This window comes from Anomaloglossus baeobatrachus, chromosome 8 (genome assembly GCF_048569485.1).
Source record: "Anomaloglossus baeobatrachus isolate aAnoBae1 chromosome 8, aAnoBae1.hap1, whole genome shotgun sequence".
Lineage (NCBI taxonomy): Eukaryota > Metazoa > Chordata > Amphibia > Anura > Aromobatidae > Anomaloglossus > Anomaloglossus baeobatrachus.
In genome coordinates, this window is record NC_134360.1 from 179,344,437 (window position 1) to 179,488,615 (window position 144,179).

General features: G+C 45.5%; 2 protein-coding genes across 3 annotated transcripts in view; both read right to left on the reverse strand.

The window, feature by feature from the left end:
- Positions 1 to 4,185: 4,185 nt before the first annotated feature.
- LOC142250142 (flavin-containing monooxygenase 5-like) lies at positions 4,186 to 66,598 on the reverse strand. Of its 2 annotated transcripts, none has more exons than XM_075322260.1 (9): positions 66,527 to 66,598; positions 52,893 to 53,033; positions 52,613 to 52,801; positions 50,200 to 50,362; positions 37,827 to 37,969; positions 29,692 to 29,891; positions 17,852 to 18,201; positions 6,338 to 6,410; positions 4,186 to 4,975 (listed from the first exon to the last, which is right to left on the reverse strand). In XM_075322260.1, exons 2-9 carry the CDS (start codon positions 53,022 to 53,024, stop codon positions 4,633 to 4,635), a joined length of 1,593 nt encoding a protein of 530 aa, XP_075178375.1. In that variant the 5' UTR covers positions 53,025 to 53,033; positions 66,527 to 66,598; the 3' UTR covers positions 4,186 to 4,632. The 2 variants fall into 2 exon arrangements, with proteins under 2 accessions (XP_075178375.1, XP_075178374.1); XM_075322259.1 differs by lacking the exon at positions 66,527 to 66,598 and adding an exon at positions 63,309 to 63,410.
- Positions 66,599 to 102,355: 35,757 nt separating this feature from the next.
- Positions 102,356 to 144,179, reverse strand: part of LOC142250143 (flavin-containing monooxygenase 5-like) — a 75,416-nt gene continuing 33,592 nt past the window's right edge. The window contains exons 4-9 of the mRNA XM_075322261.1: positions 139,673 to 139,835; positions 118,619 to 118,761; positions 116,478 to 116,674; positions 110,920 to 111,275; positions 110,759 to 110,831; positions 102,356 to 102,868 (exon numbers count right to left, since the gene is read on the reverse strand). Of these exons, the coding sequence (XP_075178376.1) occupies positions 102,523 to 102,868; positions 110,759 to 110,831; positions 110,920 to 111,275; positions 116,478 to 116,674; positions 118,619 to 118,761; positions 139,673 to 139,835 (1,278 nt within the window). The 3' untranslated portion in view covers positions 102,356 to 102,522. The remainder of the gene's footprint in view (positions 102,869 to 110,758; positions 110,832 to 110,919; positions 111,276 to 116,477; positions 116,675 to 118,618; positions 118,762 to 139,672; positions 139,836 to 144,179) is intronic.

The window sequence follows — 144,179 nt, forward strand, 5'->3', positions numbered from 1 at the left end:
ATCCCGCCCACCTCCTTCCTTCCTCATTGCCGGTGGACGCAGGTAAGGAGATGTTGGTGGTTCCTGCGGTGTCACACATAGATGCTGCAGGAATGACAAACAACCAGCGGAATGTACCACCAACGATATTATGAAAAGGAGCAACGTGTCAATGATCAACGATTTTTGACGTTTTTGCGATCATTGATCGTCGCTCCTAAGTGTCACACGCTGCAATGTCGCTAACAACGCCGGATGTGCGTCACAAACACCATGACCCCGATGATATATCGTTAGTGATGTCGCAGCGTGTAAAGCACCCTTTATAACAGTTGATTGCCAGGAGGTTCCTAAACTCGGCTGAGCATAAGGGCCGCACAAAGAAAAAAAATGTATTTAGGGGGCCGCATTCTTTGCAAGACAAAGTGATATTTTTAATAATACCATATTTTTTTCTATATACTTTTGGATCATGTTTTTTCCACATTTTTCGGTAATTTATAACAAATGTGAATTTTTAAAATCTAATGATAGAAAAAATGAAAAAAATAAGAAACAAAAATAAAGATGACCAGAGGAGAATTCAGATAAAAAAGGGAACTATCCTGAGATCATCTTACCAAGATGTTCTTCTTGTTTCCGTGCATCTTTATATGGTTTATTGTGTGAATTCTGCCAAATATTATATTGAATCATACTATGATGCTTTATGTTCTTTTCTATGGCTGTAACATCACTTGTTATATTAATTTATTATTTTTGTATATACTTAACAGTGAACTGAGGAAGGTCTAATCGACCAAAGCATCTTTATCCACTGGATTGAATTATATTTGGAATTAAAAAAACTCAATTCACTTGGAGTGCATGGTTATTTGTGTGGTTACCACCAGATGGACCCCATATTTTTTATTTTCTCTAAATTTTGGGTACGTCTTATAATATGAGCCCGCGATACAGTGAAGTTGCAATAAGTGAACTGCGATATAGCAAGGAACGACTGTATATGACAATTTCTGTTCTATCTGTACTTTGCATTTGAACGTTGAGCTTCCTTCATCTCTAAGTCATAAAGCTTCTCATGAGCCAGATCAAACACCCCATACTTTGCACTGACGAGGGGCAAGTACCCCGAAACACCGTGTCTACAAAGTGGGATTCTCATCTGGCATATATATCCTAAATCATATGCAAAGGATTGTTAAAAATCCACATTTGACTTTTATGATCGCTACTTCCAATAGGTGGCGCTGCGCTAGAGTTTGTCTCCTTTCCTGGAGAGACAATTTGAATATTTATTAGAGGGGCGTGGCAGCTATAAGTCCCCTTACTGGCAGCCAGACTGGCTTGCAAAGTCTCCTTAAGGAGAATAGTGTTCCCCCGTGGTCCCCACAAAGCTTCTCATGAGCCAGATCAGACACCCCATACTTTGCACTGACAAGGGGCAAGCACCCCGAAACACCGTGTCTGCAAATTGGGATTCTGATTTGGCATATATATCCTAAGTCATATGTAAAGGATTATTAAAAATCCACATTTGACTTTTAGGATCGCTACTTCCAATAGGTGGCGCTGCGCTAGAGTTTGTCTCCTTTCCTGGAGAGACAATAAGTCATAATATTGTTTTTAAGTAGCCTAATTATATGATTAGTTAGTGTTATAGACATGGACAAGAAAGTGCTGTCCAAATTACTTGAACCATATGGCATGTATTTATTTTGAATGGACAATGTTATCTGATATGGATATATATAGATATACGCAATAAGACGCCCAGTTGTAGACAATTGAATAAACATCCTCGTCTTGTTCTCTTCTAATGTTACATATAAGTGATTTCGCACTCAATTCTGATGTGTTTTGGCAAATACATCCATATCCAGAGCCAGATGTTTTCTTCAGACGATTGGTACAAGATGAAACAAAAAGGGTCACGTGACACCTAAACAATGAATTGTTCCCGGGCACACGGGAAGATGGAGCAGATAACCATCCTGTGTTTTTCTTATGGCGGTCAAACCAAACTATTGGCGGCTGGGAACGTAATTCAATATAAACTCGGTGTTTTTAAATAGATTATATATATTTTTTTATCTGCTGGTTCACAAATGAGTGTAATAAATAGTATGGAATGCCAGATATTGATAATGGGTTAGGATCAAGGAGAAAAACTAATTATTGGCTACTAAATCTGGATGTGCATATTTCTATTTATTGCAATGTATTTCTCAGAAAAGATAAAACTGCGGCATGCTGTACAGTCATCAGTATCACTGGGGACGGGTTCCCGAATTTCCCACTCTGACAAGGAAAAAAAGCATGGCATACATGGAAACTATAATTTTGGAACCAGATTATTTACTTGTGAATATGTTGAATATGTTGAAAAAGAGTGGTATCCCCGTCTGACCTCTCATCTTCTATTAGGTCAGTGTCTTTCACAGCGTTTGTGCTGTTATTCTTTAGTCAGTGAACTGTTCCCATGAAGCAATGTGTCTAGGTGCTAATACCTGTGTAATGTAAATGTTACGTCATCTCTTATACTTCGGTCACACCCAGACCTGCAGTCATTATTTTGATGTGGTCTTATGCAACAGCCGCAAACATAGTTTCACTCACATTTCTGCTGCTATCTCATGTCTTATCTGCTAATCACATCCAGAGCTGCAATAATTATTCTGCTATTACATCATGTCTTATATTCCAGTCACATCCAGAGCTGCAATCATTATTCTGCTATTGCATCATGCCTTATCCTCCAGTCACATCCAGAGCTGCAATCTTTATTCTGCTATTGCATCATGTTTTTTCCTCTAGTCACATCAAGAGCTGCAATCATTATTCTGCTACTATTTTATAATGTCTTATTTGGGAGACGGACTGGCTCTGTCTTGCTAACTCTATCCTTCTGACGTGACAGGTGGATGTACTAATATTTGGGGGGGGGAATCGGGAGGTCCAGGGCAGCCGTAGATTGTTATTCCTGTGCAGCGTTGCTGATTGTTTATGGCAATAGGACTGACCTTTCTGCAGGAATAGAACAAAGAATGTCTTCACAGGAGCGTCTTGGATTTATTAAGCTGTAAGTGTCATGCTCCCGGTCCGCTCACCACCCGTCACTCCTACTCCTGGGGTTCCCGCTCCCCGCCAAGCCCACTCTCCTGCTATCCCGTCCAGACCTTTTCCCCATCGGCTCTGTCTCCGCGCCGCTCCCTCACTGCAGCCACCTGTGCTCCAGCGTCCTGCCTCTCCTCCTGTGGACTCGGCTCTCAGCTCTGACATCCGGGTTGCGACCCTTACACATGCACACTAGGGGGTGCACACGTGCGCTCACCTAGACTTAAAGGGCCAGCACAGCTGTCTAGAATATCACTAATAAGTAACCTTGGGTATTTAAGACTTGCTACTCCCCATGGCCAGTGCTTGTTCAATGCGTCCCTGTAGCTTGTTTCATGTACTAGTTGTTCAGGTCCCTCTATGCCTGTGCTTGGTGTAACTCTGTCTCTGCTTGCAGATCCTGAGTACCGTTCTGAGCACACACTCCAGCCTGATCCGCGTAACCTGCTCCAGTCTCCGGTTCTGGACTTCAGCCTGATCCCGTTTAGCTGCACCTGTCTCTGTTCCTGGACTTCAGCCCAACTCCTGTGACCTGCACCAGTCTCAGTTATGGACTTCTGCCTGATGCCGTTAACCTGTACCTGGTCCAGATCAGATCCTGCATCCAGTGACTCTTGCTGATCCCGGCTTCCGTGCATCCAGGCCCTCTGCGTTTACGCCCGACAGTCCCTGTATAGGGTTTTGCTCAAGGCGGCGTCACAGTGGAGTCCGGTGCACAGTCCAGTCGGTCCACTCCCAGGACTATCCTTACAGTAAGAAGCAGAAAGTACCACCCCCCATTACCTGGGTACTCTACTGATATCATGATATTGCAATATAAAATTGGATGCACAGAAAGAATCCTATAATCATAGCATTGTGCATCTGTACTAGATGGATCCATTATATGTCAAAGTCTAAATTTATCTTTTTATATTTTTTTTATTTCTATAATTATTCTTTCAAACAAGAGCGATTGAGGTTGGATATAAGCTGTAAATGATAAACACTACATGAATCCATTATTACATAAAAATCTGTTGGATATGGCAGTATTTATATTATATCTGCATAATACATATAATTAAAACAAAAGAAAAAAGTGCACAATTTCAAGAAATTTAAAATGTTTTATTGTTTTCTTTTACTAAAATCAAAAAAACTTTATATCAAAATTACAACTCGACACTAATATAAAACGCATGCAGTCATGTAATATTGGAGCAGGATTTACAAGTAATATATTAGAATTAAAAGCGAAAGTCTTTGTAGGATAGCGTCAAGACTATTAAATCCCTTATTGGCGTGCCAAGTAGTCTAAGAAAATTATGGATGAAATTCCTTATACCAATCCAGTAGACAACAATAAACATTATTATTTTCCAGAAAATAGATTACCTTACGAATAGGGATCCTATGAAAATCTGTTATGTTCACCCAGACAGTGATGAAACTTACAGAAACAATCAGAATGACCACACTATATACAGTAGATAATATATCTGGCATCTGCGGTACAAACTAGTGTTATTATTGGAAGCCATATCAACATCTTCATCAACAATCATGAAAGTAGAAAAAAGCAGCAGCCAAAATGACAAGCCCTACGACCACATGTAGAAGAAGAAAGCGTGAGCTTGGTTCTACATATCGTGTTTTCATTGGTTTCAAGACCCTGTCCCATTGAGATAAGATGGTTGTCCTCGCTTTCACCCACTTCCCAGGTCCTGATATCCGATATTGATACGGCGTACAAGGCCCAAAATACACACTCCAGGCAAGCTGGGGATCAGTTAGAAAGAGACTTATCATTTTTGGTTTAACACCTAGCAATTCTGCAAGTTCATCCATGTATTCCAAATAGTCCACCTGTATGGTGTGCCGCTGACTGCAGACATAGCTGAAGATGACAGAAGAGATAAAGAAATTAAATTTAAAGTACCCATCACCATGCCAGTTTTTGCCCTTTTTTTATTCTTGCTGCTCCCCTGAGTATTACAATTTTTTTTTTTTTAATTATCTATGCCTAGGGTCATAACGATTGCAGTCGCAGAGGGGTACAGAGGCTCGCCGACCCCAGTGCATGCTTCAGCTGGATGTGCTTTTGAGGGTGCACATCCAGCTGAAGTGCATTGCAGCACAGAGACCCGTTGGATCCTTGCACTGCAATACAGACTGCTGACCAGAGGTGACTGGAGGCACATGACAGTGAAATTATGTGCCATGGCACGCAATACGATTTCAACTGTCGGCCACTGCCCGCTGGCTACAGAAGACACAGCATGATGTGGGTATAAAGGGAAGTGAGTAGTTGTATTTTTTATGCGTTAGAGACAGAACGTGAGCTATATATCAGCAAGGGGCCCAGAAGAAGGACATATATCGTCATGACTAAAAGGCATGTTTTTTTGCATCTGGATACCGCTCCAGGATTTCTGGGAATCACAGTCATCCATTACAGTCTGGTGAGCTGTTAATTTGTGTTTTTCTGTTAGAAAGACATATATACCAGGAAGGGGCCCAGGATAAGGACATATATACCAGGATGGGAGATATTAGTACAGGATGGAGGACATTACTACATAATGAAGGAAGGGTGGGGGCAAGTCGTATGTATGTATGTATAGGATTTAGAATGCTACAATGGCCCATACATCTGCCCAGCATGTGAGGGGAGGGCAGGCCCAAACTTAGCACTCCCTCTCATTGGAGTTTAGTTACGCCACCGTCTATACGGTTCCATACATATGAGACATTTTATTCTACACTATATTTTATCGTTTCTATCAAAGAGGCATGGCATTAGACTAGCCTCAAGAGAACCCTGTGAGCAACGTCTCCTTGAAATGATGATTTAAACACATCTCAACAGCTATAAAAGCAGTCAAGAAAGTCCTAAATAATTACAAATTAACCACTTCCTGCACAATGATCTACATCTACATCATCGTCGATTAAGAGTAAATGTGGAAGAAAGCTATGAAACACTCAGATGTCTCCAGGAGAATCCCAAAACTGAAACCTCCATCAGTCAATATGCTTAAAATAACTTAGACAAAAATCCCCCTGCTACATTTTATTGTGGTCTTTGGAAGTAATGCAACCAATGTAGCTCTTGGACCAGAAACATTTGTGCTCTGTTCTAATTATTTTTTCCATCCACAGGTTCACGGAATCAATTGGTTTTCTTCAAACCATTCAAGGATCTCCTTCCTTCCAACATACAGAGCATATACCTATTTACAAGAATAAGTAAAATTACCGTTTTTCCATTTCTTCTTTCTTTTTTCTGATATCCTCTTTCATGCCACTGATGGAGGGCAGTCGTATTTGTCCTAAAACACCAAAGCAATAATCATATATGGTATTAAGTTTCAATAAACCAATGTGACAAATGATGCCAATATATAGATCACATTTCTATTTCCTAAATATAGATGTTTTTCTTCAAAGGGGTATTCCCATCTTGCCAATTTAGGATATGACTATAGTAAATGAAGGGTCCCACCAATGTATGTTGCTACCAATGCTGAGATAAATGCAATGTACATACAAATGGATAGAGTTTCGACCAACTCCCCACTGACAATGGTGGTTTCTTAGGGTACTGATTTTAGCTGGACGCTCATTTCATTGGTCCTGGGATAAGCCACAAATATACTACCTGGGAATAGCATTGTTATTATTCAATGTGAAATTTCATATACTGGTCTCATGCACATAGTTACGTTATGGATCTGAACAAAATGGAGTCGTTCTATGGCGCCTATATCAGTCTCCAGCTACACTATGTTCACAATTATTAGGCAGGTGAGTATCTTGACCGTATCACAATTTTTATGCTGATATTCCAACTCTAAGGTGTATAAACTTGAATGCTTATTGGATGAAGCAGATCAGGTGATGGGAAATTGTGTAATGAGCGAGGGTGAGGCCTAAGGATATGAAACCTTTTATCAAGGGGTGCAGAATTATTATGCAGCTTGTTGCCCTCAGACAAAATGGTCTAAAAAAGAGATTTAACTGAAAAGTCAATATTACAAGTCTTATAGAGGGACGTAGCACTCTTGAAACTGCTAAGATATTAGGGCACAATCACAGAACTATCAAACATTTTGTTGTAAATAGCCAATAGAGCCACAAAAACCATGTTGAGGAAAAAAAGGTGCACAGAAGAATGAAACGTGAAGTGTCCAGGAAGCCATTATTCGTCAGTACAGTCAAATTCCAGAACTGCACTTCCCAGGACAGCCCAGAAGTACAAGGTATTCAGTGCTAAGAGACATGGACAAGGTAAGGGAGTTGAAACCTGACTCACACTGAACAAGACATAGGCGGTGAAACAAAGACTGGGTCAAGTAATATCTGAAGACAGGTTCCTCAAAGGTTTTATGGGCTGAAGCGATGTCAGTGACTCTTGAGGAACCAGGTAGCTGGGCTGTGATTGGATTGGTAAGGGACACACACCTCTACTTCAACTTAAATACCTGCAAGGTGGAGTTTGGGTATGGCTGTGGGCTGGAATTATTAAAATTTAGCTAGTTGAATCATTTTGGGTTGAATATGGACCTAAAATCAATTCACAAAACTTTTTGAGATCTTGTAGGCCCTCCCTAAACAGGATTTTGGCAATGAATGAAAACAGTCACCTCTCTGAGCAGTAAGATACACAAAATGCACCTGGTACATGCCTAAACGAAAAAGAGGGCCATAAGAGAGTGGATTGAACTACCTAAAATGGTAAAAAGAGCAGCTCCACAGGCTAATAATGATCAACAAGGAGGACTGTGGAGTATAAAGGCTAAGAATATAACATGTTATTGATGTACAAAGTTAAAAAATGATACAAATAATATAAAGATGACTGAATCAATTCATTGTTAGCCAGACACAGAGGGCATTACAATATGTGCATATAAAGTGACAAATGTATGATCAATGCCCACATGGAAGCTGGATGAGATACAAATATAATAGACATAGAAAGTATGAGAATAAACATATAGTCAAGGAGTACATGGCAACAATGCATCATTCCACTAGTAAGGTGTAGAGTGGGAGGCCAACAAATGGAGAAGATCCCTGACGAGTGTTTTGCATATTCAAATAATATGCTTCCTCCTCATAGGGGATTGGAATACCCATCCCTAATGAGGAAGAAGATTATTTGGACACACGAAACGTGCGTCGGGGTTTTTTTCCTTGTGTTGGCCTCCCAATCTGTGCCTTACTATTGGTATGATAAATTGTTGCAATATACTACTTGACTACATGTTTATGCTCACAGTCTCTGGCTGAACCTATGACAACTGTTTCTATTATAAATGTATCTCATCCAACCGTGCATGTTAGCCACACAGCTGGGATAACAGTGGGCTTGCGGTAACTGGGTGGAGGTGACCTAGGATATACGTCCTGGGTCATTAAGGGGTTAAACATTTTTCAAAATACCTTTATTTAGCAAAAAGGCATTTTTTATCTACTGCACTTTGTCCGGATTTTAAACATGGCAGCTTCCTGGACATGTAGTAGGATGGACTGCATGAAACAAGAGACAGATGCACTAAAACTGTCAGGATGACTGAGATGAATATTCATCTTCAGTCAGCTGAAGAAAGGAATGTATCTTCTCCTCCTTTAGTTTGGCTCCTCTCAGTGTCCTGTCAGGTTGACTGAACAGAGGAATGTTTGTTCCGGATGCCTGATTGTCTGACCAGACACTGCACTGACATGACATTTGTCCTGTACTTCACTCGGCGCATCCTACTACATGTCCTCTGAACTCTAGGACGGCTTGGGATTTATGGCAGCTGCCATCTTGGAATACTGACAGAGTGCAGTAGATAAAACATATTTTTGCTATGTAAAAGGTATTTAGCAAATGATTTAATATTTAAATGTGTATTATGTATTTTAGTACATTTCTTGGAGAATCCCATTTGAGGGAAAGGGCAGCACTTGTATGTCATGTTGTCACAACGTGGACTAGGGGAGAGTCTGGTGTGAACCAAAACACATTACAACAAGGGGTACACCAACTACAAACAGAGGGGACACTTGGGAACACTTTAACAACAGTAGTCCATAGCGCTAATGAGAGGGAAGATGGCTACCTCCTCCACTTATCTACTGCTGTACCCTGCATTGCTAGCCAGTCCCTATACAGGTTCTTCACCTGTCGCTAAGCAGGAACCTGAAGCCTTGAGATGACCCTACAATAGTCCCTGGCTAGGGAGTAGGCAGGTGAAGGATGCTAGTCCCACCGCAGCACTGAAACAACACACTAGGAAAAGAAGACAGACAGGGGGAAAATACAACAGAAAGCTGCAGTCAAAACAGCAACTACGGCAGAGGGTAATAGCTCCTTCTTCCTCCCAGTCCAGAATCCAAATGAATCAAGAATAAGCGGTCCCCTCTGCTAGTAGCAGAGAGTATAAAAAGGGACTGGGAGTGGTCCAAACTGGAAGCACCTGATCAGAAGTCTGAGACCGCTGGAAAACAAACTGACATTAACCCTCTCTTACCCAATAGAAAGAAAATCACATTTAAATAGCAGAATCTCACCAGGTAAAGTGAGACTCAGACCCAGAACCAGTCACTAAATTCTTTTAGCAGAGGGATGACCATGATGACACATGTGCATGGAACCAAACTTCCCCATTTTAGTTTTGAAGTGTTACTCTCTCACCCAATTTTCATGTTGGGTCTGGAAAGATGTAACTATGTTGGATGGCAAAAACGTGCCCCTTTATTAAGATAGGACCTGGGCACAATATTCACTGGGCAAAAGAGTCTCTGCTAAGGACTCAGAGGAGCTAAAGGACTTGTAGTGAGAGAGTACTGCCCTGATTCATCACTCTGGGGCAATGAGACTAATATACCGACACAGGGTAAATCTAGGTATAAAAACTACTTATGTTGAGTTGACATCTTATAGAATATAGAATTTATCCTTTTTTTTTACAGTGGAAGCACGCAAGTTAAAAACAGGACATCCTGAAAAAAAATCTGATCACCTACGCATTTCGAATTGAGATTTATGAGTGGCTCTTAAGCATGGCATGACTCAACACCAGCAATTTCTGAAAATAATAAAGTTCATTTTCTCCTACATGGTGTACCCCTTAACGACCGTGATATTAGGTCCCTGCGGTCATAGTGTTAATATGGGCGAGGATCGGCGCACATGTCAGCTGTTTTGTACAGTTGACATGTGTTCCTCACAGGTATGAGTGGAATCGCTATTGACTCATACCTGTTAAGCCCTTAAATGGCTCTGTCAAGAAGTGACAGCGCAATTTTAACGATGATTGTGGTAGAAGTTTACTCACTGTCCGATACTGGAAGTCACGTGACGTAATCATGTGGATCTGGTGGTTGTCATGGTAGCACAGGGTCATGTGAGGACTCCTGTAGCTCACATGACTCAGGTCCTTTAACCAGCAGCCAAGTACTGCAGGTTATAAGAGATGAGCATTTCTCCCGGTCTGCGCGGTGCTGCTCTGATCAGGAGAAGTGAATGAGCGATCAGACTGCTGATCCTTCTAGTACCCTAGTAAAATAAAAAAAAAAAAAAAAAGTTTAAAAAAAGTTTTGAAAATTAAAAAAAAAATAAAAAACCTAAAAGGTTCAAGTCACCCCCCCCTTTCGCCCCATTAAAAATTAAAGGTTAAAAAAATAACAAATATACACACATTTGGTATCGCCGCGTTCAAAATATAAAATCAATTAATCTGATTGGTAAACTGCGTAGCGGCAAAAAAATTCCAAATGCAAAAATTAAGTTTTTTGGTCGCCGCATATTTTGTACAAAATGCAATAACAGGCGATCAAAGCGTAGCATCGGCGCAAAATGGTATTGTTAAAAACGTCAGCCCGAGATGAAAAAAATGAGCCATTAATGAGCCATAGATCCCAAAAAATGAGAACGCTATGGGTCGCGGAAAATGGCGCAAAACGTATGCCACTTTTTTCAAACAAACTTCTGATATATTTTTATTTAAAGGGGTGGTTCACCCATATTTTTTATTGTCTAGTTCAATATTATATTGAGAAACAATGTTTCTCTCAAATACCTTATGATGGCAATAGTGCCTGTGAGAGGCACTATTGCAGACCGCTGTTCCCCGCTCTGGTGACGTCACGTCAAGTGCCGCACACGCCACATCCGTGCGGCCGGCTGCAATCTTCTTGACTCAATGAGCTGTGAGCGGTGTTTCACCACTGTAGCAGCCCATCTGCTCCCTGCTCCCTCACAGCAGAACGCTGCAAGCAGGAGATGCGCTGAGCTTTGACAGTGGTGAAACACCGCCCACAGCCCAGTGAGTCAGGAAGACTGCAGCCGGCCGCAGGGATGAGACTTGTGCGGCACTTGACGTGACGTCACCAGAGCGGGGAACAGCGGTCTGTAATAGCACCTCTCACAGGCACTATTGCCAACACAAGGTATTTGAGAGAAACATTGTTTCTCAATATAATATCGAACTAGACAATAAAAAATATGGGTGAACCACCCCTTTAAAAAAAAAAATCAGAAGTAAACCAATTCATGTTTGGTGTCTACAAACTCGCACCAACCTCAGGCATCACACACACACACATCACTGTTACCATATAGTGAACTCAGTGAATAAAATATCACAAAAACAATAGTGCACTCGCACTTTTTTTGCAATTTTTCCGCATTTGGAATTTTTGTTTGCCATTTTGCAGTACACTATATGGTAAAACTCACGGTCTCATTTACAAGCACAGCTCATTCTGCAAAAAACGAGCCCTCACATGTCCAGATTGGCTAAAAAATAAAAAAGTTATGTCTATTGAAAGAATGGCGAAAAAAAACGGAAAGCGCAAAATCGTCCGGTCGTGAAGGGGTTAAAGTGCAACAGCTGGGTGCAATAATAACGCTATTATCCTATAGATTAGCTCTATATCTGCAATTTAAAAGAATTATCCAAGCTAAGAGGTTCCCTTTAAATTGCTGGGATAGTCGAGTACTGTACTACTATCTCTTCGTTGCCATATGGACTATGAATGGAGGGGTGGTGTGCATGCGTGTCATGCCTCCATATGAATAGAGTGGAGCTACAACAACTGGGTTTACGTGCGCCAATGATCACATGTCTCTTATCCTATCAACAGTTCTACTTATTTACTGGCTGAACTCATGACGTATCTATAAGGGATAAACGGGTCTCCAGTGACAAACTTCCCCTTAATTTAAACATATTAGTAACGACACAGACTCCAACTTTATTGCCGAATGGCCACAGCTTTATTCAACAGTATATATGTACCAAACTTGTGGCTCAACATGCCACCCCATTAACACCTGAACCTGTACATATATACATATTCTCCACAAAATGACACCTGATAGGTCCATCCGAGAGCCAAACCATCATTCCTATCCCCCGGCCGTAACCTCCAACCGGCCCAGGGGACCACCTCGGCCGTGACCAAACCGACCCGAGGTGTAGGGTAATTAACGTTCCATCGTTAATTACCCCTCCCCAGAACCTGCAGGACCTCCGCCTACAAGTTCCCATCCAACTCAAAGCCACTCCCCCTGAGTGGCTTCATACCAACAAACCTACTGTCGGTACACCAAACCTCTCTGAACGGACCTATCACCCCGCCACAGACCGGCCAAGTGACACCTTACTTGGCCCGGGCCCCCCACACCCCCAATGCTCGTTCCTTTCCATCCTTCAAACCCAACTTCCACAAATCCCACCGCCATCCGTGAGAATGGACCCCATCACGCCTCAAATACTGCTCGGTGTACTTCTCCAACTCCTCGAATCGAACCACCAACCTCCGTTCCACGCTCCAAACCTGCCCATCGCCCGGTTCCATTTTTCCCAGGCCCTGTTAATCCGGTCCACTCCTAAAACGCCACTGCCTTCGGGCTACCATATCGGACCTCACAATCACCATGCCATGGAACGCCCTCCCCAAATGAAGTAAATCCACCTTGCTCTCACTTTTAACTCCCACACCATCCACGCTCCAAAGTCATTCCCCCCCCACCTGCAGCATTAAAACCACAGGTTCCTTGTCAATCCAGCTATAATACACCAATTCAGGGCGAACTCTACTCCAAGTCATGCCCCGAACTCCGAGCCATTTTTTTTTTTTACACGGGCTTCCTACATCGCCGCTCCGTACAAAGAGACTGCCCACCAAACCGTCCTCAATAAAGGACCCCCCCCTGTCACCAAACATCACCTAATCAGATGTGGTCTAATATACAAACGAAACCCGGAGGAATCCCAGCTCCCAATCCACCGGGTCCCATCCTCACTCAGCCCCCCCACTTAGCCGCTTCAGTCGCTGCCCCAATCCGAAAGGAGTGGGCCCATAACCCTTGGCTACTCCCCCGGCCTTTACTAAAGCCTTCTTCAACACTGCCATACTGGACTCACGATAAGGCATATCCATCCACATGTCTAAAGAAACACCGGGGTAGCCACCCCACACCTGCAAGAATTCCACCACCTGACCCACCGGGCATAGGTGGTGCCCTGGCAATTCAAACAATGTCACCAGACGTCCCCCACCTAATTGGTCTGTCTATCGAAAACCATACCGGCACTCACGCCATCCTTACCAAGCGTAACAACCTCTAATAACAGCCCGCCTACCGCATGCCTGGCAGGGCTACCAAATTCCCTGATGCAGAAAACCCCAAAATGCCAATACGAAGGCAACCTTAAACAGCCTCGTACCTAATCGGACGAGCATATATACCCCCAACCACATCACCAACCAATCAACGACGGAAACAATAGTGGCCGTCTCCTGTCTCGCGACCACGCGTCCTTTGAAAACCCTTTATCCCCCACCGCACCAGAAAATCCTTTGCCACGTCCCGAACCCCTTGCATTTTAACAAGAAGGCCAACACCGCCCAACTTGTAATCATCACCGAAACGGACCGGCCTGCTGAAAAAATCCCAGCTAATCAATGACAAAAACCCCCAGCACTCAGCCTGTCTAACCAAGCTCCATAAAAGCCGCCTTCTCCAATTCCTCCCATTCTCGCCACACAGCCTGACATCGGCACAAGTAGCCTCAGTCACCGGTCTCCTGATTCCCTCAAATGCTACCCGACGCCAGGTCACACAGCCATGCCGGGCATAGTTCTCCCACCTTGTCCGCTCCAGGCACCATTCGCCTGAACCTGTTGAACTGAAACCGAGAGCGCATCAGCCACTTCACTTTGCACTCCGGGCACATGCTGCGCCACAACGCGCCTGTTGGGTTCTAAACAACCCCAACCCAGATGTCTCAAGTAGCACACCACCGGGAGCGATTTTGAAGACCATGAATTGATCGAAATACACCACCACCATGTCAGTACAATGCACACCAAGCTTCTTGCCCGCAACTTCTGGGCCCCAAAACTCCAATACCACTATGCTGGGGGAACATTTCCACCAGCGCCAAATATGTCACAAACCCCTTTTTCCACCCAAAGCCGTGGCCATCAGCCCACACACCGATGCGTCCTAAAATTGCCCCAAAACGTGATGCCCCCGCCGCATCAATAAACAGCTCCGGCTGGCTATCTGATACTGCCCTGCTCACCCATAACGTCCGTCCGTTGTATCATTCAAGGAATGCAGCCCCACACCAGCAAACCTTCTTTCATTGTCATTGACACTCTGACACATAATTTGTAGCAATCACCCCTGCCATTGCGCTCGCCAGACGCCTGCTAACTATTCGCCCCATAGGCCTAGTGCGACCGGCAAAATTCAACTTCCCAAGGACCGACTAAAATCCTGTAACCGCACCTTCTTAGCCCCAGTGCAACAACTGCACCGACACCTTCAACACGCAGCTCGTCCTCCGGCAATCGGCATACCATAGCCACCGTGTCAATTTCAAAGCCCAAGAAACACAAGGACGTCACTGGCCCTTCTGTCTTCCCCCCGTGCCACCGAATCCCCAGGCTTCCTGCAATGCGTTCTCATGTAAATAACAGCAAGGAACAAACCGAGGAGCCCACTGGGCCCACGCAAAAGAAATCATCCAAATAGTGTATCACTGAGTGGACACCCGCCACATCCCTGACTACCCATTCCACACACGAACTGACGCTTCAAACTAAGCGCACGAAATAGAACAACCCATGGGCAGGCACTGATCCACATAGTATTGCCCATCCCACCTGCACCCAAAGGTGCAAAAACTCTCCGGGTGCACCGGAAGTAACCGTAAAGCTGCTTCCACGTCCGCCTTGGTCATCGGGGCCCCTTGCCCACTACCCACACTAACTCCCACGCCTTGTCAAATGATACATAACAGACCGCCGGCACTCGGGTGAAATCCCGCCGTTCACCAACAACCCAGCCGGGTAATAGAGATGATGAAGGAGCCGGTACTCGTTCGACTCCTTCTTGGGTACCACTCCCAGCAGCGCCGAAAACCCTCAAGTTGGGGGGTGACGGGTCCTGGACCAGACCCGCCATCCATCCCGCTCCACCTCCTTCTGCAGCCTTTCCGTCACCACCTCCGGATGTCCTTTTTTTGGACCCCGAATTACCCGGGCGAAACTCCGGCGCCCCAAAATCAAGCGGAACCCGGAAACCTACCATAAAACCCGTAGCAAACAGCTCCGCCGCCCGGTCATCCGGATATCTATTTAAATAGGGACGCATCCCTCGACCCTCACTAGCGTCCTTCCTGTTACCAAAAAACCTTCCCCCGACTTTTCATTCCCCCTTTGAAACACCTGTCCAAAGAGTGGGAAAAAATTCCACAACCGGAACACTCGTGTTTGAACCGACACGCTGCCCCCAAACTTACATTGCCCCTCACTAAATTTACAACACGCCCCTGCACCCGGGCCCCCATGCCCCTGCACCCGGGCCCCTGGCACCACCTCAAAAAGGGGGGTTCGCCGGAGCCGTTATCAAGCGCATCCCCAAACATATCTTTTTGTGTTCCCACCAGATGCCCGGCCGCGCAGCCTTCCAATGCCAGCTAGTAAGCGTCCTCGGGATCAACCTACACCTCCCCCTTTTTTTTTTTTTTGAACCTCCTTATCTCTTAGATTCACTTGCCTTCACCGTATCCAAATTAAACTTTCCAAGGGAAGCAGTGAAAATATTTCCCCATACTCCCTTTTTCTTATCTACTCCCTCACCTCCTTTTTTAAATGCCCCCCTAACGGACTCCCAAAGCACCCGTAACTTCGCTCCGTGCCCTATCATCCAAACGCACCACCTCATCATCCTTTTCCATTTCCTCGCTAACCCACGCCACGGCCGCCGCGCCGTCCGCCTGACCCGCAACGACCGCCGGCACAACCTCCTAAGTCTCTACCTCGCGCACCGGTACCACCGGCAGCCACCCTGACCGTGGGACCCACCCACGCCCCCCGCCAGGGACCCAGGCCCGCTGCGACCTGACCGCCCAGCCGACGATCCCTACAACACCCTTCGCAGCTGCCCCCAAAACTCCGCCCCGGGTAACCCCGACTGACCGACCGCACTAAACCCCCGGCAAACCACTCCCCGCGGTGGAACCCCCCGTCCCCGCTAACACTACCCACAACATTAAACATATTGATTGTTCTCTCACCGGGCTGCCTCTGAACCGAATCCGGAGCAGCCGTACCGCGAACATCCTGCTGCCGTTCATCCGTCCTGCCGCCTCCTCCGGTCCTTCTTCCTCGCCCGAATAAGAGGAGCTGCTGAAGTCCGCTGGGGGGACCAGCGAGGGGACAGCCCGCACCTTGCGGCCGTCAACCCCCACGGTCACCGCACCCTGCTCCTCCGTGCACCTCCTATTTGTCCTCTGTTTCCTGCCGCGGAGCGGCGTCCTGCCGCCATCCTTCTTTGCTGCCCCCTCCTGCTGCACCGCTGTAATCTCTGTAGCCCCCGGTGGTCCCCCTCCCTGCCGACTGCAGGAAGGCCGTGCCTCTCCGTCCGGATGCCAGGAGCACCCCCCAGCCTGATCCCTGCTGGGAGGTACCGTAATAACCGACCGCCGCAAGGGCCCTGCCGACCGCAAGACCCTGCCACCAGCACCCTCCGACTACCGCTCCGATCCGTCCCTCCATCCATGCTCTCTCCCCTGCCGTCTGCAGGGAGTCTCCCCGTCCGCTCTGTGGTGACGGGCGCCACCCCCAGCCCGCACCTCACTGGGGGCTGCCGCTGCTCTGGTCCGTGGCCGTGCAGGCCGCAGACCGGAAGTAGGCCTCGCATAAGCTCCGCCCACCCCCGGCCCGCGGAATCTCCGACGAGGATTCCTCCCGGCGGCCGGAGACACGTCCAAAGGTGAGGTGCACTCCGCTGCCCCGGAGGGTCCCCGAAGGGGCTCCTAAATCTGTCTTCTCCCCCCCGACGGGGGAGTAACGCTCCGGCGGTCGCGCCCGCCGAGCGTGCAGCGCAGCTCCGGGCGCAGGAGCAGAGAAGCCGCTCCAGCCCTGCAGACGCGTCCTCGCCGATGTCCTCAGATGCTCCCCCCCCCCCCCCAGCTCCAGCACCGCCACCATTCTTCAGTCAGGGAGGCAGCAGCGCAGGGGGGACACGCTGTCTGTAGGTCAAAAGGGGCAGTGACCTCTGCACAGCCCCCTTTATACCCACACACCAACCCTCCCATATCCTGTCCCTCACCCAATCCCTTTTCCCGACTCTCCCACCAATCAGGCAGCCCCTATGTGCCTCCAACCTTAGCACTTAACTCTTTCCTACCCTAACCCTCCCGATCGTCATGGGCCTGTTCACCCCTATGGGGCTCTCTGGCCGTCTTATTTTACTTACCAGCGAAGATTCTTGTGGCCAATCGGCATTGTAGTTCTGAAATGGGCATAATGGCCCCAAGTGGTTGTATCAATCCAATGACGGCCAGCGTCTGTTTTTCGAGCTCCGGCGGGAAGGTGTACTTATATAAAGAGACCTTGTTGTGTTGCACTTTAAGTTCCTCACAAAAAGGAAAACTAAAGGAATAACCTGTGGCAAATACAACAACGTCGATATCTTTTTCCACAGTTTCATCATCAAAAATGGCATCCGTTGCGGTAAATTTTGCCACATTAGATTTCACGAGGACAGTGCCAGCGATAATACGGTTTGGAAGATCATCATTCACCATAGGATGTTGGCTAAAAACTCTGGTAGAAATAAAAACAAAAATGTAATTAATTCACATGGAAAATGATGTCATGAAAAGAACATCAAAATAAAACAAATATATATTTGCTGGGAAAGCACTAATGTTTTTATGCTGAATTGCACAGATATAGGACACGATATCCTGACTTTATACGTATTTAATTAACATATGGAAAACACAAAGTAAATAAGTAAATATCGCCGCCTAGTGGTTATAGTAAATGTGTAAATGCACCGCTTAATTTGTTTGCTGTAAATAAATAAACATGGTATACAGCCACTGGCGGACACAGACAGAAAAGGGCCCCAGTGCAAGAACAATTTAAGGGCCCTTTGCAGCCAAAGAGATCATCAAAATGCACAATTACCCCTGCCCTGGAGATAAAAATGGTCCTCCGGATCTTTTCGATCCCTGTGCCACTGCACAGGCTGCACCAATGATATGTCTGCCCCTGTATACAGCAGTCACAGATATAGTCATACATACATACCCATACAAATAACACTGAGACAGACTACAGAGTATAGGTTGGAAAGAATTGGCCATTTGTTTATTATTAAGGGTTACCAAATAACAAGTATATAAACCATAACCAAACATTACCATATAATAAACCAAAAACAAAATTCAAGAAGCTAATTACCATAATCCACCCAGAGCCTCCGGGCGATTTTTCCCCTCTAATAAAAACAAATGACAAAACAACACAAAGAAACATAAAAAAGGGGGCGGGAGGGCAGGGCAAATTCTTCTTTGATCTTCAGCTGTGAATGGCACAACTGACCAAAACCCACTCTTTTATAGGGAAAAACCTTCCCGCACAAAAAGTAAATAACCAATAAATAACCACCAGACACCCGCGCGGTGTGTTAATTGGCCAAAGCCATACACCCGCGTTACTAGGAAGAAAATACCTCAGGACCTGTATGATCATGTTAATCCCCCAGCTAGTTGCTATGGGATTTTTCATGATCAGATAAACAATTCCTTACAGGGACAGCAGAAATTTCCATACAACATGGTTATTTAAGTTTTTTTCTGGAATATGCTGACTTACAGTGCCTACAAGTAGTATTCAACCCCCTGCAGATTTAGCAGGTTTGATAAGATGCAAATAAGTTAGAGCCTGCAAACTTCAAACAAGAGCAGGATTTATTAACAGATGCATAAATCTTAGAAACCAACAAGTTATGTTGCTCAGTTAAATTTTAATACATTTTCAACATAAAAGTGTGGGTCAATTATTATTCAACCCCTAGGTTTAATATTTTGTGGAATAACCCTTGTTTGCAATTACAGCTAATAATCGTCTTTTATAAGACCTGATCAGGCCGGCACAGGTCTCTGGAGTTATCTTGGCCCACTCCTCCATGCAGATCTTCTCCAAGTTATCTAGGTTCTTTGGGTGTCTCATGTGGACTTTAATCTTGAGCTCCTTCCACAAGTTTTCAATTGGGTTAAGGTCAGGAGACTGACTAGGCCACTGCAACACCTTGATTTTTTCCCTCTTGAACCAGGCCTTGGTTTTCTTGGCTGTGTGCTTTGGGTCGTTGTCTTGTTGGAAGATGAAATGACGACCCATCTTAAGATCCTTGATGGAGGAGCGGAGGTTCTTGGCCAAAATCTCCAGGTAGGCCGTGCTATCCATCTTCCCATGGATGCGGACCAGATGGCCAGGCCCCTTGGCTGAGAAACAGCCCCACAGCATGATGCTGCCACCACCATGCTTGACTGTAGGGATGGTATTCTTGGGGTCGTATGCAGTGCCATCCAGTCTCCAAATGTCACGTGTGTGGTTGGCACCAAAGATCTCGATCTTGGTCTCATCAGACCAGAGAACCTTGAACCAGTCTGTCTCAGAGTTCTCCAAGTGATCATGAGCAAACTGTAGATGAGCCTTGACATGACGCTTTGAAAGTAAAGGTACCTTACGGGCTCGTCTGGAACGGAGACCATTGCGGTGGAGTACGTTACTTATGGTGTTGACTGAAACCAATGTCCCCACTGCCATGAGATCTTCCCGGAGCTCCTTCCTTGTTGTCCTTGGGTTAGCCTTGACTCTTCGGACAAGCATGGCCTCGGCACGGGTGGAAACTTTCAAAGGCTGTCCAGGCCATGGAAGGCTAACAGTAGTTCCATAAGCCTTCCACTTCCGGATGATGCTCCCAACAGTGGAGACAGGTAGGCCCAACTCTTTGGAAAGGGTTTTGTACCCCTAGCCAGCCTTGTGACCATCCACGATCTTGTCTCTGATGGCCTTGGAATGCTCCTTTGTCTTTCCCATGTTGACCAAGTATGAGCACAAGTTTGGGGAGGGTCTTAATTAGTCAGAAAAGGCTGGAAAAAGAGATAATTAATCCAAACATGTGAAGCTCATTGTTCTTTGTGCCTGAAATACTTCTTAATACTTTAGGGGAACCAAACAGAATTCTTGTGGTTTGAGGGGTTGAATAATAAATGACCCTCTGAATAAACTTTTCACAATTTAAAAAAAAAAAAATAAAAAAAAATAACATTCTTTTTTGCTGCAGTGCATTTCACACTTCCAGGCTGATCTACAGTCCAAATGTCACAATGCCAAGTTAATTCCGAATGTGTAAACCTGCTAAATCTGCAGGGGGTTGAATACTACTGGTAGGCACTGTACCCTTTAACACATTCACATATGTCATGCTTAGACTTAAAAATACTACATACACTCACTCACATGTAGGCTTAAAAGTTATAAATATTGGGTTCCCAACCTGTCCGTAAAGAAGCACTTGAGCATATTTTTTATCTACAGTATATAGACTATGTGCATCCTGTATGATGCAGCTTCACACTGTGGAGTCTCCTGAATGATGCAGCTTCACACTGTGCAGTCTCATTAATGATGCAGCTTCATACTGTGGAGTCTCCTGAATAATGCAGCTTCACACTGTGGAGTCTCCTGAATAATGCAGCTACACACTGTACAGTCTCATTAATGATGCAGCTATATACTGTGGAGTCTCCTGAATAATGCAGCTTCACACTGTGGAGTCTCCTGAATGATGCAGCTTCACACTGTGCAGTCTCATTAATGATGCAGCTTCATACTGTGGAGTCTCCAGAATAATGCAGCTTCACACTGTGGAGTCTCCTGAATGATGCAGCTTCACACTGTGGATTCTCTTGTATGATGCAGCTTCACACTGTGGTGTCTCCAGAATGATGCAGCTTCACACTGTGGAGTCTCCTGTATGATGCAGCTTCACACTGTGGAGTCTCCTGTATGATGCAGCTTCACACTGTGGAGTCTCCTGAATCATGTAGCTTCACACTGTGCAGTCTCATTAATGATGCAGCTTCACACTGTGCAGTCTCATTAATGATGCAGCTTCACACTGTGGATTCTCCTTAATGATGCAGCTTCACACTGTGGAGTCTCCTGAATGATGCATTTTCACACTGTGGTGTCTCTTGTATGATGCAGCTTCACACTGTCGTGTCTCCAGAATGATGCAGATTCACACTGTGGTGTCTCCAGAATGATGCAGATTCACACTGTGGTGTCTCCAGAATGATGCAGCTTCACAATGTGGAGTCTCCTGAATGATGCAGCTTCACACTGTGGAGTCTCATGTATGATGTAGCTTCACACTGTGGAGTCTCCTAAATAATGCAGCTTCACACTGTGTAGTCTCCTGTATGATGCAGCTTCACACTGTGGAGTCTCCTATATGATGCAGCTTCACACTGTGGAGTCTCCTGAATAATGCAGCTTCACACTGTGGAGTCTCCTGTATGATGCAGGTTCACACTGTGGAGTCTCCTGAATCATGCAGCTTCACACTGTGAAGTCTCATTAATGATGCAGCTTCACACTGTGGTGTCTCATTAATGATGCAGCTTCACACTGTGCAGTCTCATTAATGATGCAACTTCACACTGTGCAGTCTCATTAATGATGCAGCTTCACACTGTGCAGTCTCATTAATGATGCAGCTTCACACTGTGGTGTCTCTTGTATGATGCAGCTTCACACTGTGGTGTCTCCAGAATGATGCAGCTTCACACTGTGGTGTCTCCAGAATGATGCAGCTTCACACTGTGGAGTCTCCTATATGATGCAGCTTCACACTGTGGAGTCTCCTATATGATGCAGCTTCACACTGTGGAGTCTCCTATATGATGCAGCTTCACACTGTGGAGTCTCCTATATGATGCAGCTTCACACTGTGGAGTCTTTTGTATGATGCAGGTTCACACTGTGGAGTCTCCTGAATCATGCAGCTTCACACTGTGAAGTCTCATTAATGATGCAGCTTCACACTGTGCAGTCTCATTAATGATGCAGCTTCACACTGTGCAGTCTCATTAATGATGCAGCTTCACACTGTGCAGTCTCCTTAATGATGCAGCTTCACACTGTGGAGTCTCCTTAATGATGCAGCTTCACACTGTGGTGTCTCTTGTATGATGCAGCTTCACACTGTGGTGTCTCCAGAATGATGCAGCTTCACACTGTGGTGTTTCCAGAATGATGCAGCTTCACACTGTGGAGTCTCCTGTATGATGCAGGTTCACACTGTGGAGTCTCCTGTATGATGCAGCTTCACACTGTGGAGTCTCATTAATGATGCAGCTTCACACTGTGGAGTCTCATTAATGATGCAGCTTCACACTGTGGAGTCTCCTGTATGATGCAGCTTCACACTGTGGAGTCTCCTGAATGATGCAGCTTTAGCCTGCCTCCCCTGCATCCTGCTTGTAATAGGTTTCTCCTTGTCACAACTTACAAGATGAACAGGAAACTGACAGGTCCCCATTGCCCTCCACAAAAAAAGATAACAGTTTAGCTCAGAATATTAGGATAGGACATCTCAGAAGGCACAGTGCATGGAAAGAGTCAGACCGGCTCCTGAGCAGCAGCATTCTAAAGTAGACCGGACTGTGTCTATGTTTTAACTTTAGTAGTAAATAAAGCAAAGGTTTTTAGGAATTATCTGTGGATGCTGGTTTTTCTCTACACTCATGCCCTCCAGCCTACCAGCATTTGTATATTTATAGCTAATTATCTTGCCTAACTAGCCTATTATTGTGTTTTACCCCTAAACACATGTTTTAAAAAAAGTATTTATAAACTCTGAATTTCATAGGCTAATTTGCCTTTTGAGTAGCTGGTGGGGAATTTGTTTCTCCAGACTAGTCTGCCCACTCAGCGTGTTATCACGCACCTCTCTGGAAATTTCAAAAAGGTAAATGGGCCTATGCAAAAGTCTGGGCACCCTTGGGCAACCTTGGAGATTTGTGTGCTCACATAACGTTGACAAGGTTTCGAATCTTAATTAGCCTGTTACTGTTATGGCTTTTTCACTATCATTGTTAGGAAAGGCCAGCTGATGCCAATTTCACAGCTTTAGAAAACCCCAGCCTCCTCTAACCTTGTGTCAAAAAACAGCAGCTGGATTCTTCTAATCAGCTGCCTAACACTCTGAAAATTAAAATGGTGAAGGCCCACAAAGCAGGAGAAGGTTAGAAGAAGATAGCAAAGCATTTTAAAGTTGCCTTTTCCTTAGTTCAAAATGTAGTTAAAAATGGCAGCTACCAGGAATAGTGGAGGTCTAGATAAGGTCTGGAAGACTAAGTGAAATTTCTGTGAGACCTACTCATAGGATTGCTAGACAGGCAAATCAGAACCCCAGCTTGATGGCAAAAGACCTTCAGGAAAAAATAGCAGACTCTGAAGTTGTTCTACTGTTCAGCGACATCTAAACAAATATAGCCTTCATGGAAGAGTCATCAGAAGAAAACCTCTCCTGCTTCCTCACCATAAAATTCAGAAGCATACAAAAGATTATCTAAAGCCTAATGTATTTTGGAAACAAGTCCTGTGGACTGATTGAGGTTTAAATAGAACTCTTTGACCACAATAATCAATGGTATGTGTGAAGAAAAAAAAGAACACAGAATTTCAGGAAAAGAATATCTCGCCAACCATTAAGCATGGGGGTGGATCAATCATGATTTGGGGTTGTGTTGCAGCCAATGGCAGGGGGAACATTTTACAGGTAGAGGGAAGAATGGATTCAATGAAATTTCAACAAATTCTTGAAGCAAACATAAAACCATCTATAAAAAATATAAGCTGAAAAGAGGATGGTTTCTAAAAATGTATAATGATACTTAACCCACATCAAAATCCACAATAGACGATCTCAAAAGGTGCAAGATGAAGGTCTTACAATGGATCTCACAGTCCCCTGATCATTGAAAATCTGTGGCTAGATCTTAAAAGAGTGGTGCATGCATGATGAGCCAGGAATCTCACAGAAAGACTTTTCCAAGGAAGAATGGATGAAAATCCTTCAAAGGCCGGCTTCACACTTGCGATTAACTCACACAAGTGCAAAGCGAGAAATTCTCGCATTGTACTCAGACCCATGTTAAATCAATGAGGCAGCTCCCATCTGCTATTTTTTTCTCAGTCCAAATCGGACTGAGAAAAAAATTGCACCATGCTGCGTTTTGGTGAGTTTCTCATGCGAGTCTCTCCAATGCAACTCTATGGGAGCGGGTAAATGAATGGAATGGATGTCACATGGACGGCGCACACACCATCCTAGTGACATCCGCTTTTCAAAATACATTTATCACATGTTTCAGAAAACACTGGAAATGAGTGAGGTCTGACAATGTCGGTCAATCTCTATCTCTGTCAGTCGGTCTCTCCCTCTAGGTCTCTATTCTCTCTCTGTCGGTCGGTCTCTCTCTCTGTCCATGTCGGTCTATCCCTCTCCCCCCCCTCATACTCACCGATCCACGATCACCGGCGCGGCGTTCACACTGTGGCGGCTTCCCCTCTTTTGAAAATGCCGGCCGCTCATTATTCCATCACGTATTCACTGCTTTCCCCGCCCACCGGCGCCTATGATTGGTTGCAGTCAGACACGCCCCCATGATGAGTGACAGCTGTCTCACTGCAACCACTAACAGCTGCCGGTGCATGTCTATATCATGCAGTAAAATAAATAATTAAAAAAAACGATGTGCGGTCCCCCCCAATTTTGATACCAGACATGGGAAAAGCCATACGACTCGAGGCTGGTATTGTCAGAAGGGGGAACCCCACATTATGGGGAGCCCCCCAGCCTAACAATATCAGCCTGCAGCCGCACAGAATTGCTGCATCCATTAGATGCAACAGTCCCAGGACTGTACCCGGCTGATCCCTAATTGCCCTGTTGTGGTGGCAATCGAGGTAATAAGCAGTTAATGGCAGCAGCCCATAGCTGCCACTAAGTCCTAGGTTAATCATGGCAGGCGTCTCCCCTAGATACCTTCCATGATTAACCTGTTAGTTAAAGAAAATAAACACACACAATCGAAAAAATCCTTTATTTGTAATAAACGACAAAAAACAACAACCTCTTTCATCATTTTATTAAAGTCCCCAAATACCCCTCCAGGTCTGACGTAATCCACAGAGGTCTCACAACGCTTTCAGCTCTGCTACATCGGAAGCTGACAGACAGCGGCCACAGAACACGACCGCTCTCTGTGAGCTCCACAGAGCAACTGAAGTGAGTCGCGCTATCAGCGATGACATCACTCAGGTCACTCGTGGCCACAGATCTCAGCTGGAGGACTTCAGCTGTGGCCGCGGGTAACCTCAGTGACGGAACGGCTTATAGCGGAGATCACTTCAGTCACTCAGGGTATTTGCTGTCACCGGTGAGACATTCACTGGTGACCGAAAATCAGGCCATGACACACAGACAGAGCCGCAGGATGACAATGAAGTCGGGTGAAGTTCATCCGACTTCATTCTGATCGCCCGGCTCTGTCTGTGTCTGCTGTCAGCGGCCATGTAGCAGAGCTGAATGGCAGATGACATAGCTGCTGAGAATAAAAACAGATCCCAAACGGATCACACACGGATTGCACATGGACTACAATCAATTGAAAAATCACAGAAACGCATTGCTGTTGCATTGCGTGCTGATCAATACTTATACAGAGCTCATGCTACTTTCTAGCATGAGACTCGGTCCGATTTTACACGCACAAGTGTGATTCCAGCCAAACAAGAATTAAAAAACTCCAGGCTGGCTACAAAAAGTGATTACAAGCTGTGATATTTGTCAAAGGGGGTGCTACTTGGTACTAATCATGCAGGGTGCCCAAACTTTTGGTTTGGTCAATTTTCTTTTTTTGTTAATTTAAAAATGTAAAAGATGATTATTTTTGCCTAAAATACAAAGGAAATGTGTCATCTTTAAACTTTATGCCTTTTTGGAAATTAATCTTCAACTTGCTTAACTGTTCACAAGAACAGTAATTTTGACTAAGGGTGCAGAAACATTTGCATGTCACTGTAGAATAAAAACTATTTTTTGTTTAGTTTTTGTTTATAGTTTTTACTGTTCACATTATACACCCCCAAAAAAACCTGTTGAATTAATTTTCTAGGTGATTACAATAATGTGCACACCTAATATGTGTAGGTTTTATTGATGTGTGATAAAATATATTTACATGAAAAAAAAAAATCACTTTTTTGTGGTAGAAAATTTGTAACTTTTTTTTACTTATACACATATGACGCAAACAGGTATAAAGATATTACAGCATGGGGTCATACCTGATTCTTTTTGTGAGGTAAAATATTTCCCTGCCTATTTTTAAATAATGTTTTACCTCAAATAAATAAATTATTTGTGATCAGTGCTTAGGGCCCAGAGGAGGAATTCATCCCAGAGAGCCCACTCTACTGCTGCTCTACATAGACATTACCTGTTCATACTCCAGGCTCATGCACATGTATATGAGACACAATACACAGAACACACAGAGACATGTCTCTTTTTTCTCTGGCAGCACGGGTGTCACACGGATCGCACACAGAGAGTAGGCGCCGGGTCAAGACCAGTGACTAGAGATGAGCAGTTCCGTCAAGGTTTGGTTCACCATCAGCAAACTAGCCTAGCTCCACAGGCTCGAGCTTGACGTGAACCCCAGATCTAGTCACTGATTGGTAATTTGAGTCTCCGCCCACAGACAGACAGTCATAAGCAGATAACGTCCGGAGGAGGGCTGGCTTTTTCAAACTTTTTTTTTTTTGCTGGTGCACACTACATGTGATCACGCTGTTGTTACCCCCAGTATGCGCCGTTCAAACACTGCAAGCGGCTTGTACATGGCTGAGCACCAAGTGTACCTGAGCACAGCGATGCTCTCGTGAGTTTTCTCCGCACGTAAAGCATCCGAACCAAAACCTTGATTTTAAAATTTGGTGTTCGCTTTGAAAACCGATTTTCAGGTTCGCTCATCTCTACCAGTGACGCCCATCGGATCGGACCGCCTCGCAGGTGAGTATAATAAAAGGTATATTTTATGTCATACAGATTGACTTGGGGCTTTGTGTACAACATTGTAGAATACTATATATAAGAACTAACTGGTGGTGGTCACAGTTTATATGGGAGAAACCTGGTGACAGCTTTCCTTTAAGTAATCAACATTGCAGCCACGTTTCCTTTGATAATGCTGTCCGACAATATTGTGATAGTAATACATAGTTACATGGGTGTTTGTTGTTGTCTAGATCGCAGTCTTGTAATGTACATGACCTTGGTTCTGTACCTAGCAGTGCTTAGCAGTATAGATATGGCTTTAGGTTGTATAGTTCTTATCAGATGCAAACATTTACGGTTGATACAACACTGCTTAAAAAGGTTGCCCACCTTTGGCAAAAAAAAAAAAAGAAGGTTTTAACTTAAATGCATGTTTTTGGGACTAAAAATTATATTTGCAATTGGGTTTCATTAAAAATTTTGCACTGTTTACAGGCTTTTACTCTCTGCCCATTCAACTGTAATGTGGTCTGTGGTCATTATTCAGCTAAAAAAATTGTTTAAAAGAACTGAGAGTCCTCAGTAGTTGATACCTTTTAATTACATTTTTGTAACCCAGATGACAGCATCATGGACATGAAATTGCAAGTATTGAAAGGAAACTTCATATCCCAGAGAGATAGGAGACTTTGGGAATACAAACATATGACGACCTTTGACACATTCAGAGCAGGAATGAATGTGTCACAAGGATTTATGTCTTTTTACATCAATTCAAAAAAGGTCTGTGGAGCCTGTGTTAGGAGTCTCAACACGGAAAATAGCCAGATATCCCTCCGGGAAGGACCTAGTCAAGGAGTGGCTCTTTTTAGGAGACCACCATAACCACCATATTAAGTGGCCCTTTTAATCAATATCCAGCTCTTGACGAGTTTAAAGATATGACAAGGGAAATGTCAAGGCCAGCTATCCATCCACAGACAGCTGTTTCGGGGTGTTGTCCCTCATCTGTGTGGAGTAGGATTCTGGCCAGGTGGGAGCAATGCCTAGTAGACCAGCAAGACAAAACAATCACTGATCTCGGGGAAACCAGCCTGAGAAAACACTGCCGGAAGCCAGTGAAGGTGCTCAACACAGTGAAATCCTAGGTGCGTCTTCGCTGGCTGCCGGCAGTGTCTTCTCAGGCTAGTCTCCCCTAGGATTTCACTGTGTTGAGCGCCTTTTCCCAAATAGGGTCTTCTCTTCCCCACAACCGCCACCATTAGACTCTATCTATCTATCTATCTATCTATCTATATATATATGTGTAGTAGGTGAAATGATAACAATAGATAATAATAGCAAATACCTCCAATTAGAAATAGTATAGCTCTTCTGATTCACTATGTCCAGGTCATTGCAGGACGGCCATGTATCTAATTAGAGTTAGTTGCTAGTGGTCATAACCATGGATACCTAAGGCCCTGCAATGACCTTAACATAAGGTAAACAACATAGCTAATCAGGAGAACTATACTACATTTCTAATTGGAGATATTTGCTAATATTAATATTGTATTATTACACCTACTACATATTAGGATAGGATCTTGGAGATGGGAATACCCCTTTGATTAGTCAGGTTTAGGTCACATTCTCACAATGAGTTTTTGGTGAGCTGTTGATGCTGCATGCTTTTGCTGTACAAAAACCCCAGACTTTTACAGTTCTAGCAAAGTGGATGGGATTTATGGAAATCTCACACCCATTGTGCTTTTTTACTCTGCATAAACGGACCTGTAACACGTCAATTTCTCTTGCAAGTACAATGAGTTTTATGATTTTTCCAGTGGAATTGCTTAAAATACGAGGTCAAAATGAACGTCATCCATACATGACTATCAATAAAGTTTTGTGAAAGCCAAATAGCAGATAGTATCAAAAACAAAGCAGCTTTATTTAAAACATGACATATCAAAAGAGACAAAATCTGCAGCATAAACAATGTGATAACGCAATAAGAAACACAAGTAACCTAATTTACCTAAAACAAGCAGAATTGTGGAATAAAATCTGCAACATCAAACACTTATCAAATAATCATCATTAGAACATGGAATTAAAGTTCTGAGTGCATACCATAAAAAAATTGCAGTGGCGTTAATTATATGTTCTGCAATACGACCTACCTGTGTTTTGGCTTTAGGCCATAATTTGCGTGGTCAAACCGCTGATTTAACTTGGACTCTGCAACGTGATTCAATAGAAAGTTGGGTGCAGAATGTTTCAGTGTATTAAGAAAACGTGACAGATGCAACATGTCCACAGGATATCCATAGTCAGACACTCGGTTTAGAATCCATGATCCTCTCCTGGTACTAAGAAACACCTATATGCGGAAAAAATTAAAAAAAATGCTTTATGGCTAAATAGGTCTTCCGTTTTGAAAACTATATATTGGAAACTAAACAACTCAAGAAATGTATCTAGAGGTCTGGTGAGGCCTTTGAACCCACAGGTACTTTGCAGAATTTTATAACGTTGAGCCATGAATATGGAAAAATACATTTTTCTCACAAAAATCTTGCTTTAACCCCACATTTTTCATTTTTACTAGGGCAGCAGGAAACATTCTACCATACAATTTGTTTTGCAGTTTCTCCTGAGTACATCGATACCTTATATTTGGTGAAAAACTGCTGTTGGGTATACAGCAGGGATCAGAACGGAAGTGTGAAATGACACCTGGTGCAGTTAGCAACTAGACCACCAGGTGTCGCTTAAGTACAACTAAACGGGATAAACTAGCAGAAAGCCTAGGAGGAGCAGAACCCAGGGGAGAGTAATCAAAACAGGCCTAGGTCGATGCATAGAGAGGTAACGTCAGAACAAAAGGGGAACCCGAGACAGAGTCAGAACAAGCAGAGGTCAGTAAACCAAGGAAGTCAGAGGGTAGTAAGAGAATGGACAACAGAGATGGGAAAGAAAGGAGAAGAAGGATGGTAATACAGCTGGGGTCTATAGAGGAAGTTGGGCAATACACCAGGACGGGCAGAGACAAGGAAGTCAGGGAAAACAGACACGGGCGGAGGAAGGCAGTCAGGAGAGCTGGAGGAGGGGAGCGACAGCAGGACAGGATCAGGAAAGACACGAGCAGAGCAGTAGTCGAGCATTAACCGAAGCCGGAAATAATCACTGGCAGCGTGGCAGGAGGGTCGGCTCTGCTATAAAATGGAGCAAGGTCCAAATTGAGGTTACAAGGCCCCTCCCCCATGGTCAGGGAGAGGCTGAAAACCCGGAGGGGATCGCACAGGGTAAGCCAACTCTGCAGGCCCAGCCAGCAGAGCAAGGGGAGAAACTGGCATGGTCATGACAGGAAGGAGTACATTTTGACTTTTGGTGTGCAAAATTGGGTAGGATAGCAAATGGCATGTTGCATTTTATCTTGAACTCAGGTGCTTCAGAGAATTTTAAAACATTGGACTGTAAAGCTTAAAAATTACTTTTTTATAAGGGTAACAAGAGAAAATAGACCACATAATATGTTGAGCAATTTCTCCTGAATACATGGATACCCGATATCTCATCAGAAACACTTGTTTGGGCACACAGCAGGGCTTGATTTTTGGAGAGCAATATTGTTTGGAATAGAGTGTGAATGCAAAGTAGTATTTGGAGAGCTGCTGAGGTTCCAAAACAGCAGAAACCCCCTGTGACAAGGCGACCGGTTATATTGTGAACTAGCTGTACTACCCGGCTTCGCCCGGGTTAATAACTGCTGTTAACAAAATAGAATGTATTAACAAAACTGTATTCTGCACACAAAAACCACAAAACAAATAGATAGAAATGTAATTATTAAAAGGCAAAAACTAAGCTAATAGAAGCATTTCACAACATATATTTCAACACCACAGATATTCCACACAGATTTAACTAAAATGGCCAAGTATAGTGCTCCGTCTGTCTCTTTCCAGATCTGTCTCTTTCCCTGTCTGTCTCTTTCCCCGTCTATCTCTGTCTGCCTCTTTCCAGGTCTGCCTCTTTCCAGATCTGCCTGTCAATGTCTCTTTCTTTGTCTATCTCTATCTCTCTGTTTCTTTCCCCATCTGTCTCTTTCTAGGTCTGTCTCTTTCCCAGGTCTGTCTCTTTTCCCGTCTGTCTCCCCGTCTTTGTCTGTGTCTTTTCCTGTCTGTCTCTTTCCCTGTCTGCCTGTCTTTGTCTGTCTCTATTTCTCTGTCTCTTTCCCCGTCTGTCTCTATCAAGGTCTGTGTCTTTCCCCATCTATCTTTGTCTGTCTCTCTGGCTGTCTCCTCCTTCCCTGTCTGCCTGTCTCTGTCCCTGTCTGCATGTCTGTCTGTCTGTCTGTCTGTCTCTTTCCAGGTCTGTCTCTTTCCAGGTCTGTCTCTTTGCAGATCTGTCTCTTTGCAGGTCTGTCTCTTTGCAGGTCTGTCTCTTTGCAGGTCTGGCTCTTTCACAGTTTGTCTCTTTCCCTGTCTGTCTCTGTCTGTCTCACTCTGTCTGTCTCTCTGTCTCTCTCTATCAGTCTCCCCACCGACATCTTATTACCTGACATATAAGCTTCTTATACTATGAATGTCTTTTGTTCCTATAGCAACCACTCACAGCTCCTACTAATAACCTGTAGTTCCAGGCTCCATTTATTTAATGAAGGCATGTTTTTTGGAGAGTAACTGTAAAGCGCGGTGTTAAATTTTCCTGTCAAAACATAGTCTACGACGTTCCCTGAGTCACATGGGGTGTCTGTGCAAAATTTTGTGATTGTAAATGCGACGGTGCGGTACACTTTTCCCCCCATTATGTAGATAGGGACAAAATTGATTGGTAAATTGGAATGCACGGGGTTAAAATTTCGCCTCACAACATAGCCTATGACGCTCTCGGGGTCCAGACGTGTGAGTGTGCAAAATTTTGTGGCTCTAGCTGCGACTGTGCAGATGGCAATCCCGGACATATACACACACACACACACACACACACACACACATACATACACACATTCAGCTTTATATATTAGATGACAGGTATGTACCACGGAAGTGGTATGATCCTGGGAGTTCTTTCGGGTACATGTAGTACCACATTTTCCTATAGTATTGAATGGGCCAGGATTATTGATGGCTAAGAGATGGGTGGGACTGGCCATCCACATTCTCCTGCCTATGGATGTGTCTGACACAGGTCTTAATTAGCTTGTTTGGCACATGGAGTCAGAGAGTGTGTTGAGCAGTCAGTGTATGAGAAGCATTGCATGAGGAGCAGCCTCTGAGGGAAAAGACACAAATCAAAAAAGGTCAGTGGAGCCTCTGTTAGGAGTCTCGACACAGAAGTAGCCAGATATCCCTCTGGGAAGGACCTAGCCAAGGAGTGGCTCTTTTTAGGAGACCACCATATTAAGTGGACCTTTTAGTCAATATCCAACTCTTTGACGATTTTAAAGATAAGACAAAGGAAATACCAAGGCCAGGTATCCATCCACAGACAGCTGTTTCGGGACGTTGCCCTTCATCAGTGTAGAGTAGGATTCTGGCTAGGTCAGAGCAATGCCTAGTAGACCAACAAGACAAAACAATCACTGATCTCGTGGAGACCAGCCAGAGAAAACACTGCCGGCAGCCAACAAAGGCGCTCAAAACAGTGAAATCCTAGGTGCACTGCCCCCTGGGAAGTATGCAAATCAAAAAATGTCCGTGGAGCCTCTGTCTGAGGGAAGAGAGGCTGTTTATCTCAGAGAGGTCTGAATCCTCTGGAAGGAACCCATCTGTAGGAGCAGAGGGTTGGCTTCACACGTGAGTGAGTGGACGCTGAGGGAGCCCCACTCAGGATGCTGGGAAGTATCCAAACCTGAGCGGGCGGACCGCAACAAAGACGGATCTGAAATCCGTGTTCCTGGGGAAACGGCCAGCGAGAGGTAACGGGGCTGTTGGACTCCGTGAAAGAGGCACAGAAACCTCTATGGTGTTAGACTGGAAGTGACTGAGTGGAGTCTGAGAGAGCTGCACTCAGATTGTGAATCTAAAATGTGCAAGAGTACCATGAGTGTAATGGACCTGAAATCCGTCTGTATTTCTGTTATGTTTTGAGGAGTGGTTTATGCTGGATTTTTTTTAATAAACCATTTGGACTTTTTAACAGATTTGTGTTCCTGTGCTACCTCGGAAATGCAGCCAAGTGAATGATCCCCATCACGTGAGCAGCCAAACGCTCACACCTCCAAAAGTGACACCATTTAGACCACGCCTAAGGCTGGGTCAAACAGGCCACGACGCACATCAGGAAGTCTGTTTATGACATCCGTGTACCATTACAACCATTGATTTTGTCACGAAGTGCCGATGGGGATAAGAAATTAAGCCCCCTGCCACTCACAACCTTCTAAATGCTGTGATCGTTATCGATCGTGGCATCTGGAGAATTAATCAACCAGGAGAAATGAAAAAATTCCAGCATCTCCAGGAGAGTTTGAAATAAAAAAAGATTCTTTTATTTAATTTTATCCCCCTCTGGAGACTTTTTTGCGCATTCCATGACTAAGACCCGAACAGGTCGAAACGCGTAGGAATAGCTCCTCTGCCCTACCTGCCTGTGTACATCTTGTTTAGGCTGATGGATGATTTTAAGGATTAAATAAAAGAATCTTTTTTTATTTCAAACTCTCCTGGAGACGCTGGAATTTTTTTTCTTTTCTCCATGCGATTTCCCGCCCGGGTCAGGGTGTTTCCGTGTGTCGGAGGTGTAATCAGGAGTGAAGAGGGGTGAGCTGAATTTCCTCTAATTAATCAACCAGGGGTGGTACGCACGCTGACCTAGCTGCTGCTGCAGGAGCTAGGCTGCCAGTTAAGCTGAGCTCCTGGGGTAATCGTGCAGAAAGTGCTTATATTTCAGCACCTTCTGCCAATCACACGCTGTAATCGGTCAGCCAGATTCACCATTGTAATTGGTTTCCACATCTCTTCCCGTGCCAGTTAACTGTCAGAGACTGCTGTTGGCATGGAGTTCTCACGTGTCTTTTCACACAGTGACAGTTTAAATCCATGATGTTCACAGCACATCATGATGCGGGAACTGATACCTGCTCAAGATCTACTTTGTACGTCATGTGGTGTAAAGGTGTTAATTTTCAGTTACATTTATAGTGTGAGCGATAATTGCTTTTTGACATATAGTAACAATTTTTCAAACCATCATATTGCATGGTGGGACTGTGAGACCATCATACTGTGTAAAAGAGGAATGTTGGGTCCATCATACATTATGTGAGTAGCCGGTGAGCATCATACAATGTGTGGTGGGACTGGGACCATCATACTGTGTGTGGGGAACTGTGTGGGCCATGATACTATTTGGGTGTCACTAGGGTCTTCCCAATGTGTGTAGGGAAATTGTGGGTCCGTCAAATTGTGCATGCGGAAGGTATTGTGGAGGATTTAATTGTGGGGGTATTATTGAATTTGGGGGGCATTTTTGTTGGCATCATACTTTATGGGGGTTAAGAAAAGGGGTACTGGAGGGGGTGAGGACACTAAGGGGCTTCTGTAGTAGCAAAATAACTGTAGGTGCCACAATATATCTGTCTTTCTCCCTGTCTTTACAAGTTGGGAGATATGTCCTCCTGTGTAAGCAACTATGTGTAGTGACCCCACCTACTCCGCCAAATGTTTTTTTTGCGGGGGTCCAGTTAGGATTTTGTGCACATTTAGTGTTGAGCTTATAGTATGATTTCTCAAGTGTTGAATTACCAATTAAGCATAGGTCTCAGGGGAAAACTATTGTCCTTGCAAAGACTGACAAACCAATCTGGCTGTCAGTGGTAAGGAGTCTTATAGCTGCAATGCTCCTCTGGGAAATATTCAAATTGTCTCTTCAGGGAGAAAGGAGACAAACTCTAATGCCACCTATTGAAAGTAGCAATCCTAAAAGTCGAAAATGACTCTCCAAGAAGTCTGTTCATATGTCCTAGGTTTTATGCCAGATCAGAACCTCAATTTGCAGACATGGTGTTTCGAGATGATTGTCCCTCGTCAGTGCAAAGTATGAGATTAATCTGGCAGAACCTTTACTGGGGTCTCAGGGGAAAACTATTCTCCTTGCGGAGACTGACAAACCAATCTGGCTGTCAGTGGTAAGGAGTCTTATAGTTGCAATGCTCCTCAGCATACGGGAACCACGTTCTTTGAGGGCCTCCACGCAATAAAAAATATTAAAAAAAAATTGCAATTAGCGTGCCAGCCCAATTGTTTGACATTAGAGGACAGCTGGGGCAACGGAACTCCGATGTGAACACAGCAAGTGGCAGTGAAATGTGTTTCGGCTGTTGTCAGGTACAGTTAGGTCCAGAAATATTTGGACAGTGACACAAGTTTTGTTATTTTAGCTGTTTACAAAAACATGTTCAGAAATACAATTATATATATAATATGGGCTGAAAGTGCACACTCCCAGATGCAATATGAGAGTTTTCACATCCAAATCGGAGAAAGGGTTTAGGAATCATAGCTCTGTAATGCATAGCCTCCTCTTTTTCAAGGGACCAAAAGTAATTGGACTAGGGACTCTAAGGGCTGCAATTAACTCTGAAGGCGTCTCCCTCGTTAACCTGTAATCAATGAAGTAGTTAAAAGGTCTGCGATTGATTACAGGTGTGTGGTTTTGCATTTGGAAGCTGTTGCTGTGACCAGACAACATGCGGTCTAAGGAACTCTCAATTGAGGTGAAGCAGAACATCCTGAGGCTGAAAAAAAAGAAAAAATCCATCAGAGAGATAGCAGACATGCTTGGAGTAGCAAAATCAACAGTCGGGTACATTCTGAGAAAAAAGGAATTGACTGGTGAGCTTGGGAACTCAAAAAGGCCTGGGCGTCCACGGATGACAACAGTGGTGGATGATCGCCGCATACTTTCTTTGGTGAAGAAGAACCCGTTCACAACATCAACTGAAGTCCAGAACACTCTCAGTGAAGTAGGTGTATCTGTCTCTAAGTCAACAGTAAAGAGAAGACTCCATGAAAGTAAATACAAAGGGTTCACATCTAGATGCAAACCATTCATCAATTCCAAAAATAGACAGGCCAGAGTTAAATTTGCTGAAAAACACCTCATGAAGCCAGCTCAGTTCTGGAAAAGTATTCTATGGACAGATGAGACCAAGATCAACCTGTACCAGAATGATGGGAAGAAAAAAGTTTGGAGAAGAAAGGGAACGGCACATGATCCAAGGCACACCACATCCTCTGTAAAACATGGTGGAGGCAACGTGATGGCATGGGCATGCATGGCTTTCAATGGCACTGGGTCACTTGTGTTTATTGATGACATAACAGCAGACAAGAGTAGCCGGATGAATTCTGAAGTGTAACGGGATATACTTTCAGCCCAGATTCAGCCAAATGCCGCAAAGTTGATCGGACGGCGCTTCATAGTACAGATGGACAATGACTCCAAGCATACAGCCAAAGCTACCCAGGAGTTCATGAGTGCAAAAAAGTGGAACATTCTGCAATGGCCAAGTCAATCACCAGATCTTAACCCAATTGAGCATGCATTTCACTTGCTCAAATCCAGACTTAAGACGGAAAGACCCACAAACAAGCAAGACCTGAAGGCTGCGGCTGTAAAGGCCTGGCAAAGCATTAAGAAGGAGGAAACCCAGCGTTTGGTGATGTCCATGGGTTCCAGACTTAAGGCAGTGATTGCCTCCAATGGATTCGCAACAAAATATTGAAAATAAAAATATTTTGTTTGGGTTTGGTTTATTTGTCCAATTACTTTTGACCTTCTAAAATGTGGAGTGTTTGTAAAGAAATGTGTACAATTCCTACAATTTCTATCAGATATTTTTGTTCAAACCTTCAAATTAAACGTTACAATCTGCACTTGAATTCTGTTGTAGAGGTTTCATTTCAAATCCAATGTGGTGGCATGCAGAGCCCAACTCGCGAAAATTGTGTCACTGTCCAAATATTTCTGGACCTAACTGTATATTGGAGAATTCCCGAGCAGTAAAGGAAGGGCATCAATGCGATGGGACGTGATAACTTTGTTTGGATAGAACGGGGAGTATGAGTGGAGGAGAGGTAAGTGGCAGAAAGTTTTTGCTGATTATAGATCATGATAGAACATTTATGAGTAAAAGTTTCAGGAATATAGACAGCATACAAAGACCTACCAATGTGGTCAACATTAGTTAATCCCCTTTTCTGGTTAATTAACTTCTGTCTAATATAATTTTATTGATGTATTAACATTTAAAAACATATTAGAAAATATTTTGCTGGAAGGGTCCCAAGATTTTCTTGTGACTAACCTGTGATGCCGTCCTGCTCAGTTCCACAGCGATGTCCCCACCAGAGTTTCCGATTCCAATGACAATGACTCTTTTTCCTTTAAATTCCTCGGGATTTTTATAATCTCGGCTGTGAAGGTACTTTCCTTTGAACTTTTCAATTCCTGTTGGGAATAAGATATTTAAGTCCCATATTCTGCTTTAGAAATACAACGTCAACTCTAGTGATGTGTACTTACCCCCCAAAATTACAATGAAACAGGAGGAGTCACTTTGTGCTGTACATGACCTCATTGTCGGCAGTATTTACCTTCAGGTAAGAACAAAATTGTGGACTGTGTTTATATGCCCATCTAAAAAAAGGCAAGTACTGCTGGCAAATAGGTAAGATAAACCACAAAGTGACTGTCTGCTTCATTAAAGTCCATGGCTGCGTAATTCGATACATCTGAATCGCATTTTGCAAGGTTTCAAACAGTAGCCCCGATAGTGCCACTGGCGTGTGATCAAATTGAGATGTGAATGAGGCCTACAAGGAGAGCTATGGCTCCAACAATGGCATGTTCACATGACCAGTAATTATTACCAATTTTGGATGTTTTTGGATGACAAAAATGGAATTATAGAGAATCTGTGAGCAGGTTTTTACTATGTAAGCTGTGAACACCATGATGTAGAGGTTGAGAGCCTGATTCTAGCAATGTATCACCTATTAGACTGTTTTTGTTTCAATAAAATCAGTGTTTTATCAGCAGTAGATTAGCACTACAGGACAAGGTCTATCTTGCCTCTTGGCCTAACCACAACCCCACCAATGATTAGCTGCCAGAATGCTACCAATCATTGGTGTGGATGGGGCTACACATCTGCAACAGGGAAAACTGTGATTCTATCACAACTGCTAAACCCAATTAACTAAGTGAAACATTGGCAGAATCAGGCTCTCTGTTCCTACATTAGGCTGTATGCGCACGCTGCGACGTGTCCCTGCAGAAATTTCTGCAGGGATTTGACAGCACATGTGCGCGTCAAATCGCTGCAGGAACACTGCATAATGAATGCAGTGTTTCTGCAGAAAAAAAGCCAATTTCATGCGCTCTGGATGCAGCCTCTCCCATAGACAGAGTGGGACCTGCATCCAAAGTGCACGGAATAATTGACATGTTGCTTTTTAGAACGCAGCGATTGGGAACAAAATTTTGGCATCCAAATTGCTGTGCTCTCAAACACAATGTGCGCACGTCTCATGCACAATCTTCATAGATTGTGCAGGGGATGCAGATCACATGCATTTATGCTGCGGTGCAATATGCAGTGTAAATGCATGAAATTCGGCAACGTGCGCATGAGCCCTATTACTGCTTTGAAATTACATAGAAAAAACTTGATGACAGATTCCCTTTAAAATTCCCCAATACAGGATCCAATTACCGTACTTGAATAGGGACGGAAATGTTAATTAGACTACAATACAGCTGTAATACATTTTTTTTTTTTTTTTGCTGAACCAAAAAACGTGGTCTGCACAAATTTTTTTTTGTGGCCCCACAAAAAACAGATAACAACTGGATCTGTTTTTTTATTATTGAATTACAGTTGTGCTCAAAAATTTACATACCCTGGCAGATTTTTGCTTTCTTGGTCTTTTTACAGAGAATAGGAATGATACCAGAAAATCTTTTTCCCACTCATGGTAAGTGGTTGGGTGAAGCCATTTATTGTCAAACTACTGTTTTCTCTTTTTATATGGATGTCACATGGATAGCACAGGGACAGCACACACATACAAATACGTACTTTACCACTGAGGAAGGATTCTCCGGTCGTGATGGTTACTATACCCCCCAAACTTAACCTAAAAATAACACACCGACTGCATGCGACTTGGTTAAACAAACTGGCCACAGCAGCCTTTATTACCTATTATTAACATACTAACACAAAGGGGGCGCCGTCCAACGGGCGACCCCAAACACACAATAATAGGTAACACATAATAATAATAAACGGTACATGAAACCCTATGTAGGCCAGGTCCAGAAACCCTTTCCTACACCAATATCCCTGGCCGCAACACTCCGACCCAGAGATGAAGTATTAATCACCCCACGGATTAATACCCCCCAAACTTTGCAGAACCCCGTGCCTGCAATTTCCCAGAACCCAGAGACACCATACCAAGACAGTGCCTCTCGGTCCAGCTACCAAACCTTTACAACCGCTTCTGGACCAGACCTACCCCCGCCACAGGACAGGACACGTGACACCTTACGTGGCCTGGACCCGCCACACACCCGAGGCTTGCTCCACACCATCCCGCAAACCCAGGGCCCATAAATCAGAACCAATGTCGTTAAGATGAACCCCATCACCCCTCCGAAACTGCCACTTTGGCGATTCCAGGTCCACATGCCTCACCACCAAACCGCCGTTTCTCTGCACGAAACGTGCAACCACTCTGTTCACTTGTGCCCGGGCGCGATTAATCTTCTCAACCGACCAAGCCCCCCTCCACCATAATCTGGCCACAATATCCGACCACACCACTATCAAGCCCGGATACCTTGCCCATAAACGCAGTAGGTCGATCTTAATGTCCCTACTGAGATGCCCGCGAACCCAGGTCATTCCCCCCCACGTGTAAAACCAACACGTTCGGATGTCTGTCCATCCTGCAATAATATTCAAATTCCGGCACGACCCTGCTCCATTCCATGCCACGCACTCCAATCCATTTGACCGATGCCAGCGATCTGTCCACACCCAACTGCCGACCATTCGGGCGAGCGTCGGCCCGACGGGCCCCCCAGAAAACGAACAAGTGCCCCAGGATCAAGATCAGACACACTCCTACAATAAAGGAAACAATTTTAACAAACAACACCAGCATTCCAGATTGCAACAAAGAACAACAAAACCCAACGGCAGAACAACAAAACTCCAACCAGAGCCCTCAACGAGATAATAACTGTGGGCGCACATAACCACGAAAACGAGAGGACTCCCACCGACCAATCCGTCTCACCATGTCATCTCCAAGGCCCCAACGAGAAGCCTCAGTAGCCGCCCCAATCCTGAACGAATGGGACCCGTAATCCTCTGGGCGCTCACCCGCCCAGTGCAGGCAACTCCTCAGCACTGCCACAAACTGGTAACGAGACAACCAGGCCCCGTCCTCGTAACGTAGCAGCGGGCCCGGAAGACCGCCCCGCAGACCACAAAACTTACTCACCAACTGCACCGGGCACAAGCCATCCCCTTGCACCGCATACAACACTACTAACCTGCCTCGACCCATCTGGTCCGTCTTGGACCGCCAAAGCCGACACTCCACTCTCTGTCCCACTACCGACACATCCTCGAATAGCAAACCACCCCCACTAACCCTTGACGGGCTCACCAATTCTCCTATCCGAAAAGCCCCGAAAAAAGCTAACACAAAAGCCGTTTCAAACAACACCGTCTCATACGCTGAGACACAAATTCCCTGCAAACCATCCACCAAACGCCGTAACAAGTCCAACGAAATGGGCCGCCTAGTGTCCCGCACCTTCACCCCTTTCCGAAAACCTTTCAATGCCTGCCTTACCCGGAAGTCCCGTGAAACGTCCTGCTCACCCCTAACCTTTAACCAAAAGGCCACGGCCGCCACCCTAAGCGCCACAGCCGACGCTGACCTCCCAGCCCTAAAATCCTCACTCACCAGTGCCAAGAGCGCCAATAAATAATCCACTCGCTCGTTACCAAACATCTCACCCAGCACTGCCTGCCACTCAACCCACACTTTAGCATAACGGCACCAAGTCACCTCGGTCACCGAATTCCTAATCAAACCCGCAATCACTGCCTCACCAGGCTCCACAATTTCTCTGGGCACACCGCTCCGATTTCGTCTGCCCCCGGCAGTAACTCCCGAAACCTGTGGAACTGAAAACGAGATAAAGCATCAGCCACCCCGTTATCAACCCCCGGCACATGCTTTGCAACCACATGAATATTCCACAGCAAACACTTGAGCACCAAATGCCGCAAATATGCCACTACCGGTCCAGATTTCGCTGACAAGCTGTTTATTGCATGTACAACTGCCTGATTATCGCAATGAAAGCACACTTTACGTCCCGAAAATTGCGATCCCCACAACTCCACCGCCACCACAATTGGAAACAACTCTAGCAGGGCCAGATTTTTTACCAGGCCACCCTGTCGCCAATCCTCGGGCCACCTTCCCACACACCAATGACCCTGAAAAATGGCGCCGAAACCTGCCGACCCGGCCGCATCCGTATACAGTTCTAGAGCATCATTGGGTACCACCCTCTTCAACCACAGAGTGCGGCCGTTAAAATGCCGCAAGAAGACGTAACAAAACAACAAATCTGCCTTGATCTCCCGCGTGACCCGCACAAAATGCGCCGAGGACCGTACGCCTGCCGTAGCTGTCGCCAACCTCCTGGCGAAAACACGCCCCATCGGCATAATCCTGCATGCAAAATTCAGCTTTCCAAGCAAAGACTGTACCACCTTAAGCCGCACTTTTTTTGCTGCCATCATGGCTGCAACCGCACTCCGCAAATCCACAATCTTGTCCTCTGGCAACCTACATTCCATGGCCAGTGAGTCGATTTCAATCCCCAGGAACCGCATAACTGGCGCCGGCCCCTCCGTGTTTTCCTGCGCCAAAGGGATCCCGAAACGATCCGCCACTCTCTGCAAGGCGAACAACAAACCAACGCAAACCATGGAACCCGCTGGACCAACACACAGAAAATCATCCAAATAATGAATAATGGATGACAAGCCAGACACGTCCCGCACCACCCACTCAACAAAGGAGCTAAAAGCCTCAAAATATGAACAAGAAATCGAACAGCCCATGGGCAAACAACGATCTATATAAAACTTCCCGTTCCACCAGCAACCCAGAAGGTGCTGACTCTCCGGATGCACCGGCAACAAACGAAACGCCGATTCTACATCCGCCTTTGCCATCAACGCACCGCGTCCTGCCGCCCGTACCAAGTCCAGCGCTTTGTCGAACGAGACGTAGTACACCGCCGACAATTCCGGCGCAATGCCGTCATTCACAGGACGACCCCTCCGGAAATGAAAGATGATGAATGAGCCGAAATTTATTCGGCTCCTTCTTTGGCACCACCCCCAGCGGGGACAAAACCAAATTACTGCACGGAGGGCTCTCAAATGGGCCCCCCATCCTGCCCAGCTCAACCTCTTTACCCAACTTCTCACCCACAACCATAGGGTGGTCCCTTGCCGACCGTAAGTTACGACAAACCGGAGGCAATGCCTCAACCACCGACGGAATCCGAAAACCGTACAAAAAACCAAACCGCAAAAGCGACGCCGCTGCCCTGTCCGGATCCCTACTTAAAAACGGCGCCATCGCCTCTATTTTCACCGGCGTCCTCCCTTTTACCAGACCCGTCCCCGGCCTTGCCTCTCCCTTTCTTAAAACATTTGGACAAACTATGTCCCCCCCCGCAGCCGGAGCACTCATGCTTGAACCTACACGCTGCACCAAATTTGCACTGGCCTTCATTAAATTGCCAGCACAATCCCTTTTTTTGGATCCCCAAGGGCCCAGCTCCCGTTCCCCCGGCACCGCCCCGAAAGGGCTGGCTCGGGGCCGCCATTAAGCGCATCCATAAGGAAATGTCCTTATGATCCCACCGCATGCCTGGCCGCAACGCCTTCCGCTGCCTAAACTGCTCATCATACCGCAGCCATGCCAAGCCCCCGTACGTGCGATACGCCTCCCCGATCGCATCCATATAGCCGAATAGAGCCGAGCAGTGCTCCGGCTCCTTTTCCCCTACCACGCTAGCCAAAATTGCGAACGCCTGCAACCAATTGGAAAAGGAACGAGGAATGAGCCTATAACGGCGTTTTTCTTCCTCCTCTTTTTCCTTCTTGGAATAGCTCGGCTTCACCTTGTCTAGGTTAAATTTTTCCAGGGGTAGTAAGGAAAATATCTCCACATACTCCCCTTTCCAAATTTTTTCCCTCACCTCTTTTTTGAGGTGCGCCCCTAGCGGTCCCTCAAAGCACACATACACCTCGCTCTTAGCCCTATCATCCAGCCGCACCACCTCATCTTCCTTTTCCTTCTCCTTTTCTCCCGCCTTATCGCCTGCAATCTCCACTACTTCGCTACCTACACCCGCCCCCACCGGCGCCTTCTCGCCGCTGCGCCATCCACCGCCGACCCTGTCCAGGCCGCCGCCGGCGCTCGCGCTAAACCCTGCAAAAGCCCCAGCAACTGGCTAAGCAAAGCTGACCCCTCTGGCGCTGCCGTGCCCGCAGCCACCTCCCCAACACCAGCACCCCGCGCCGCAAGCAATGCCGAATCCACGGCTAGCTCACCCGACCGTGACGTGGAGATGGAATTCGATACTGCAATGTCGTCCGCCATCGACTCCTCTAATTCATCCCCCGACCTGAGGGCTCCTTCTTCCTCCTCACTGTAGCCGTCCTCCACCGTCCCAGCTCCAGAGGACGCAGCCGATGCGTCCCCTCCACCACAGCCACCCTCCTGGGCAGCCGCGTGGGCACTGGCGGTGGGCGTCCTCTGCTTTCTGTGCGGCGACAGCCCACAAGACCGTCCTGTCCCCTGGGCCGCCGCCGACCGAGTCCTCTTCCTGGAGGAGCCTCTCCCCAAGCTCAGGGGGCTGCCGGTTCCTGCCCTCCAGGGCCTCCGACCGAGACCTCCCGCTGGGTCCTCCCCCGCCCGAGGGAGACCGCGGCCGCCGGGCGCAGTGCTGATGACCTGAGGGACCTGGCGGTCCCTGCGGGGCTCCCGCCGTCCCTCCCGCCCTCCGCAGCCGTACAGGTATCCGGGTGGCTCCTGCCCACACCGGCCCCCCTGCTGGCTGCCCGCGCCCGGCCCCCCCATCGTCCTCGGGGGGTACTGCTGACCTCAATCACAAGCCGGGCACGCTCCTGTCCAGAAGCAGCCGCCGGGACGTGCCCCACCGCCGGGGGCCTGGCGTCCAGAGCAGGCCCCAGGCTGGACACGCCCCCTCTCCGTGCCTCCGGTTCACGCTGGGCACGGCCCGGTTCCCGGGCTGCTGCCGGCCTGTCAAATCTAGCCCGAGGCCTGGGACCGGAAGTAGGCCCCAGGCCGGGCCCGCCTCCATCCAGGCCACCGCTGGCCTCATTCCATCGCCGGGCTCGCTCCCGGCCGGGAGACGCCGCTGGGCTCTGCACTCCAGCCCGAGGCCTGACATCGGAAGAAGGCCCCGGGCTGGCCACGCCCCTTTCTCGGCCGCCGCGGCCTCGCCGGAGATTCCTCCCGGCGGCCGGGGCAGACGCTGGGAGCTGCTGTCGCCCGCCCCGCCGCGGAGGGTCCCGAGGGGGGCTCTTGCTGGGCCTCCTCGCCCCCCCTGCGCCCGGAGAGTACCTGAGCGGGGGCCTGGAACGCCGCCCGCGGCTGGAAGGGGAGCGAGGGTCAGGTGCCGACGGGGAAACCCAGGCAGCCCTGACGTGGGACTGCACTGCCTGGGCCCCGTGCACCGCCATCGCTGCTCTGATCAGCCTGTTCAACTCCTGGAGGTCCGCCATGCTGGTTCCTAGGTCCTGGTCCTGGGTCTCCAATCTGTCGCCGTCCGGAATCCAAAAGGGGAGGTAAGACCCTCCTTCATCACTTTTATACTCCCCCCCCCCCCCCTCCCCTACAGGGATCCTTTCTCCACCAATCCCTTATATCTTCCCATAATGCCCCTCATTATAACTTTATTAACCCCTCACTCCCTCCCTTCCCTCTGGTCATGTCGCCCCTCCCCCCTATGGGGTCCATGGCTTTCTTTCACCATGGACCTTGCAAAACGTTCGTGTTTTGCATGGACGTGTGAAGGATGCCTTAGGCTGGTGTCACACTTGCGAGTGCCTCGCGTGTATCTCGCGTTGCATCACCTGGCACGGACTCACACCCTCCGGACAGGAGCGGGCCAGTTGTATGCATCCCTATGCAACCGACCCGCTCCTATGAGGAAAGTGTGAGTCCAGCCTTAGGGGTGCTTCACACACAGCGAGATCGCTGCTGAAATCGCTGCTGAGTCACTGTTTTGGTGACGCAGCAGTGACCTCATTAGTGATCTCGCTGTGTGTGACACTGAGCAGCGATCTGGCCCCTGCTGTGAGATCGCTGCTCGTTACACACAGCCCTGGTTTGTTTTTTTATTGTTGCTCTCCCATTGTGACGCACAGATCGCTGTGTGTGACAGCGAGAGAGCGACGAAATGAAGCGAGCAGAGAGCAGGAGCCGGCATCTGGCAGCTGCGGTAAGCTGTAACCAAGATAAACATCGGGTAACCAAGGTGGTTACCCGATATTTACCTTAGTTACCAGCCTCCGCAGCTCTCGCGCTGCCGGCTCCCTCCTCTGTGCACATGTAGCTGAAGTACACATCGGGTTAATTAACCCGATGTGTACTGTAGCTAGGAGAGCAGGGAGCCAGCGCTTAGAAGTGTGCGCGGCTCCCTGCTCTTTGCACATGTAGCTGCAGTACACATCGGGTTAATTAACCCGATGTGTACTGTAGCTAGGAGAGCAGGGAGCCAGCGCTAAGCAGTGTGCGCGGCTCCCTGCTCTGTGCACATGTAGCGACGTTATGATCGCTGCTGCGTCGCTGTGTTTGACAGCTAAGCAGCGATCATAACAGTGACATACAAGGTCGCTGTTGCGTCACAGAAAATGGTGACGTAACAGCGATGTCGTTGTCGCTGTCGCTATGTGTGAACCCAGCCTTAGGGGCACTGCAACATGCAAATTGAGATTAATACACAAATAGTTGCAGGTTAGGTCTGATTATCCTGAAGCCTTTTAACGTAGACCAATCTGAACAGTCCTAAAAAGCAGTGAGAACATAGCACAATCCTTCAGGACAACAAATTCTTCAAATGAGGACAAATCAGTACATCACTTTGTAATGCCCCAAAGTTGTTGTGTATGTGCACAGAAGATGCATACCTCCCAACTTTTAAAGAAGGAAAAGAGGGACAAAGTTTGCGGCGCGTGTAGCGCGCCGCGGCAAATTTTTAGGCCACGCCCCCTAACTACACCCATATCCACTCCCCATCCACACCCATTCAGCACGGACACGCAGGCGGCCGGCGGGCCTCCAGCACGGACACGCAGGCGGCCGGCGGGCCTCCAGCACGGACACGCAGGCGGCCGGCGGGCCTCCAGCACGGTCACGCAGGCGGCCGGCGGGCCTCCAGCACGGACACGCAGGCGGTCGGCGGGCCTCCAGCACGGACACGCAGGCGGCCAGCAGGCCTCCAGCACGGACACGCAGACGGCCGGCAGGCCTCCAGCACGGACACGCAGACGGCCGGCGGGCCTCCAGCACGGACACGCAGGCGGCCGGCGGGCCTCCAGCACGGACACGCAGGCGGCCGGCGGGCCTCCAGCACGGACACGCAGGCGGCCGGCGGGCCTCCAGCACGGACACGCAGGCGGCCGGCGGGCCTCCAGCACGGACACGCAGGCGGCCGGCGGGCCTCCAGCACGGACACGCAGGCGGCCGGCGGGCCTCCAGCACGGACACGCAGGCGGCCGGCGGGCCTCCAGCACGGACACGCAGGCGGCCGGCGGGCCTCCAGCACGGACACACAGGCGGCCGGCGGGCCTCCAGCACGGAGAGGCAGGCGGCCGGCGGGCCTCCAGCACGGAGAGGCAGGCAGCCAGCGGGCCTCCAGCACGCAGAGACAGGCGGCCGTCCACCCGCACAGAGAGGCGGCCGGCCGCCCGCACAATGAGGTGGCGGGCCGCCCGCACAGACAGGCGGCGGGGGGCGCCCGCACAGACAGGTGGTGGGCCGCCGCACAGAGAGGAGGCGGGCCGACCGCACAAAGAGGCGGCCCGAACAGAGAGGCGGCCGGTCGCCTTCACAGACAGGCGGCGGGGGGACGCCCGCACAGACAGGCGGCGGGGCGGGCGCCCGCACAGACAGGCGGCGGGGGGGCGCCCGCACAGACAGGCGGCGGGGGGGCGCCCGCACAGACAGGCGGCGGGGGGGGCGCCCGCACAGACAGGCGGCGGGGGGGGCGCCCGCACAGACAGGTGGCGGGCCGCCGCACAGAGAGGCGGCGGGCCGACCGCACAAAGAGGCGGCCCGAACAGAGAGGCGGCCAGTCGCCTTCACAGACAGGCGGCCGGCCGACCGCACAGACAGGCGGCCGGCCGACCGCACAGACAGGCGGCCGGCCGACCGCACAGAGAGGCTCCGGCCGGGAGGGGGGGGAGGGGAGGGGAATCAGCGCTGGGATGATTCTACATACCTTAGCAGCAGCACAGAGACTAGTTTCGGGCAGCGCGCTCCTCTCTATTCACGTGTTAGGATGGTAGGAGGGAAAAACAGGGAGGCGGGGAGAGAGTGGGTGGGCGGAGCCCGGGAGACGGCCGTCCCGCTCGTGGCAACGGGACAAACAATGCAAAGCGTGATAGTCCCGCTGTATCCGGGACGGTTGGGAGGTATGGAAGATGTAGCAGATATGACAGCTGCCTTATTAAGTTTGCACTCTGTTAACATTTCCTTTGCAGATATTGCACATGAGAATTCAGCACATAGAAGTGGTTTATATATGCACAAAGTTATGTACCGGTTGTGTTCTGCTATTAGGAGGTTGTTAAGAGTTAATGAAGCAGCCATGATTTCCATATATGTCATACAGATCACCTGGTAAGACCACATAACCTGTCTCTGGGTTTAGCAGGGAAGGAGACATTTGTCTGTGTGTGAGTTGATCTGGAGAAGCTAAGGGGGAAGGTAAAGGAGCAGCCATAGCTCCTATAGCTATCAAAACACAGAGTCTCAGCTGCAGATAATTATGTGGTTAGGATTGTGTATACCAGCAGACAGAGAAGCAAGAATTACTGCATCTGATGTATAACCACATGACCTGGAAAGCAATTGATTGCTGAATAGGAATTGAGCCTGTGTGCAAGCATCGTTCATCTGAATGTACCTATGTCAACTTACAGCAAATAAATGTTGTTGTTTTTTTTTTTTTTTCTTTCTACTGCTCCACTGGCTTCCCTGTTTTCTGGACTAATCGGAGTGCACCACATTACACCACACTGCCAGAAACCCTCTTTTCTTTTTGGTGTTTTTTTTTTTTTGTCACTGCCATGGTGGCGTGGTAACTACTGCAAACCATATGGTCCATGATAACTATGGATTTGGAAGGGACAAAGCATGAACGGAATACAGACAGTGATGTTTATAAAGGTAATGTCGTAAAAAATATCAGTATGCAATAAACATTTCCCATCACAATCCCTGACGAAGGTACGCCGAAACACGTGTAGGGTCGGAGGCGGCCTACACACAGACTTACTGATGGCTTCAGGTATAATTGCTCTTGTCTAATTCTGGTTGCATTCCTTGGTGCTTGTTATTTACAAAATCATGTTGTTTATTTAAATTATTAATGAAGAATAATATTATCCCCAGTGACATGCTGTAGTTTTTTCTTGTGGGTGGGTGCATGCTGATATTTATCACCATGTTTGATCACTTTAATGTATTTCATGACTGATTACTTATAGCACCTCCTGTGCTCTTTATTATATTTTGTCTAATTGAGATGCATATGCACTTTATGATTTGCAAATTTTGCACAGATATTCATGGTGATTTTTTTCGCCTGTGCCCATCCATTTGAATTTCTCCACTCTGCCATATGGTGGCTGTGTATCTGTAATTGCACCTAATGCACTTTAATTGAAGTTACATTTTACTATTAGCATTCAGTACTGTGTTTTTAGGCCCTCCTGTTTCTTCCCATTTCCTTGCATATTTATGTTGTTGTTTTTAATAAATTGTTAATAAAGAAATATCTATTTTACGATATATCGCTTTGGCTATTTTCTATGAATCTGTTTTTGTTCATCTGAATGTACCTATGTCAACTTAAAGCAAGTAAATGTTTTGGGTTTTTTTCTTTCTACTGCTCCACTGGCTTCCCTGTTTTCTGTAATAATCGGAGTGCACCACATTACACCACACTGCCAGAAACCCTTTTCTTTTTGGTGTTTTTTTTGTTTTTTTGTTTTTTTTTTTTTGTCACTGCCATGGTGGTGTGGTAACTACTGCAAACCACATGGTCCATGGTACATGATAACTGCGGATTTGGAAGGGACATAAAGCATGAACGGCATACAGACAGTGATGTTTATAAAGGTAATGTCGTAAAAAACAGTATGCAATAAACATGTGCAAGATTTTTTTGTATTGATTTACTGAGAAATATCTCCATCTGAAATCACACAATGCTTTTAGTTTGCTAATACCAGATATGTCCGTCCTATCATACACAGACATAGAGGATGTTAATTGTACAATCGTCCTGACAATGAATAATGGAATCACCTGGAAAGGCTTGCAGAGGGAGGTGCGCTTCTGTGTGATGACCACTGCATACAAGAACAGCATCAAAAATGGCTGACTCCTGTTTACCGTCCTTTTCAGTGATAACCTCCCATTGCCCACTTTTAGCAAAGTCTGGTCGCTTCTTGACACTACAAACTGAGGTCTGAAATAAAAAGGTATTATTTTAAGTATTGCACTTAAACCTCTACATTTTTTTTTTTACCAGGGCAACTGATCTAGGCTTGTGTCTAAACATCATAATAAGGGCAGATGACCTTCTTGTAGCCCCTTTGGCATGAAGAAAACATGCCCCAACAGCTGCCAATCCACCCAAGGTAGGACCCTTGAGATATAGCTTAACATGAGTAAATGGATCTTGTATACTACTGCTTACAATCAGTAAAGTCTAAGGGTACTTTCACACTTGCGTTGTTTTCATTCAGTAGCAATCCGCCGTTTTGGAAAACAGCGGAATCCGTTAACGGATTCCGCTGTTTCCCATAGACTTGTATGGATGACGGATTGTGCCAAAACTACCTGCGTTGCTTCCACTGGCCGACGCTGCATTGCTTCCGCCGAGCGGAAGGAACGCAGCATGTAACATTAATTGCTTGCGTTAAAATGACGCAACGGCGGATTCCGTTACATCCGTCAATAGTTATAATGGATCCCTATGGTGGCGGATTCCGTTGCAAAGTGCTTTACAATGGAATCCGCCGTTGGATTCCGCTAATTTCTACTGAGCATGCCCAGAATGAAATAAATTGAGAGAAAAAAAAAAAACTGAGCCGACGCATTCCATTAGACGGACGCCTAACGGGCTCAAAACGGATGCAACGGGTCCGTTATTTCACAGGAATCAGCTAACTGATTCCTGTGAAATAATGGACCTGTTGCATCCGTTGACAACACAAAAATAACGGGTGCGTCAAAACAACGCAGCAACGGACCCAGCGGATTCAACCGAACGCAAGTGTGAAACTAGCCTTCGTAATCTCATATATCATCCACAATGGCCGCTTGTATAGACAGTTTACGTCCATCATAAATGATGAACATCGCTGAAAAACAAATGTTAACCACACTCCAAATATGAGAACTTTGGACTATATTGACTCATAATATTTAATGGGTCATTCAGATTCTGTCTCACTCCTGTTTCTCTGGGATTTAGAAACAAGTCCCTGATGGAAACGCCAAAGAACATAGAAATGTAATGTGAAACTCCAGTGATGTTATAGTAATTTCTCTATAAAGACATCTAGATCAGAGGTGGTTAATATGATTCATTATGGAGCTCTCCCGTATTGCACGATCCTTGACCATATCAGAGAGCCACATAATATATCCATCAAAGTCTATAATAAAGCATTGATATACAGGGTGGGCCATTTATAGGGATACACCTGAATAAAATGGGAATGGTTGGTGATATCAACTTCCTGTTTGTGGCTAATTAATATATGGGGGGGGGGGGAAACGTTTCAAGGTTGGGCGGCCATTTTGAAGTCGGCCATTTTGGATACAACTTTATTTTTTCCAATGACTTGCATTGGCAAAGCTCGGTCGTTTTACGTGACCATACGCAGAATTCAGCTGAGGAAAAACTCCCAGTTAAGCATTGACTCACTGATTAACATTGGTGTGAGGGCAATCCGATTTTTTTTTTATATCATTGCACTTGGCATATTCAAACGCAGATATGAGCAAACCCTAAAGGCATGCTGACTTTGCTTCATTGCTGAATTACGGTATGTCTGTACAATTTTTTTTTTTTAAGTGGGCAAAAACAATGAGGTTTTCAATCAAAAACTTCTTCAGGACATACCGGAGATTTTAAAACATTTTGTTTACATTTCATGAAGCATTTTGCACATTTTTGGCATGTCAGTATTTTTTAATGGCTTTCAGATTGTGATGTTTATTAGGTAGTGAATATCTTATTTTCTTTTTTCCTTTTAGCAAAAATGCTGAAAAGATAATCATAAAAACAAACCAAGCGTCTTTCAGGTGTTTTTTTTTTTTTAGGCTTCTCATTGACTTCTATTGTAAAGCATGAAACGTCAACCAAACGGAAAACACCTGAAGAGTCAGTACAGTTTTTTTCCACTTGGCGTTTTTAGAAACTTGAAGCAGTTAAAAAAATTGTCAAAAGACTAAACATGTGAACAGCATGAAATTATTTGGAAGATTATTTGAAAAATTGTGAGCACATTTATTACGCATTTTTTGGAGTGGAGCCAGTACAAACCCCCTTGAAAAAATGTTGTGTGACCCTACATTATGATCAAATCTGTTGTGAAAGAACTCTACTATATTGCCTTATCCTAATATTGCCTTTGTACATAATTGTGAGAACCTTTTTAGGGTGCCAAAGTTACTTTTGTTAATCAGTACGATCAGCACATCTTACCTTAAAGCGGATATATTGAGTCAGCTGGAAATGTTCAGCATAAAGTCTGAAATATTGAAAAATTTTAGAATTGTGCATAAAATTTGGATAATCATCTGGAATAGGGAAATCGCTGAAACACATCATCTCTTTGGAAGTGTTAATAATGACAGATTTATATATACTCGCTCTGCCCGCCTCAGGATTTTCCTGAATAAACAAGAAGTACAGAAGAAGATATTACATCAATTCTGCTGGAAAAGGACAGTTAGAAATAATTCACATAATATTCATAACGAACATTGAATCTCCATAGTCCACCGATGTCGTCAGTTCTCTCAAAACAGGTGGGATCTAGACCCTCCTCCAAACAGCTCTTAATAGCTACCAGACCACTGGCTCCAGCTCCGATCACAGCAACTTTTTTCCCCATGGTAGTGACCTACAAAATAGATGGAAACTAACATTAATTGTAGAACAAGGGAGGGTCCGGCACAAGTCTTCATAAAATCCGTCTCTATTAAGAAACTAGCTGTAGTAACGCCCGGGATAGTAACTGTCTCTCTGCCTCTCTCCTAGTATCCCTGTCTGTCTGTCTCTGTCTGTCTCTGTGTCTGCCTCTGTCTGTGATGCCCTGGACTATTCAGGTCGTCACAGGGTACTGCACAAACTGCCCTTCCCATGCAGTATTCAAATCCCTCATAGTTCTGAGTCCCCATCTTACAGTGCTGCCTCCAACAGCAAATCAAATCCTAGATACACCCTGCACCACACCCACCAGGCACACCAGTGGACGGATAAGCGGAATAGGATCGCCCACCTAGGGGTCAGGTAGGAGAGGTGAGGAGTGTAGAAGAGAAGTAGGAAAAGAGAAGTGTGGTAGCCCTCGAGCTGAGAGGAGCTCTGAGGAAGCTGGGAGTAATGGCTCCCAGGGGAAGCTGACTAGGTTCCAGATGGTGGTCTGGACCTAGAGGAGTCGGACCCCCGGTCGCAGGGGATTGAGGCTAGGTGCCTGGGACCTGTCAAAGAGGGTGGTGAGCAGCCTGGTCCTATCACCAGTCTGAGACCGAAGGCACGGCGTGGTACACGGACCCTAGGTCGGGGAGAAGCTTCAGGCAACCCGGCAATTAACCTGCGGAGAACGGAGCCTTTATGGACTGTTCCCACCAGCTCTAGAATTGGAGCATTAGTGCAACGAGGGGGATAGGGCTATCCAAACAAGCAGCCCACTGAAATCCCAAGCATGAGCCCAGAGAGCAGGCTCCCTCACTTAGCCCCAGTGGGGAACGGTGCCCGGCAAGTTTCAAACTACTGGGCCACTACAGAGAATCTCAACTTTGTGCCAGGAGGCAGGTCACGGATCACCAGGCAGCACTGCAGGGGATGGGACCCAGACAAGCTCCCCTATGAGAGGCAGCGGCACCCAGAGACTTGGTTTCCCCGGTTGTCAGCGTCTGCTTATTTGCTGAGTGAGTACTTGAGTGACCCCCCCCCCCCCCCTTCTTTTCATCCCGTAGCATCATCCAGAGTCCTGGGGCATGCCATTACCCGAGGAGGGGAACGACACATTGCTGCCCCACTTCATCACCCTGGGTACTCCCAACGTCAGCGGCGGTACTCCCAGCTACCGCACACCATGGTTCGTGTCATGAACTATAACTCGCCTGTAAATACCCCACTTCACTTTAGAGTGTGGCCCCTAGGCCCTCAGGTCCGGGAGACCCTCGAGCCATGAACGGACACTACCCCCGGATCCGAGCGGTTCGATCCGCTGCTGGGGCGGCACATGTCTGTCTCTGTCTGTCTCTTTCCCTGTCTGTGTGTCTGTCTCTATCCATGTGTGTCTCTGTCCCTATCCATGTCTATCTCTCTGTCTGTCTCTATCTCTGTGTCTGTTTGTTTTTCTCTATCTGTGTCTGTATGTCTCTCTCTAGCTTTGTGTCTCTTTTCCCGTCTGTCTCTTTCCCTGTCTTTTTCCTTCTTTGTCTCTTTCCCAGTCTCTTTCCCTGTCTGTCTGTGTCTGTCTCTTTGACTGTCTGTCTCTTACTCTGTCTGTGTCTATGTCTGTCTGTCTCTTTCTGTCTCTCTCTATCCGTCTCTCCACCGACATCTTATTGCCTCACACATAAACTTCTCATACTAACAATTTATTTTATTCCTATAGCAACCAATCACAGGTGCTATTAATAAATAAGGGGGTCTTTATTATATCTAATATGTATATATCATGTGACTATAATGGTGTCCCATTGCAATGTTTATTTTGTTGTCTGTATAGAATATACAAAATTGATTTACAATTTATTATTGCTATTTAATGATCAATGCATTATCCTTTGTATTTGTACACATTTTGTAAAGCCTTTACGGGTATTATACTGCAACAGTTTGGTACTAATTTCCCCTTCATTTGGGATTATTTGATTATACCACCTGTGTCATTCATCCCCTAAAGGTTAAAAGTGAGCCTTTATGAAACATAAGCTATATGCTCTGACAAAGGACATCTTGTCTGAAACTCGTTGCATTTCTAATTGCTCTTACTATTTTGGATCATGTCCTGTACTTTGGATTTTAATTTTTGGAATAAAATAAATTGATTTTATGCATTTGGAAGCTGGAGATCTTTTCTGTTTCATGTGTCTGTCTGTCTCTTTCTGTCTCTCTCTATCCGTCTCTCCATCTTATTACCTCACACATAAACTTCTTATACTAACAATTTATTTTATTCCTATAGCAACCAATCACACCTGCTATTAATAACCTATAGCTCTCAGCTCCATTTACTTTAATGGAGGCAGTTTTTTGGAGAGTAACTGTAAAGCGTGGGGTTAAATTTTCTGGTCAAAACATAGTCTATGACATTCCCTGAGTCACATGGGGTGTCTGTGCAAAATTTCATGATTGTAAATGCGACGGTGCGGATTCCTTTAGCGGACATACAGACACACACACACACTCAGCTTTATATATTAGATTTATAAAAATAGGGTTTTCATTCCATAAAAACAGGAAAACAATAATAGGAGAAAAATCCTTAACCCACAAACACGTTTCAGATTTTCAAATCCTTATTCATTGTACGGATTTGAAAATCCAATACGCCTTTTTGGGTGAAGGATTTTCTTCCTATTATTGCATTTTCCTGTTTTTATGGAATGAAAGCCCTATTTTTATACATTTCTAAATAAAGACGGATTTTATGGAGACTGGTGCCGGACCCTCCCATTTTCTATTTATCCTCAGTATTGCTGCTATCCGTTGCACGGTTCCACGATGGATGGGTGAGCTGGACTTTCTCTCTATTTTACTTATAACATTAATTGTATCCAATAGTTTTCTAGTTTTAACATCACCTACTAGTAAATTACAACTACAAGTGTCCTACGTGTAGAATGTAATATCATATGGTATTTCAATCAATAAATAACTAACACCACAACTGCCCGGGTTTGGGTAAGATCCCCATGACAAAAATGAAGTGACAAAATATATAGAGATAAGTGAACCTGAGGTTCAGTGTTCTTAATAAACACAGACTTTACAAAAAAAAACAGAGTTCGGGCACTTTACGCATCCAAACCACTAACGCGAGCATCGCTGTGCTTGGGTACGTTCGGTGCCCAGTGGGAGCCAGTTGTAGTGTTTGATCGGCTTGTACTGGGAGTAACTACACCGTGATCGGATGTAGTGCGCACCAAAAAAAAAAAAAAAAGGAAAAACCCCACCCTCCTGCCCTTGGAAGTGATCTGTTTGTATCTGGCTGCATGTAGATGGAGACCCGAACTGACCAACAGTTACTTGCATTGGGACCTGGACTTGACCTGAATCCCAATGTGAACTTTATCCAAAGTCCAGCTGCACCCACCGAAACCGAACTTCCACAGGTTCGCTCATCTCTACAAGTATACAATTAAAATCAATAAATATAATAAATATAAAAACATAATCAATGCCTCTTGTGAGGGACACAAAAAAGCCATGGTGATATATGTATATCAATAAATGAGGGTGGTCTACAATACTAGTATAGCACATAGAACACATATCCAAAGCAAAACCCCCAAAGCAATCCACCCTAATATAAAGTGTATCTGGAAAGCCGTCAGAAGTACATACAACTAGATTTCACCAGTGTGCAGTAAAATCAGACAGATTGTACCTTTAAATGACACTGTGCCAGCACAATATTAGACTTTGTGTACCTCCACCCCGGCAGGTGTTTTGCCCAGCTTCTTCTCACCCAATAAACAAGTTTTGCTTGTACTTTGGCAGCTTGTTTACACAGAAAATCTGGTAATAAACACTCTTTTTGTAATGTTTATTCAGTATAATTTTTCAGTGTAAATGTAGCTTACATAACTGATGTGTTACAAGGAAAATTATATTTGCAAAAAGTATTTAAAATTTATTTATGGCTATGCATGAATTATTAGCACTGTGCCGCCCTGGCAGCGGTCAAACCGCTCGGATCCGGGGGTGGTTACTCATGGCTCGAGGGTTTCCGGACCCAGGGGTCAGGGGCCACTCTAAAATGTAATGGGGGATTATTTACAGGGGGTAGATAGTTCACGACGCCAACCGTGGTGTGCGGTAACGGAAAGTACCGCCGCTGTCAATGGGATTACCCGGGGTGATGGAATGGGGGGCAGCCAGATGACGTTTTCCCTCCACAGGTAGGGAAGGCCCCAGGATTCTGGATGGTGGGATGCAGGGGGAGCGCAGGCTCACTGAAAGCAGGGGATGATCATGTACTCACTCAGATGAAAAGCAGACTCTGACAACGAGGTAAACCAAGTCTCTGGGTGCCGCTGCCCTCTTGGGGGAGCCTGTCCGGGTATCCGTCCCCTACAGTACTGCCTGATGGTCCGGAGCCTGCCTCCGTGCACAAAATTTTAGAAGTGTCCAAGTGGCCTGTAAGCATAAAGCTGCCCGGGCCCCGCTCCCCATTTTTAGAGTAAAGGAGCTGTGCTCTCAAGAGCTCGCGCTTGGGATTTCTGTGGGCTGCTTAGGTTGGAAAGCCCTATCCCCCTCGTTGCACTAGTGGCCCTGATCGCTGAGCTTCGTGCGGAGAGTCCATAAAGTCTCTATCCTTCGCAGGTTAATTGCCAGGTTGCTTGAAGCTACTCCCCAACCTAGGGTACAGTACCCCGCCGTGCTTTTGGTCCCAGACCACCTATTGTACTTGAGCTACCGACCGTCCTCCAAGACTAAGCCCAGGCACCCAGTCCCAACATCCCGCGACCGGGTCTCCGACTCCTCCGGGTCCAGACCACCGTCTGCAACCCAATCTTATACTCCCTTGCATCCACACGCTCCCCTCTAGCTCCTCACTGCTCGAGGGCTACCACTGCACTGATTTGTCACCTCCCACCAGTCTGCCTGACCCCTAGGTGGCGGCCCTATTCCAGCTTAGCAGTCCACTGGTGTGCCTGACAGGGTGTGGTGCGAGGTGTGATTGGGATTTTTGGATGCTGATGGAGGCAGTACTGTAAACTAGGACCCCAGAACCAAGAGGGGTTGAGTCCTGCACTAAGATTAAAGAGCGTGGAGTCCCCTGTGATGCCCTGACTAGTCCAGGGGCGTAACAGCACCATCACACCAGAGAGAGTACTTGCTTTGACTGTGCTGCCTTTTTCAATGAATCTATCCTCATATTCTGTTGTATTCCGATTAGAACATCATTGCATTGACTAAAACATCTCTTAAAAGTGGTTGTCAAGTGAAAAAAACAGTTATTGCACATCCTGTGGATAGGTGAAAACTTGTTATCCTTGTGGTTCTGAGTGCTAGGACCCAACTGTTTGTCAGAATGGAGATTTTCTGAGCACAGGAGGCATGTTAGAATGGAGTGTCAGTGCCCATGCTCAATCACTGCTACATTCATTCCCAATGGGGCCTCTGAGCACTGCACTCAGCCCTTTCGTAGAAAATGAATGGAACAGCAGTCAGGCATCCATAGAAGTGTCCCATTGGGAATAAAAGATACCCATTCTGATGATACATGTGGGTTCCAGCAGTCAGACCCCAACCGATCAGAACGTTCTCACTTATCCAATGATTAGGTGATAATTTGTTTCAGATAGTGTCATGGTGAAAAGGGAGAAATCAGAGGCCTCTAGATTGGCCCTCAGGCTAGGGGACCCTAGCTATCCCTGATCTCAAAGTTACCTCTGAACTTGAGGATGTCTGAGCTGCCTTCATGGCCCTGATCCTGACCAGACCTGATCTTATACCCATTCCCCCAACCCCTGGGGTGGACCGGAGCATGACTGATAAAGCCAACAGAAATAGACAAACGGGAAACCAAAACTATCTCACGGGACACACAACTAGAGGCAAAAGGCAATAAAAGCTTAGGAGGAAAACAAGAGCAGGGAAGAAACAACAAGACAATGGGAAAACTCAAACAACAACTCCAAGCACAAAGCAATGTAATCACCAGTAGGACTGGGACACAACAGCACATAGAAAAAAACAGCAATAAACTATAATGAGCATGATAGGACAGATTCCACCATCTTAAATAGGAAAGGAGCCAATGTGATAGGCTTCCAACAACATGTGATCCCAGAAGTAACAAGCAGGCAGGCAGAGGTTAACTCTTGCTAGCCTGATCATGAATAAGCCCATAGCTGGTCGATACCCAAACCTGCCTGTTTAGCTCAGAAACACCAGAGAAACCATAGGGTGAAGTGTCAGGATCTGTAATGTGAACAGCGTCTGATGCTGCCATGACAATCAGTGAGTTTTGTGCAAAACTCCTAGTGTCTCCCCTTTAACAATTGATGGCTTGCTAGAATTACATTAGTGATACATTTACTAGTGCAGAGTTCTTAGTAACAATTATGAGTTGACCCTGCTCGAGCACAACCTTCCGGGAAGTGCCACATACCTTTATACATTGGTGCACACATCGTAACATGCTGCCTCTTCTCTGCAGACCCAAACATACTTATTTAATAAGGAAAATAGGGCATCCAATCCTTATCTATATATATATATATATATATATATATATATATATATATATATATATATATATATATATATATATATATATAATTGCCTTATTCTGTCTGTCTGTCTGTCTGTCTATCTTACTCCAAAATGACGTCATTACAGTGACAACCGTCGCCACAGCGCGGGCACTAAAGAGCCTGCGACCAACGGCTCATGTAAGTGAACAGCACGAACAGTACGACAATGCCCGATACCTTTCCCCGAACTCACACGGAGCCCCGACTCCCAGGTGACTGCTGCAGCCCACACCAGCAACCCAGCCGAGACATACCCTTGCGTTGCTGGGATCGTGCCAGGAGACGGCGTACGCTGGTAACCATGGTACACATCGGGTAACTAAGCAAAGCACTTTTCATAGTTACCCGATTGTGTACCATGGTTACCAGCGTAACTTGGAAACACCCCTCCCCCCCCGCATGTCTACACTTAACACACACACACGCGAATAGTCACCTGTCCCCAGCCATGCAGTCCCCGGCACTGACGTCCTCAGCGCCATGGTCCCGCTCGGCTCCACCTCCCCCTGCACTCCGCATGTATACACTGAACACACACCCCGGCACTACTGCACCCATGATACACACACACACACACCCTGCACTACTGTACCCATGATCCCCGCACACATGCAGGCACTACCGCTCCCATCATCATCCCCGCACACACCCCGGCACTACCTGAGTGAAGTCTCTGGTGACAGCGCGGCTCACTTCAGTTGCTGCGTGAAGCTGACACAGAGCGGTCGTGTTCTACGGCGCTCTCTGTCAGCTTCATGTAGCAGAGCTGAAAGCGTCGTGTGGATTACGTCGAACCTAGATGGGTGTTTGGGGATGAATAAAGTGGTAAATGAGGGGGTTTTTTTGTCTTTTATTCCAAATAAAGGATTTTTCATTGTGTATGGGGTTTTTTTCCTGTCACTTACAGGTTAATCATGGAAGGTATCTCGGGGAGACGCCTGCCATGATTAACCTAGGACTTAGTGGCAGCTATATACTGCCAATTAACTCCTTATTACCCCGATTGCCACCGCACCAGGGCAATTTGGGATGAGCCGGGTAGAGTCCCGGGACTGTCGCATCTAATGGATGCGGCAATTCCGAGCGGCTTCTGGCTGATATTGTTAGGGTGGTGGTCTCCCCATAACGTGGAGCTCCCCATCCTGACAATACCAGCCTTCAACCGTGTGGCTTTATCTTGGCTGGTATCAAAATTGGGGGGGACAGCACGTCGGTTTATTTTATTTATTTATTGTACCGCACGATATAGACCCGCCCACCGGTGGCTGTGATTGGTTGCAGTGAGACAGCTGTCACTCAGCGTGGGGGTTGGTCTGACTGCAACCAATCATAGGCGCCGGTGGGTGGGGGAAGCAGGGAATAAGAGATTGAATAATGAGCGGCGGGCATTTTCAAAAGCAGGAGAAGCCGCCAGAGGAGTGTGACAGCTGTGCAGCGCCGCACCGGTTATCGGTGAGTATGAGAGAGACGGGGGAGGGCGGGATATAGAATGTGACGGGATCCGTCAGCGGATTCCGCCACTTTGGGGGCGGATTCCGCCGCAATGCACTAAGTGGCGGAATCCGCCCCCATAGACAATCATTAGAAATCTTGGCAGATTCAAACGGAATCCATTAAGGTGCGATATTTTAACGACCCAAAAAACGCTACATGCAGCGTTCCCTCTGCCCGACGCTGCGTCAAATTAACGACGCAGCATCGGGCAGCGGATGCAACGCAGACACTTGCGTTACAGTGCGTCGTCAATACAAGTCTATGGAGAATAGCGCAGTGCATTAACGGACTGCGCTATTCTCCATAGCGCCGGATTGTGCTGAACGCAAGTGTGAAAGCGCCCGAACACACACACACACACACACACACACACACACACACAACTGGATAGTTACCTGTCCCCAGCCATGCAGTCCCCGCCACTGACATCCTCAGCGCCATGGCCCACCCACCCTGCACTCCGCCCCCCGCACACATTACCCCGCAGGGTGGGGGCACATGTTAGGATGGTGGCTGCACCATCATGGGGGCACATACCAGTGTTGGGCCACATCACAGCATCAGCATATTTTTACTTAACTTTACACTGCTCATGGCCTTCTTTCATTACAAGTCATGGACATCATTAAACATTAGACTCAGCCTAAAAATGACAAACAGAAGGAACAGTTTTAATAGCTATGTGCACACTAGAAAAAGGATTTTTCTTAAGAAATTTCTTAAGAAAATGTCTTGAGAGTGAAGGATTAGCGCACCTGCGTTAAAAAACGCACCAAAAACGCACCTGTGTTTTTACCGCGATTTGGTGCATTTTTGGTGAGTTTTTACCGCTGGTTGCTCCCTGCGTTATTGTGCCATTATCTATGGAAACTAACGCAGTTAGCTGCAGAAAAGAAGTGACTGCGCATTCTTTTTCTTAAGAAAATCTACAGAAAGAATTTTCTTAAGAAAAAAAAAAACGCAGTGTGCGCACAGCTAATTTTTTTTTTGCCATAGGTTTGGCTGGGGAATGTCTGCAGAAAGGTTACAAGAATTTCTGAAGAAATTTCTGCAGCAAAAACGCACCAAAAACGCAGTGTGTGAACATAGCCTAAAACCAATAAACAATTATAAGAATACTAAATTAAACCTAACCCATCCAGTCCATTCATTACCTTATTATTCAATCTGCTAACCTACATACACATTCGACTACCCGATACGTTAGAATCCGGCCACCTTCTAGTGTAGAAATGGTTATGCCACAGACTTAAGTAATAGGTAGTATCAGACTGAGCTGCCAAGGGCCCACCAGTTGCACTGGATCTGGGGGCCCACTGTTCAGCTAGCCTCATTCACACCTTTATCTGTGTTTCTATGTACCAATATGCTGCTTTTTTTCTGCACATAGTGAATAATGTAATGGAGTCAAATACTGCTCAAATTGGGGGGGGGGTAAGTAGCTCTCATCAGCACAGGGGCCCACCGGGGGATTCCCCTGCTCTCCTGTGGGCCAGTACGAGCCTTGTGGAGAACGCCAGCTGATGTATGGAGATTTATTTGGACGGGTAAATAAACATTACAACAAAATCTACAAATTCTACAAACAGTTGCATAGAAATGAACAAGGATACAAATATTATACAACATGGAAATGCATATACTAATTAAGACCAGAGACTACCGGATAGCCCTCAACCGCCCCGTGACTTCCTGCTTTAGGGTATGTGCGCACGTTGCTTTTTACCTGCTTTTTACCTTCTTTTTTGCGGCTTTTTCTTCTGCGCTGTTTAATGCCAAAATGGATGTGTTCTTCTATTCAAGCAAAGTCTATGGGAATTTGGGTTTCTTGTTCACACTATGTTGTTCAAAATGCTGCCTTTTTGTGGCAGAACTTTGGTCAAAAACTCAGCTTTGCAGTGCAAAACCCAAATGGCAAAAACAATTGACATGTTGCTTCTTTGAAAAGCTGAGTTTTTGACCAAAGTTCTGCCTCAAAAAGGCAGCATTTTGAACAACATAGTGTGAACAAGAAACCCAAATTCCCATAGACTTTGCTTGAATAGAAGAACACATCCATTTTGGCATTAAACAGCGCAGAAGAAAAAGCAGCAAAAAAGCAGGTAAAAAGCAGGTAAAAAGCAACGTGCGCACATACCCATAGAGAGGAATTCTGCTCACTCACAATATCCTCAATTACTTGCCTGATTTCAATAGTCTGAATGGTCGTGCTTCCTGCAAGTGCTGCCTGCAAGTGCTTCCTGCTTCTGTACAGCGAGGACGTCTCCTATTTAACCCTATACTGATCTGCACAGAATTCTTATTTTTATTTTTGCACAACGTGCTCTCAGCTTCCAGTCATTAAGCGGTTAAGAGAAAGTGACGAGCGAAAAAGGGAGTTTGTGTCCCCAGCCAGGCCAATGACAAGCAGGCAGTCTGCAGGGAGAGCCTCCTTTATTTCCCTTCTGTGGACGCTGAATATTATATAACCTTTCACATACAGAACAGCCATGCAGATAACTGTACGGCACTAAAGGCTTTATTACAGAGTAGTGATGGGTAAAATGCGATTTTTTGGTGAGCCGGCTCTTTTGGATCGGCTCACCAAAAAGAGTCGGCTCTTTTGGCTCCGAAAACGGCTCTTCATTTCCTATTACCTTTGGCTTTAAATTTGAAGCCTAATTCTGGTATGTTTTAACCCATGATTGTACCTTTTAGTAAAAATCTACACGTGCCAATTTATGACATAAAACAGAATAGTTTCCAGAATAACCAGATTTTATATTATTTGCTGTAAAAACTTTAACAAACACAATGTTTGATAAAAAAAAAAATGCAGAAATCAAACAAGTGCAATTCAATGAGCTCAACACTACTGGCAATTGTATGCAGAATGGGATGTGATGTGAGAGTGCTGCACTGCCTTGTATAGGACTAGTTCTGTGCATGAAGTTGGTCCCTCAGATTGGCACTGCGATCATGTAACAGGGGCTGCTGGGAGGTCATTCACCAGCAACAACAGAACCATTCCAAGCTGCACTAGCTAATGGTGCATTTACACAGTCGCTGCAGCCCCCGAGCCTGCGATCCAGTGATGCTCAATCCAGCATCGCGGATCATTTGTTCTCTTCCATTCAAGTGAATGGGAGAGAACAAGGGACGCACATTTACATCCGCTGTTTCTCCCTCGCTCAGCGAGGATTTACAAGCTGGCGGTAAATAACTATAATCAGGCTAAATCCAGATGTCAGTGTTCCTTTAATAAAGTGCCTGACTGCTGCTGCTTGTCACAGATTGGAGGGGGGCGGGGCTGTGAGTCAGTGCTATGTGCGGCAGCAGGAGGAGCATTCTCAGTCTCCTGGATAAGATCAGAGTGACTACTGCCGGGAGGGAGGGGCCGAGAGGGGTGGGGCAAGAGGGGAGGGGCGGGGCAAGAGGGGACTGACTGTGGAAGGGAACTGGCAAAGAGCCGTTTACATTTCAATTGGCTCCCTGCCAGGAGCCGACTCATATGATTCACTATGAAGAGCCGGCTCTTAGAGCCGGCTCGTTCAGGAGCTACCCATCACTATTACAGAGCAAATAATGGAGTTTGCTCTTTGAACAGTAAAACTTCACTTTCATGGTCATGTCAGACGCACAATAAACTTTCCTCTTATCCGTGACAGGTTCTCTATGACATATAACCTCATCTTTTTATATTTTCAAGGTGCTTTTTTAGCTAGTTTGCATTTTTTGTTTCTCTTTTTCTAAAACTGCTGTGTGCTCTTTGTGTAGTTTTTGGCATTTTTCTTCTGTAAAACCCCATTTTAAAACAACAAAAATACAACAGATGAGTAAAAGTAGTATACATACATAGCAATAACCTGTAATACAGAAATACTAAGAGCAAGATAAGATGATAATAGGCTGCATGTGTGTAAATCACACAGGGAAATTATAGGGAACACCACATAAAAATATATATATATATATATATATATATATATATATATATATATATATATATATATAGCAATGAAAGTACGAACAAGTCCTTAAAGCAATACGTTAAATTGGTTACTTTAGGCCATGTTCACACATTAAGTATTTGGTGCGTTTTTTAACTCAGTATTTGTAGCCAAAATCAGGAGTGGAACAATCAGAGGAAAAGTATAATAGAAACACGGGCACCACTTCTGCATTTATCACCCACTCCTGGTTTTGGCTACAAGTACTGAGGGAGAAAACTTACCAAATACTGAGGTAAAAACTCGCCAAATAGTGAGGTAAACCCCCCAAATACTGAGGTAAAAACTTTCCAAATATACGTTTGCATGTGGCCTTATTAGTATGACAAAAGAACCCTTTGGTCATGTGTACACGCTGAGTATTTGGCAACTTTTTACCTCAGTATTTGGCGACTTTTTACCTTAGTATTTGGAGAGTTTTTACCTCAGTATTTGGCCGGTTTTTACCTCAGTATTTGGCGACTTTTTATCTCAGTATTTGGAGAGTTTTTACCTCAGTATTTGGCGAGTTTTTACCTCAGTATTTGGCGACTTTTTATCTCAGTATTTGGAGAGTTTTTACCTCAGTATTTGGCCGTTTTTTACCTCAGTATTTGGCGAGTTTTTACCTCAGTATTTGGCGACTTTTTACCTCAGTATTTGGTGAGTTTTACCTCACTATTTGCGAGTTTTTACCTCAGTATTTGGTGAGTTTTACCTCCAGAATTTGTAGCCAAAATCAGGAGTGGAACAATCAGAGGAAAAGTATAATAAATACACAGGCACCACTTCTGTATTGTATGCAAAGTCATTTGGCTTACAAATACTGAGGTAAAAAACTCACCAAATACTGAAGTGTGAACATGGCCCAAGGCACCGGCTGACACAGAGATAAAAGGGCCCCTGTGCAAGAACAATATATGAACCATTAACAATCCAACAGCTCATCGTAATACACAAGTCCACCTGCTTCGGAGGTGGATGTGGCCCCCTTACCTCTTGGGCCCCTGTGCGGCCGCAGCAATGATATAGCCTTAGACCGATATACACACATAGAAAAATGTTAGAAAAAGGATTACCTGTAATTTTTTAAAATATAAAAACAAAAAAATATGAAAAATATGAGAAGCGGATGTGACTATAACAGGGTTTTACCATAAACAACTGTTATGACTGATGGGTTCAGGTGGTTATAGGTTATAAGCTTTTAGTCTAGGAAAATACCCTTAAAGTATATATAATTTTCCCTAATTCATAAACAAAATACTGCCAATAGCTAGAAGATGTAGTAAATAAAATAAACAAAAACACAGCAGCAAAAAGGCCAGCAATTACAGCATACTGGAAAGCAACCACAACACAGAATTAGAAACTGATCCATTGTATAAATAAGAATTTGTCACTTGTAAGTTCCCAGCCAGCTCCTTACTTACCAGATGAGAAGTTATGATTTTCTGCCTGTTATGTCATAGATACAGTGATCAGAGTCTTATATAGGGTAACATTTCCTCGCCGGCTAAAGTCTAACACAAACATCACTCCCCGGCCGACACTATCTGGTTCCTTATCTGGGGCAGGATATCATAGAGCTATTTTTAATATTGGGTTCAAGTAAGTGAACCCAATTATCGATCCTAGATCCAATGGTGCAGTGAGGATAGCACTTATGCTTTATAGGGTTTACCAGAAAACAGGAGGACAAATGTTATACAAAAGATAGAGTATGCTAGCTCACTGTGTGAATAGGTGCTCAGAAGAAAAGTGATATAATACCAGTAAAAGACATTCTTCGGCACTCTTAAGAGATACGTTTGTGTTAATGGTTTAGTTCTATTACTTGCATATATTGTTCAAGCCCATATGTAGTCCAAAAAGATTTTTATTTTTTATTTTTCAATAATAAATTCTTGAAATATGTGAGCTATTCCTGCAAACAATTTTTTGTGAGTTTTTTGGGGAAAACAATGCAGTGACACATTTGGCCTTTCTTGGCATTTGTCCAGCACTTTTCAATGGTTAGAGAAAAGGAGGATGTGCCTGCACATGTATAGAGCCATGCTTGTGGATGTAGTCACACTGCAAAATGGGTTTATGTGATTTGTGTTTGTTTTTTTGTTAGTTTTTTTTTTTACAATTTTATTTCGCCTTCAATTTTTCACATACAGTAGTCCCATTGTGGGACATGAATATTTTTTATTTTGATCATTGGTCTCATGCATTGCAGAAGTATTGTGCTGCAGTGCCGCTGACTTGTCAGAGATTCACTCGCCGAGTCTAAGGGTGGAAACACATCTATGCGAGTAAAATCGGTCCGACTGGGCTGAAAAAAACTCGGCTGATTTTAGTTCACGTTAGGTGCGAGTGCAACGCAAGTGCGATGCCATTTCTGAGATTTTACTAGCGTGTGTAATGCGTGTGTAATGCGTGTGTAATGCGTGTGTAATGCGTGTGTAATGCGTATTTTTTACTATGTCATCTGCCATTCAGCGCTGCTACATGGCCGCTGACAGCAGACACAGACAGCCATGTAGCAGAGCTGAATGGCAGATGACAGCAGACACAGACAGAGCCGCACTGTCAGAATGAACTCGGGTGAACTTCACCCGACTTCATTGTCATGCTGCGGCTCTGTCTGTGTCGCGCCCTGATTAGCGGTCACCAGTGAAGACTCCCCGGTGACCGCTAATCTCCTGAGTAACTGAAGTTAGCAGCCCTCTCTCATATACTCACCAATCCCCGATCCCCGGCGCTGCACGGCATTCTCACTGCTCCGGCGGCTTTTACTGTTTTGAAAAAGCCGGCCGCCCATTAAACAATTTCGTATTCCCTGCTTTCCCCGCCCACCAGCGCCTATGATTGGTTACAGTGAGACACGCCCCCACTCTGAGTGACAGGTGTCACACTGCACCCAATCACAGCAGCCGGTGGGCGGGTCTATACTGTGCAGTGAAATAAATAAATAAATAATTTAAAAAAATGGCGTGCGGTCCCCCCCAATTTTAATACCAGCCAGATAAAGCCATACGGCTGAAGGCTGGTATTCTCAGGATGGGGAGCTCCACGTTATGGGGAGCCCCCCAGCCTAACAATATCAGCCAACAGCCGCCCAGAATTGCCGCATACATTATATGCGACAGTTCTGGGACTGTACCCGGCTCTTCCCGATTTACCCTGGTGCGTTGGCAAATCGGGGTAATAAGGAGTTATTGGCAGCCCATAGCTGCCAATAAGTCCTAGATTAATCATGTCAGGCGTCTATGAGACACCCTCCATGATTAATCTGTAAGTTACAGTAAATAAACACACACGCCCGAAAAAATCCTTTATTAGAAATAAAAAACACAAACACATTCCCTCATTACCAATTTATTAACACCGACAAACCCTCCATGTCCGGCGTAATCCAGCATGCTCCAGCGTCGCTTCCAGCATGAAGGTGACAGGAGCTGCAGAAGACACCGCCGCTCCGGTCACCTCCAAGCAGCAACTGAGGTGAGTAGCGCGATCTGCCGAGGTGTCACTGAGGTTACCCGCTGTCACTGGATCCAGCGGTGACAGCGGGTAACCTCAGTGACACCTCAGCAGATCGCGCTACTCACCTCAGTTGCTGCTTGGAGGTGACCGGAGCGGCGGTGTCTTCTGCAGCTCCTGTCACCTTCATGCTGGAAGCGACGCTGGAGCATGCTGGATTACGCCGGACATGGAGGGTTTGTCGGTGTTAATAAATTGGTAATGAGGGAATGTGTTTGTGTTTTTTATTTCTAATAAAGGATTTTTTCGGGCGTGTGTGTTTATTTACTGTAACTTACAGATTAATCATGGAGGGTGTCTCATAGACGCCTGACATGATTAATCAAGGACTTATTGGCAGCTATGGGCTGTCAATAACTCCTTATTACCCCGATTTGCCAACGCACCAGGGTAAATCGGGAAGAGCCGGGTACAGTCCCAGAACTGTCGCATATAATATATGCAGCAATTCTGGGCGGCTGTTGGCTGATATTGTTAGGCTGGGGGGCTCCCCATAACGTGGAGCTCCCCATCCTGAGAATACCAGCCTTCAGCCGTATGGCTTTATCTGGCTGGTATTAAAATTGGGAGGGACCGCACGCCATTTTTTTAAATTATTTATTTATTTATTTCACTGCACAGTATAGACCCGCCCACCGGCTGCTGTGATTGGGTGCAGTGAGACACCTGTCACTCAGCGTGGGGGCGTGTCTCACTGCAACCTATCATAGGCGCCGGTGGGCGGGGAAAGCAGGGAATACGAGATTGTTTAATAAGCGGCCGGCTTTTTCAAAACAGTAAAAGCCGCCGGAGCAGTGAGAAAGCCGTGCAGCGCCGCGCCGGAGATCGGGGAACGGTGAGTATGAGAGAGGAGGGGAAAATGACCGACAGACTGTGAGAGAGGGACAGAGATAGTGACGGACCGACAGAGAGAGAATAGAGACCGAGAGGGAGAGACCGACTGACAGGGAATAGTGATTGACAGACATTGGGGGACATCGCTCGTTTCCAGTGTTTTAGGAAACATGCGAGAAATGTATTTAGAAAATCGGATGTCACTAAGATGGTGTGAGTGCCGTCCCGTGACATCCGATTTTTTACACGCTCCCATAGACTTGCATTGGAGAAACTCGCAGTAGAAACTCGCAAAAAAGCAGCATGCTGCGATTTTTTTCTCGGTCCGATTTGGACTGAGAAAAAAATCGCAGATGAGAGCTGAATCATTCACTAACATGTGTCCGATTCCAATGCGAGTTTTTCTCGCATTGCTCTACTGCGAGAAACTCGCAAGTGAGAAGCAGCCCTAAGGCTATGGGTGGAAACACATCTATTCGAGTAAAATCGGTCCGACTGGGCTGAAAAATACTCGGCTGATTTTAGTTCACGTTAGGTGCGAGTGCAACGCAAGTGCGATGCTTTTTGCTCGCGTGTGTGTCGCGTTTGCGATGCTAGTTTCATGCAACATCTTAATTATATAAAAGCTATTACACATGTGTCATTTAATTTACCTTTGGAAATGTGCTGTCACATTCATCTGTTGAATAATGAGTGAGCATAGTTCCTGCCACACTCGCAAATGTGAACGCTGGTGCGCGTGTGTGATCCTACTTTTAATCCCCTTCCATAGGAAATCATTGGGACAAATGGTGCGAGAAACTCGCAAAAAAGCAGCATGCTGCGATTTTTTTCTCAGTCCGATTTGGACTGAGAAAAAAATCGCAGATGAGAGCTGAATCATTCACTAACGTGTCCGATTCCAATGCGAGTTTTTCTCGCATTGCTCTACTGCGAGAAACTCGCAAGTGAGAAGCAGCCCTAAGTCCGCACGTTGCGTCGGAGTACCTGCAGTTTATTCTGCACGTTTTCCTTCCCTTGGTTTTTGACCAAATGGCTTTTGACCATTTTTTAGCGCTAAAAACACATGTGTATTTACCGCGTTTTTAGTGCGTTTTCAGCGCTTTTTACATGCGTTTTCACCTGCGTTTCTGCAGATGCGTTTTGTAGATCAAAACACTGAGAAATAAATTTGGAATAGTCAAAATGAATGAAAAAAGAGAAAAAAAGGATAAAATTAACTTTTACTAAAACTATATGGAAAATGATCAATTTTAATGAAATAATAGTGGTTATGCACATTTTAACAGAAAAATAGGTAAAGTTTATTATTTTTTTGCATTTAAATTTTCGGTTATTGTGTGTGTGTAAAGGAACATTATAACCCTTTAATTTTATGCCAGAAAAGCATGCGTTTTTGAAGCCAAAAACGCAGTGGAAAAGCAGGTAAAAAGCATGAAAAACGCAGGAAAGTTGATTTTGGTTGCATTTTGCCATTTCTCATTGACTCCAATGTTAAGGAAACGCTGCAGAAATGGCAAAAACAACTGACATGCTGCTTCTTTTTCAGCATGGTTTTTGACCCAAAATATGCAAATAAAACGCTGCAGAAAAAAAAGCAAAGTGCAGACAGGATTTCATCTTTTCCCATAGACTTTGCTGGAAAACAAAAACGCATGCGTTTTAGCGCAAAAACGCTGCCGCTAAAAACGCTGCAGAAACGCGGGTAAAAACGAAACGTGCGCACATAGCCTAAGGCTGTGTCCGCACTTTACGTCGTCCTACTTGCAGTTCCAAACGCACCCTCTGGCAGTAATTGATTTTGGCCAAAGTTGCTTTTGACCACAAAATAGCGCTAAAAACGCATGCGTAATTACCGCGTTTTAGGTGCGTTTTTAGCGCTTTTTACATGCTTTTCAATAGCGTTTTGACAGATGCGTTTTGAACATAAAGACACTGCTAAATAAAGTTTAAACAGTCAAATATAATGAAAAATGAGAAAAAAAAGGGCCACAAATATAATTTATGAAAATATAAAGAAAATAGTTATATTTCATATAATTATAGCGTTTTTTTTACTATTTAGTGGTAAAATAGCAATAAATTAATATTTTTCATTAATTTAATTGTCGGACTATGTGTGTGTGTAAAGGGACATATCAAATCTTTATTTTGGTGTCCAAAAAGCATGCGTTTATTTAGTTCAAAAGCATGTTTTTTGCACCTAAAAAGCAGGTTAAACGCTGGAATTTTGATTTTGCTTGCGCTTTCACATTTCTCATTGACTTCAATGTTATCAAAACGCTGCAGAAATGGCAAAAACAATTGACATGCTGCTCCTTTGAACACATGGTTTTTGCCACAATTTATGCAAATTCAACGCAGCGTTTTAAAACGCAAAGTGCGGATGGAAAATCATCCTTTTCCATAGACTATTATGGAAAATCAAAACGCATGCGTTTTGGCATGAAAACGCTGCTGTTCAAAACGCTGCGGAAATGCAGGTGGAAACACAAAGTGCGGACACAGCCTAATAGACCCTGCTTATGGCAGGATCTAACAGGCCATCATACCCTGGGGTCATAAGATGATCTTGGAGTACCATGGCCATGATCAGCACCTGTAATTATGATAGCAAGTGGGTCAATCCTGTCAAATGGGGATTTTAAGGGTATGTTCACACGCGACATCTTTTTTTTACCACAAAGATACAGTGTTTTTGTACCAAAAATGCACAAAAAATGCACTGCGGCAAAAACGCATCAAAAAATGCAATGCGTTTTTACCGTGTTTTGCTCAATGCACTTTTTAAGTAAAATCTATCGATTGGAAGAGCTCAAAAACGCTAGAAAAAAGCAAAAAGAATTGACATGCTGCATCTTGGGTGTATCTTCAAAAATGCAGCCAACAAAATATGCCCAGTGTGGACAGCAAAATCGAAATTTTGTAGACTTTGCTGGGAGAAGGAAATGCATGCAATTTGGTGTATCTTTGCGACCTCAAAAATTTACCAAATGCGCCTTAACCTTTTTTTAACCACTTAGATGCTGCTGTCGCAATTCACAGCGGTGTGGGGCTAGTCGGCTCCGTTCGGTTCCAAAAGCAGTCAGGGCCCACGCCTGTGGGTGTCAGCTGTCATATAAATATTTACTAATTTCTCAGCACCATTAAAAAGCAGCACTGAAGAATAAGGCCGCCAGTAAAAGGCGTCTTGCAAGTCATTAAGAGGTTAAAATAACATGACAAAACAGTGAGACCAGGAGTTTTAAAAAAAATTAAGTACGTCTTTATTGGGAATATTCAAACAGGGTTTCAAAAAATGGTAGTGTGCACAATATTTCTTCTACATCTCTTCTGTGTTTCTGCATGTATTTCTATGCAGCTGACATGTTCCTGTCTGAAGAGTGTGCGGCCGCGCCGTGTGATGCGATCTGCTAATCGTGCGGGTCATACGCTCGTAGGGTAGTGGGGCATTTTGGCGTCCCTTTGGCACCAGGTAAGAGAGCCCTGAAACGTGTATTTTGTTTTTAGGTATTGTTATTGATTCTGAGAGATGGGAATTTTGGCTCCCTGACGACAAGGTGACGACCCGCAGGAGTGAGGTAGCTTGGGCGCTGAAGGTCAAGAAGCTTAAGTTGTGAGAGTTTAAATCCTTGCTTGGGAAGCTTTACTTCGCATACCGAATTATGCCTATGGACTGAGTGTCCTCCCGTTGGCTTGCCTGTGCCACAGCCGGCGTGCTGGCGCCGCATCATTATGTTCGTGTGTCGGCGGACCTCAAGGTGGATTTAGCAGTGTGGGGGACGTTTTTGACAGGGTATAATGATCGTTTTTTGGTGGTGGAACCTCAGGTTGACAATTCAGAAATTAATCTGTTCAGTGATGTGGCAGGTGGTTGTGGTTTTGGTTTTGGGGCCTATTTTGGGGGGGAAATAGTGTGCGGCTCGGTGGCCTGAGTGGTGGTGTAATTCCGGTTTCATAAAAAACATTGCTTTGATGGAGATTTTTCCGATCATGGTGGCGGTCACTTTGTGGAAGGAGCGGCTTCAGAATAGGAGAGTGTGTTTTTATTGTGATAATATGGGATTGGTTATGGCGATAAATAATATATCGGCTTCCTCACCTCCTGTGGTTAGTGTTCTTCGGTGGCTGGTGTTGGTTTGTTTGTCGGTAATGCTTGTGTGACTGCCTCTCATGCTGCATGTTCGGAATTCTATAGCTAACGTGCTCTCTCATTTTCATTGGAAGCGTTTCCCAGCATTGGCCCCGGAAGCAGAGGGCAAAGGGTTGGAGTGCCCTCCAGAACTCTGTAGTGTGGTGTCAAGTGCATTTAGCACTTAAGTCTTCCTTTGCTGACACGACGTGGGCTGCTTATCAACATGAGGGGCAACAATGGGAGCGTTTAGTGGATTCCGTTGGTTCGTTTTTGTCACAGGAGAGTCAGGTAGGCGTGTTGTTGCTATGGGTCAGTCAGTGGTCAGCGGTTGGTTGGTTTCCGGCGAAGGTTAGTCGGCTGGTTGCAGCTTTGGCATTTGGTTTTCAGTTTAGGAATCAGCAGGATTTGACTAAGAATTTCGGGGTACGGCAGGCGGTGAGGGGTTTTCTTAGGGGCAGGATGAGGAAGGATTGCAGGAGGCCAATGTCTTTTGCCCTGTTGGAGCGATTCGTTGTGCAGTTAAGGTCGATGTGTACTTCAGGGTTCGAGATGATTTTGTTTAGGTTGAATTTTTCTTTTGCCTTTTTGGCATTTTAAGGATCGGTGAGCTTTTGGCTATTAATCAACGTATCCCAGCTGGCATTTTGGCTTGGAATGTCATCATGTTAGGAGACAAGGTGGAGTTTCGGATTAGGAAATTGAAAACGGATCAGGCCGGTAAGGGCAGGTGAGTGGTTCTGAGGGCAGTTGTGGGCTCTGAGATGTGCCCGTGTATTCCTGGGGTGTTTTTAGCATTAGAGCCTCGGTCTGACAGGCCATTGCTGTGTCATCATGAGGTAGGATCCTTTTTGTCAAATTATTAATTCAGGGTGATTTTTCGGAGATGTGTGGGGGCTCTCGGTTTGGATCCAACGTGTTATGCACCACATTCACTCCATATTGGGGCGGCAACTGAGGCTGCGGTTTGCGGTTTGAGCTCTGACATAGTTCAGAGTATTGATCGTTGGGAGTCTCGGTAGTATCAGGTTATGTGAGGCCTCAGATGGTCATTAGTAGCTTTGTTGGTTAAGGGATGCTGGTCAAGCGCTCTTCTAACTGATTTTTTTGTTGTTTATTTTAGGCCAGGTTCCTCGCTTGGTGTGGATTTTTGGCCACTCATTTGTGTACTAGGCTGCGATCAGGGCTGGCGTCCACGTGGAAAAGAAGGCAGCTCAGTTTTGCGAGGAGCGTGGCAACTGTCAGGTGTTTGGGTTTTCGGGGTATGTGTTGGGGTCTGGTTTTGCCAGATGTACACAGGGCGGCTCGTTTGGACAGGGCTTCGGGCATTTTAGCTTTACATGTGGTTGGGAATGATTTGGGGGTTTCCACGTTTCGGGAACTAATTCGGTCTATTAAGTATGATTTTCTCCAGCTTTTGGTATTCTTTCCAGGACTTCGTACGGTCTGGTCTGAGATAGTCCCATGGCAGAGGGCTCATTTGGTAGAGAAGCTTAATAAAGACCGGATTAAAGTTAACAGAGCAATTTCTAAATTCGTTATGAGGAACGGTAGGGTGACTGTTCTCCACTTTGACTTGGAGGCTGTGGAGAAGGATTATTGGTTGGCAGATCGGGTCCCCCTGAAGGCGGTTGGTACTCATTTATGGTCTGTGAGGTTGCAAAGGGGATCGAGAGGGTCCTGGCCTTGCCTGGTGGTGTGGTCTTGCGCATTTGAAGATTTCAAAGTTCTCTCGTTGTGGCGGTTGGGGTGGGCCCTCGAAGTTGTCCTAAATTGTTGCTGGGGGTGCATGGAGATATGGATCCCTTTAATTTGCCGGTCGGTTGGTGGTCTGGTGATTTGGGGGACCACCGGCAATGGAATGTCGGGTCCCATATTTTGTATTTATCCTTTCCCCCTTTCTATTGGTGCTCCCGAGTTGGTGGTTACAGCTTGGAGTAAGTGTGGTTCAGGGGGAAGTTAAGGTTTCTAACGTTATTAGTTAATCACCAGATTTATGATCTTCGAGGACCCCACCCAATCTAAGTTATCTTCCTATGTATATACAGTATGTTAAATAAAAGGCTTCTTTGGCCATTTCATCCAACTCTGTGGTTGTCTGTGGTTATTTCATAGCGGAAAGGGGACAGAAGAAAAAAGGTGTATGGTTGGGTCACCGGAACTCGACTATACCGAAGTCAAGTGTATATCCAGTGAAATGAACCTTTCATTCACCAATGCCACAATACAGCTCCAATGTGCTTTTTCAAGCAAAACAATAAAGCAGTAGTGACCGGAATGCATACATGGGCTAACAATCAGTGATTACATCATCATTTTGTCATTAAACAGAGAAAAGGAAGGTGTCAAACACAGCAATCAATCTGCGTATCACCATTTTGTGTGTTATATCACTTCAACAAATATTGTGCAAAACAATTTGTGTGTCATTATTAGGCAATATTGGAAAAGAATATAATATATATGACCAAACCCATTAGTGACTCCATTCTTAAAAAGCATATCACAAAGTCATTAGTATTTATATAAAAAAAGACTCTACACAGAAAGTTCATGGTATCCACAATGTTCTCAGAATGTCGCATACCCCTGAATGGTATCAATCATACTTAGAGAAAAGAGGAGTTAAAGGGGAACCAAGACTAAACTTGTTGGTCCATCATATCATTAGTGTATGCAAATGATGCGCCCTGGGGCAGCTGAGCTGCTCGGATCCGGGTGGTCCGTGGCTCAAGGGGGTCCCGGACTCGGGGGCACCGTCGAACAGGTTTTAAATGAAAAAGAAAAAGAAAATAAAAGTCCGACTACATCACTCGCGGTTTGTGGCCAGGGATGATAGGGCCGCCGCTGCAGGTTCCCACTGGGGATGATGGATGGGGGCAGCATGGATGCTGGAGCCCTCCACGAGCAGGGCTTTTCCCCAGGGGTAGGTGAAGGGTTAATGTGGAGGCGCGCGGCAATGAAGCAGTCCAGAAAAAGAGAGCAGTTTGATGGTGTTTACTCACTGGTTCGACGACCTGAGAAGTACTGGATTCCAGGTGCACCCTTGTCCTGATGGCTGTGAATGCTAACCTAATACCACTCCCCACCTGTGCACTCTTGTGTATGTGAGTCCTCCCTTTTTATATACATCTTTTTCACTCATTGTATATTTTACTGTATAGCAGTATGAATTCTAAATGAGATGTTTGGGTGAGTTAGATGTATATACAGTACAGACCAAAAGTTTAGACACACCTTCTCAATCAAAGAGTTTTCTTTATTTTCATGACTCTGAAAATTGTAGATTCACATTGAAGGCATCAAAACTATGAATTAACACATGTGGAATGAAATACTTAACAAAAAGTGTGAAACAACTGAAAATATGTCTTATATTCTAGGTTCTTCAAAGTAGCCACCTTTTGCTTTGATTACTGCTTTGCACACTCTTGGCATTCTCTTGATGAGCTTCAAGAGGTAGTCACCGGAAATGGTTTTCACTTCACAGGTGTGCCCTGTCAGGTTTAATAAGTGGTATTTCTTGCCTTATAAATGGAGTTGGGACCATCAGTTGTGTTGTGCAGAAGTCTGGTGGATACACAGCTGATAGTCCTACTGACTAGACTGTTAGCTGCTTTTTTTTTTGCTATAATAAAAATTCTAAGTAAAGAAAAACGAGTGGCTATCATTACTTTAAGAAATGAAGGTCCGTCAGTCCGAAAAATTGGGAAAACTTTGAAAGTGTCCCCAAGTGCAGTGGCAAAAACCAAACGCTACAAAGAAACTGGCTCACATGAGGACCACTCCAGGAAAGGAAGACCAAGAGTCACCTCTGCTGCGGAAGATAAGTTTTTCCGAGTCACCAGCCTCAGAAATCGCAGGTTAATAGCAGCTCAGATTAGAGACCAGGTTAATGCCACACAGTTCTAGCAGCAGACACATCTCTAGAACAACTGTTAAGAGGAGACTTTGTGCAGCAGGCCTTCATGGTAAAATAGCTGCTAGGAAACCACTGCTAAGGACAGGCAACAAGCAGAAGAGACTTGTTTGGGTTAAAGAACACAAGGAATGGACATTAGACTAGTGGAAATCTGTGCTTTGTTCTGATGAGTCCAAATTTGAGGTCTTTGTATCCAACCACCGTATCTTTGTGCGACGAGAAAAGGTGAACGGATGGACTCTACATGCCTGGTTCCCACCGTGAAGCATAGAGGAGGAGGTGTGATGGTGTGGTGGTGCTTTGCTGGTGACATTGTTGGCGATTTATTTAAAACTGAAGGAATACTGAAACAGCATGGCTACCACAGCATCTTGCAGCAGCATGCTATTCCATCCAGTTTGCGTTTAGTTGGACCATTATTTATTTTTTAACAGGACAATGACCCCAAACACACCTCCAGGCTGTGTAAGGGCTATTTGACTAAGAAGGAGAGTGATTGGGTGCTACGCCAGATGACCTGGCCTCCACAGTCACCAGATCTGAACCCAATTGAGATGGTTTGGGGTGAGCTGGACCACAGAGTGAAGGCAAATGGGCCAACCATTTCTGGTGACTACCTCTTGAAGCTCATGAAGAGAATGTCAAGAGTGTGCAAAGCAGTAATCAAAGCAAAAGGTGGCTACTTTGAAGAACCTAGTATATAAGACATATTTTCATTTGTTTCACACTTTTTTGTTAAGTATTTCATTCCACATGTGTTACGTCATAGTTTTGATGCCTTCAATGTGAAGCTACAGTTTTCAGAGTCCTGAAAATAAAGAAAACTTTGAATGAGAAGGTGTGTCCAAACATTTGGTCTGTACTGTATGTGTTATATGTACTATGATACTTTGTATGAAAATGCATATGTGTGCACATGATGCTTACTGTATATTAATATTCTTTACCTCCTTGCATGTACTTGTTTTGGGTGGAATTGCTGATATGACAGGGGAATATGGGATGGTGACCAATTCATATTGTGGAAGATATAATGATTAAATATCAGTTGCCCACTTGACCATATTGTTTATATATATATATGTTGTTCACATATAAGGGTACACTATTCGTGTTTATTATACTATTGTGGTGGTGATCTATATATATGTAGTCCATGGCCTTTTCTATTATATTATATGGGCCAGGGCTTTCAGCTTTTTCTATTAATATGGTGCCAGGATATGTGGTTGTGGTAACATATTAATTGTATATTTATTAAAATATTTTCTATATTAATACGTCCTTTTTTAATAATGACCGGTATTATGTGGGATTAGATCCTGTGGGTGCTGCATTGTGAGCGTCTGGTGGGGATATAGCCGTTGTGGCTATAGCTGCTAAGCGGTGTATCTAGCTACCAGTTATCGGTACCTGCATCCAACAGCAGTGCATACTGGTACGCATGCGTGGTGTGGTTGTCCGCCCCCCGACCGTCATGCTGTGTCAAATACGGTCAGGTGATCTCAGGTCTTGGTACCTGGGATCGCGTGGCTGGTGATGCGGCGGCTGGCTTAGGGGCGGAGTTTTCACCATGCGTTGGCATGCGTCAGTGAAGTGATGCCCTGCGATTGGCCATCTGACATTTAAAAGCCTCCTACCTCGGCCCTCGTAACCACGCCCCCTGATGAAGGTAACCTAGTGTTACCGAAACAGCAGTCGGGAGGTCTGCGAGATCCTCCTCTTTCTCCTCCTTCCCCTTTTTTTTGGCACCCCAGCATCTGACCTGCTCATGTAAGTATTACAGTAACCATTGGTCTATCATACATTATGCAGTGTATACTATTTTCTATGGTCACATGCACTGGGAATGTCTTAGAGATGTATGGCGTCACCTTGTGGGTATAATGAGTATTTATAATGTCACATTGCATTTGTAATGTTGTATGTACATCATAATTGCAGGTGTCCGTGGACCTTTTTTGGGTTAATTTTCTGTACTTATTGTCTTCACCCTTTTCATGTTGTCTGCTATTATGAAATAAATTTGCAAATCAATTTATGGGCGTTTGATCGTTTTCTCTTGTTGTGTTGTTAATATTAGCGATTTGCCTGAGTTCGTCCTGGCCTACAACTGTCTATATTACACCCTCATATATCTTGAGTATCACATATTCATTAAGAGATGTGTTATAGTAATTTTAACCATGTGTAGGTGGTTGTTGCTAATTTGTTTGGTGTTCTATTTTACTGTGTTCAGCACAGGAAGTACAGCAACAAAGATGGACTACAAAGCCTTTGAGACTACATGGCTTAATCAAGTTGACCGTGTTTTTGGTGGAGCAACATCTAATATACAGCAGGATTCTGCACAGGGTTTGGATGTGGCATTTTCAGATATCCAGCAGATGTCCATCAAGCGTACACGCTTGTGGTGGAATAGGGCGCTGTTGGAGCAATATGAAACCTATTCCTTTAGGTCTGCGTACTAGGGTGACACCTACTTTCCATGTGGATGATGAAACCTTCATCGATAAATGGGAGACCGCATGTAATTTATGTTCTTTCAACGTTGATGAATCTACTCATTGATCTGGACACTACATCTCTAACCAAACTTGATCACACCCTTAATGGTAAATTGAGTGAATTTAGATCTAAATGCTCACCAGATCAGTTAAAATAGTATAAAGACAGACTAGTTAAGAAAATTGAGGGCTGTGTGAAGAATATACATCATACTCCAAGATTAATAGGGATCAGACGGATTTCGCCAAGAAATCAGTGTATATGTGGAGACAATCGACGGATACTGTTGGAGTATCAGATAGACATAGCTCTATGTCCTCAACCAGCTCTCTTGGTGAATTCTCTGATGCATCCACCTCCTCTATCAATACTCAGTCTGGGGAACGGTACGGTGGAGGAGCTTCTGGCGGGCTTGTGCCCAGACAATAAAAATCATCAGGATACAAAAAATAAAAGAACAAGGTATTGAATCTTAGTTCACATATACTATCTGATGTCGATTTGAGGTTGCTGGAAAGGGGTCTCTCCTTTTCTCCAGCCTCAAATTTTGATTTGTTCTCAATGATCAAAGATCTTCACATATTTGCGAGATCTGTTTAATTCAAAAAGTACTTCTTTGCTGATTCATTGAACACCTTGTTTCCAACAGAGGAGGAACAGGATGCGCTGAGAACGCTCCAAGAGCTGTCAATTGAACATAATCTTCCCATCAGTGATAATATCCCTTCATCAATTGCATGTCGATCAAAAAAAATCCCTCCCTTATCCATGTGCAAATGTGGAATTGTTTGTATGAGTGGTTTCTCAAGATTTTGAAAATATCTCCCCTAAGATTGATAATGATAATCTCACCAGAATTGAGAGACAGAGACTTGGGGAATTGACATCTTTACCCGATGTAGTGCTGAAGCCGGCAAACAAGGGCGGTAATCTCGTCATCTGGCCAACTACCTTATATGAAAGGGAAGCCTTTCGTCAGCTTAACAATGAAGTGTGTTACAAAAAACTAACATTCAATCCCTTATCATCTTTTGTTACGCAATTAAATAAAATATTGGTTTTGGCGAAAGATAAGCGGCATTATCTCCAAGGAGTTGGCTTCATCACTACAGGCAGCAGAACCCACCATTGCCACCCTATATTTGCTTCCAAAAATTCATAAGAATGTAAATACCCCTCCAGGGAGACCCATCATCTCTGGACGGGGTAATTTCTTGGAAAAGGTGAATTGGTGGATCGATTCGGTGTTACAACCTTTAGTGGGGAGTTTACCCTCGTACATCAAAGATACTAGCAACCTCCTGAAGAAGGTGATTGGCTCTATGCTGGTAAGGATACATTGTTGGTTACAGGAGATGAAAAAAGTGACAGTAGAATAGGCCAAGCTCGCTCTAGGCTTGACCATATTGTTTATATATATGTTCACATATAAGTACACTATTCGTGTTTATTATACTATTGTGGTGGTGATCTATGTATATGTAGTCCATGGCCTTTTCTATTATATTATATGGGCCAGGGCTTTCAGTTTTTTCTATTAATATGGTGCCAGGATATGTGGTTGTGGTAACATATTAATTATATATTTATTAACATATTTTCTATATTAATATGTCCATTTTTAATAATGACCGGTATTATGTGGGATTAGATCCTGTGGGTGCTCCATTGTGAGCGTCTGGTGGTGATATAGCCATTGTGGCTATAGCTGCTAAGCAGCGTATCTAGCTACCAGTTATCGGTACCTGCATGCAACAGCAGTGCAAATTGGTACGTATGCTCTGTCATGCTGTGTCAAATCCGGTAGGTGATCTCAGGTCTTGGTACCTGGGATCGTGTGGCTGGCGACGCGGCGGCCGGCTTGGGGGCGGAGCTATCACCATGCGGTGGCATGCGTCAGTGAAGTGATGCCCTGCGATTGGCCATCTGACATTTAAAAGCCTCCTACCTCGGCCCTCGTAACCACGCCCCCTGACGGAGGTAACCTAGTTTTACCAAAACGGCCGTTGGGTGGTCTGCGGGACCCTCCTCTCTCCCCCCCCCCGTTTTTTTGGCACCCCAGCATCTGACCTGCCCATGTAAGTATTATACTGTAGTAACCATTGGTCTATGATACATTATGCAGTGTATTTACCCACACTATTTTCTATGGTCACATGCACTGGGAATGTCTTAGAGATGTATGGCGACATCTATTGGGCATATTGAGTATTTATAATGTCTGATTGCAATTGTAATGTTGTATGTACATCATAACTGGAGGTGTCCGTGGACCTTTTTGGGGTTAATTTTCTGTACTTAATGTCTTCACCATTTTCATGCTGTCTGCTATTATGAAATAAATTTGCAAATCAATTTATGGGCGTGTGATCGTTTTCTCTTGTTGTGCCATTCTTAAAAAGCATATAACATAGTCACTCAGTAGTATTTATGTAAAAAGGGCTCTACACAGAAAGTTCATGGTATCCACAATGTACTCAGAATGTCGCATGTCCCTGAATGGTATCAATTATACTTAGAGAAAAGTGGAGTTAAAGGGGAACCAAGACTAAACTTGTTGGTCCATCATATCATTAGTGTATGCAAATGTCATGCCCCAGGGCAGCCGAGCTGCTCAGATCCGGGCGGTTCGGGGCTCAAGGGGGTCCCGGACCCGGGGGCACCGTCGAACAGGTTTTAAATGAAAATTAAGAATAAAAATAAAACTCCGACTACGTCACTCGCGGTTTGTGGCCAGGGATGATAGGGCCGCCGCTGCAGGTTCCCACTGGGGATGATGGATGGGGGCAGCGTGGATGCTGGAGCCCTCCGCGAGCATGGCTTTTCCCCAGGGGTAGGTGAAGGTTTAACGTGGAGGCGCGCGGCAATGAAGCAGTCCAGACAAGGAGAGCAGTTTGATGGTGTTTACTCACTGATTCGAATCCCTGAGACGTACTGGATTCCAGGTGCACCCTTGTCCTGATGGCTGTGCCTGCCAACCTGGTACCACTCCCCACCTGTGCACTCTTGTGTATGTCGGTCCTCCCTGGCATGGAGCACTTGGAGGTCCTCCTGGTGTCTTGGTCCTGCCGCAGGCAGCTTGGACTATTTAAGGGAATATGTCCCGGTCCCCACTTTGATGCTGATGCCTCGGACATTATAGGGTGGCAGATGAGTCCTGGAAACCCACCCGCCTGGCAGAGTTAACAGAGGGCTTGAAGTCCGTGTCTGTTCTGGGAATCTGCACCCCTGCGTGCAAAAAACTGTGAGCTTTGGATGTCCACCCCACAGGGTCCCTCTGTCCTTGGGCTTGCTCTCTCACTCCACAGCTACTTTTCTCCTCTGAGTGGCTGTTCTTACAACTCAGGTATTTGCAGTGTCTTTCCTTCTTTTTATGTGTCTCAAGAGTCTCTGGTCTGTCTTGACACCCTTCCTCTTTCACTGTTTAATCCTAACTCCCACTTCCTGTATTCTGCAGATTACCCACACTCCCCAGGTCACTATCTCCTCCTCCAGGTCTGGTCTCTTCTTCCCAGTTGGCTGCCTGTCATGTACAGTGTCCAGCCCTGTCATCTGGCTAAGTGAGGCTCCCAGCCGGGTACAGCGAGTGTAAATGTTCTGGTATGCTAGTGTGTGTGTAGTGGCTGGCACAGTTATGTTGGACTTGGGCTGTTACCTTAATTGTTACCTTATGGTAACCGCAGGGGCATCACATTCCCCCTTGGTTAAATCCAACACGTCCGCGGGCTGTAATTCAAACAGGTCATACTGCAGTTTGTCAGTGTTCCGGGATTTCCAGTTTACTTTTAAAGGATCTTGCCCTTTGTTAACATGGAGTTTTCTGTTCTGTTGCCCTACTTCCTGTTCATCTGTTTAAAAGCCCGCCCCTAAGCTTAGTCTAGTTGCTTGAGTATACTGCTTCCTGTCTACTCCTGCCCTGCTGCTCTTGGTTCCTGATTGTATTTGGATCCTGTTGAAAATACCCAACACCGGCTCTGGACTCCACCTGGTCTCATCAAGCTGTGCCCTCGCTGGTCCCGGACTCCGTCTGCAGTCACTGGTCGGCGCTTCTGCCCGGTTCCTTCCGGTTCATATCCGCTCTAGGACTCACGTTCCACATCACGTATGGACATTTTTGGACTATAACCTGTTGCCCTTTCGTGTCCCGGCTGCTGCGCATTTAGGCCTTCTGGGGTGATCGCCAGACAGCCCCTGTATAAGGGTTCGCTCCTGGTGGCCTCTCTGGGGGAGTCCGATGCGCGGTCCCAGGAGTTCCTCTTGCTCTGAACCTGGCAGGTATATACCGTGTTTATGTTCTTTTCTGTGTACATATTTATTGGTTGCATATTATAAAACTTGTTTGCACCAAGACCCTGTCTCTGGTTGTCATTGCCCTAACGCTATCGAAATCCTTAGTTCATACAATAGTATTACATTATACTCAAGCCAAAAAGAGGATTTCGCTGGGGCAATGACGGAGACACGAGTAGATCAACTTTTCTCCATGATTAACTCCTTGCAGCAGGAGATGGAGGCGGTGCAAACTAAACTTAGAGATGTGGAGGTACAGCTGGGCCACAATCACCAGGTACTTGGTCCGGATATTCAGGAATTGCAAGCCAGAGTGAAGGCTCAGGAAGCCACCCCCACTACATCCGTATCAGCTCCCGGTATGCCTAGGTTACCTCCATTTCGTTTCAGTGGCGATCGAAGTCAGTTCCGTGGGTTTGTTAATCAGTGTATACTGTTTTTTGATGTACATGCTGATTATTACCGGTCTGACCGGTCAAAGGTGTTATGCATAATCATGTTGTTAACATCACGAGCACTGGCTTGGGCTAATCCTATGATTGAGAATCGTGATATCCGTTTAAATAACCTGGATGATTTTTTAACAGCCATGGCACAAATGTTTGATGATCCTAATCGCCGTGTTACCGCTGAATCGGCTCTGCTTTCCTTACGTCAGTGAAAGCGGTCTGTCATCGAATACGCCACTGAGTTCAAAAGGTTAGTGGTAGACACCGACTGGGGAAACAATGTGCTATTGTCAGTTTTCAGAAAGGGTCTGTCCGGTACCATCAAGGACGAGTTAGCTCGTGCCGAATCTCCACAGGATTTTGAACTGTTTCTCCGACACTGTGTGCGTATCGATACCCGCTTGACGGAACGCAGACAGGAAAAATGGGCAGCTGTAAACCGGGTAGCCTACCTTGCTTTTCCTTCTAGGGAACCCGCTCACAAGACGCCACGGGAGGCCGAGGATGTTCCTATGCAAGTGGACTCTCTGCAAAGGCGAGAGACCAATGAACGTCGTGAACATCGTGAACGTTTGTGTTTCTATTGTGGTCAATCGGACCATTTTCTGATTGACTGCCCAAAACGTCCCAATCGCCCGAATAAGGTACTGGCAGCAGTGGCAGAGTGTGACAACACAGACGCAGAGTCCGACGTCTCTGAAACAAATATACACCTGGATGCGGTATTTCCCTCGACACTGATGGCAACTTCACCTAAGGACCCGGAAGGGAAATACACCCATTGCTCGCTTCCCATTCAGATTCGGTGGGAGGGACAGTTACTTCCTACATCTGCTATGATAGACTCTGGGGCAGGGGGAAATTTCATGGACTCTTCTTTTGCCAGGAAACACGGTATCCAGACTCAACAAAGATCCTCACCGGTTACCATGGAGACGGTAGACGGTTCTCTATTAGTTTCCGGACCAGTTGATTGGGAGACAGTACCCCTTGAATGTGTGATAAAACCAGGTCAACAGGAGACCCTTGTTTTCATGTTGATTTCTTCTCCCCATTTTCCGATAATTTTAGGAATTCCTTGGCTGCGGTCTACAAATCCAGTCATCGATTGGGAGACTAAAGAAATATCCTTCCCACCCCAGAGTGGTCCGACCATTAGTCCAACTGTGCCGGTTCCAGTAACACAAAACGCGGAGGGCACTGTACAGGTACCTGTTCTACCCCCGGTTTATAATAAATTCGCAGATATATGCGACAAAAAAAAAGCAGATCGGCTTCCCCCGCATAGACCGTATGATTGTCCCATAGAACTACTCCCAGGGGCAGAAATCCCGTTTGGTCATGTCTACCCGTTGGCGGCCCCAGAGTTACAAGCACTGAAAGATTATATCGATGAAAACCTAGCCAAGGGATTTATTCGACCTTCTACCTCACCAGCGGGGGCACCCATCTTTTTCGTGAAGAAGAAAGAGGGGACTCTGCGACCTTGTATCGACTACCGGGAACTTAATAAGATAACCATCCACAACCGGTATCCGTTGCCGTTGATTCCCAAACTATTGGAGAGAGTACGACAGGCCAAAATATTTACTAAATTGGATCTCCGTGGGGCATATAATCTACTCCGCATACGTCCCGGGGACGAGTGGAAAACAGCGTTCAGATGTTGGTATGGACATTATGAGTATCTAGTGATGCCCTTCGGACTCTGTAACGCCCCTGCGACTTTCCAACACCTAGTCAATGATATTTTTAGGGATATAATGGACCAGTTCATGGTGATTTACCTGGATGATATCTTGATCTTTTCTGATTCCCTACAGGAACACCAGGAGCATGTCAAGACAGTCCTTGCCCATCTGAGAGATAACCACCTGTATATTAAACTGGAGAAGTGCGAATTCCATTGCTCAAAGATACAATTTTTAGGATATGTCATCTCTCCTCAGGGACTGAACATGGAGTCTGGCAAGATACGGGCAATTCTAGACTGGCCGGAACCGGGAAACATCAAGGAGGTACAACGCTTTGTCGGTTATGCTAATTTTTACAGACGCTTTATCCGCAACTTTTCAGAGATCGTCCGTCCTATCACACTGTTAACCAAAAAGGGGCAGAAGTTTGTGTGGTCCGCCCAGGCCCAGGAAGCTTTCAATCGTCTCAAGGTTTGTTTTACCTCAGCGCCAATACTAATACACCCGAATCCCGCACTCCCTTTTATTGTGGAAGTTGATGCTTCCGATTATGCATTAGGGGCTATCCTTTCACAGAGGACTGTGGACAAGAGTCTCTTGAACCCGTGTGCCTTGTTTTCTCGCTGGTTGTCCCCTGCAGGAAAGAACTATGACATTGCAGACAAAGAATTATTGGCGATTATTTCTGCTTTTAAGGAATGGAAACACCACTTACAGGGAGCAGCGCAACAAGTGGTAGTTCTCACAGACCATCGTAACCTGGAATTCCTTAAATCTGCCAGATGCCTGTCTCCAAGGCAAGCCCGTTGGAGCCTGTTCCTTAACCAGTTCAATTTTATTGTTACATACCGTCCAGGGTCACGTAATAGGAAAGCCGATGCCTTGTCCCGAATGCACGCCATGGACTCCGTGCCTGGAACCCCGTCTCAGACCATTTTATCAGATGCCAATTTTGTTGGAGTAATCCGGGACCAGGACTTGTGGAAGGACATCAAGCTGGCCTATGATGGTGACGTATTTCTTGCTGCCCCCCCCGAATGATGTGACTCTTGTCCTTCGGAATGGTGTGTGGTTGAGAGAGCAACGTATTTATGTCCCGGAGGCTGTAAGACTTCGGGTTCTCAAGTTGGTCCATGACTCCGTGTTGGCAGGTCATAGGGGGGTACAGAAGACGCAGGAAGGGGGGTGAGGGTATTCACTTTATGGAAGGGGAATGTAGTGCAGATAGTGACCAGGGCACAAGTAATGAAATTGGGGGTGGTACGGGGGGAAGGGTTAGGACAGTCAATACAGTAAGCAGGAATATAGGTACAGAGTCATACGTAACGTGCATGTACACTAATGCCCGAAGCCTCACAAATAAGGTGGAGGAATTAGAATTAATATTGTTGGAAGAAAATTATGATATAGTGGGGATATCAGAGACATGGCTGGATGAGAGCTATGACTGGGCTGTTAATTTACAGGGTTATAGCCTATTCAGGGATGACCGTACAAATAAGCGAGGGGGAGGTGTGTGTCTATATGTAAAATCATCCTTAAAACCCATCCTGCGTGACAACATATGTGAGGGTACTGAGAATGTAGAGTCCCTATGGGTGGAGATAAGGGGGGGGAGAATGAATAATAAAATACTGATAGGGGTGTGTTATAAGACGCCGAATATTATGGAAGAGGTAGAGAATCTCCTCATAAAGCAAATTGATAAAGCAGCGAGTCTCGGAGAGGTAATTATTATGGGGGACTTTAACTATCCTGATATAAATTGGGGAACAGAAACTTGCAGTTCCAGCAAAGGAAATAGATTTTTGATAACAATGAAAGATAATTACCTTTCACAAATGGTACAGGACCCCACAAGAGGGGGAGCACTACTAGACCTTGTACTAACCAATAAGCCAGACCGCATATCAAATATACAAGTTGGGGGTTACTTGGGGAATAGTGATCACAAAATAATAAGTTTTCATGTATTCTTTAGTAAGATGTATAGTAGAGGGGCTACAAGGACACTAAACTTCAGGAAAGCAAATTTTAAACGGTTGAGAGATGATCTTAGTGCAATAAACTGGGATGATGTACTAAGTAATAAAAGTACACAAAGCAAATGGGAGACTTTTATGAGCATCCTGAATAGGGCTTGTGCAGAAAATATACCCTATGGGAACAAACATTCTAGAAATAGGAGGAAACCCCTATGGCTAAATAGAGCTGTAAGGGAAGCAATAAAAGAAAAACAGAAAGCCTTAAAAGAATTAAAGAGGGTAGGTAGTGATGAGGCATTATATAATTATAGAAAATTAAATAAAATATGTAAAAAGCAAATTAAGTTAGCTAAGTTTGAGACAGAGAGACTCATTGCGAGAGAAAGTAAAAATAATCCTAAAATATTCTTTAACTACATAAACAGTAAAAAACTGAAAAGCGATAGTGTTGGCCCCCTTAAAAATAGTCTTGGTGAAATGGTGGAAGGGGATGAGGGTAAAGCCAACCTGCTGAATGACTTTTTTTCTACGGTTTTTATACAAGAAAATGCCATGGCAGATGACATGACCAGTGATGCCATAAATTCACCCTTGAATATTACCTGCTTAACCCAGCAGGAAGTACGCCGCCGCCTCGAAATCACTAAGGTTGACAAATCTCCGGGCCCGGATGGCATACACCCCAGAGTACTACAGGAATTGAGTTCTGTGATAGATAGACCATTATTTTTAATCTTCTCAGATTCCTTAATAACAGGGTCGGTACCGCAGGACTGGCGCATAGCAAATGTGGTGCCAATATTCAAAAAGGGGACAAAAACTGAGCCAGGAAATTATAGGCCGGTAAGTTTAACCTCTACGGTTGGTAAAATCCTTGAGGGTTTCTTGAGAGATGCTATACTGGAGTATCTCAAGAAAAATAACCTTATGACAGAGTATCAACATGGGTTTATGAGGGATCGATCCTGTCAAACTAATTTGATCAGCTTCTATGAAGAGGTAAGTTCAAGCTTGGACCAGGGAAATGCAGTGGATGTTGTGTATATGGACTTTTCAAAAGCTTTTGATACGGTGCCACACAAAAGGTTGGTACATAAAATGAGAATAATGGGGATAGGGGAAAATATGTGTAACTGGGTTAAAAACTGGCTCAGTGATAGGAAACAAAGGGTGGTTATTAATGGTACGTACTCGGACTGGGTCTCAGTTCATAGTGGGGTACCACAGGGGTCAGTATTGGGCCCGCTTCTTTTCAACATATTTATAAATGACCTTGTTGGGGGCATGCGGAGTAGAATTTCAATATTTGCAGATGATACTAAACTCTGCAGGGTAATCAATACAGAGGAGGATAATTTTATATTACAGGGAGATTTATGTAAATTGGAGGATTGGGCTGAGAAGTGGCAATTGAAGTTTAATGTAGATAAATGTAAGGTCATGCAATTGGGTAGAGGAAATAACATTTATGATTATGTACTTAATTGTAGAACACTGGGTAAAACAGACACAGAAAAAGACTTGGGTGTATGGGTGGATGGTAAACTTCACTTTAGTGGACAGTGTCAGGAAGCTGCTGCCAGGGCTAATAAAATAATGGGATGTATTAAAAGAGGTATAAGTGTTCATGAAAAAAATATACTTCTACCTCTGTACAAGTCACTAGTGCGACCGCACTTAGAATACTGTGTACAATTCTGGTCACCGATATATAAGAAGGACATAGCTGAACTGGAGAAGGTGCAGAGAAGAGCCACCAAGATTATTAGAGGAATGGGTGGGCTGCAATACCAAGACAGATTATTAAACTTGGGGTTATTTAGTCTGGAAAAACGAAGGCTTAGGGGAGATCTAATCACAATGTATAAATATATGAGGGGACAGTACAGAGACCTTTCCAAAGATCTTTTTACACCTAGGCCTGCGACTGGAACACGGGGGCATCCGCTACGTCTTGAGGAAAGAAGGTTTAATCATAATCACAGACGAGGATTCTTTACTGTACGAGCAGTGAGACTATGGAACTCTCTGCCGCATGATGTTGTAATGAGTGATTCACTACTAACATTTAAGCAGAGCCTGGATGCCTTTCTTGAAAAATGTAATATTACCAGTTATGTATATTAGATTTTATGACAGGGTATTGATCCAGGGAACTAGTCTGATTGCCGGATGTGGAGTCAGGAAGGACATTTTTTCCCCATTGGAACTTGTTTGCCACATTGGGGTTTTTTTGCCTTCCTCTGGATCAACATGTTAGGCTACGGGTTGAACTAGATGGACTTAGAGTCTCCCTTCAACCTTAAAAACTATGATACTATGATGAAGTTCTGAGTCGTTTTTTCTGGTGGCCTACCTGTTTAAAGGATGTGAAAGACTATATTCACTCATGTGTGGTTTGTGCCTGGTGCAAGGTCCCCCGTGTGGCTCCTACGGGACTTCTTCAACCATTACCCGTACCATCTCGCCCTTGGGGATCCATCTCAATGGATTTTATTGTGGAGTTGCCCATCTCGGGCGGTAACAATACCATTTTGGTGGTAGTGGACCGGTTAACAAAGGCTGCTCACTTCATTCCATGTACCGGTCTTCCCTCAGCCGCAGAGACAGTGGATTTGGTTATCCAGAATATATTTCGGTTGCATGGGGTACTGGATGAGATCATCTCTGACCGGGGCGTGCAGTTCACTTCTAAATTCTGGAAAGGGTTTTGTTCTGCACTCCATATTGATGTCTGTTTGTCTTCTGCATACCATCCCCAGACAAATGGGCAAACAGAACGGACTAATCAAACCCTAGAGCAGTACCTGCGATGTTTTGTCAGCCATCTGCAGGACGATTGGTTGAAGCTGCTTCCTTTGGCGGAGTTCTCGTATAACAACACTCAGAGCAGCTCCACTAAGGTAACGCCCTTTTTCGCTAACTTGGGTTATCATCCGAGTATTTTGCCTAGGTCACCGGTAGCAGTTTCGGTGCCAGCGGTGGAGGACAGATTGACGGAGCTACAGCAAAATCTAGAGGTTTTGAAGGACTCTTTGAATTCGGCTCAGGAGCATTACAAGAAGTCGGCAGACACTCACCGGAAACAGGCACCCATGTGTAAGGTAGGGGACTCGGTGTGGTTATCCACCAAGAATCTAAAACTGGGTGTTCCTTCGCAGAAGCTGGGGCAGAAATTCATTGGTCCGTTCAAGATCACCGGGATAGTGAGCTCTGTGGCCTGTCGGCTGAAGTTACCACGGAATTTGAAGGTACACCCGGTCTTTCACATCTCCCTGCTGAAACCGGTTTCTCCTAATTCGTTTCAGGGACATATCGTGCCTCCTCCTCCACCGGTGATGGTTGATGGCCAGGAGCAGTTTGTGGTTGAGGACATTATTGACTCCCGGCTCCATCGGCATCGGCTTCAGTATCTTGTTCGTTGGCAGGGGTACTCCCCCGAGGATGATTCCTGGGAACCCGTGGGTAACATCCGAGTGCCCCGGAAGATTGCTCAGTTTCATCGGAGGTACCCGGAAAAACCTGGCCCTGGTTCGTCCTGAGGCCGTTTCTGGGGGCGGGAGTACTGTCAGTGTTCCGGGATTTCCAGTTTGCTTTTGAAGGATCTTGCCCTTTGTTAACATGGAGTTTTCTGTTCTGTTGCCCTACTTCCTGTTCATCTATTTAAAAGCCCGCCCCTAAGCTTAGTCTGGTTGCTTGAGTATACTGCTTCCTGTCTACTCCTGCCCTGCTGCTCTTGGTTCCTGATTGTATTTGGATCCTGTTGAAAATACCCAACACTGGCTCTGGACTCCACCTGGTCTCATCAAGCTGTGCCCTCGCTGGTCCCGGACTCCGTCTGCAGTCACTGGTCGGCGCTTCTGCCCGGTTCCTTCCGGTTCATATCCGCTCTAGGACTCACGTTCCACATCACGTACGGACATTTTTGGACTATAACCTGTTGCCCTTTCGTGTCCCGGCTGCTGCGCATTTAGGCCTTCTGGGGTGATCGCCAGACAGCTCCTGTATAGGGGTTCGCTCCTGGTGGCCTCCCTGGGGGAGTCCGGTGCGCGGTCCCAGGAGTTCCCCTTGCTCTGAACCTGCCAGGTACAGTTAGGTCCAGAAATATTTGGTGACACAGTGACACAATTTTCGCGAGTTGGGCTCTGCATGCCACCACATTGGATTTGAAATGAAATCTCTACAACAGAATTCAAGTGCAGATTGTAACGTTTAATTTGAAGGTTTGAACAAAAATATCTGATAGAAATTGTAGGAATTGTACACATTTCTTTACAAACACTCCACATTTTAGGAGGTCAAAAGTAATTGGACAAATAAACCAAACCCAAACAAAATATTTTTATTTTCAATATTTTGTTGCGAATCCTTTATAGGCACCAAACGCTGGGTTTCCTCCTTCTTAATGCTTTGCCAGGCCTTTACAGCCGCAGCCTTCAGGTCTTGCTTGTTTGTAGGTCTTTCCGTCTTAAGTCTGGATTTGAGCAAGTGAAATGCATGCTCAATTGGGTTAAGATCTGGTGATTGACTTGGCCATTGCAGAATGTTCCACTTTTTTGCACTCATGAACTCCTGGGTAGCTTTGGCTGTATGCTTGGGGTCATTGTCCATCTGTACTATGAAGCGCCGTCCGATCAACTTTGCGGCATTTGGCTGAATCTGGGCTGAAAGTATATCCCGGTACACTTCAGAATTCATCCGGCTACTCTTGTCTGCTGTTATGTCATCAATAAACACAAGTGACCCAGTGCCATTGAAAGCCATGCATGCCCATGCCATCACGTTGCCTCCACCATGTTTTACAGAGGATGTGGTGTGCCTTGGATCATGTGCCGTTCCCTTTCTTCTCCAAACGTTTTTCTTCCCATCATTCTGGTACAGGTTGATCTTTGTCTCATCTGTCCATAGAATACTTTTCGAGAACTGAGCTGGCTTCATGAGGTGTTTTTCAGCAAATTTAACTCTGGCCTGTCTATTTTTGGAATTGATGAATGGTTTGCATCTAGATGTGAACCCTTTGTATTTACTTTCATGGAGTCTTCTCTTTACTGTTGACTTAGAGACAGATATACCTACTTCACTGAGAGTGTTCTGGACTTCAGTTGATGTTGTGAACGGGTTCTTCTTCACCAAAGAAAGTATGCGGCGATCATCCACCACTGTTGTCATCCGTGGACGCCCAGGCCTTTTTGAGTTCCCAAGCTCACCAGTCAATTCCTTTTTTCTCAGAATGTACCCGACTGTTGATTTTGCTACTCCAAGCATGTCTGCTATCTCTCTGATGGATTTTTTCTTTTTTTTCAGCCTCAGGATGTTCTGCTTCACCTCAATTGAGAGTTCCTTAGACCGCATGTTGTCTGGTCACAGCAACAGCTTCCAAATGCAAAACCACACACCTGTAATCAACCCCAGACCTTTTAACTACTTCATTGATTACAGGTTAACGAGGGAGACGCCTTCAGAGTTAATTGCAGCCCTTAGAGTCCCTTGTCCAATTACTTTTGGTCCCTTGAAAAAGAGGAGGCTATGCATTACAGAGCTATGATTCCTAAAGCCTTTCTCCGATTTGGATGTGAAAACTCTCATATTGCAGCTGGGAGTGTGCACTTTCAGCCCATATTATATATATAATTGTATTTCTGAACATGTTTTTGTAAACAGCTAAAATAACAAAACTTGTGTCACTGTCCAAATATTTCTGGCCCTGACTGTATATACCGTGTTTATGTTCTTTTCTGTGTACATATTTATTGGTTGCATATTATAAAACTTGTTTGCACCAAGACCCTGTCTCTGGTTGTCATTGCCCTAACGCTATCAAAATCCTCAGTTCATACAATAGTATTACACAGTTTTTACATGCAAACATTTTTCAAACAGTTTCAAACATTAAACTGGTTACACTCTCACACCTTGCAGGAGGCACATTTCCTTGTATGTTTCAATCCGGTTCACCTTCTTTACCACCCGCCACCCAGAGTCTCTGGCACCACTGCTTAGTGGTTTCCCACCCAAAGTCTCTGGTGTCCTTTTTGTTCCTGGATGAATAAACAAAATGGTAAAGTCTTGGGAGAGCATCACTGGTTCCTGTGGTGACAGGGTCCTGGCCTGCTCCGCCAAGGACCCTTCTTGCACTTGCCACTCTCATGGGAACAGTCCTGTACAGCAGGCTGCAGGCTTAACCAGGTTTAGCACACAATAGTGCAACTTTTTACATTGAAAGTTTGTGTCACTTCCAGTCCTGTGACTTAGGTCCATGTTTAACTGGTTAACTCTTTCAAAGCATTTCAAAGTTCAATGCATTTGGCAAAATTTTAACTTTTCAAGGCATTAAAACATTTTACTGTAAATTTTTACTGAAAACATTTGATAACTATTTACATTGTATTCAATCACATATTTACTCTTGATACCTATTCACCTAGTCTAGTTGGGGGTCTACCAATATTGCTGCGACTGGATCTACGCAATGGTGTCCCACTAGTGTTTATGTTCTGAATGTGTCTATGTGCATTGGGTAGGCTAGGCAATTGTCTACTTGTTCTGAGTATTACCACAGGATTGGCAAATACTTCGCTCACAGATTCTGTAGAGTCTGGAACATTCTCTTCTGCGTCTTCTGGTGCTTCTGCTTGCGGTGGAAACGTAAGCATTGGTACCACTATTGCTCCGTGATACTGAGGCCAATCTGCTGGTAGGTCACCTAATAAAGTGTGGATCACTTTCTCCTATTCAACTGGTACAGATGGACATGGAGTCTTCTCTATGAACTTCCACTGTTCTGGACACTTCTTAAGATGGTCTCTGGAAACTGTTGTTGCAGTTTTTCCTTCGTCCATACTAATGACGCAAGTCTTTCTGTTGCTAAAGTTTGAAGGTTGTACTATACAGAGTTCTGCTTCCCATTGATCATTCAGCTTATGGGTTCTCCTTTTTCTCTTCAAAACAACTTGTCCAGGGGTTAAAGACGTTGCAGGAGCATTCTTATTGTAGTTCTCTTCTTGCCTTGCTCTGCTCTGGTTGAAACTTCTTTCCACACACTCTTGGACATGTCTGTATTGTTCTCGACGTGCAGAATCCCAAGCAGCATTTGGTACATCAGTACTTGAAGGTTCAATTCCCATTTCCAGATCATTTGGCAATTTTCCTGCTCTTGCCCTCATGAGATAAGCTGGTGTGCAATTGGTAGAGCTCACAGGGACGTTATTGTAGATATCCACAAGATCAGGCAGTTTTTCAAGTCACAAAGCTCTCTTCCAGTGGTAAGGTCTTCAGCAATTCAATGACAACCTGATTCATTCTCTCACACATAGCATTTGTCTGAGGATGATACGGGGTCGTTCGTATCTTTTTACAACCATATAGGTGACAGAACTCCTGGAAGATTTCTGCTTCAAAAGCCGTTCCTTGATCCATCAATACCTGTTCAGGGTAGCCATGAGGTCTGCAAAAGTAGGTTTGGAATAGTTTTGCACCTTTTTGTGCAGTCAGGTCTTTCACTGCTACCGCTACAAGGAACCTGAAGTAATGGTCTACCATGGTTAGAGCATAAGGGCGGCTTTGCACATTGCGACACTGCACGTGCGATGTCGATGTGATCAAATCGAAAGTAACGCACATCCGGCGTTGCAGTCGATATCGCAACGTGTAAAACCTTTTTGATACGATGAACAGTGAACGATGAACGAGCGCAAAAGCGTCATTATCGTATCATCACTGCAGCCTCCGACATTTCCATAATGCCGATGGTGCGACAGGTACGATGTAGTTCCTCGCTCCAGCGGCAGCACACATCGCTGTGTGTGAAGCCGCAGGAGCGAGGAACATCACCTTAGCTGCCGCCCGGCTGCAATGAGAAGGACGGAGGTGGGCGGGATGTTTACATCCTGCTCATCTCCGTCCCTCCGCTCCTATTGGCCGCCTGCCGTGTGACGGCGCACGGCCCGCCCCCCTAAGGGAGGAGGCGGGTCGCCGGCCAGAGGGACGTCGCACGGCAGGTAAGTGCGTGTGAAGCTGCCGTAGCGATAATAATCGCACGTGCGACGGGGGCGGGACTATCGCTGCAGCATCGGTAACACATTGTTACCGATGTCGCAGCGTGCAAAGCCCGCCTAAGTGTAACCACTTCTGCTTGGCGTCGGTTTGACATGATCTAAGGCCACCAGCTCCAAGGGTTGTTTGGTAATGATGGGCTGTAATGGTGCTTTCTGGCTACCATGGTCTCTTCTTCTCAAGCTGCAGGGTCCACAATTTCTACACCAATCTTCTATGGTTCTCCTCATTCCAACCCAATAAAACCTGTCACACAGGAGTACTTCAAGTTTCTTCCACCCGAAGTGTCCAGTTCTGTTATGGTATGCTTCCAACACCATTGGGACATCTCTCTTCAGCACTACTATCTGGTACACCAATTCTTAGATTTTTGGGTTGATGAAATGCCTGCACAGCTTTTGCTGATGAAGAAACAGCCGACATCTCTCTTTCCAAAATTTTGTGCTTCTTGAGGTGCATCTGCCTCCATATGAGCATTTGGTTGGGTTATCAGTTCCTTGACCATAACAACAGCTTCCATAGATGATGTGGTAAGGGATTCAAGACTCCTTCTGCATCTCTGCGGTGAGTTTGCGGACACTGTGATGGTTTCAGGTGATGAAAGACTGGCAACTCAATTTCTTCCAGCTCCTCTTCATCTCTCCCATCATCTAGCAAGTGTGGCATTCTGGACAAGGCATCTGCATTGCCATTCTTGCACCCAGCTCGATACTTGATTGTAAAGTCATAGTTCGCTAGTCTAGCTACCCAGTGTTGTTCCAAGGCACCCAGCTTTGCAGTGTCCAGGTGTGTTAGGGGATTGTTATCCGTGAACACTGTGAATTTGGCAGTTGCCAGGTAATGCTTGAATCTTTCTGTCACTGCCCAGACCAAGGCCAGAAATTCCAACTTGAACGAGCTATAATTAGCTGGATTTCTCTCTGTAGGATGGAGCTTCCTGCTGGTGTACCGCCGAGCTGCTCGGATCCGGTTCTTCTGTGGGTGGCTCGAGGGTCTCTGGACCCGGAGGTCTCACGGTCACTTCAAATGAAAAGGGGGATTGATGGGATGGTGGATGTAGGACGTATATGTACGGGCTGAGCCGTACGGAGTTTGTGATGCCACCCACGGTATGTGGTGATATTGGACACCACCGCTGCAGTTACGGGGCACCCGGGGGAGACGCTGCGCAGAAAGTTGTTAACCCCTCTGTGGGCAGGGATGGTGCCCCCGGGACCCGTTGGGGTCTGGTGGTGCAGGGAGATGGGCGACCGCAGGGTGCTGATGTACTCACTATTAGAAAAACACACGAGTCTCTAGTAAACCAAGGTAATGGTGGTCGGTGCCCGCAGCCGGTTGCGTTCGGATTCCCCCACCCAGTTGGTGGTCTCTGTCTTTCTCCTGCACCTTTTTGAACGGTGGACTGCCTGTGCTTGCAACTTCAGGAGTCGGCTGGCTTTGGCCTAAGAAGCCCTTGCCCGCAGACGCTGGCACATGGGATCTCTGAGCCCTGGCGGTGGCATATTATCCCCCTCGGTGGGCTGTTGCCTTCATTCGGGACTTTGGGTGGGACAGGACCTCTAGTCCTAGCCGCAATCAGTTAATTAACTAGTTCCAGTCGCTTCTGGGCCTAGCTTCAGGGTCTGAGTACCCCCCTGTGTGCTCCGGTTTCCGAGTCAGTTCCCCCGGTCGGTACCGACGGGCCACTACCCTGTACCGGTTCCACCGAGCCATCTTCCCGGCTCATGCAGATGGAGACCGCCGTCTGCCTCCTAGCCAAAGGCACCAGGGCTCCTACCCTGGTACCTGTCCAATTTGGGATATTTGCCTCTGCTGGAGCTGGACACAGCTACAGCCCACACTCCTCTCCAACTTGAACTCTAAACTTGTCTGACTTTTCCCTGCCCCGGCTGTCTAAAACTCCTAGGTGGGCGTCTTCCAACCACCTGGTTCCGCCCCCTGGTGTGTCTATCAAGCCCTTAGGGGGGTGACTAGGGTTTTAAGGGTTGGCTGATATCACCTGTGAGGGAAAGGTGTAATGCGGGACCCTATTTGTGAATACCTGGCCCGGCCAGGGCGTCACACTGGCATAGACAATTAGACGTTCATTGCTCTTCTGCACTCAGTAAACAGCACAAAAGGCAGATTGTAATCAGGGTATGCCAGGATTTCTTCACCTGTTAGTGCCTTTTTCATTAGGTTGAAGAATTCTTCTTCCTTGTCTCCCCAGTTGAATGGATGGTTGGAGGCCTTCCCTTTTGCCTTCTGGTCTACAAAGAGATCCTGCATAGGTGCCGCTATCTTGGTGTAGTCTGGGATAAAGCTCCTGTAGTATTCCTCCACGCCCAAGAATTGACGTACTTCTTTAACAGTGGTGGGTCTAGGCGAATTCTTGATAGCAGGGACCTTATCCATATCTGGTGCTACGCCTTCTGCACTGACTACATGTCTCAGGAACTGAACCTTGGGTTTCAGCAGGTGACATTTGGAAGGTTTTAGCTTCATCCCGTACCTTGACAATGCTTCAAATACCTCAGCCAGGTGCTTCAGGTGCTCCTCATAGGTCCTGGAGTACACGATGACGTCATCCAGGTAAAGTAGCACTGTCTCAAAGTTACGGTGTCCTAGGCAGCATTCCATTAGCCTTTGGAAGGTCCCAGGAGTGTTGCAGAGTCCAAATGGCAAGCTGTTGAACTCGCATAGTCCCATGGGCGTTGCAAGTGCAGTCTTCTCCCGCTCTTCTTCTGCTACGGAGACCTGCCAATACCCACTGGTAAAATCCAAAGTAGAAAAGCAGTTAGAAGCTTTTAATGCAGCTAAGAATTCCTCTATGCGTGGTAAAGGGTAAGCATCTTTATGTGTTATGCGGTTTATTTGCCTGTAATCTACGCACATTCTCATTGTACTGTCTTTTATCTTTACCAAGACAAGGGGAGCTGCCCAGGGGCTGCAACTGTCTCCAATAACCCCAGCCTCTTTCATGTCCCTCAACATCTCTTTGGCACGCTGGTAGTGTGCTGGTGGGGTAGGCCGATATCGCTCTTTAATGGGGTGATGGTATACCCCTTTTACCCTCCCAAAATCTAAGGGATGCTTACTAAAAAGTTGTTCGTACTCTTTTACCACCCGATAGACACCTTGCTTTTGGTAAGAGGGAATGGAATCAGTTCCCACGTGTAACTCCTGGCACCAGTTCTCTAGGTGTTAAGTGTTGCTATCACCCTCCTCCGGTCCTGGTGGGGTTATGTGTTCCACTGACTGACTGGCATGCTCGTGTACAGTGAATAGCTTGGCAATTGTGGCGTACTTGGGTAATATTGCCTCCTCCTCCCCACAATTCATTAAGCATACTGGGATCCGGCCCCTGCGCACATCCACTAGCCCCCGGGTTGTCAGAACCGTGGCCCAATTCTCTGAATGTACGGGTTCAACCATTGCCTGGTAATCCCGCCCTTTAAGGCCCACTGCCGCTTGACACCACAGCACTACTTCACTTCTTGGGGGTAACACAATAGGGACTGAATCTGCTACACGTACTTTACCAATCTCCCCACCAGACAGGTTTACCTGTTGTCTCAGCTGGAGGGCACAGATCTCTCTCTGTAGATCCCTCTCCTGTCCAGCACTGGCTGTGGTAGCAAGCTGCTGAAGCAAAAACAACACTTCACACAGTTTTCAATTACATGGGTACCAAGAATCACCTGGGGAGTCCTTTCATGGGGATCAGTAGCAACCATTATTAACCCGTGGTCTCAGAGCTCCACCCTCCCCACCTTTATGGTCACCTCTTTAAACCCAACTGGAGTCACTGGTAACCCGTTGACTACATAAATGGTGAGGTTAGGATCTGGGTGGGTGAGTTCATTATCAGACCAAAATCTTTGGTACAGTACATAAGGTATAGTAGTTACCTGCGAGCTGGTGTCCAACAGTGCAGGAGTAGGAATTCCATCAATTGTGATGGACAGAATCAGCCGCCCTCCCACAAACTGGTCACGTCACTCACTTGGGCCTTGCAGATCTATTCCTGGGGACTGGCCCTTGGCCCCAGGGGTTGCCCGTTTAAATGACACCTCCGGGCATAGTGTCCAGACTTACTGCAACACCAGCAAATAGGGCATCCTGACGAGTCACAACGGTCACTGGATCTTCCTCGCAGCGGGGGAATCTTCCTGACTCGCATCCACGATACGTCCTAAGTGCAGTCGGCTAGTGTGCAGACAGCAAAAATGAAAACTCATAGACTTTGCTGGGAAAGCAAAGTCATGCAGTTTTCTGAGCAAAAACGCACCCGAAAAAACCTGCGAAAAACGCACTGTGTGAACTTACCCTAAGGCTATGTGCACACGCTGCGTTTTTTTGACGTGTGCGTTTTTGTGCGTTTTTGGCCGCTAAAAATGCACAAAAACGCACCCGCGGCAAAAAAACGAGGCAAAAAGCGCATGCGTTTTTACCACGATTTAGTGCGGTTTTGGTTGCGTTTTGCTGCCTTTTTGATCTCTGCATTTTTCTGCATTTTTCCAATGCATTGCATAGGGGGAAAAAGCAGAAAAACGCAGGAAAGAATTGACATGTCCATTTTTTTTTTTTAAGCTCAAAAACGCAGCTTAAAAAAAAGTTGTGTGCGAACAGCAAAAATGAAAACTCATAGACTTTGCTGGGGAAGCAAAGTCATGCAGTTTTGAGGCCAAAAACGCACCCGAAAAACGTGCAAAAACGCCTTAAATGTGCAGTTTTATTACTCAGCATAATTCCATGTATGTCGCAAGTTTTGAGGGAGCGTGTAGTTGGCATGCTGACTGCAGTAATGTCCACCAGAGCTGTTGCCCATAAATTGAATGTTCATTTCTCTACCATAAGCCATCTCCAAAGGTGTTTCAAAGAATTTGGTAGTACATCGAACCGATCTCCGAATCGCAGACCACGTGTAACCACACCAGGCCAGGACCTCCACATCCAGCATCTTAACCTCCAGCCAGACAGCATACCCAAAGAATTTCTACACAGACTTTCAGGGAAGCTCATTTGCATGTGTATTGTCCTCGTTGGGGTTTCTACCTATCTACAGTTCATAGCTCGTAACTAATTTGAGAGGGCAAATTCTCACATCCGATGGCATCTGGCAAATTGAGAGGCATTCTCTTTATGGATGAATCCCATCTTTCATTGTACAGTGCAGGGCGAATGTCATACTGTACGTAGGGAGCTATGTTGCGGCTCTTACTGTATATAGGTGTACCATAAGGGGGCTCATACTGTATATGGGATATGTGAGGGCTCATTCTGCATATGCTGAGGCTACGTGAGGGCTCAAACTCTGTATAGGGAGCTATGGGGGACTCACACTGTATATAGAAGGCTATGTGGGGGCTTATACTGTATATAGGGATGTCATGAGGGAAATCATCCCTTCTATAAGAGGCTATGTGGGAGCTCATCCTGTACATAGGGGCTATCTGGGGGCTTATACTGTCTACAGGAGGCTATGTGGGGGCTCACACTGTATATAGTTAGGCTATGTGGGGGCTCATCCTGTATATAGGGGGCAATGTGGGTGCTCATACTGTATGTAGGATGATATGTGAGAGCTCAAACTGCATATAGAGGCATATATGGGGGCTCGTCTTGCATATAAGTAGCTACATGGGGCTCACACGGTATATAGGAGGTTATGTGAGGGCTCATACTGTATATAGTGAACAAAATTGGAGAAATGTTGTTCTCCATCTTCTCCGCACAGTGTCCTCGATTGTCTCTTGCGAGAGAATCTGATTACAGTAAGTTGACACTTGGATCAAGCTCTGATTGTTGTCATTTGTATAATTGATCCGATACGGTGGTGTGAGAGCAGCCTAAAGGTTTCTATTGAATGACTACAAGCAGAGGTCTTGAAAACTATTCTTTAATTTTACATAGAAAAGCATTGATTTGTTAGTCAGCGATACTCCTTTAATTATTTGTAGATTTTATCAGTAGTTATTGTGAAGGTAATATCTCAGAATTGAATGTCCCCAATCAGGGTGAGTACTGCATTAGATGTATATGTCACCCAACTACAGTGAAATATATATTGCAGCAAAAAGAATCAGGACACCAAAAAGCTTATACATGAAGTTAAAAGATCCGTGAGAATAGCTGCCGATCATGCTGCGCGTCTTCACTGGTTTGACGATACGTTCAAACTGGGTTAAAATGGTCTTTCTGGCATCTTTCCACTTCCCAGGGCCACTCAGGCGATACTGGAATGGAGTGCACGGCCCAAAGAATATCTCCCAGGCCAGCTTAGGGTCCGACAGAAAGAGCTTCTTCAAATTCGGCTTGCAGCCTATCTCTACAGCTACTTCATCCATGTAATTCACATAGTCAACTTGGATGGTGTGACGCTCACTTTCAACATACCTGTATAAAGACATAGAGCAGATCATTTGTGATCGGACAATCCAACTTTTACCTGAATGGCCAAAGTATACATAAAAAGGGAGGGGAAGGGGCAACAGAAAAGACCATTTTGGCATGGTTTCACAAAGAAACTTCCAAATTTCCCATCAGACCAGATTTGGTAAAGCTTTTGCAGCTGCTAAAATTGATGTAGACCCCAGACCCTCAAAATGTCTCAACCTCTTAACCATGTGGCAAATTTTCATTTTTTTTATAATATAGTTGTTTAAAAAGATTCTAAAATGTCTTAAAATAAAAACATTGTGTTACCATATTCTGAGATCATTAGTTTTTAAACTTTGACTGTTTGATGAAGCTGTATTACCTGTATATCTGTTTTTTGCTCTTTGGGCTATTGTTTTTATTGACACGATTTGAGAATACATTTATGATGTTTTGATTTTTATTGCATTTTTGGGCGGAGTGCTTCAATCTTATACATTTATGTTACCTTTTTGGTATTTACCATATTGTTTAAATAATTGTATCTTTTGATTGGACTCTAATGGACCCCACAATACCAAATATGTTTATTTTTTGTATTTCTTTATTTTTGAAAAGTGGGTGATTTAAATGTTTATATTTTCCTAATATATAAAAAAGTAAAGTAAAAAAAAAATAATATTGCTAGTCTTCTTTAGAGACTTGAACCTGCAATTATTTGATCACTCATGCTATGCCATGCTATGTTATACCCCAAGCATTGCAGTATCAAGAATAATATAATTTAGGCATCACAGTAAGAATATGATGGCAGCCATGGGAGCCTTTAGCCAGGTAGTATGAAGCAAGCTAAGTATCTGAGACTTCACAATACACCCCACATGCGATCTGTGACAATAATGCACATCAAACAGTTAAAGGCGTGGTCACAAGGCTTAAATTTTAAAATTTTCAACTCAATCCCTATTTAATGAGGTGATCTAAACTAATCTAATATATAAAGCTCAGTGTATGTGTGTATGCATGTGTGCGTGCGTGCGTGCGTGTGTGTGTGTGTCCGCTAAAGGAATCTGCACTGTCGTATGTACAATCACGAAATTTTGCACAGATGCCCCTTGTGACTCAGGGTACGTCATAGACTATGTTTGGGTGGGAAAATTTAACCCCGTGCTTTCCAGTTACTCTACAAAAATCCTGCAGCCATTAAACTGAATGGAGCTGGGAACTGCAGGCTATAAATAGCAACTGTCAGTGGTTGCTATAGGAACAAATTAAACTGTTAGTATAGGAAGCTTATGTGTGAGGTAAAAAGATGTCGGTGGTGAGACGGATAGAGAGAGACAGAACAAGACAGAGACTAGACTAGCTAAGCTAAGACTAAGGGCCGCTAAGGCCTGAAACGCGTAAGACTTTTTAATTAGCCCCTGGATGTTCATCTGACCTATGTGGTTTTTAGTTGTTTTCTGAAATAAAAGTGGAATTTTAATTATTTATCTGGACGTGCTGCTGGATCGTATTCATTCCATCCTGGAAAGAGACAGACCTGGAGAGAGACAGCGCTGGAAAGAGACAGACCGAGAAAGAGACAGACCAGGAAAGAGACGGACCGGGCAAAGAGACAGATAGGCAAAGAGAAAGACGGGCAAAGAGACAGCCCTGAAAAGGGGCAGCCAGGCAAAGAGACAGCCGGGCAAAGAGACAGCCGGGCAAAGAGACAGCCGGGCAAAGAGACAGCCGGGCAAAGAGACAGCCGGGCAAAGAGACAGCCGGGCAAAGAGACAAATGCCCAAAGAGACAGTCGGACAAAGAGACAGATCTGGAAAGAGACAGACCTGGAAAGAGACAGTCCTGGAAAGAGACAGTCCTGGAAAGAGACAGATCTGGAAAGAGACAGAGCGGGAAAGAGACAGAGCGGGAAAGAGACAGAGCGGGAAAGAGACAGACGGGGAAAGAGACAGACGGGGAAAGAGACAGACGGGGAAAGAGACAGACGGGGAAAGAGACAGACGGGGAAAGAGACAGACGGGGAAAGAGACAGACGGGGAAAGAGACAGACGGGGAAAGAGACAGACGGGGAAAGAGACAGACGGGGAAAGAGACAGACGGGGAAAGAGACAGACGGGGAAAGAGACAGACGGGGAAAGAGACAGACAAGCAAAGAGACAGACGGGCAAAGAGACAGAGCAGGAAAGAGACAGACCTAGAAACAGACAGCTGGGCAAAAAGACTGCCGGGCAAAAAGCCAGCCGGACAAAGAAACAGATGGGCAAAGAGACAGAGAGAGAGAGAGACACAGACTGATACAGAGATTGAGACAGATAGACTGATGCAAATACAGACAGAGAGAAACAGACAGACAAGGAAAGAGACAGACAGAGAGACAGACAGACCAGCGACACACAGACAGAGACTGGGAGAGAGCCAGAGAGACAGTTACTATCCCGGGCAACGCCCAGGTACTACAGCTGGTCTAATATATAAAGGTCAGTGTATGTGTGTATGTCCACTAAAGGAATTTGCACCGTCGCATTTACAATCACGAAATTTTGCACAGACGCCCCATGTGACCCAAGGGAATGTCATAGACTATGTTTTTTGACGGTAAAATTTAACCCCGCGCTTTACAGTTAGGGCGGCTTTGCACGTTGCAACATCGCACATGCGATGTCGGTGGGGTCAAATCGAAAGTGACGCACTTCCGGCGTCACTTTCGAGATCATAGTGTGTAAATGCTAGATGATACGATTAACGAGCGCAAAAGCGACGTTATCGTATCATCGTTGCAGGCTCCAACTTTTTCATAATTATGCTGCAGCGACAGGTACGATGTAGTTCCTCGCTCCTGCGGCTGCACACTTCGCTGTGTATGACGCCGCAGGAGCGAGGAACATCAGCTTACCTGCCGCCGGCGGCTATGCAGAAGGAAGGAGGTGGGCGGGATGTTTACATCCTGCTCATCTCCGCCTCTCTGCCGCTATTGGCCGCCTGCCGTGTGATGTCGCTATCACGCCGCACGACCCACCCCCTTAGGAAGGAAGCGGGTCGCCGGCCAGAGTGATGGTCGCAGGGCAGGTGAGTGCATGTGAAGCTGGCGTAGCGATAATTTTTGCTACGCCAGCTATCACAAGATATCATACCTGCGACGGGGGCGGGGTCTATGGCGTGTGACATCGCAGCATCGGCTTGCGATGTCGCAACGTGCAAAGCCCGCCTTAGTTTTCAAAATACATTCCATTATACTGAATGGAGCTGGGAGCTACTGGCTATTAATAGCAACTGTCAGTAGTTGCTATAGGGACAAAATAATCTGTTAGTATAAGAAGCTTATGTGTGAAGTAATAAGATGTCGGTGGTGAGACTGATAGAGAGACAGAAAAAGAGAGAAAGACAGACAGAGACAGACGGGGAAAGAGACAGACGGGGAAAGAGACAGACGGGGAAAGAGACAGACGGGGAAAGAGACAGACGGGGAAAGAGACAGACGGGGAAAGAGACACAGGGAAAGAAATAGACCTGAAAAGAGACAGCCGGGCAAAGAGACAGATGGGCAAAGAGACAGATGGGCAAAGAGATAGCCCTGGAAACAGACAGCCCTGGAAACAGACAGCCCTGGAAACAGACAGCCCTGGAAAGAGACAGACGGGCAAAGAGACAGACGGGCAAAGAGACAGCGATGGAAAGAGACAGCGATGGAAAGAGACAGACGGGCAAAGAGACAGACACAGAGAGAGAGACACAGATAGAGAGAGAGAGACAGACAGAGAGACTGATACAGAGAAACTGATATGTGGCGCCCCTGAGGCTTCCGTAGCCACAGGAACATTGCACCCCATCCAGCGGTGTGATGTCCCATCCTGGGTAAGGAAAGGAGTGAATGCCGGTCCACAGGCAAATCTGCACTACACCCATTGTTAGGTACACACATGGACCAGGGACAGTGGCAGCAACCCTCCCATGCTGCATGCTGGGAGGGGCCCTAAGACCCATCCCTGCTCCCATAGGGTGGTAGCTTAGCAACTGGGGGGTGGGAGGAGCCACCCGGAGCAGAGTAGTAAGGAAGGTCAAGAGAGAGAGTTTCAGTTTACCTCAGGGAGGAGGGGAGTGAGGAAGTCTGCGGAAGGCAGAGAAGTGGCAGTCTGAGAGAGAGGAAGGAGAAGGAAGGAGTTCTGCGGGAGGCAGAAGAGAAAGAAGAGTAGTGCTCTAGTCAGTCAGGAGCAAGAGAAGAGAGTGACGCTTCCTGGTGAAAACCCTGGGACTCAGAGGGTCCAGGTGACACCAAGCAGAGAAAAGAAGGGATTCCAGGGCCACAGATAGCTTTCAGACTGGTGGCCTGTTCCACAATAAGAAGGTTCGGTGGAGGGATCAAGCTGCACACAGGGGACGGTCCCTAGAAACTGGAGGAGGAAAAGTCATCTCCAAAAGTAAAAACCAAGGCCCAGGGAAAGCTGCAAGCTCCTCGGGCTACAGCCCACAGCAGAACCTCTAGAAAGGGGGTAAATAACCAACAGGCGAGCCCCTGGCCCGGAGGCTGTAGTGGAGGCCGAGCCAGGTTCAACCAACAAGGGCTAGGCTTAAGGAGACAGCTGAAGAAAGGAACACATAGAGGGGTGCACCGGCTTTTACCCCCAGATCTACCCAGGATTGGTGGAGGTCCCTGACAGTGGGTCTCAGCAGTCCAGAGGCACCAGTGTGCACCTCCCAGGAACTGTGAGTAAACAACTTGAAACTGCACCCTTGGTGTTGCCTCTGTTATTTTATCTGCATAGACTTCCATCACTGCATACACACTTACAAGCACCAACTGTTGCCCCGGGGCACCGCTCCACCTGTGGGGAGCAGTACCACCATTGCTGCCGTTCCATCACCCCGGAGGCCCCATACAGCAGCGGCGGCTTAATAGCCGCAAACCACAGGTGGCGTCACGAATAATACAAACTTTAATCACCCCCACTGAAGCCATATTAATTGAGCCTACCAGGGTACGGAGTCGGGCCCAGCCACCACTAACAACCCCCCGGACTAGTCCGGCCCGGCATCGGGTGTCCCATAGCCCTGGGGTGGGCGAGTCAGATACAGACAGAGACAGACACACAGACACAGACAGAAACTCAAAGAGAGACAGTTACTATCCCATGCAACGCCCGGGTACTTCAGCTAGTTTCTAATATATTTGCATTACAAACTCTACAGTTAACTAACTACACTATCTAACTGATATTGAATTGTTGTTTTCCCTTCATGGCTATGATGCTTTTTTGAGCTTCCCAGTGCATGCTGGGATTATCAAATTAAGCATCATCAGGGGGTTGAGGCTGCAATCACTGTCAGCCTTTTCCCTTCCCTGAAATGAAGCACCATGAGGGCGACAAAGGCAGCAGTCAATGTCGGAGCCTCAGCCGCCTCCAATGATGCTTGTTTCAGGGGCTGGTCTGGTCTATGCTCTCTCTCCGCATGCTATCATTTTGCAATGTGCACACTGACAGCATGCACTGTGTGGCCAGCTCAAATCAACTGTAATGAACCTGCAACAGAGCAGACATCCAGGGCATGATATCAGAGCCTGTTCGGAGATCAGCACCATGCCTGCAAGTGATGTCACTTGCGCGGGCAATGCTGATTTCTGAATGCCTCTCTGACTGTCTGTTCTGCTTTGTTGCTAGCTCATTACACCTAATCCAAGACGATAACTAAGTGCCCGCTGTCATTGTGCACATTGCAAAATGACAGCGTGCAGGGTCAGAGCAGCCCCTGAAATGAGCGCCCCTGATGACACTTCAGTTCATGTTGCGGGCAGAGACTGACAGTGACAGCAGCCTCTGCTCCCTGATGACGCTTCATTTGAGAATCCCAGCTTGCACTGGGATTTTCAAACTTTGTATAAGGGCGAGACCAATGCTGACCTTATTGTTGACATCTGGAATAATTAAAGGATAAAAATTAAAGATATATCTATTTTCAAAAAGTATGACACTTCTTAATTGTTAGCATGTTGTACATTAAATATTACTGAGCACTGCAACTCAATAACTGATATTTTTATATTATTTAAAGAAAATTAAAATGGTTGTATCTCTTTTTAATGTAGATGGATTACCAATTCAATAATTTTGTCTTGGTTTAAGCATTTAAAGGGGTATTACGATTTTATAAAATGATGGCAAATCACGAGGAAATGCCTTCACATTATGATCATTAGGGGTCCAGCATCTGGGGCTGTCACAGATTCTGAGAACGAAGGGCCACAATGCTGTTTTAACGCTGTGCCCTCTTTGTTGTTTTTCCATGCACTACTGCACCCCAGTCACCAGCTATGTGGATCACATCAGCTGTCTACACAGCAGGGTGTTCGCCAGCAGCTCTGTACTACAAAAACTTAAACGGGTACTCCGGTGAGATAAAAAAAATAAATTGTACTTTCCCTGCACTCATACACTATAAAGCTGGGATGCCTGGTAAACTTTTATTATCTTTAGAATACTTGTAATTCAGGTATACAGTAACTGCTCTTCACTCCTCCCATCTGGGACATCATGCCATCATCATTGTGCAGCTCAACAACACCAGCTGTGTCATTTCTGGCATGTATTTTTTACTCTAAAATGGTGTGGCTTTTATACACTGGTTGAGGACCATGCCACTTGGGTGACTGGTCCAACAGGATGGGCCCTAGAGGTTTCCCCTTACCCCATTCCTATGATTGATAGGTCTATGCTGTATATATACACACTCATATAGCTGTGTATATGTGGCGCACCTGCAACATCAGACACCACAGGGTACTGCACCTCACTTAAGGTGCAGTATTCATTTTGGATGGGGAGGAGGTCATCCCCGATAACAACCACAACTACAACCAACAAATAACGTGGGGGTTCTGTCACTGGGACTGGGCGAGGGTAGGAGCAGGGGTAGCCATCACGTGGTATGGGACCTCATGCCCACTAGTCAGGAACCCGGGAGGCGGGGCTTCCACAAGGGGAAGTTAGCAGACATCCGACACACAATATTCAGTCAGCACCGGACAGTGTCCATGTGAGGTCGCACTTGGGAAGAGCAGCATACAACAAACAGTTCGGGGCCCGTGGTCTGGAGCTGAAGGCTCGACCCGGGTTCTTAGGAAAAGAAGGGGAATCCCAGGGTTCGCGGGGAGTGCAGCAGACACCTGTGAACCGTTCCACGGACCAGGAGCTGGGATGGAGGGAGACAATCGAAAGGAGACTAACAGAAGGGACCGCTAGTCAAAACCTCTGAAGTTTCCGGGATTGGCTGGAGCCCATCACAGCGGGGATCAGCACTTTCCAAAAACTGAATGTGTGAGTAGTCAGTAAAGAAACCTTGAACTGCACCGCTTGTGTCTACCCGTTATTGTCGGCGCCCACGCCATCGTGCCCCCAGAGCTGTCAGCGTCTGAGAGACTACTACCACCATCATCATCCCTGGGGTCACAGCTCTGCCTTTGGAGAGTTGAACCATCCGAGCTGCGGTGTCATCCGCTCCAGCAGAGAAGTCCCGCAGCGGCTGATATTTGCCACACACCACAGGTGGTTTCACAAACAACTACCCCCATCATCCCAGTCCCAAAGACATTTTATTGACACCCGGGGTCAAGGAACCGGGAAAGGCCACCACGGCGTCCCAGGAGAAACACTGCGGCCCGGCGACGAGTAACCCCCGACCCCGTGGGCGCATCAAACTTATACCTTAATCATGGGAATGGAGCATGGAGAAGCCACTGGTAGCCAGTATCTTGGACCAGTCACCTGTATTTGTTTTCTAAAATGCCACAGGGTTTCAGAGTAAAATATACCTGCCCAAAATTATGGTTACTGCACTCGTAGGTTGGGCATCCTGAATAAACGGTCAGGTTTCCTTTAGGCATAAGCTATAGGGATACTACAGGATGCCAACCTGTTCTGCATGTCCTCTCGTCGCCTCATGATTTCAGTCTTCATTTCACTCATTGGTGGCAATTTACTTTCACCTAGAAACACATTACAAATGAAAAAACAAGTCAATAAACTGTATAGCTGCTCATTAGCATTTTATAATAATTAATTAAAAGGTACTACCTTTGAAGACTCTTGTTGCCCAACGAGCCTGCATCTCAGAAACAGGCATTATAGCCCCAATTGGTTGTACGTAGCCAATGAAAGCTACTGTTGGCTTTTCCAAATTGGGTGGAAAAACCATTTTATATAAGGGGGCTATGTTTTTTTCCACCTTTATGACTGATTCATCAAAAAAAGTAAAATAAAATTTGTATCCTGTGGCAAAAATCACAGCATCTATGTCTGTCTCCACAGTCCCATCTTCAAATTCGACATTGTTCTCCTGAAACCGTTTAATATTGGTCTTCATTAGCACTTTGCCAGAGATAATGCGATTGGGGAGATCGTCACTGATGGTAGGATGTTGACTCAGCATCCTGTATGGTTGAAAAGACAAAACTAGTTATTTGTAGTTGTAACTAGTTATTTAATAAGATGTATGAACTGGACTTGACTTATTCATGAACTTCACTCTCATACTGTTCCCTTTTCTAAGAGTCCAGAAAGAAGGGTAGCTTAAAGAAGATGGAAGAAAGGTTGATGACGTATGGGCTCCAGTATTATTGGGAAAATGTTAAAACATAAGATTTCCTGTGCAATTAAAAACATGAAATGAAAAGCAAAACAACAATATTAAGGATTCATAAGCTTACTCATTTTGGGTTAGTAACTCTTAAGGCTGCTTTACACCAGGCAATCTATCGTGCGATAGATCGTCGGGGTCATGGTTTTTGTGACGCACATCCGGCATCGCTGGCGATGCCGGCCTGTGTGACACCTCCTAGCGACGCAGTATCGCTCACAAATCGTGAGTCGGGTACTGCTCGTTAGGTTCCATAAAATCGTTTAATTTAGTTGACCATCGTTTCCGTGGTAGCACACGCCGCTCCGTGTGACACCACGGGAACGATGAGCAGCTCACCTGCCTCCCACGGCCGCCGCCGTCTCTATGTGGAAGGAAGGAGGTGGGCGGGATGTTTACGTCCCGCTCATCTCCGCCCCTCCGCTTCTATTGGCCGGCGGCCGTGTGACGTCGCTGTGACGCCGAACGTCCCTCCCACTCCAGGAAGTGGACGTTCGCCGCCCACAGCGAGGTCGCACGAGAGGTAAGTATGTGTGACGGGGGTTACTAACCTTGTGCGACACGGGCAGCGATTTGCCCGTGACGCAAAAAGGACGGGGGCGGGTACGATCGATTGTGAAATCGCACAATCGGTCGTACCGTGTAAAGCAGGCTTTATTCATAGCTGTTACAGAAAGAAATAAGGTGAGGGTTTAAAGGGAAGTTGTCATGTGAAAAAAATATTATCTTGTAGATATGGGGTTCATTTCAAGGTTAATAGTGTTTGAAACCTGCCCGGTGCCTGCACATTAAACCCCGCTGCCAGGATGTAATTAACTTTAATCTTCCTGGCAGCATTAAGGTTTCAGACATGAGGGTGGCACCAGCGCAGGTTCAGTCACTTCTCTTGCGGGCTGCGACAGATGAAGAGAAAAAGCGAAGCTGAATTACTTCAACTAGACTGGTCACTTGAAGGTCAGAGTACTACCTGTACACTTACACTATATACAGAGCCTCTTTGTATAATGCTACTGGTGATCCCTGTATTCCCTTTACACTATACGCTATGTACAGTGCTGCTGTCTATAATGTCCCTGGGGATCCTTGTATTACCTGTACACTATACACGATATACAGAGCTACTGTGTATAAAGGCACTGGTAATCACTGTATTACTTGTACACTATACAGAGCTCTTGTATTTAATGTTATTGGAGATCACTATTACCTGTACACAGACACGATAAACAGAGCACATGTGTATAATGGCACTGATAATTACTGTATTACCTGTTCCTTATACACTATATACATAGTTTCTTAGTATAATGGCACTGCAAATCAGTGTATTACCTGTACACTAATTAGTATAGACAGAACTTTTGTGTATAATGTCACCAGTGGTCATAGTATTACCTGTACACTATACACAATATACAGAGCTCATGTGTATTATGTCACTGGTGATGAGTGTATTACCTTTACCGTATATACAGAGATCCTGTGTATAATGGTGCTCATAGTAATATTGTATTATTACTATTATAGTTTTATTAATGTTTACTATTGTAGTGTTTGGTCACTTTATGTTGGTATTATGTTGTCTGGTCCTGGTGTGGCAGTTTTTCTCCCTTGTATATGTTATTTGGTCACTATTTGATGGTAATACATTAAATGTTTGGTCATGGTATGGTGTATTTGTCCATTGTACATGGGATTATTCAGTCAATATGTGGTAGTAATGTATGGTCTTGTCATGATTTGGTGGTATTTCACCTTGCATGTGGTATTATTTGCTCACTGTGGTGATAATATATGGTCTAGTCATGGTGCGGCTGCGTTTGTCTCTTGTATGTTGGATTATTTGGTTACTATGTGGTGGTATTATGTGTTCTGGTTATGGTTTGGACATATTTCTCCTTTGAATGTGGTATTCAGTCACTATGTGCTGGTAATATGTTGTCTGGTAATGGTGTGGCGGTAGTTCTCTTTTGTATGTGGTATTATTCAGTCAGTATGTGCTGGTAATATGTGGTCTGGTCATGGTGTGGTGGTATTTCTCCTTGCATGTAATATTATTTGGTCACTATGTAGTGGTATCATGTGGTCTGGTCATGGTGTGGTGGAATTTGTCCCTTTTTTATGTGGTATTATTCAGTCACTAGTTGGTGGTAATATGTGGTCTGGTTATGGTGTGGCGGTATTTTGCACATATTTGGCAGAGTAGACAGTGGAGGTGACAGACTGAAAGGTCATCATCCTTTCTAATTTGAGCAGGGTTTCCTTAAGTACTAATTTTAAATTCTTGTGGAAAATCCTGATTCACCATACGAAGAAGTGACTGACAGTGACTGGAAAAATGTGGACCTGATAGGAGGCAAATGTATAGGTAGGGTATAGGAAGGTATGGGTAGGGTAAGAAGGGTAAAGAGCTTTTACTTTTGGCTTTTGTTAGTTGTATTTTGTGGTTGAGGAAAGTGTGTGAAAATGAATGTGGCTGACAAAAATGGGTGTGTCTTTTAAATGAGCATGGCTTTAAATGGGTGTGATTTCTTAACACAACAGATGAACCTGTTGATAAAAATCTGAATCCCACCCCCGCTTATATACTCTCTCGATTGTCCTAAGTTTCATGTGGGATACGTCTCCTGTATGTATTTGTGAAAAGTGTTTTCATGCACCACACAAGGTGAATTTTTCTTTTTGCTAGTAAATTAGCGGTTCTGAAATACTTATCTTCAGCTTGCAAGGTGTGCAACCAACGTATTGAAAATTGCAAGCATTGCAATCTATGAGGTATACTACGTAGGTGGCATTGCAATTGATGAAAGAACATATAGGGAAAGTTTGGGTATAATTGTGATATGGAGAAAAATTATTTTACTATCCACGATCGATTGCATAGAGCACATTTATTTAGTGGGCATTTTAAACCTCCATGAATGTCTAAGTAATTTTTGTTATTTGTTTTGTTAGTATCTGAAAAGTTGCCAGGTGCAATTATATTTCCTATTTTGTGTGATCTTCTAGCCAGAAAATGAACTCCTTTCTCCAATATGTGTGCCAATAGTTAATTTTCATACAGAATAGAGAGCTACTTGCAGATGACGGCTGTGATTTTAAGTAAGTGCATGTTATTTGGGGTTAAGAAAGTGATGTTAGCTGATTCAGATTTGTCATCACGATTTTTATGTACAAAGTAGACTGTAATATTTAAATCAGGGATGTTTTCCTTGTTTTAGAATGGGGGAGAGATAGCCCCTTTTATGTAACCTTTTGCTAATGACCGCACTTTCTCTAAGGCCTCTTTCACACATCTGTGCATCTAATGCACGTGTGTGATGGTCCGTGGGGCAGGTCAGTATGTCTATCCATGTGTCCATGTGTATGTTCTCCGTGTGCTGTTTGTGTGCTATCCTGATAGCACACAAACAGCATGAACTTGTATACTTACCTTTCGCCAGCGCTGCTGTTACTTCCGATCTGCAGTCAGTACAGTGAATATGCATGAGCATAATGAGTGGGCCCGGAAGCAACAGCAGAGGCTGATAGCACACAAACAGCATGAACTTGTATACTTACCTGTCTCCAGCGCTGCTGTTACTGTGTGCTATCAGGAGAGGCTGATAGCACACAAACAGCATGAACTTGTATGCTTACCTGTCTCCAGCACTGCGTTACTTCTGATACACGGTCAGTGCAGTGAACTTGTATACTTACCTGTCTCCAGCGCTGCTGTTACTTCCGATCCGTGGTCAGTGCAGTGAATATCCATGAGCATAATGAGCGGGCCTGGAAGCAACAGCAAAGGCAGAGACAGACAAGTATAAAAATTATTTATTTATTTTTAAGGGACAGGTGTTTTCTCCGATACGTGTCACACTGATGTCACCTGGATCAGATCAGTGTGTGGTCCGTGTGACATCCATGCTGCCAGCAGAAAACAGACATCTCTCCATGTAGAGCACACAGACACATGTGTGTGCTCCATATGGACTCACGTTCCGTGTCAAAACATGGATGTGTGTGCAAGCCCATTGATTTTAATGGGTCTATGTGTGTCCGAGTCTCCGGTATGTGTAAAAACAGATGTCACATTTACTGGACATATGGATCTGTGAAGGAGGCCTAATATAATGTTGTTCCTTTGAGCACTGTTTTATCTGCTACAGTTCTACTAGTTCTCTGAATGCTGAGCTCTGTATAGCCCTGCCCACACCACTGATTAACGACTTTATGTGTAGACTGTGCACAGGTGAAAATCTACCAATCAGTGTGGGGGGCGGGGTTATACATAGCTCATGAATATGCTTCATTACATGGAAAACGTTACTAGTAGTCAATTGATAATATCCTGCTGATAAAATAATGATTATATCAAAGGTATGGTAAGCAGCCAGGTAAATGACACATCACTGAATCAGGATCTCTGTCTCTATATTATGCTGCTCTCAGATTACCTGGTGACAGATTCCCTTTAATTGCTGCTGGCCTGGGCATCCATTCAGACATGCATCACTCCCCCTCCACGACATAATGCTAAGGTACCAAAGGGGTTGCCATGACAACTGCATACCTACTGAAGGCCACAGTGACTGCCTTGTTGGTACTCCTGTTATTTTCAGCCATGGCAGGAGTAGTTTGCACTAAAACTTCACCCCACTTGGAATTTTTGTGTTTTTCAAGAGATTATATTATGGCAAATTGAATAGTGTCATTCAAAACTACAACTCGTCCAGCAAAAAATAATCAATCATACAGCTATATCGATGGAAAAATAAAACATGTTATGACTCTTGGAAGAAATTAATGAAAAAATGTAAAAAAATAAAAATAAAAAATGCAAGAATATTATGTTCACAAAAAAGAAACAAATAATTTTGATTAAAATCGTTTGTCTATAGAACTGAGTCACTATGGCAGAATTTTTATATTTGCTTTAGAAATCGCCCCCCTCATGTGTTGTGGACTTCATACATTATGCTTATATCAAAAGATAAAAGAAAATAGCTTGAACCTGTGCTTGGGTTTTAGACCAAAATTGTCATGGTTGACTCTGGAGTTGACTTTATTTTCCAAGAAACTGTTGGCTAGAGATGGGAAGGCATCTGCAACTAATCCATAGAATCGGTTGAAAAGAACGATGTCCAATGGATATCCACTGTCAAAAACACGATTTAAGAGCCACGCTCCTCGCCTGGTGCTGAGATAAACCTGAAAGATGAGAAGTTAATAAGAGCAGAGATAATTACATTTCACTTTTATTAGAATTTTAAACAATTATGTATCTATTACAAAAACTATTATACAGCTGTAGAAGCCACAGACATGATAACTTGTGTGCTTCATTAATAGAACACATGGCGATCTATGCTACTTGCATGCCATGTCTGCTCTTATTCACATTTAATGGGCTGTCTTATGCAAATAGTACGGGAATGCTAGGTGATTTTTATAGCGCACCACAGCTACTATGCTGGTGGCTACTACTTCTGAATGTGTTAAGCACCATGAATGAAAATGACTTGGCCTGCAGATCTGATACCTTTCAGCAATACTGCAGTGATACTGTGAGACAATAACATAACATCCCTAAACAGAGGTGTTCTAGTAGGATTTTACTCTATACACTGGTACCAGTATAAAACAGTCATCTCTCCTCTCTACGGCTGTGTGCAGATGTTGCATTTTTATTGCTTTTTTATGTCATTTTGAGTGCAGATTTGCCACAAAACCTGAAGGGAGTCCTGGTGGCAAGAAAGGCGCAAGGATGGGCACTTTACAACAGGATGGGGACAAGGATATGCACATAACTGCAGGGCACAAGGATGAGCACATTTCTACAGGATACAAGGATCGGGCACATTACTACAGAGCACAAGGATGGGGCACGATACTACAGGGCACAAGGCTGGGCATAATCTTTCCCCTCCGTACATCTCCGAACTACTCTCCCACTACACTCCAACACGTCACCTCCGGTCCTCCCAAGATCTCCTCCTCTCCTCCTCTCTCATTCGCTCCTCACACAACCGACTCCAAGACTTCTCCCGAGCATCCCCAGTCTCCTGGAACTCGCTGCCTCAACACGTCAGACTATCCCCTACCCTTGCAAACTTCAAACGGAACCTGAAAACGCACCTGTTCCGAAATGCCCACAATCTACAATGAACTCGCTGCCGCCCGACCACCGTGCGGAGCTGCCGCCCGACCACCGTGCGGAGCTGCCGCCCGACCACCGTGCGGAGCTGCCGCCCGACCACCGTGCGGAGCTGCCGCCCGACCACCGTGCGGAGCTGCCGCCCGACCACCGTGCGGAGCTGCCGCCTGACCTACACCCCACCTATTGTCTCCTCCCCATAATCCTATAGAATGTAAGCCCGCAAGGGTAGGGCCCTCTTCCCTCTGTACTAGTCTGTCTACTGTAACTTGTATACGTATTTTGTATGTAACCCCCTTCTCATGTACAGCACCATGGAATTAATGGTGCTCTATAAATAAATAATAATAATAATAATAATATTTCTACAGGATACAAGGATGGGGCACATTACTACAGGGTACAAGGATGGGGCACAGTACTAAAGGGGACAAGGATGGGTACATTACTACAGGGCAAAAGTATGGGGAATAGTACTACAGGGGACAAGGATGGGTACATTACTAAAGGGCACAAGGATGGGGCACAGTACTACAGTGGACAAGGATGGGTACATTACTACAGGGGACAAGGATGGGGACAATACTAAAGGGCACAAGGATGGGGCACAGTACTACAGTGGACAAGGATGGGTACATTACTACACGGGACAAGGATGGGGCACAAGGATGAGGCACATTACTACAATGGGGGGACAAGGATCAGGCACAATACTACAGGAGACAAGGATTGGGCACATTACTACAATGGGGGACAAGGATCAGGCACATTACTACAGGACACAAGGATGGGGCACATTACAACAAGGGGGGGGACAAGGATGGGGTCATTACATTTCATAGGTATCTCTTTTTATTTTTGAAATTTACCAGTAGCTGCTGCATTTTCCACCCTAGGCTTATACTCGAGTCAATACGTTTTCCCAGTTTTTTTGTTTTAAAATTAGGTGCCTCGTCGACTTATACTCAATTTAATATGATACATATATATTTTTTTACCTGTTTAGTCACAGCACTGAGTTCCACAGCCAGATCAACTCCAGTGTTTCCAATACCGACCACAATTACTTTCTTGTTAATAAAAGCCTCAGGTGTTTTGTAGTCACGGCTATGGAAGTACTGGCCCTTGAAAGTTTCAATTCCTGCAAAAAAGAAAGACTAAAGTGTTAGTGATTTTTTTCCATATATTACCTTCTTCAGCACTGAAACTGCAACACCATGAAGGAAAAGTTGTGAAAATCTGAAAATAGCAGGATTGATAGACAAGATAATAATATGACGATGTTTGTAAAACGCTGTGGAATTAATGGCCCTATATAAGTGAGTAAAATAAATATACAAATGGTGAAAAAAAGGAAACAAATTTTTCAACACATCATGATTTATTTAGTATCAAGTATGAGCCCCACTATACATACACTTGCACACCTTAGCTGCTACCAATGACATTATTAATAGTTGTCTAATGAATATTAATGTCATGCTGAATGCACTTGGGAACACAAATTATCAAGAACCGCTGCTGGCAGCTCCCTTTGCAATTTTCGACCATAAATTTGATCCATGAGAGACAACAGATGCTGCAGGCTATGGTAAAACAGTAAGGCCACATAGGCTGCTCACAGTAGTAGCTGTATGTAAGTTGATCCTCCATCAAGTTGGAAATTTCTCGTGCATATAGGGCTTTACTCACTATGACGATGGAGTTTCGCTTATTAGGGGGATATATAATGATGTACACTTACTAGCGAAAGGGCTACAATATTTTGAACGTTTGACTTTCAGGCTCCATATCTCACCATCCACTACAGCTTCGAACATGAGACTACCTTAATTTTATGAACAATCATCTTGGCGATCTCATACATAAATTTGACATGCGACTATTTAGCATATGCTTAGTTATCCAGGTTCTTGTCATGTCACTGCATTGTTACTGTTCTGCTCCTGGTAGTACAAAAATCTTTCTCCCTATTTATTACAAATTACAACCTGTTCTCACATTCCCTAATAGCTCAGTGTGTTATTAGGTTGCTTCCCAAGTGAAAGTCACTGGTTCGAATCAAGAAGCAGCCATGAAGATTTCCCAAAAAAAGAGAAATCTCATTATCCAGTTTATCAATAACGATCTCATAGTTACAAAGGTTGAAAAAAGACCTAGGTCCATCTAGATCAACCTTCCTCCACCAATGATATATTTTGTCATTAAATCATTTATAACCAACAATGTTGTATGTACTGAGGAAATCATCCAGCCCTATTTTAAAAGGTGATATAGTGATATATTTTGGCCAAGAAAATTGACAAACTGCATCATGTGAGTGCCATGACAGTATAAGAATATGAAATGAAGTCCGTCCATACATTCAAAAGCCAAGAGGTGGACGTCCAAGCAAAATATCAGAGTAAAAAAGTTGGCTCATCACAGGGTCTATCAGTTCTGGTGCAAGACAGTGGAGTTGGCTCGTATACTTCATATTAGAAATATCACAAACGTCCATGCAAGCACCGTATGCATGTTATACTATTGTGGCCCACAAAAAGGTGAAGAAGCCTCAATTTCAATATTGTCATAAGAAGCATCAGCTCGAGTTTGCAAAAATACAAAAAGTGGACAGTAGATGATTTTAAACGAGTGATTTGGAGCGATGAGACGAAAGTCAATAAACTAGGCTCTGATGGGTGCAAATGGATCTGGAAGAATCAAGGAAAAAATGGTTACCAGATCAATAAATTGAAGGAACTGTCAAGTTCAATGGAGGAAGCCTGATGATATGGGGTTTTTTCACAGCCAAAGGCGTTGGATTTTTGACCAAGATCGACGGTGGTCTCATTGCTGTGCTGTGTGTGAGTATCCTAGAAGACAAGTTACTTCGTACACTCAAGTACTATGGGCATGAAAAAGATGAAATAGTGTTTCAGTAGGACAGCGACCCGAAGCATACATCGAGATTGGCAAAGAAATGGTTCAATAACAATGAAATAAAGGAGCTGGAATGGCCCCCACAGTCCCCAGACCTCAATCCAATTGAACATTTGTGGGTAGAGTTGAAGAAAAAGCTGTATACATACCCAAGTGAGCCGACAAGTATGCACCAACATTTGTTAGCGGTGGAAGAGACCTGGGATCAGATATCAGTCGAGACATGCTTGAATCTGATCGAGAGCATGCCCAGAAGGATTCAGACAGTGTTAAAAGCCAAAAGTGGATTTACAAATTACTAACAAAATAATACAAATTTAAATTTAGATCTTTAGGAGCAAAACAGTAACAATGGCGTGACATGACAAGATACATAACTAATTATATGTTAAATAGTTGCAAGTCAAATCTATATATTAGATAGCCAGGATGATTGTCTATAAAATGAAGAGAGTCTCCTGCTCATGAGATATGGAGCCAGAAAGTCAAAAGTTTAAAACACTGTGTGACCCTTTCGCTCATCAGTGTAGCTGAACAAATAGCTCATGAGCCTCATGAGGGTTTGTGTAGACACTTTTTGAGGTCATAGACTTCGTATGTGACATCTAATTTCAATTGAAGAACAGAATCGATCACTACATGCCATTTTTTTTAATGTAATGAGGCTTCATGGGTAACACCATGAGAGGTCTTCATAAAGGAATACAATGCTGGATACTCCTAAGGTTATGCTGTGGGGTGGTATAATGTATGGTAACCAGAGTCCAACCACCTTAGTCTTCATTCAAGTTACGCTAACACCTCGTTTATACATTGATTTGGTGATGGAACAGGTCATACGTCTAATTCTCCAATAACCCAGGAGCAATCGGATTTCTCTCAGATGTGCTCAATGGGTGATGTCATCTCAAAAGGAAATGCCAGAAATGGCTCTGGATGCTGTGCCTTAGTGCATTTAGAGTGATGAAACATTTCTTAGACAACCACTAATAACTAGAGTTGAGCACGGTTCGTGGTTCGTGGTTCTCCAGTTCGCGGCTCGAGTGATTTTGGGGGCTGTTCTAGATCGAACTAGAACTCAAGCTTTTTTGCAAAAGCTCGATAGTTCTAGATACGTTCGAGAACGGTTCTAGCAGCAAAAAAAACAGCTAATTCCTAGCTGGCATTCCGCTGTAATAGTGTAAGTCACTCTGTGACTCACACTATTATGACATTTCAGTGTATAGTGTGCGGGAACAGCGCATTCAGATCACTGCTGTATGTATAATGGCGATCGCCATTTTTTTTTTTTTTCCTTGTCTTCCTTCCCTAAGCGCGCGCGTGTAGTGGGGCGGGCCAGCATGTCAGCCAATCCCAGACACACACACAGCTAAGTGGACTTTTAGGCAGAGAAGCAACGGCATGTGTGATAGGATGTCCATGTCACATGTCCCTGCATTATAAAAACGAGTATCTGCCCGTCCGGACGCCATTATCTCTTCTGCGTCCTTGGTGTCAGACATCACTGGCGCAGCTCCTATCGCCGATACAGCTGTATTACGCTCCATACACAGCGCTGGACAGCTTAGGGATAGCACTTTCTATCAGTCCTTTTAAGGGCTCATACCGGCAGGGTCAGAGCCATAGGTGACAGGTCCTGAAAACAGAGTTTAACAGCTACACAAGATGACAGCGTCTGTGTAGCTAAGGTCAGGGATTTCCTCGCTGCATTTCCCCATTAGGAGGGATAGAAGGGCAGGCTTCCTTTCCTCTACCCAGAGACCCACAACCCTGCCACTGTACCCTCCTGCCCTTTGCACACTCCAACTCATTGTTACTAAGCCATTATACTAGCAAACACTGAGTGAACTTAGTGGCATCCTAAACGTGGCTATTGGACTTCTGTATAGTCCCAGTAGTGCACAGATATTTGCAGCACCTCTGCCTGCATTGCACACTCCAACTCATTATAACTAAGCCATTATACTAGCAAACACTCAGTGTACCTAGTGGCATCCTAAACGTGGCTATTGGACTTCTGTATAGTCCCAGTAGTGCAAAGATATTTGCAGCACGTCTGCCTGCATTGCACACTCAAACTCATTATAACTAAGCCATTATACTAGCAAACACTGAGTGAACCTAGTGGCATCCTAAACGTGGCTATTGGACTTCTGTATAGTCCCAGTAGTGCAAAAATATTTGCAGCACGTCTGCCTGCATTGCACACTCAAACTCATTATAACTAAGCCATTATACTAGCAAACACTGAGTGAACCTAGTGGCATCCTAAACGTGGCTATTGGACTTCTGTATGGTCCCAGTAGTGCACAGATATTTGCAGCACGTCTGCCTGCATTGCACACTCCAACTCATTCTAACTAAGCCATTACACTAGCAATTTATGCTGCTAGTTTAAGGGCCGTAGTTGCATTGTCAGGGATCTTTATTCTTTATTATTCTGCTGTTAATAAAGCTAGACCACCGCTGCAATCTACACCACCTCTCAATTTTTACTACCACATTTTCAGTGCACAATCTTGTTGCAATCAACATGAGTGGCAAAATGACAGATGCTGGTGGAAAGGGGAAGAGGCGTGGTGGAAAAGGAAAAAAAATGGTTTGTCCGTGGGGAAGGTGGCAAAGCTCCATTATCATCTGCTGAAGATAGACCATCTACCAGCAAAAGTAAGATGTCTACTACTTACCGTGGACAATCCGATGTGCTCCCTTTTTTACGGACACGAACAACAGGAACAAAGGTAGATGATGGCCAAAAAAGGAAAATGCTTGAATGGATCTCAAGTGGTCCAACAAGTGCCCTCTCAGCCACTTCAAGTACCGCATCCAAAAAACACCAGTCCTCTGAGTTGTCATCCCAATCAAACTTGCTTTCTCCCAGCTCTGAAGTCTCCATCAGACCTGCACAGTATGGTGGAACTGAGATGGCTGAGTCTGCAGAGCTGTTCAGTCACACTATAGCCTGGGAATCAGAGGTCTGCTCCCAAGCTACAGTGAGTACAGACCAGGAAATGGTCTGCAGTGATGCCCAGAACCTTTGTGACTCTGATTCAGGCCGTGAGGACCAAGTTTCTGAGCATAATGTTGACCCTTTGTCACAAACTGTAACACCTGTGGTTATAGACAATGAGGAACATACTGATGACGATGAGACGCAGATACCAGATTGGGATGACAACTTAAATATTCGGTCAGGGCAAGAAGAGGCTCGGTCTGAGGGGGAGGGGAGTGCAAACACAACAATTGATGATGAAGTTCTAGATCCCGCCTACTGTCAACCCCCAGTCAGGCACTCGAGGAGGTCAACAGAGGCGGTGGAGGAGGATGCAACCGATGACGAAGTTACCTTGCGCCTTCCTGGACAGAGTCGGAGCACTGGTAGCACGTCTACAACTGCATCATCAGCCACCACTCTGCCTCTGAGCACTAGTCGGGGGGGCTCAGCAGGTCGCATGCCCTCTAAGCCTTGCCTAGCCTGGTCCTTTTTTGACATAAAAAAAGATCGCCCAAATTATGTGATGTGTAAAATTTGTCGTGATTCTGTTAGTAGAGGTCAAAACCTCAGCAGTTTGACAACTTCTTCCATGAATCGTCACATGAATAAATATCATAGGTCCCAGTGGGAAGTTCACCGTGCTGCAATGCGGCCTAGCGGAGCGAACCATCCACGCCCTGCCCCTTCCAGTGCATCCGCGTGCTCTTCATCTTCTAGGACTGTGGGGACAGCTGTCACACCTGGTTTTCCACACACAACTTCCACCACTGTAACCGCAACAGGCAGTTTGCTTGGTAGGTCGTCAGTTGGTTTGGAAGGGGAAACAAGTGAGTGTGTACAGCTCTCTCAGACATCGATAGCACCAACGTTAGATGAAGGCAACATCATGTCTCCGCCTGCACTTTCCTCACAAACCTGCATTTTTCCAGGGACACCCTACTCAACACCGTCTACACACAGCAGCCAGATCTCTGTCTCTCAGATGTGGTCAAATAAAAGGCCATTTTCTGCGACCCATGACAAAGCTAAGAGGTTGACTCTATCCCTCTGTAAGCTCTTGGCTACCGAAATGCTGCCTTTCCGCCTAGTGGACACACAGGATTTTAGAGACCTTATGTCTGTCGCTGTGCCCCAGTACCAGATGCCTAGTCGCCACTACTTCTCTAAGAAAGGTGTGCCCGCGCTACACCAGAATGTCGCACACAACATCACCGCTTCCTTGAGAAACTCTGTGTGTGAACGGGTGCATTTCACCACTGATACTTGGACCAGTAAGCATGGACAGGGACGTTACATGTCGCTGACTGGGCACTGGGTAACTATGGTGATAGATGGTGAAGGGTCTGCTGCACAAGTCTTGCCATCCCCACGACTTGTGTGTCAATCCTCTGTCTGTCCAAGTTCCGCCACTGCTTCTGCCTCCTCCACCTCATCTGTGTCCTCCACCTCCGCCCCAAGCCTGCCTGGTCAGGCCACCTGCGTTCTCAGTGCGCAGAAGGAATCACGCACCCCTCATTACTATGCTGGCAGCAGAGCGCAACGGCATCAGGCGGTCTTTAGCTTGACATGTCTTGGGAATAAGAGTCACACAGCTGAGGAGCTGTGGTCAGCTCTGCGGTCCGAGTTTAATAAATGGTTGTCTCCACTCAACCTGCAGCCTGGTAAGGCCGTGTGCGACAATGCTGCAAACCTGGGTGCGGCCCTTCGCCTGGGCAAGGTGACACACGTACCTTGTATGGCTCACGTGTTGAACCTTGTTGTCCAGCAATTTTTAACACACTATCCCGGCCTAGATGGCCTTCTGACCAGGGCACAAAAACTGTCTGCTCACTTCCGCCGTTCAAGCGCCGCAGCTGAGCGACTTGCATCGCTCCAGAAGTCTTTCGGCCTGCCAGTTCATCGCCTGAAATGCGATGTGCCGACACGCTGGAATTCGACTCTCCACATGTTACAGCGACTGTGGCAGCACCGCCGAGCCCTGGTGCAATACGTCATGACGTATAGCCTGGGCCAACGAGATGCAGAGGTGGGACAGATCACCCTGATGGAGTGGTCTCAGATCAAGGACCTATGCACCCTTCTGCACAGTTTTGACATGGCGACGAATATGTTTAGCGCTGACAATGCCATTATCAGCATGACAATTCCAGTCATTTACATGCTGGAGCACACGCTAAACACTATTCGGAGTCAGGGGGTGAGACAACAGGAAGGGGAGGAACTACAGGAGGATTCATATGCTCAAGACACAACAACATTGTAACGGGGTGCCAGGGGTGCCTCGGGGATTGTAGTCGTGGCCCCTTTTTCTATCAGGCTTACCCCCGGCTCCGCCGTCACTATTGGGACAGGGGATTGTTCTGTGGGGCAGAGTGTGGTGGAAAAGAGCATACTGTCAGCCGCAGGAAGACTCTTCAGGCAGGGTTCAGATAAACCAAACGACATCTTTATTGCACAGAGTTATACAGACAGCTCAATGCACGGATCTTGTAGCGCACGGTCACAATTCCTGTCCAAGGAAATCTTTCCTTGTTGTCTCCTCTAGTGGGGATGTGCCCGGCTACTTCACTTCACCTAGGCTCCCACTCCGGCTAACACAGACTGGACCCACACCAATTCTGCTTCACCCTTGAGGACACTTCTTCTCTTCTTCCCTTCTTTCTTTCTCTTTCTTTCTTTCTGCCCACTCAGCTCCACACTCTGCCCCTGGCTGTTCCTTCTCCCCTGTCCCGGAATCAACTGCCTTTCCACACACACACTCTCTCTTCCCCCTAAGCTGCCGGCTCCTCCTCCCTCCTGCACAGTTTCTATGGGGACAGCCGTCCCACCCGGGCTCTAGGGGAAACCCACTAAAACCGTGCAATTACAATAAAACATCAACATAAAACATCAACAGCTTTGTCTACCCCAGCGGGGGTAGCTTCAGGGGGAAACACTGCACCTCTTTGTAAGGTGTCTGCCCACCCCTTACATTCCTCCCCTCTTTCTGCCTTAGCCTCCCGGCAAGGCCCGCACCTGAAAAACAGAAACTGAGCAATATGCAAACTTTGGATAAAACTTTAAAACTTTAATGAGGAAGGGACAACCACCGACGCACAAGTTCTGTGCCCGGAGTCCCTCCGAGGGAGCTCCCGGTCTTTGTAGACAACGTGCCCGGAGGCCCTCAGCAGGCACTCCCGGTCTTTGCTGATCTTCTGCCCGGAGACTATAACAGGTGCTCCCGGTCTTTGAAGGCAAGAACACAAGCAATAAAGTCCTCCTCCAATTCTGGGGCATGCTGCTCTCCCGAGGTAAGAACTTCTGTAAGGACTGGAGGTCTTGCTTGGTCAGGCGCAACCACCTCCGGACTCTGGAGGGGTGCTCCCGGTACCTCGCTTCCCGGCTGCAGTATTGTTTTATAGGTGGCCCGGACTTCCGTGGAGGTTTCACCGGTCACGGCATCCCAGGAAGTGACCCACGTTACTTTCGCGGGCCGCTCCGGGCCTCCTGGCACAGCCTGTAGTTTAATAGTCAGGGCTTCCCCGACCGTAGACTTCTTCGGGCGTCCTCTCCCCAGGCTGGTTGCCACCAGCGCGTCCGCTGCAGCTCGCTGCTTCGTCGGAGTTTCCATCTCGCTTGAGGTCAGTTGTTGAGTTGGCGTCTCCTGCAGCTCTTTCTGTAATGGCGCCGGGGACAGTGGAGATACTGGGGAAGGTGGAGACGGGCCTTCTTTTCCCGCTCTTGCATAGACTCCACCCCCAGTCTCGCACATCAAATCAACCCAGCATAAGCGACTCTTCTTTTTTTCTGCACTGCCACCCTCTTCACATGTTTTCAGTAACATCTTAGGGCCAGCACCTCCCCTCTTTGGACGGCGTACTCTGTACTTCTTTTTCTTCGCCGGCCAACTCAGGGTCTTTCGTTTGGCGCCAATTCTTCGCGCGCTCACTGTACTCGTGAAGACGGCGGCCATCTTGCCGCCATCTTGTGCCTGGTCCAACGCCGTAGGCACCACTTGTTCTTCTTCCCACCATGGGACCGGGACCCTTCGCCAATAATCCGGATCCTGCCGACTACTCCACATGTAACGGGGTGCCAGGGGTGCCTCGGGGATTGTAGTCGTGGCCCCTTTTTCTATCAGGCTTACCCCCGGCTCCGCCGTCACTATTGGGACAGGGGATTGTTCTGTGGGGCAGAGTGTGGTGGAAAAGAGCATACTGTCAGCCGCAGGAAGACTCTTCAGGCAGGGTTCAGATAAACCAAACGACATCTTTATTGCACAGAGTTTCACAGACAGCTCAATGCACGGATCTTGTAGCGCACGGTCACAATTCCTGTCCGGGGAAATCTTTCCTTGTTGTCTCCTCTAGTGGGGATGTGCCCGGCTACTCCACTTCACCTAGGCTCCCACTCCGGCTAACACAGACTGGACCCACACCAATTCTGCTTCACCCTTGAGGACACTTCTTCTCTTCTTCTCTTCTTTCTTTCTTTCTGCCCAGTCAGCTCCACACTCTGCCCCTGGCTGTTCCTTCTCCCCTGTCCCGGAATCAACTGCCTTTCCACACACACACTCTCTCTTCCCCCTAAGCTGCCGGCTCCTCCTCCCTCCTGCACAGTTTCTATGGGGACTGCCCACCCCTTACAACATCACCAAGGTCCAGATGTTCATCATCACCAACGCGGCAGGCATGGGACCATGGAGGACAGGAATCAACAAGGGCGCATGGTAGCAGGCGAAATGAAAGAGGTTGGGGGGAGATGTCAGAGGAAGAAAGAACGGGTAGCACCTCTATGCCATAAACACAGCGTGGACTTGGTCCGCATGGCTGCGCAAGACACATGAGTGCCTTCTTGTTGCATTACCTCCAACATGACCCTCGTATTGTCAAAATTAGAAGTGATGATGACTACTTGCTTGCCACACTATTAGATCCCCGGTACAAGTCCAAATTTTGTGACATAATTCCAGCCATAGAAAGGGACGTACGTATGCAGGAGTATCAGCAGAAGCTGTTACTCGATCTTAGCTCGGCTTTTCCACCAAACAACCGTGCAGGTGCAGGGAGTGAATCTCCCAGTTGTAACTTGACAAACATGGGACGGTCTCGTCATCTTCAACAGTCTACCCGTACCAGTAGGACTGTATCTGGTGCTGGTAACAGCAATTTTATGGAATCTTTTCATAATTTTTTTAGACCCTCCTTTGCAAGGCCACCAGAGACAACAATTCTGACACATAGTCAACGGCTGGAGAGGATGATACAGGAGTATCTCCAAATGAACATCGATGCCATGACTTTGCAAATGGAGCCTTGCTCATTTTGGGCTTCAAATCTAGAAAAATGGCCAGAGCTCTCCAGTTACGCCTTGGAGATTTTGTCGTGTCCAGCTGCCAGCGTTGTCTCTGAACGTGTCTTCAGAGCTGCTTGGTGTGTGCTGACAGATAAGCGCACGCGTCTGTCCAGTGACAATGTGGACAGACTAACGTTCATCAAAATGAACAAGTCATGGATCCACCAGGAATTTACTACCCTTGTGTCATCCTGGGGAGAGTAAATGCTTGTGGATTTGGAATGTGCTTGATGCAAATCTAGCTGTGAAGTGTACAACTAGGGCACAAGTGCTGCCACTGAATGGGTGGGTGTGTGTGGGGCACAATTTTTGGAAAAAAAGGGAGACTCCGCTTGGAGTAACCCTTGCTTACAGTGTTTTTTTAAAGGAGCCAAGATGAACAGAGCTGGGATCAGGAAAGACTTTGCTACCTACCCCGGTGTCATCCTGGGGACGGTTAAGTATGGCGTATTTTTGAATGTGCTTGATGCAAATCTAGCTGTGAAGTGTACAACTAGGGCACAAGTGCTGCCACTGAATGGGTGGGTGTGTGTGGGGCACAATTTTTGGAAAAAAAGGGAGACTCCGCTTGGAGTAACCCTTACTTGCTGTGTTTTTTAAAAATGATCCAAGATGAACAGAGCTGGGATCAGGAAAGACTTTGCTACCTACCCCGGAGTCATCCTGGGGACGGTTAAGCATGGCGTATTTTTGAATGTGCTTGATGCAAATCTAGCTGTGAAGTGTACAACTAGGGCACAAGTGCTGCCACTGAATGGGTGGGTGTGTGGGGGGCACAATTTTTGGAAAAAAAGGGAGACTCCGCTTGGAGTAACCCTTGCTTACAGTGTTTTTTAAAAATGATCCAAGATGAACAGAGCTGGGATCAGGAAAGACTTTGCTACCTACCCCGGTGTCATCCTGGGGACGGTTAAGTATGGCGTATTTTTGAATGTGCTTGATGCAAATCTAGCTGTGAAGTGTACAATTAGGGCACAAGTGCTGCCACTGAATGGGTGGGTGTGTGTGGGGCACAATTTTTGGAAAAAAAGGGAGACTCCGCTTGGAGTCACCTTGCGGTGTTTTACATAATTTTAGAAGGGCATGCCATGCCTATATCTGTGTCTCGTCCTCTTTTTCCTCGTAACGCTGTTTTGTTTTCGCATGAGAATTTGTCCTTGTCACTTTCCCATGTGTTTGTGTTGTGTTGTGAGTTGTTTGTCACCTTTTGGACACCTTTGAGGGTGTTTTCTAGGTGTTTTTATGTGTTTGTGAATGCCTGCCATTGTTTCCTATGCAGTTCGAGTTCGGTTCGTCGAACGTTCGACGAACCGAACTCGAACGGGAGCTCCGTTCGGCGAACCGACCTCGAACCGAACCGCGACCGGTTCGCTCATCTCTACTGATAACTTCACTTTAAGCACACCAAGGCATTTAAGTGCATGTATTTCTGTATGTGGTATTCATACTCAGAAATTAATAAATCATGACATTTTGAAAGTTTTGTTTCAAGGTTTTCATCATTTACATATATTAACATGTCTGCATGGTCTATAATTTTTATAGTTACAAGATTTTACATTCTTTAACATTGAAATTGCTACAAGAAATATATTACGTCTTCTGCTAAAGGGTTTATGAGATCAAGGAAAAGATAAGCAATGTTGTAATACAAAATAAAAAGAAGATAATTGTTGACTCTCCTGACACCTCAGGGCAACTTCACTGTTGCTCTACTCCTGTCTTTATTGACAGAGCTGCAAGTGATATCTCATTGATGCAGATGAACACTGCAGGCAATCACCAGTATTTGCCTGTAGTTATCATTTCAGGAGCAGCAAACAGTTGGCAGTAGAGCAGCAGGAGATTCAACAGGAAAAAAGTGCTCGGCAGAGCCTTGTTCTTGGAGGTCCGCATCTCTATTATTAGGATAATTGGGGTCCTAGTAGTTGGACCCCCAGAGATCAGCAAGTTATTGCCTATTCACAGCATTAGGGGTGCTTCACACACAGCGAGCTCACTGCCGAGATCGCTGCTGAGTCACGCTTTTTGTGACGCAGCAGTGACCTCATTAGCGATCTCGCTGTGTGTGACACTGAGCAGCGATCTGGCCCCTGCTGCGAGATCGCTGCTCGTTACACACAGCCCTGGTTCGTTTTCTTCAAAGCCGCTCTCCCGCTGTGACACACAGATCGCTGTGTGTGACAGCGAGAGAGCGACAAATGAAGCGAGCAGGGAGCAGGAGCCGGCGTCTGACAGCTGAGGTAAGCTGTATCCAAGATAAACATCGGGTAACCAAGGTGGTTACCCGATATTTACCTTAGTTACCAGCCTCTGCAGCTCTCACGCTGCCTGTGCTGCCGGCTCCGGCTCTCTGCACATGTAGCTGCTGTACACATTGGGTTAATTAACCCGATGTGTACAGCAGCTAGGAGAGCAAGGAGCCAGCGCTAAGCGGTGTGCGCGGCTCCCTGCTCTCTGCACATGTAGCTGCATTACACATCGGGTTAATTAACCCGATGTGTACTGTAGCTAGGAGAGCAAGGAGCCAGCGCTCAGTGTGCGCGGCTCCCTGCTCCCTGCACACACAGCTGTGCGCTGGTAACTAATGTAAACATCGGGTAACCATACCCGATGTTTACCTTAGTTACCAGTCTCCGCAGCTTCCAGACGGCGGCTCCGTGCAAGCGCAGCGTCGCTTGCACGTCGCTGCTGGCTGGAGGCTGTTCACTGGTCGCTGGTGAGATCTGCCTGTTTGACAGCTCACCAGCGACCATGTAGCGATGCAGCAGCGATCCTGACCAGGTCAGATCGCTGGTCGGATCGCTGCTGCATCGCTAAGTGTGAAGGTACCCTTACTTGCAATTTAGGTAAATCCCTTTTAAGACAGTAACAAACGTTGTCCAACCTTGGACAAACTTATCAAGACTCTTCAAAGCATTTGAGTTAAGTATCTGTTTTGATATCAGGATGTAGCAGATTATCACAGTTACAGATATAATGATTAATAAAGTCATGGTTGATAGTGTTGTCACCCTTGAAATATTTCCAGAAAATAAAGTATTTCTCGAAAAAAAATATTCCAATTACACGTTTTATCATATAAATGTTTATTTCTTTTATGTGTATTGGAACAACACACAAAAAATGTGAGAAAAAAAGGCAAATTGGACATAATTTCACACAAAACCACAAAAATGGACCAGACAAAATTGTTGGCACCTTTCCAAAATTGTGGGTAAAAACGTTGTTTCAAGCATGTGATGCTCGTTCAAACTCACCTGTAGCAAGTAACAAGTGTGGGCAATATGGAAATGACAGCTGAAACAAGGTAATAAGAGGAGACGTTGATTCAATCTAGGCATTGCGTCTCTGTGTGTGCGCCATACTAAGCATAGAGAGAAGAAAGAAGAGAACTGTGCGATACTGAGAACCAAAATTGATGAAAAATGTCAACAATCTCAAAGGTTATAAAACATATATTTATATATATATATATATATATATATATATAAAAACCTGTGCTAAACTGAGGTTATTGTTAATAGACCAAAACGGAGATTTGTATTTTATATTTTCTCATAAGGTGTATATAAATTATACCAGATAATATTGCACACAAATAAATACAAGGATCATGCACAACACACGTAAAACTGTATAAATTATATTCAGAATGTATTAACTGTGATATTAAAATATAATTTTGGAAAATATAAGTGGAGCCCCGGCCGGTGGCTACCGCCTCTTGTGCAAATTAAGACAAAAAAGGGGGGGGGGGTAATTGTCCTCTACGATTTTTCTGCAGTGTTTTTATTATATAAAAAATAGTTTTTTTGATGATCCGTTAATCAGTCCCGTTAATCAGATCTACGTGTGTGTGTGTGTGTATGTGTAAATAAATATATATATATATATATATATATATATATATTCTACCTGCAAAGATTGCTGTAGTCTCTGTGCTGTGTGCGGCTACAAGTCCGCCTCCACATATCTTGATGTTCCTTTGTTCGCGGTGCTAAACATAATCAAGAAGTTTATAACCTATTACACTGTAGCTAATCTCCCTGGATGTGGACAAAAATTGTTGAAAGGTTGCAATGCAGGATAGTCTGGATAGTGGATTAGCAGCCCTAATCAAGCTTCAAATTTAAGCTGTCCCGCAGGGTCAGGGTGCATCAGTGTCAACGCAAACTGTCAACATTTAAATGAAATGAAACGCTATGGCAGGAGACCCAGAAGGACCCCACTGCTGACACAGAGACATAAAAAAGCTAGACTATAGTTTGCCAAAATGTACATGAGTAAGCCAAAATCCTTCTAGGAAAGCTTCTTCTGCACAGATGAGACCAAGATAGAGCTTTTGGTAAATCAGATCACTCTACTGTTTACTGAAAACGGAATGAAGCCTACAAAATAAGAACACAGTGCTCACAGTGACATATGGTGGAAATTTAAAGTTGTTTTATGGTTGTTTTGCTGCCTCTGGCACTGGGTGTCTTGACTATGTGCAAGACATCATGAAATCTGAAGATTACCAAAAGCATTTTGGGTTGTAATGTAGTGCCGAGTGTGGGAAAGCTGGGTTTGTGTCTTAAGTCATGGGTCTACCAGCAGGACTATAACCCTAACCCCAAACATACTTCATGAATCCCACAGAATTGGATCGAAACAAAGCTCTGGAGAGTTCTGAAGTGGCAGCAATGAGTAATGATCTAAAGCCCATTGAACACCTGTGAAGAGATCTTAAATCTTAAAATTGCGATTGGGAGAAGGTGCCTTCAAATATGAAAGACCTGGAGCAGTTTTCAAAAGAAGAGTCCAAAATTCCCGTTGAGTTGTAAGAAGCTGTTGATGGTTATAGGAAGCGATTGATTGCAGTTATTTATTCCAGTTTCAAGTTGAGGGTACCAACAATTTTGTCCGGCCCATTTTGGGGTTTTGTGTGAAATTATGTTTAATATGCTTTTTTTTCTTGTGCTGTTTCAATACACACATTGGAAATAGATATGTGTATAACAAAACAGGTGTAATTTCAATAATTTTCTGGGAGAAATACTTTTTTCTGGAACAACTTCAAGGGTGCCAACACAGTCGGCTATGACTGTATATGTCAGGGCTTGGGTAGTGGTATTGGTAGGAAGGGGATGCAACATGTGCCACTAAGTGGCAATGGTGTGATATGAGTTATAAACATATAAAAAAAATTGACTATCTCTATTTAAAAAAAAAAAATGTAATTGTTAAACTGGCAAAATGGGAAAAAATGGTTTGTTGAAATTGTGAAGGAAATGTAATTCTGTCATTCTTTTGGGGGTTTAAATTTACAGCTTTCACTATATGGCAAAAAATTACCTGCCAACATAACTCTTAAGTAGAGATGAGTAGACCCGTGGAAGTGCGGTCGGCCGTTTCAGCCAGACATTTGAAAAAGTTCAGTTTGGGACCTGGACTTGACCTAAACCCCAATGGAAGTTACTAATTGGGCAGTTCGGCTCTCTGCCCACATGCAGTAAGCCATAAACGGATCACTTTCAGGGGCAGGTTTTTTCCATATTTTTTGTTTGGTGCATACTACATACGATCATGCTGATTTTACCCACAGTGTGAGCCATATTGCACAATAGGGGAAGCCAACGGGTACACGGAAAAAGGTGATACCATGTCATAAATGCCTGTTGGAAACTGACTTTGATTGCCGATGTTAGATGATGGCTGTATTACACAGCAGGCATCTGCCTCTGACAGGGATGACGTGGGCTCAGCTCTTGAACCTGCATCATACAAAGGAACCCGACAAGCACGGCAGATGCTAAGAAAGGGTTAATACAGATCACGATATAAAATATAAACCTAAAAATGTTTTAAAAAATATGGAACGCAAAAGCCCTATGTAAACAATAGGTCATTTTCTGATGATAGAGCACCTTTAAGGATAGGTTAACTTGCTGAGTTGGGGCAACCCTTCCAAGATAAAAGACGCCTTGAAAAGATCTTCTATGTGAACTTTTTATACACGAACACTGATAGTTGAAAGATGGCATTCCAAGAGATTAAAAGTAAGATTTTCAGACAAAATATAATTAATGTCATCATTATGATATGAACACCTCAGTATGCAAAATTGTGCACTTTGTCCTGAACAAATATTTTCAATTAAAAATTAATTTTTCATTCATTTTCATTAGGTAAGACTATTTAGCGAGATGCCATTTTTTCAAAGAAATAACATTTTGCTACATAAAGGCATTTTATAAAGCGTGGATGTGAATATTTATAAAGCAGTTGCATTTGACATTTCCTGGCTTAAAAATGATAAAAAAAATGTTCTGAGCGTTAATTAAAAAAGATATGACATTAATTACAAAATTGTTTTGTATTCGACTTAAATAAATCAAAAATCCGAACTGGACATACAGTGGGGGAAAAAAAGGTATTTAGTCAGCAACCAATTGTGCAAGTTCTCCCACTTAAAAAGATGAAGGAGGCCTATAATTGACATCATAGATAGACCACAACTATGAGAGACAAAATGGGAAAACAAATCCAGAAAATCACCTTGTCTGATTTGGCAAGTTTGTTTTGCAAATAATGGTGGAAAATAAGTATTTAGTCATCTAAAAACATGCAAGATTTCTGGCTCTCACAGACCTGTAACTTCTTCTTTAAGAGGCTCCTCTGTCCTCCACTCATTACCTGTAGTATTGATACCTGTTTGAACTTGTGTCAGAATCAGACATATTCTGGTTATTTTGTGCAGGCAGTGAACAGAACAGACTATAATGGGTATGAGTTCTATCCGTGAAAAACATGTATGGGGCTCGTTCGTGAAAACCGATGTCTGAATGAGCCGTGAGCTAATTCACAATTATTTGCTATATCTGAGAGAACAAGACAAGACATTGTCATGATGTGACTGTAGGATAGCACGGTACAAAGGCTCCTATACTGTCCCTCATGCTATGGAATCCTAGGCTATCCCTCACCTCCAGATTACTCCTAATGGTGGAGACGCCGGAGTCCCGTTCCTTAGTATATTTCTGAGTAAAGCTAACCTGTTTCCCCCCTCCTCCCAAAGAAGGAAGGGGTACGAGTGTGATGAAAACACAGAACACTCGTACCCCTTGATGAGACAGACAGGGATAACAGACACTCAGTCACACTGCAACTCACAGGAATAAACAGTAAAGGGTGCTTTACACGCTGCAACATCGCTAACGATATATCGTTGGGGTCATGGTGTTTGTGATGCACATCCGGCGTCGTTAGCGACATCGCAGCGTGTGAGAGCTAGGAGCAACAATCAACGATCGCAAAAACGTCAAAAATCGTTGATCGTTGACACGTCGCTCCTTTTCATAATATCGTTGGTGGTGCATGCCGCTGGTTGTTCGTCATTCCTGCAGCATCACACATCGCTATGTATGACACCGCAGGAACGACGAACATCTCCTTCCCTGCTACCACCGGCAATGAGGAAGGAAGGAGGTGGGCGGGATATACCGCCCGCTCATCTCTGCCCCTCCGCTTCTATTCAATGGCTGCCGTGTGACATCGCTTAGAAAGGAGGCGGTCTGCCGGCCACAGCGACGTCGCAGGGAAGGTAAGTCCGTGTGACGGGTGTAATCGATATTGTGCGCTACGGGCAGCGATTTGCTCGTGTCGCACAACCGACAGGGGTGGGTATGATTGCTAGCGATATTGATAGCGATATCGCAGCGTGTAAAGTGTCCTTAAAAAACTAAAGGGAAAAGCAAGATAGGTAATGCAGCATCAAAAGGACAACAAGGGTTAACACCACTATTGCACGCAACAATAATTTCACAACCACCAGTAAGCCTAGAGAAATTCACCTCCACAGGCCTGGTATAGTTAAGCTATAGCTGGCATCATAAGAACAGTGAAGCTAGAATGTATAAGAGTAGATCAAATTTGACTGGCTCTTCCTTAGCATGTGACCAAGGAGACAAATAAGCAATTCAGCAGAGATTAACTCTTGTTATCCTGCACATCAGGGAAGTTAGCCGGCAGGGAGCAGGAATCTGACGCTCCCCCAGATCCTGACAGCAGTGTGATAGTGGGCGATGTCTGCAAAACTCTCCCTGTGACAGACACCCTGTATATGACAACTCAATAAGTTGTCAAAATGGTCAGAGAGAACATTGAGCCTCTTACCACCCTGTAATAAGTGGTGTAACAAGAATCCAATGGGCCCCAGTGCAAAATTTGGACCTGGGCTCCCACCTGCATGTTGGTCAGATGGATGGGCCTTTATAGCTTTCTAGATCCTATAAAACATGCCTGTTCCCCTCCATATAATAATATCCTCTGTCCTGTGTTCCTTCTTGTAATAATCTCCCTCTATCCTGGCTGCTGCTTGTAATAAGATTTCCTATCCTCGACCCTTTTCAGTAATAATGTCCCCAGTCCCAGGGCCCTTCCTGTAATAATGTACCCATCCTGTGCCCCATCCTAATATAATGTCACCCATCCTGGTATAGTATTCCCCAGTCCAGGTATCATGTCCTCCATTCCAGGTATAATGTCCCTCATTCTGGTACCATGCTCCCAATACTGGGCCCCTTCCTTTCTTCTCCAGTACATTTTAAAAATTATGCTCACCTTACTCCTCTCCCACGGCATGCGGCGTATTTCTTTACTGCTGACTTTGGCGTGCAGACATGTAAAGTGCATTACATCACTGCAATGCGGCAACCATCACCGGCAAGCCTACGTCTGCTGCCAGTTTCTGACTGCCTAGCAGCTTGTATGAGACAGGCAGGTCTTCTACTGAATATGCATCCTCAGACACACATGCAGGTGAAATTGGTGTCAGTAGATGCTTTTGTAGTGCCCCAAGGGGCAGGTGCATTAAACCTACTCGTTGCCGGGCCGTCGACTGTCGCTGTCACGGGCGGCCTAGCCCGGCTCCGTTGCCCCGAGGCGTACAGAAGATGGCAGGGAAGGGATGATGGGGGATAGTTGTGAGTTGTTTGTCGTGACGCTACCTGTGATATGTGGCCAGGGAATGGGCTGCCGCTGCTGTCGCTGACCAGGGCAGATGGTAATAGCAGCCAGGGATGGTATCACTCTCCACAGGTAGAACGGTCTCCATGGAGGATGATGAGGGAAGTAGTAATAGTGGCGGGGAGCGGCAGAGCAGGTAATAAAGAGTCAGAGTCTATAGCTGCGGTTCCAGGTTGTTTACTCACTTTTGTACGATGCCGCTCACCAAGGTAATACCAGTCACTTGATATGATGGGCTCCGTCGAACCCGAATCCGTTTAGATGTCAGCCCAGTTTGGTGTTCGGTGGGTTCCTGTTTGTAATGCCTGTCTGTGGATCCCCTGGCTTGAAGCTACGAGGGGACCCTGGGTTTAACGAGATGTACTCTTATCTCTATAAGCAGGTTCCGCGGTTCAATGTGGGGATCGGCTGCAAGCGAGGCCCCGGATCTATATGGCACTGTGCTGTTGGGCGTTGTGTGGTCAGGGAAGCTTGAAACTTTCCCCGTCCACGCAGATTCTGGAAAACCAACGTGAAATATGATCTTCTCTAGGATCCTGCTGCCCTGTGTGGCGTCGGTTCCGTGGGGAGCAGAGATCCCAGTCCCCGCAGCAACCATTGTCAACTTCTCCTCCTTCCCACTGGAGCACCTGTAGATGCGAGTGCTCCGCTGCTCTCATTGCTGGAGAACTCCCTAACTGTTGTGTTGGCTCCTGACTTCCCCTGCTGACTGCACCTCCCCCTTCCCGGGTTCTAAGCTAGTGTGACTGGGGCCCCTGTTGAGGGCATTTTAAAAATGCTTCCTCTGTTGGTGACCCCTTTATTACCCGACCCTAGCCCGGTCCCCAGTGGGAACAGGGCAACCTGGTGTCTATTAGGTGTGTAATGTGGTGAAACCTGGACTGACCTCCTCAGGAACCGGGTTTGGCATTACACCCAATGTTGGGTGCAATACTCTGTGGCGACTGAAGCCTCAGGGGCACCACACTCCTCCCACACAGGCTCGGTCGCAACCTCTGCGACCGCGATTGGTATGTGTAATGCCTGCCTGGATCAACAGACTCAGATGGGATGTAATGGACAGGCTAGAGGGAAGCCACTCACCAAGCAGGACCCCCAGAACCCTGAAACCTTTTAACCCCTATACAGGGATTTGGAATTACACAGGGCCCTGGAAATCACTACCTGTGGAAGGCTGCAGTCCGATGAGAGTTGTCGTCAGGCAGGGTCAAACCAGGAATAGCAGAACAGGGACAGAATCGGCAGGCAAGGATGTAATCAGAAAACGTAGCAGAGGTCAAATCCGGATCGGGCAGCGAGGTACAAATACAGCAGGCAGAAGGGTAGTCAGAAAACACGCAGAAGCCAGCACACAGGAATCACAAAACAGAATAGGGCAAATCAGGAGCCAGGAAATCAGAACTATCTCTGGCAGAGGTCAGCAGACAGGAGGCGAACTAAGAAGGGTGTGGTGTCTTTCCATTGGCTGTAGCTGAACACTGGAAACTTCAGCTGGAAGACAAACGCCACCCACAGTCAGCCAGTGGTACTGCAGATCCCAAGATAACCCAGCCCAGTGGATGATCGGAGCCTGCGCCCACCGGTGCCGCTGGCATCGACTCCTCTCCCATCACCAGCACCATCCACGGCAGGAACACGACGTCGCCTGGTGACCGGAGCAGAAGTTGCTGGAGCGGACTCCGGTGGTGACGTAACAGTATGCCCCTGCTTGAAAGTATTATTAAACTGTATGGAGCTAACATCCATTAGCATATTCTCATATGTAGCACCATATTCTGAGTTTTGGTAGTACCTGGAAAAGTATGAAGTTGTAGATTTGGAGAGGTGTGATGACCAATACACACGAGTATGGCGTCAAAGACTTGTGTTTCCTGTTTTCCTTCATGTTCTGTTGTGACGTCCCACTGACCACTAGTTGTAAAGTCTGGACGCTTCTTAACACTGCAAACGGAAGTCTTGCAAAAGACAACAAATATTTGATTAGTTTAAGTAAACTTTTTAAGCAACCTTCCAATATACAGTACATAGAAGAAATATTATATCATAGAATGAAGAGAACATGTCCTGTCTTATTCTAGCTTTTATTACATCCTCTAAACTTAATAGAAAAGTGGCACTGTGTCTTTTTGGGTCACTATAGGGAAAAATAGGCCACACTCAATGTCTAAAAATTATCACTTTGTAGTACATACTGAGATTATGAGTGACTTTTTAAAAGCTAGCGTTACATTGAATCCTCTAGCACAGGGCTGCCAACAATGAATGACTTCCATGATAGTCTAAAAATACATTGTATGTTTCCACTATCTGCAACGCTATGATTAAAGAGTAACCATCGTTTTAGAAGTAGATTCCTTCAATAAGATATATTACACAGTTGCTTATTTTCACATTACTATTGATTTCTTGAAAAAAATAGAACAACTGTTACTTATTAAGATTATTTGTATAGTCAAAAAAAAAACCTTAAGATACCTAGATTTTAAGTATTTGTGTATTATTTTGTGATTAAAGGAGAATGTATTCAATGGATTTTGAGTACTGGAGTATCCCAGACTCCATTTGGAGATCTGTTCCTGGACAAGTCGGCCCCGGTTTTCCAGGTAAGTGTTGTCCCTCGTGGCAAAGGCTAATCTCAAATGGGCGAACTGATAAATGTTTTGTTCTAATGGAACATAATAAGCATTTTATGGTTTCTGGTAACTGGTGCTCATGTATTTATACGAAGGGCTGCTGATAAATCTATGGCTTTACCCAGAAAGAAATGAGATAGGATGATGAAACTTTACATCTATTCCACATACACTTCACTGATGTCAGCACACTTCTTACATCAGTATTCCAAGTTCTGTAAGCCTAGCAAAAATAAGGATTTCAGTTGTGCCTCAAACCAGGCATCCGTAGCAGCCATGGCATTAGAAATTGTGTGAAATTTGGTACCCTTGAGGTGTTTCTTCAGGTTTGGAAACAGATGATAGTCGGAGTGACCTAGATCTGGTGAATAAGGTGGGTGGTCAACAAGCTGGAAGCCCAGCTCTGCCAGTTTTGCTGTGGTCACTTGTGTAGTGTGAGTGGAAGCCTTTTGGCTTTCAGAGCTGCCTTCAATTGGCCCAAAAGGTCAGTGTAATACCTTGCATTGATGGTGGAACTCTTTTGAAGGTAGTCCACTAGCAGCACGCCCTCCTTATGCCAGAACACAGACGCCATCACCTTAGTGGCTGATTTTTGCCCCTGAACGTCTTTGGACGAGGAGAACCACTGTGCCTCCACTCTTTTGACTGCTCCTTGTTTTCAGGGTCATACAAATAAATCCAGGTCTAATCCATAGTGACCAGTCAATCCAGGAAGTTCTTATTAGTCCGGAAACAATGACAAATGGACCAGGAAGTTTTTGCTCGCATGTTAGTCTGATCTGTTGTCAAACATTTGGGTACTCACTTTGCAGATAACTTCCTCATGTCCAAATGTTCATGGATAATGACACAAACACGTTCACGGGAAATCCCCATGGTGTCTGCTATTGCTTTAGCTGAAATTCGTCGATTCTCCAGTATGAGGTTGTGTACAGCATCAACGATCTCCGGAACAACAACCACTCTCGGTCATCCAAGACATTCCTGATCATTGTGGCTGAAGTAGCCTGTTCTACATTTGGCAACCCAGTTCTTAACTGTGGAATATGAAGGGCATTGATCCCCCAATGTCTGTGACATATCAACATGAATATCCTTTGTGGAGTTTCCTTGCAGAAACAAGAATTTTATCACTCCTCTGCTCGCATTAGACTCCGCCTTTTTGCTTTCCCGCATGCGTAGAACACTGTTGCCATAAGCAACAAACATTAAAAAATTTTAAAACATATATTAGACACATAAGGCTTTTGTGTGATGTAACATTCGTTACCATAGAAGCAAAAAAAATCACAAAGCCAAAGACTTATCAGCAGCCCTACTGTTATTTATAATCTTTAAGGACACTGTTTGGTTTCCAAATTAATCCATAAACAATTTTGTATGTTTGTAATTTCTGCATACAGTAGGTAGGTCAAGATATAGAGGGAAAATTAAGGCTATCAAAAAGGAGCATATGGTAAGAATTAAGTTATTAAAGGGAATCTGTCCCCAGGTTTTTGCTATTTTACCTGAGAGCAGCATAATGTAGAGACAGAGATCCTGATTCCAGCGTTGTCACTTACTGAGCTGTTTGATATCATTATAATAAAATCTCTGTTTTATCTGAATCTTGAGCTCTGTATAACCCCACCCACACCACTGATTGGCAGGCTTTTGCCCATGTACATTGTACACAGAAAGCTGCAAATCAGTGGTGGGGAGGGGTATTACAGAGCTCATGAATATGGAGGACTATCTGGAAACAGGTTTACTAGTCCTCTAGTGATAATCTTCTTCTGATAAAATAATTTTATCAAAACTACACTAAGCAGCTCAGTAAGTCACACCTCAGTGAAATCAGGTTCTCTGTAAGGCCCGTTTCACACGTCAGTGAAAACCACTGACGTTTTTCACTGGCGAGTAAAACACGCACATGTCCCTCCGTGTGCCGTGAATCACGGCACACGTGGGTTGTCTAAGTGCAATCCGGGCTCCATTTTCCGTGGCCCGTGATTGCACTTAGAAATCAATTCACCTGTGCCCGCTCCCGCTCTCCATGGTGCTGATCGCTCCCGCGGTGCAGCATCCGGCCGGCGCTGACCCCCGCAGCAGCTGCTTCCGGGTCGGCTGTGTCGTGCATCATTAATATGCGCGACAGTAATCAGCCGGCTCAGAAGCAACAAGCTGCACGGGCTGCAGAGAGCGCGGCTGAAGCCGGGTGAGTAAAAATGTTTTTTATTTTTGAAGCACGTTTTTTTCTGGCACGTGTTTCACGGACCACACCACTGCGTGGTCCGTGGGACATCAGTGATGCCAGAAAAAAATGGACATGTCTCCGTGCGGCAATCACGCACACGCGGGTACGCCGCACGGAGACACGTGTAGTGAAAAATCACTGACGTGTGAGCAGACCCATTCATTATAATGGGTCTGCGTATGTCAGTGATTCTGCTACGTTTAAAAAAAAAGCACAAACGTACCAGAATCACTGACGTGTGAAAGGGGCCTTATGGTGCTTTCAGAATAGGAGACAAAACCCTGGGACAGATTCCTTTTAACAATTTTCTTGACTGGTACTGTTTGAGAGATTCAAGACATTCCTGTAAATCAAGAGATTTTTGTAGAAATACAGTCATATGAAAAAGTTAGGGCACCCCTATTAATGTTAACCTTTTTTTTCTTTATAACAATTTGGGGTTTTTGCAACAGCTATTTCAGTTTCATATATCTAATAACTGATGGACTGAGTAATATTTCTGGATTGAAATGAGGTTTATTGTACTAACAGAAAATGTGCAATCCGCATTTAAACAAAATTTGACCGGTGCAAAAGTATGGGCACCTCAACATAAAAGTGACATTAATATTTTGTAGATCCTCCTTTTGCAAAAATAACAGCCTCTAGTCGCTTCCTGTAGCTTTTAATGAGTTCCTTGATCCTGGATGAAGGTATATTTGACCATTCCTGTTTCCAAAACAATTCCAGTTCAGTTAAGTTTGATGGTCCCCGAGCATGGACAGCACGCTTCAAATCATCCCACAGATTTTCAATGATATTCAGGACTGGGGACTGGGATGGCCATTCCAGAACATAGTAATTGTTCCTCTACATGAATGCCTGAGTAGATTTGGAGCAGTGTTTTGGATCATTGTCTTTCTGAAATATCCATCCCCTGCGTAACTTCAACTTCATCACTGATTCTTGCACATTATTGTCAAGAATCTGCTGATACTGAGTTGAATCCATGCGACCCTCAACTTTAACAAGATTCCTGATGCCGGCATTGGCCACACAGACCCAAAGCATGATGGAACCTCCACCAAATTTTACTGTGGGTAGCAAGTGCTTTTCTGGGAATGCCGTGTTTTTTTGCCTCCATGCATGACGCCTTTTTGTATGACCAAACAATTCAATCTTTGTTTCATCAGTCCACAGGACCTTCTTCCAAAAATGTAACTGGCTTGTCCAAATGTGCTTTTGCATACCTCATGCGACTCTGTTTGTGGCGTGCTTGCAGAAACGGCTTCTTTCGCATCACACTCCCATACAGCTTGAGACGATGACACAGTTCTCGGTAAAACACACGGCTGGAAAGACGGTTCCCACGGACGGCTGCACTTGCTTTCCCCAGTAGGTGACGGTGATGGTCCCTTTTTCCTGCACCTAAGATGATGTTGCGATGGGTT

Bases quoted from the DNA above. Each gene is read 5' to 3' on its own strand.
- LOC142250142 (XM_075322260.1), bottom strand. From the start codon at position 53,024: ATGGGGAAAAAAGTTGCTGTGATCGGAGCTGGAGCCAGTGGTCTGGTA. The intron at 50,363-52,612 runs GTAAGATGTGCT...TTTTTATTTCAG, and splicing joins CTCAATATATCCGCTTTAAG to ACCTCAGTTTGTAGTGTCAA. The intron at 4,976-6,337 runs GTAATTTTACTT...TGTCATCTTCAG, and splicing joins AAAGAAGAAATGGAAAAACG to CTATGTCTGCAGTCAGCGGC.